The sequence below is a fragment of the Myiozetetes cayanensis genome, unplaced genomic scaffold (genome assembly GCF_022539395.1).
Source record: "Myiozetetes cayanensis isolate MyiCay16 unplaced genomic scaffold, myiCay2020 scf2-11, whole genome shotgun sequence".
NCBI classification, from domain to species: Eukaryota; Metazoa; Chordata; class Aves; order Passeriformes; family Tyrannidae; genus Myiozetetes; species Myiozetetes cayanensis.
This window is the reverse complement of record NW_026087411.1, coordinates 1,495,592-1,639,211: the sequence shown is the minus strand read 5'-3', so window position 1 is coordinate 1,639,211 and position 143,620 is coordinate 1,495,592. Positions and strand designations below refer to the sequence as shown.

At 45.9% G+C, this 143,620-nt stretch overlaps 2 protein-coding genes and 1 long non-coding RNA gene across 4 annotated transcripts; 2 read left to right on the top strand and 1 right to left on the bottom strand.

The window, feature by feature from the left end:
• The first annotated feature begins 66,456 nt into the window (after nt 1-66,456).
• EFEMP1 (EGF containing fibulin extracellular matrix protein 1) lies at nt 66,457-107,637 on the top strand. Of its 2 annotated transcripts, none has more exons than XM_050316997.1 (11): nt 66,457-66,723; nt 67,121-67,208; nt 70,083-70,131; nt 70,308-70,568; nt 96,354-96,476; nt 99,762-99,881; nt 101,682-101,801; nt 103,195-103,314; nt 104,714-104,837; nt 104,916-105,111; nt 106,431-107,637. In XM_050316997.1, the coding sequence occupies exons 2-11, from the start codon at nt 67,128-67,130 to the stop codon at nt 106,587-106,589; spliced, it is 1,353 nt and encodes a 450-aa protein (XP_050172954.1). In that variant the 5' UTR covers nt 66,457-66,723; nt 67,121-67,127; the 3' UTR covers nt 106,590-107,637. The 2 variants fall into 2 exon arrangements, with proteins under 2 accessions (XP_050172954.1, XP_050172955.1); XM_050316998.1 differs by lacking the exon at nt 66,457-66,723 and adding an exon at nt 66,921-67,013.
• Nucleotides 68,845-122,506, bottom strand: LOC126640820 (uncharacterized). Its single transcript, XR_007629151.1, has 3 exons — nt 122,474-122,506; nt 77,753-77,822; nt 68,845-68,891 (listed from the first exon to the last, which is right to left on the bottom strand). It is a non-coding gene; the product is annotated as an uncharacterized LOC126640820 (long non-coding RNA).
• A 3,951-nt stretch (nt 122,507-126,457) lies between these two features.
• Nucleotides 126,458-140,959, top strand: PNPT1 (polyribonucleotide nucleotidyltransferase 1). The gene is given in 30 exon segments (XM_050316988.1): nt 126,458-126,642; nt 127,178-127,238; nt 127,536-127,610; nt 128,067-128,172; nt 128,502-128,551; nt 129,019-129,082; nt 129,168-129,215; nt 129,919-130,032; nt 130,201-130,387; nt 130,571-130,622; nt 131,144-131,201; nt 131,326-131,422; nt 131,506-131,608; nt 132,282-132,352; nt 132,947-132,983; nt 133,712-133,778; nt 133,879-133,968; nt 134,283-134,336; nt 134,443-134,549; nt 135,179-135,250; nt 135,336-135,399; nt 136,208-136,291; nt 136,745-136,801; nt 136,804-136,827; nt 137,499-137,605; nt 137,704-137,759; nt 138,295-138,373; nt 138,725-138,772; nt 139,004-139,162; nt 139,802-140,959. Coding segments are annotated over 29 exon segments (2,373 nt in total). The 3' UTR covers nt 139,160-139,162; nt 139,802-140,959.
• Nucleotides 140,960-143,620: the final 2,661 nt, after the last annotated feature.

Sequence of the window (143,620 nt, the reverse complement as noted above, 5' to 3'; positions counted from 1 at the left end):
CGCTTACTGCTCTCAAGCCGTGATTAAAATAAAACTTAGGGATATTTCCCTAAAGGGCCACAGTCCATCCTGCTACAGATCATAAGCCTGAGCAGAACTGATAAAATAAGCACCGAGAAAGCCAAAATTTGTGCCTAGAAGAGCATTTGGGAAACATCCTTCTCTGACGCATCACCTTCCTCACAGGAAGGCAGGAGGAAAACACGCTCCTTAAAGTATTTAATTTTACTAAGTAGAGTAGCTGGGCTGCTGTAGGATTGGACAATTCCCTCTCACAGTGATGCTGTCTCACATTATCTGCACAGGGATTTCTGCCAAAGTCTGCTGGCAAAGGGACCTGACAGGCTTGTTCATGCTTGTGGGGCTGAATAAGTCCATTAGGCTTACAAGGAAGAACAAGCTCAAATAAAATGCGCACATCAGTGTGCCCTGCCTCAATTAAAATGTATGATCACCAAACAGCTGACACCCAAACCACTGCCCACACAAAGGCAGCACACACGGCCCTCACTCAATAATGCTTTATTTTCTGTCAGAACTTCTCAGGGAAGATGTTTTGTTGGGAATTTTTGGCGGGGGGGAGTGTGCAGTGTCTGTATTCGTTGGGCATAAGAAGCTGCACCACGTGGAACCAGGTCTCATGAGTTTCTGGATGTGTTTCAGAAAGCACTTGAAATGTCAAGTTTAACAAGATAATAATTTAGATTATCTTGAAATGTGGAAGATGTGTATCTTTCAGTGATTTGTTGATATTTTTGTCACCAGGGATTTTGTGAAGTACCACACAAGCACTGACCATCTTTTCCGCTATTTCCCATTTTTGTAGCTGATTTCTACATTCATACAAGCGTAAAAGATCTTCTGGAGTTTGAGGAGAAACAGAAAATCCCAGATGATGCCACTATAGAGTTTTCCACTTGGATTCTCCCCTGCCTATAGAGCCTCTCCATCTATGCCAGGATACATAAGGAACAACCATTCCCAAGGTACAGAACCCAGTGGCTTAAAATCCTCTGCAGGTGCTCTGCCCTCAGGACACAGGTTTAAACTGCAGTGCTACATTTACACCTCAGAACAAAATATAAGCATCTAATTACACAGAAAGGGGGAAAACACGTCCATCCTGTGCTGCCCTGTTAATATTGCCAGACCTCAGGTAATGAACACTTGCCACGGGTGTTTCAGCACTGCTCTGTCCACTCAGTGTTCCAGAATGTATGATCCGTGCTTTCTCCTGACAGCTAACTAATTGATTCTCGGGGAAAATCAGCTTTCCAGAGGAAAAATGATTTCTGCAATCATTTCTGTCACAGCAAGCACAGTTCTAAAGGAAATACGAATTTTACTTGGAATATGATAAGGAAAAGCCTTTCAGCAAGAAGAACTGGGCTGGCTTGTGTTGCTTCTGAGAAGAAAAATATAATGCTATTTTTCCCTTTGTTCTGTTACTTGTGATATAGAGGGCTTAGATTTAAGGTTATTTTTTTATGCTCACTTTTATCACCAACTTCTCCAATGATCTTGTTCAATGTGGGAGCAGAAACTGAGGCTATAATGTTGTGCCATTTGCAAGCCATTAGAGCGTGGTGTTCCAGTGATTTGCAGTCCAGTGCAACATAAAGCTGTTTATAAGGCAGTTACTTGTGTATAGAGTTTAACATCACTAAAAGATACTGAAAAGAAAGGCTCCCAGAGCCATCATTTTTTTTATTTGCCCATAAAGCTATTTTGGAACTTTAATATTCAAGCGTAAATTTAAGCCAAATTAAAGTGCTGAAATATTTACCGAGAGTCTTATTTTAGGAACAAGAAACTTCAAAAGTATTAAGAAAACAAAAACTAGGATCTGAAGGCATTCCTCTGCACAGGACAGCAAAATTAAACACTATGGTTTAGCTAGAAAACAGTGTGCTCACTGAGAGCCAGGAGCAATGAATGACCCTCTTATAAAGGTGCTTCACATGCACCAATCCCACCAAACACAAGAAGCTGAGAGACATGTCCAGGTCCCTTTGAACATCAGGTCAAAGCCCTAAATCAAATGTACATTTCCTTAGAAGAGGCAGGTCTTTGGGAGGTAAAAATAGCTGAGTTTTCTAATTTCAGAGCGGGACTTGAAAGTGTTTTCCAGGAAGCAAATTCTTACTTGCATATTTTAAAACATCTAGCCACGAGGCAGAAACAATTTTGAAGCACATCCATCCTTAATGGGGTTTTAGGTCATGTTCAGTGGAACACTGAGCTGTTAGTCTGAGTCAGCACAGTAATTTTGTGTTCCCAAAACCAAGGGGAGAGAGACTAAAGGCCATCACAGAGAGCACAACGGCTGGGGAGCAAATTCTTCTCTCCTACACTGTGAGCAAACACCCCGATCCAAAGGGCAGATCCCTTGCAATGGACACTGTAGGAGCGAGCCAGAAGCGGATGCTGAGGGGACCAGCACACAATCCTTCAGCTGTCCCAGGCCTGGAGCAACCCCCTGGGGCAGGACCAGAGGCTGAACTTCCTGGGAGGTGACAGCGACTCCCTCGAGGAGCTCTGTGGTGACATGTGGCAATTCCACTGCTTTCCACATCTTCCGCTGGTTTGCATTACTGCACAAAGGCAGCAGAAAGTGGGGAAAGCACATGTTCTCAGGGTTCCTGGCAGTTTACACAGTGTGCCATGTAAGATGGCCCAATTATTTCCTCTTTCTGAAAAAAAGAGTCCCCTGAGCAAGGCTTAATTCCCAGTTCCAAACCGATTGGCAACCAGGAGTAGATGAGTGCTCCAGATCACGTTCCATCACAATACAGTTATAACTATTTAAAACCCAATTAATTCTCTTTCTAACTTTCCCATCAAGCTGTAAAGTTCCAGTTGGCAAGGCTTTTTACTTTGATTTTGAATTCCTGCTTGGAAGATTAACTGAGAATGGATTTGGCTCGAACAGCTGCACCGACCATATTTTGTTTTATTTTGTTGCCATCTCAAACAACAATACTTAGCACTCTTCATCTTCAAAGCATTATACAAACATTGAGTCACATCCCCTCACAACAATCTCGTGACATCACCTCCTGTGAATAAAATCATTTTCATAGCAAAGAGGTGGAGAGTGAGCAGGAGATAATTTGTGTGGGGTCGCAGGACGAGCCCGAGGCAGATGGAGAAGCTGGGGGCTCACAGGCCCCTCCACTCCTCACCTCAATAACCTCCACTTCTGCAGACACACGTGGGTGTCTTCAGGGTGGGGTTTTCTTCTGTGGTTTTTTAGTTTTTCAGCTCTGTTCGTCCTCAGATAACATCCCTGGTGGCCAGTTCTCTACGTAGCAGCTCGCAGGGGTTCATGCCGGTACCTGCCCCGCCACCTAAAGCTCGGCTTAAATCGATCACGCACGGCTGGGTGCGGGGGAGGCACTTCCCTTTTCCCTCACTGACTTCCAGGTATTTGGGGCACGGTCGTACCCAAGTGTGCCTCTGCCAAGCCGGGGAAGGAGGATGATCCTGTTCTCAGCCACACTCGGCTCTGCAGAGCTCCCTGGCTGAGGCAGAGCGGTGCCAGCCCCATCACTGAGTGCTGTTCACTCGAGGCTCCCACACCAGCACGTGACTGACCCGCCGGAACGAGGAGCTCAGGCCGCTCTGAACTCCCAAAGGTGCCTCCTCCCAGGGGTGACTCAGAGAGTTCATTGAGGCTGTGCTGACTACAGAGAGCGCCTGTGCTCCCAAATTAGCCTCCTAAATCACGGTCTGTGTGGAGCAGGGCTCGTGTGGATACACCCCTGCAAATACACATTCCCCGTGGTGCCAGACCCAATAAAGAGAGTTAACGTCAGGCACGAGAGCACAGAGTTGTCAGAGCTGCTTTTCCTCAGGAAAACTGACAAAACCCCAAGCTATTTGTGGTCCCTTGCACGTCTTGTTTCCCTCCTTATTTGGCTTCTTCCTAAATATCTGAAGAGATTTTTCAGACTGAAAGAATTGGATTGTTCCCCACAAAAGTAGAGCATTACCTAGAAAGCCCTTTTGCAAAGCATTCCAAGGCACAACTGCTCCTCCTGAGGCATGACAGGTATGTGGCAACAAGATCTAGAAGGTTTTGCTGACTTTCTGCCTTTGTGAGGTCTGGTAGCCTTGTTTCTAGACTAGGAGGCACTGGGAAGGATTGGCATCACGGGGCTAAAGTTACGACACTGGCCCAGGTAATTCCCAGCCCGCTACTCCTGCACTGCAGCTTTAAACAAGTTATTCCCCCATTCCTGCTACAAGGTACCCTGGATCTCAGGAAGCACTGCCAGGGGCTTCCTCTATTAATTCCCAGTGCCAGGTTTGAGTTCACCTGAAAACGTGGTGGTAGGGCATGAAAGGAAAAAAGCCCACTAACCAACAGGGGCATTTTAACTGAGGAAGAGGATGTAGCTGAAGGAATCTTTGAGAGCCTCTTTCTCTCCATATCACAGCTCCCAGGTGTGATTTCATACCAGGTGCTATTTCCTACCAGAGCAGGGTTTTATCCAGCCCTCACCTCACAGGAGTGCTGCTGATTCCAGTGGAATGAAAAGGAAGAAAATGGTCAAGGCAAAAAACCCACTTGATTTTGAACCAGCTGACCTGTCCAAGAGCAAACAAAGCAGCTTGGGAAGAGCAGGAGAGAAAACACACCCCGAGCAGTGCAGGGCTGAGAGGAAGGTTTGTGGACTGTAATAGCACAGACCCCCTCCCCGAAGAAACAGCTGTTATTCCAAACAGCTCCTGAAAAGCACTTTTATGAACATTCCATTGCTAAAAAAAATAAACAAGGAGGCAAAAGGGCCACCATAAATATACAAATAAAGAGTAAAAATACACACGTGTATGTAATATATAAATATATATATAAATATAAATATAGACCCAGAATGAAATGTTCTCAGTTAAATCTGAGACACCACACAAAGAAAATTTCATGTTCTTGCCAACTGGACAGATAGAAAAAGCCCAGCAATCGTGACCAGTAAAGATTTATAGGAGTTTTCTGTAAAAAGCAAGAGGCAGAAACCCAGAAGTCACCAGAGCCATTTCATTAGACAGGCCAACTTAATGAATTTGTTCAATTTGTTCCTCTTCCATGCATGGGTGTAAATGCAGGTTGGGAAGCAGGAGGTTGGAGGTGATGGGAACGGAGCTCATTAGGAAGCAATAAAGAAGGAAGAGAGGCTGGAAAATGAATGCTGGTTCATTGGGAGAATTTTAAAAAATGCCATTTGTCTTCATGACACAGAGGCAGGAGAGCCCAGCGGGCCCAGCACGGGCTGGTTTGCAGGGAGCCCTGGCTCCTGCTGCCCTCTGACCTCAGGGTTTCAATCAAGGCAGCACCACGAGGTGTGTGGTGACACCTTGGAGCATCCAGTGCCTGCAAAGATTCCAAGCCAAACCCAGAACAAAGACAGACCCTCACACACCTGACCCAGGATTTCAGCAGGCTGTAGAATGCCAGTGGCAGTGTGACAGTGTGAAAATCCAGGCCACACACACCTGAACCTCGGCCAAGCCTCCCCTACCATACCCTGACACAGCACACCCTGCAATCCCAAAGCCCGTGTTTGCATTTTCTCCTTCGTGCCAACTTTCAAATCACTACCTGCCAGAAACTGGTGCTCTCCTGGGTAGGGACAAGAACTGAAATGCAGGAGCAAACCCCTAACATCAGGGAGCTCCAGCACCTCCGTGGAGAACAGAAGGTCCAGCCCTGCCTCCTCTGAACATTTCAGCACTTCCTGTGCCCAGTGCAAACCTCCTGTACCCACAGGAAAGCTCTGCTGTTTCCAGCCCCGCAGCAAAGCCTTCCCTGCAGGGGCACAGATCCTACAGTTGAACAAAGGATCATCCCCTGCCCTCCACACAGCTTGAAGAACGGAGGGAGAAGGGAGGAGCTGCAAATCCATGGCTCCTTCCTGCTCCACACCCGTGTGACAGGTGTGAACATCACCCTCTGAAGATGCACCCTGCACTTCCACACGGCATTGGAATTCAATGCTCTCGAGCTGGGACCACTTCTCCAGGCAAGAGTTTTGCTTTCTTTAGCACAGAAACTCATATGCCATGAGCAGGACCCTGGAGGAAGGCTGGCTGCCCCTGGGGAAGGGAAGAGCATGCTGTTGAGTGGGGCTGAGTGTGCAGGTGTGTCCTGGGCTCTGACAGAGGGGCTCAGGACACAAAGCCTCCTTTCTGCCCATCCTCTGAGCCCAGCCCAGCCCAGCACACTCAGGAGCCTTGCTGAGGGCTGACACGTTCTACAGTCCCCAACTACAGCCCCTGCACACATCAGATAACGCAGCAGACACCAGCTGCTTTCCTGGGGCTCCTCAGGGCTTTCTCCTTGGCTGCCCAAAGCCTTCCTGCAGGTATTTTTCCCTTCAGGCTCTTTGGGAAGAGCAGCCGTGGTCACCCCTGCAGCAGGAGGAGACAGGGGGTCACTGTCCAGGCACTGCTGAAGGCCATCAGTCCCTCTTTCCCTCCACATGGGGCCAATCTTCCCGAGGAACCTCTGTGAGCCACACCCCATAAATAAATCCGGCTCCATTCTCTGATATCAAAACAATATCTCAGCTTTAATGAGCGCACCTGCCAATACAGAGAGCCCCGCGTTATGAATCGCTCTCCTCTCCTTCCCAGCGCTTTGTAATTTCCTGCTAAGGAGGCCACTGGAATGGGGTCATTAATCTGAATTAGAAACACCCTGACCTGCTCTGCACTCACTGATAACATCCTCTGGCACAGCAATATTCCCTGTTTGAGACGACGGGGATGGCAGAAATGCAGGGCCTGATTTTAAAGGCGCTCAGGAAGAGGTGTATTTTTACAGCAAATTCTGAAATTGAAAAGCAGCACCGGGTTCTCTGCGTTGAAACATCACAGGAAATATGTTGAGTAGACAGCAGATAAGATGTTCTTTAAACAAAAAAACACAGGGACTTTTCTCCTTTACCTTTGAATTAAATACTGGAATATTACTGAGAACACACAGGTCACAAAACAACTATCAATAGAAAATGTAAGGTACTAAAATAGAAAATTAATATAAATAATAGCAACACTCAGAAAATGAATGAAAACACTGTCCCTGATTTTATTTTCCCTTTATAATGCACTTTTCCTCACCTGGGAGCCCAAAGGCCCTGACAACAGCTGGGTCACACTGGGTCTGTGCTTTCCAGGCAGGATTGCATCCCAATCCCTACAGAGGGTTATTCAAAGACACAACCAGGACATAGCCCAAGGGGTGCAATATCTGCAAGCACTTCTGCACTCAAGCCCTGCTTTCTCCTTTTAATCTCATTTTTGATCCGACTGAAAGGGGAAGGGCCAGCTCCAGCCATGTACATTCCTATAGTGCGTGGCACAGGACAAGCTCAGCCCAACAAAAACACACGGCCAGGACCGGGCCCAAGCGCTGCCAGACTTGTTGCCAGCTGTTTGACAAAGGAATGCACCTCCCTCAGAATAACTTTCCACAAATGGATAATCCCTGCAAAGTCAGTGGGAGTTTTCCATAGGAGTCAAACCGTCACGGAAAGCAGAGTTTCCAGCAGCCCGCCCAAGGTCCGAGCAGCTCCTAGGTGAGGTCTCCCGAGCTTCCAGAGCTCCTGGAGCAGGACTGGGGCTAAATCACGGATCAGGAATTGCAAGTGGCTGTGCTGGAATGGGGAACACCTGTCCCTGGGGCTCAGCATCCTCGCACAATGGGAAGCTTTGGCTGGAGAGCCGGAGGAAATGCGGCACACGGACCTCACATGGCACAGCAACTCTCACACAAATCACCCCCTAATTATCCTCCAGTCCCTCTCTGTATTTCACAAGCCAAGAAGATTAAAAGTCAGTAGTAAAACTTTTTCCTTCCCTTATGTCTTTGGTAAAATCCGAATTTTCTCCTGCCTGTGGCCATTCTACTTTGCCAAAATCCCCTCAGAACTAAATCCTCCTTCCTCTGCCTCCCAGCTGGCACATTCAGTGCCAGGGTTAGACAACACGTAGGCACTTCAGTGTCACAGAGCAAACCTTGTCCAGCTCTGTGACCCTCACTGCTGAGCAGTGTCAGGGCAGCCGAGAATTCACAGCCGAGGGAGTGAACTGGGTTAAAATCAGAGCTTTCCCTTCTGTGCAAACAGTCTACAGATAATGCCATGTACAGGCCACACAGCCAAACTGGCTTCTTATTTCTCTTAACATCCCACTGATTGCTGTCGTCCCACACCTCCTTCTCTGGTGACCAGGACATAGAAATTCCCACCTATGATAAAATGACTTCCCCTGACTCTACAAGACACCTTTTGCTGAAAAATAAAAATAGTTCAAAGAAATTGCACCGAATATTCTGAACTGGAGGGGAACCAGAAGGATCACTGAGTCCAGCTCCTCAGTGAATGGCCCATCTTAAAGAGGGCCAAGGGATGAGAGCTCCTGTCTTGATTCCTTCCATTTATTTTTTAAATATACACACTGGCATGCAAGCTAAAAAGAGCAAGGCAGCCTTTAAAAGCCTGGTGTAACCCAGAAGGAACCTCTCTGCTGTTTGTTCAGCTCTGACTTCCTTCTCTTCCAGAGAAAGAATTGCCAACTGCAGAGCTGATGACCTGTGGTTTGACAACTGCTTTAGGATCAGGAAACCACTTGCTCTGCACTGGACCAGCATTGGGGTTTTTTTATTTTTTTTTCCTATTTTCAGCCTTTGACTGTTAAACAAGAACCCAGTTCCATTTTGGCAAACAGCTAAGGTGCAGGAATTGCTGGTCAGCAGTCCTGCTGTTTCAGCAGCCGGCCTGTGCCAGAGGCTTTCAGGAAATCCATCTCTTTTTTGTCACACTTTACAGGTTCCTGCTGTCACCAGGGCCCACACAAACACTCCCTCCTGGCTGAGCACATCAAATAGTCCTCCCTCAGCCCCGAGGATGCTCCAAGCTGCCATCCCACCTCCTTTATTGCACACTGCTTGGAGGAATTGCGTTGTTTCTCAGGGAAAGCCTCCTGATTTTCCACTGCCGTGTCTCCACTGCTGAGCGGTCTCTGTCCTCCTGGAGGGTCCCAACACATTGACAATAATAAAGTCTATCCCCAAACGAATTCCTTGTGCAGTTTGAGTTGTGACACCAATAGGTACATCCTAAACTCTCCGTTTGCAAATCCCACTAAAGCCATAACACATTCTAACACTTTTTTTCCCCTCTCCTTCCGCTGCCATCCAGTTTTTCCAAAGGAAACACAGCAGCTCTTTTCATGAGCTTTTTGAGCCATGCAGTGATTCCTAGAAAAAGTAAAGCAGAACAACCGAACATTTGAACTCCCACAAATAACCTCCACGACGATTTTCCACATGACCCAGAAGAATTATTTTTAGCACCAGAAAAGTAGCTTTCTTCTCTATTTCTACTTAGCCCCGGCGCTGCTGGAAAGCACATCCAGTGAGGATGAGTGTTATTATTTCCCCGTGATGCGTATTCGCCTGGAAAAACTAGAATTCCTAGAAATACCAGCCTTGGGGAAGACAGGCTGTTCTGAGCACGGTGGGACTTCTGGGGAGAGCTTCTGCCTCCTGAGAATTTACAGGCACAGGAGACAAAAAGGAGGGAACAAAGGCTGAGGAGTTTGTTTTGCAGGCAGGGGATCTTCCCCACCTTTGCTGCAGTTTTGTGGGATACAGGACAAGCCCACAACCCTTCCAGACTTTACATTCCTTGTTCCACTTCAAGTGTGTTCTGCCTCAATAACACTTTCCACCTTTACTGCCCTTCAAAGCTTTTCCAAAGGCCGCTTCCTCAGGACCTCTGAGCTCCATTCAAAGTCTTTGAAAATTAAGGAGATGCGTCAGTGGCTTAAAACAGGTTTGGGATTTGTGCCTGGCTTCCCAGCACAGGTGACCCAGGATTTTGTTCACCTCTGGGTTCTTCCTTACCATTAAAATTACATCCAAACCTCCCACTGTATTTATATTCCTATTTCTCAAAATCAACTCTCAACTCCAAATACACAGACCCTTTGTGCCGTGCAACGGTGCAGATAAAAACCTGCGCTTAGCCAATGTTTCTCTTCCCAGCTTTCCCTCCTGCAGTGCCTCTCTCCTGCCATGTCCAGGTGAGACATCAACAGCAACATGGATAGAAGTTCAGGATTCATGTGGAATACACATTATTTTCATGTCAGGGTTATCACAGACCTACAGAGTCTAATTATATACACTCGGTTTGGGGGACTTTTTTCCTTTTTAAAACAGTGGCTGAATATTTGAGTGATTTTTGAGCTAAAGAAATATTCCATGAGGATAATCACTTCTAAGGAACCACTGGAAAGCTTCTGTCAGAACACAACTTATGGTGAATCAAAAGGAAAAATTCCCATGGGAGAATTTTTAGTTCAGGAATTTTGTACAGTGAATTTTACTTTGTGGTCTCACAGAAACTCATGAAGATTTGGATGTCACCTGTCAGTCATGCATCAAGATGTGATACCCGCTCCTTATTTTAAGTTGTATTAATCTGCATGCTATAAAAGGTTATCTTGCTTTTATCCATATGTTTTATGGGCAGGAAGAGTTAAAGCAGGGCCTGCAGGAATGCCCTGGGAGGTGCCTGTGTCTGCCCCGCTCTGTGCAGGGCACAGCTCAGTCCAGCCCTACACAGAATCATTTGCCATGAGGACACACTCCGGAATATTCCCAGAACATGTGACAGATGGGACAAAACTGCCTGGCTGGTCCTTCCTCTGGCCCTTTCCCTGAGCCCTTCCCTGGAGGGAGCGTGGTGGTTTTGCCCGGAGCATGTGCCGAGGGTGTGCCGTGCTATGCCGTTATCCCAGCAGGGAGGGGCTGGGAATGCTGCAGCTGCACAGGGCGTTATCCCACCGGGAAAACTGCCTGGGCTCCTTCCCTCTGCTCACGGGCACGGAGCACCGGGGGAGCAGCTGGGAACGCTAGGGCAGTGGGAAGGCAGATGAAGGTGGAGGCTGAACTCTGGCACCGGCAGGTCAGGCAGTGCAGGGGGTCGGGGAGCTCGGTAGGTGGGGAGGAAGGAGGATTTTCGTATGTTCTGTTCCTCTTGGTACCTCAGAGCCTGCAAACCCTAATCCTGGAGAGCACAGGAGGACTTTATCCCCAGTCCAAGCAGCCAACAACACGAGCAGGGTCCCGTTTGCTCCAGTGGCTCTTGGCTACCTGACTCCTTCCCCTCCGGGCTAAAGGCTGTGCCCAGCAGCACGTTCCACTTCCACCACCAGCATTTCGGTTCTTTAATTAAAGGGCAGCCTAATCAGGACCCACTGAAGAGCCAGGGCAGAACAGCTTGTTCCACACAAGCCCCAGAATTAGGGCTGGAGATGATTTTCATTTGTTTCCTTATTAAGGCACATAAATGAAGCCTCATTTTATTGGAGGATGCTTAGAGAATATAGGTATGAGCACTTGGTGGGTTAATCACTTCCAGACAGGAGAGCAGTGGTAATTTCTTTAATTACAGTACAACTAATCAAACATGGAAAACTCAAAAGAATTGGCCTGTTCCTATGGATTAGACTGCAGGGGTCCCATCTAATTTCAGCGACTTAACCCCCGATATTTCGACTCCAACTCCAGAACAAAAACCGAAGCTGGACAGCAGATGGTGAGGTTACCACACCACCTCCTGTACTTTTATTTAATGCAGCCACAGCTGAGGTTTGGTGGGAGGAGAATATTAACAATCAAGTAAACTTATCGACTGAGGCCTCTTGCTGCGGAATCGGTGCAGTCAGGTGCAACTGCTGCAAACACAGGGGTTCATAAACTCAGAGAAGCCACACTTGGCTCAAAAGAGCAAATACAGTTGTATAAAGTGCTGCCTTTGTCTGCTTTAGTGTTTGAGACTGGAATTTCTTTATATTGCTCTTTAATTACATTAATTTAGGGGGTTGTATTGTATAAAATAACTTCTGTCATTAGCCTAATATTTTCCTGAATCAGTTCACTTTCTAATTATTTTTTAACATAATTTTTCATATTTTTAAGAGCCTTTTATAAAATTAAGATGTTTATACTTGGCTGGTTCTGACACAAAAGCAGAATGAGACCAGTGAGTCAGGAATCACCTCTTGCTAGAGAAGACCTTAAATGTATTCCCAGTGCCACATGGAATAATAATCACTTTTACACTGGCTATGATGGAGAAGGTAATAGAGCATATTACAATGCATGAAAATAATACCCAGTCTTTAATCCAACATATGGTTTTCATGAAAGATGAACTTAAAACTACAGACCAACCAAAGGAACACCAAGAACAATTAGGAAGGCCAGTGAGTGAACACAGGGACAGACAATTTACTACCTTAATATTAATCCAGAAGGAAAAACGTCTTTCTGGCAAAGTCTATTCACAGTAGAAGGGAAAATTAAAATTCAGGGAAATTCCCTTCATCAAATCCAGCAGTTGGAAAGAATGTAAGAGCAATCCTTTGCTTCCCATCTTGAAGCAGAAAGGGATTGCCCCAAGACTTCCAGGTACCTCTGGATTTCCACAGCTATTTGTAATATGCATTTCTGCATCTTGATTCTCCACAGAACCTGGAATTCTCCTGCTAAATCTCATTTATAGTCCAGCCCATCCTCACCTTGAGTTTTCTGGGAGCCTGCTGACCTCAGGTACACACAGTTAATTCTTCTTTGTAATTCATCTCATCCTTCTCTCCAGCTAATTCAGTTACTGCTTGATTAGTGACACAAGGCAACCACCACAATAAAGCCAGTATATCATTAATGAGCAGGGCCAGGACATTCACCTACAGGTCTCCATGAGAGGCCTCTTCATTTACATATCCCAGTCATTACTGCTTTCTGCCGAGGAATGGGGCAAACAAATTCTGAGGGGACTTTTCAGGACTTTTGGATAAGGAACAGCAATGGTAACAGCTGACTTTTAACAAGAGTTTCCAGTCCACCCTTCCATGTTATCTGGGTAAAATTTACCAAGAAACCCAAAGCACCTTCATTCAAACACCAAACTGGAATAAAACAGTTCAGCTTCTAGGAAGAAAAGGAATGCATATTTCCTGCTACAGAAAGAGTTCGAGCACCTTCTGGGATAAATGAAATGAGGTAGACAACTGGTGTGTGACCGAAGGTACAGAGTGGGAGGTGCACACCTCTGCCCCTCTGGAGAGCTGTGCAACTTCCCTGAGTCCAAACCACTGCTGAGTTAAAAGATGGCAAGAATGCCACCTGATTATCTCGCTACACAACTGCAGGCACGAGGAGGGCTGGGATTAGGTGAGTCCCAGGCAGGGAGCTGAACACAGAGCTGACAGTTGACCTCAGGTGCTGCCTTGAGCTTTCCAAGGAAAGCCGTGGCTCTGCATCCCAGTGCAGGCTGTTCCATCCTGACAGCACAGCTCGAAGCAATGGCTGATTCGCTGCATGTGCAGCTTTGCCAACTGCAGGAGGGTTAAATCAAATATCCCAGAGCGTTCCCAAATCCCTGAGGAGACCCTTGGGCAGAACAGCCCTTCTGCTCTCCCCACAGCTCCCTGTGCTCTGCCAGCAGCTCACGCTGCGTGGCTCCAGCCAAGGAGGACGTGAGAGGGAAGGGGCAGGTGAGCTGCAGGTGCCAGAGCTGCAGGGAGCCCTCACCAGCCTGTTCTGCCCCACCGCTCACAGAGCTGCCTCAGCTTTGTGCACATGGGCAAGGACTTCCCTCCTCCACATCCCCTCCAGCTGCAAGAGGGGTGTTCCTCTAGGAAACCCCACCCAGTGACAGGACTGTGAGACATGACACTGCATCTCGTAAGGGAGAATTGCACTAAGAGGCACGTGCTGGGGAGGGTCAACACGCTGCTTTGGAGCCCTGCTGAGATAAAGGGAGTTTTGCCACACCAAACAGCCTATGAAAATGTAAGAATATTAAAAGGCATCATTTCCCCCCGTGGAAAATTGCTGTGGCCACGTGCCCAAAAGCAGATGACCTGGCAGTTTTTAGCATTTCATGCAGCTGACCTTGAACAGCACAAATAGAATCTCGTCACCTCCAGTGCAACGCTGATTTCAGACAAAGAGTGACGGGGAAAGCTGATGAACCCAACAGAAACAAGCACCCTGTGAGGATGAAGATGTTCCTGCTATCACAGGTGGACTGCAGAGAAAACTCCTTACAGCCAGAGCAGAGATCCAGCAAAATTCCCTTACAGAGTTTGCCACGTGGTACCTCAGCACCCTCAGCCACCTGAAAGGTGTCACCTGGTGTCACGCTCAGGCCCGCCCAGTCTGTTCTGGTGATCAGCTCAACAACCAGGTAAATCTTAGGATCTGGGGACACTTGAGCTCCAGGGCATGTTTCAAATGTGAAATTTCACACCCTGCCCCAAGAAGCTGTATTTTTGTCCAGCAGCGACTCCGGCTATCCCAGTTCCCCGGGAGCAGTGCAGTCCAGGCTGGTTTACTCTCCAGTGTTACCATATGCTTGGCTGGAACACAGGGAGCACTTTAATCAAGGCTTATTTGGCTATTGTACTTCTGGAATTATGAGATCACCCAAGGACCCAGCTCAGGATAATGACAGTGAATAGCAACGACTTTGGCTTAGCGGGGAAGTACAAATTCTGTCTAATGAGGACACATCCACCTTGTGCCAACTGGTTCAGATGTTCCCTGCACACAAACCTCTCAAATCCCATCTTCTCATTAAAAAATCACCACAACAATTAAGATGCTCAGATGAACACTGTTTCACACAACACCACAGACATCATTTGCAGCACCTGGTGTAACCAGACCCCATAATCATTTTCTTATTCTGGTGAAGATTCCGAAGGCTGATTTGGAGCAGTGTCTTTGCTCACCAGCCTAAGGCTGACCCTGTAGTATTTCCATGGTGTCTCACCCTGGTTGTTGGATGGAGCAAAACAGTGCTGAGTCCCTGTTTAGTCACTGCCACGTCTTTGTTGGGTGCAGGAGTACAACTCTCCTGCTGCTGGAGGTGAAACCACCACCAAAGAGCTCCAGGTAAAGCGGGGAAAAGGGATTTGTTTTCCCCTGTGAGGAAATTTGTTGAAGGAGCAGCATTTCTCTTGCAGAGGCTCACTCAGAGTTCTCCCTGAAACAAGGCTTCCAGTATAACTGTGCTGCTCCAAACCTGCTCCAAAGGAGGCTTTGCTTATTTATATTCTGGAGACACATTTGAGCCCTTAGTATCTTGTTTTCCATCCTCACTTTAACAAAGCCTGCCTTTTCCAAGGCTTGCTAATGAGCCTAGCATGCTTAGGGAAAAAAATGTAAAATATACAAACAAACTCACTGTCAGATGGCTTTTTCCAAGGCCTGGCCTGAAACTCAGAGAAATAAGAAATAAATGTTGTGTCCCTCCAAATATCTTACAAACTCTGACGAAGAAAAAAAAACCCCAACCTTGATTTTCCAGCCAAATCTCCCAGCTGCTTTTGCAATTCATAAGGGGCCTGGCTGAGGACTTGGTTCATTTTTATAGATCCAGTTCCTTTTCCCAAAAAAATGTTACTTTAATAGCATCCAAATCCTGATTACTTGGTGCTTCAACCCAACCTTTGTTAAAAGACAGTGCCTTTTCCTGCTGCACTTTCACCCAACATACTTGAAAACACCTCGGAGTTTCTTTTGGACGAAAAGAAACTTGGTGCCCCTTCCAGAACCAATGCTGCTACTCAGGGATTAGGATGAGTGGATTTGAGAAGGAAAGGAATAAATCAGGACAGAGAGCGAGCACCTAAAATCCTGGTGATCAGTAAAGCTGTCAAACCATGCACAACACCCAACTTCGGAAAGCACATATGTTCAAAATTCAGCTAATTGGTGAACAACCCAGCAAGTTCCAAAGGGGTAATATCACTCCAAGGGCTGGGATACGCAAATGTGGGGTCTGCAGGATGCCTTTAATTGCATTTCCTGCATTTCATCAGTGCTAAGCAGCACCAATCTCAGGGATTTCCCACCTCCCTGCAGGTGTAACACTGCACGGAACAGCTGATGGGCTATGGAGAGGGACAACACAGCACAGCCTGGCCAGGGAGCTGTACAGGAAGCACTTCCAGCCCTGAAATAAATAGGGCAGGGAACTCTGCTTGATGAAAACTCAGGAAAGGAAAAGCACAGCAGCGTTTGCCGGGTGTCCTTCAGAGGAGGCGCCTGCCAAGGCCACAGAGCAGCCACCTGAAATGGGATCAACCAGGCAGAGACTCAGATGGAAATTGAGCTTTTGGAGCTGTTTTCCAGCTAGTCCTGGTGTGGAGGAAAGCACCTCTTGCCGTGCTTCCTGAGCGTGGCCTCAACCCCAAAGCCTCCGTTCCTCCAAAGCCTGGGGGACTTCAGGGAGCAGAGCTCCAATCCCTCCTCAGGACTTTGAGAATTCCAGGGGCTGCTGCTCCAAAAATACACTGTTTGACCAGGCTGCTGTCAGAGCCCCTTCCTACTAAAACAAACACTGAACATGTGCAAATACTAAAAGCTGAATTTCCTGTTTGAACAGTCAGCACAACACAGCAGAGCCAAAGGAACCATTGCAACATCTGTCAACGTAACCAGCCAGCCTCGGCCAGGACAACCAGGATCCGTCACCGACACACACAGCGTCCCAGCACAGCCTCCCCAGATCCACCTCCACATGGACATGGAGCTGCTGGCATCTCCCACCCTCCCTTCCCACCCAAACAAGCCAATAATCAGCTTAGGAGTGAAAGCCCTTTGGTGCTTAGCAAAGGATCCACCCTCCAAGGCAGTGACAAGTCACCTATTATTGACCAGGGACTACAATTCCAATTTTTAATAAATATTTCCAAGGTCTTTGCTCATTGTCCAAGCCTTCCCACATTCTCGTCCCCCACAGTGGTAATGAAAAGGTAGTTTAAGTTCTAAGGGCAAAGGTGTTCCTGCTGACAGCTCACCACACACTTCCCAACAGGAGCAGGTGTGTCCCGCCCTCAGCATTCCCTTCCCGCATGGACTCCCTCTGGAAAACTGTTTGTGTGTGCAGTGGGACACTCCTGCCGTGAGAGATGTCACTCCATCAGCACAGATGATGCTGATGTGGCTTTTGGGGGTTTTAACCTTCTACAGGAACCAGAAATCCCTCCCTAACCTGAGAGCCTCAACAGTTACCCCAGCTGTGTGCAGTGAAAACGGAAATGTTATCAATTTTGCTCAAAATTTACCTAAAAGAAAGCAGAGGGAGCCAAATCAAATGCAGTCTTGATTTGCCCAGGTGGTCAAAGAATCCTCCAGTGCCAAAGAGGAGGTTTCTGCCCACAAGTGGCCGGGGGAAAGTTTCCTTTGTGAACTTGCTGCCAGTGGAAAGCTGGGGGAGAATTCTCTGAGCTGGTTCTTACTATTGTGGGGTATGAAATGTGCCAGGGGAAAATGAAAAGAGGGAAGAAAAAAGAAAATAAAGGAGTGTAGCAGGGCAGTTTATATTATTCCAAGCAGAAGATGCTGTAGGAAGCCTGCAGCAACAAGACACAGGTAATTCCCAAAGGCTCCCTCCCTGGATACCTGCACAGATCCTACAAGGAGAGAGGAGCTCCTGCCATCCCAGCCAGCTCCATGCCTGGGATTTGGAAAGGAGAGTGGGGCCCTTGACTTCCCACAGCTTTTTTCCTGGTTCTATTTTAAACTAAAAGGAGGCACTGAGAGCCTGCAGAAGAGGCAGGGCCATGAATCTCTCTGAAGGGGACAACTGAAGCAAGGGTGTCAAATGTTGCATTTGCAAAGTGGTGCAGGTTTGCTGCCATTTGTAACTTTGCTAACAAAACAGGTCATTTTGTTATAAAACACAGAAAGTAGAAAGGGAAGAGAGGGGGAAGGGGCAAGGCCTGACACCCACATCAGTGTACAGAACATTTCCAGCGCTATACTCAGCTCCCAGCTCCCTTGCACACGCTGTGGATGGTGGTTTCCCTTGTTTCCTTTGGGATGCCACCCCCAGATGTAATCCACCACATTAGCAAGAAGCTCCTCGCAATACTCCTTTGGGCATTACTTTTATCTTACCAGTGTAAATGACGTTTTCCCCCTCGTTCCCAATCACTCCTCTCTTGCTTGGGTGTATGACAGTGTTCCATCCCACTGATAATCAATGGAACAGTTCCAGTCAGAAACAAACCAAGATGAGTGCAATTAATCAACAGGAAACACTGGTAAATCACTGCCCCACTTTGCAATTCCCCAGTGCCCGGTGCTGCCCAACAGCAAAGCCTGTGCTGAGGGTTTGGCCCCAGTTGTTGGAGGCCCCTCCCAGCACAAGGAGCTGTTTGGTGCAGGGAGGCCACAGCTCCCTCCAGCTGGCCCAGCGTCCTTCCAGCTGTGCCTGCCCCCAGCTCGTCAATAAAACATCGCCGTGCGCTCCCATTGTGTGGGGCTGTCAGCAGCCACCTCTCAGCTGACAGGGGTTAAAGGCTACGGAGATTCCTGGGCCAGCTGTTGGATAATTGTCACCGCCAGCTCCCTGGTAACCCAGGAGCTGCGATCTCAGGAGGTGGATTCTTGGTTGCTAAGCGATAAATTCAGGTAAAATAACCTTTTCCTGGATTTTATTGCAACTACAGGCTCCAACCGTAGAGTCCTGAGCTCTTTTCTTCCCCTCCTTTTCTTCCCAGGGATGGGATTTAAAATTATTGCTGAATAAGTTTCCTGGGATCTTATGCAGCACTGAGCACGGGTTAAATGAAGGGGCACCATATCCCACTCTTATTAACATGGATAAATCCACACTTCCCCAGCAGTGCAGTTAATTTGCTGGGCGTAAGAGAGTGATTTACACAACAATAAGCTGGGGAGAACAGAAAAAGAGGCTGGTCCTCCTCCAAAATCCACTTGGTGTTACTATTTCCCTTTTTGGGGCTGGGATTTGGGTTTTGGGGAGGTTTTCTATGATTTTTAAGAAAATGCAACATCCAGGTTTGAGCTGAGCCAGACACTTTTGTGCCTAAGGCTTGCTAAGCACAGCACTGCCCTTGGCAGCGTTACAGGGGTCAAACTTCCACATGTACACAAGGTCCTGCAGCAATTTTTCCCACATGTGTCACAAGCAGGAGCTCTCCAACAGAACCTTAATTGCTTCACCTATTCATGAAGGCCCGTGAGGGTGACAGTCCTCAACCCTCATTTCCAAAGCTGTAATTACTGGTTGCTACCTTCTGCCTCTTGTTGTGATTTAGTAATTCTTGTGTCCATTCTCCAGGAAATTAATAAACCAACACTTGTTTCCTCCCAAAGAGATGTGCAGACAGAAGTTGGCTACTCTAATGCCATTTTGGTACTACAAAGCAGGACAGAGAAGGGTATTCCTTCATCCATAAACTGTGATATGGGAACAACTCAGCTTTGAAGATTTCAACAATTAGGCACCAGGACCTTCCAGGGAGGAATTCTGCAGGCAGTTCTGCTCCAAAACCCCAAGAGAACAGCACCAGTTCTCACCTGGCTGGGAGGAACTTCAGACTTGCATTACTGAGCTGTAAGAAGGGAACTCCTCCAGCCACAGTAAAAACCTCAGGATATCTCAACCAGCCTCCTTGTGCAGTAAGAAAAGAGTGAACTCCAAGCAGAAGGCGGGTCTAAACGAGTCACACACAGACAGGGGACAGCCCCTTTGGTCACTGAGGGCACAGAACTGTGCCCAACCCGACCCCTGCAGGAACACAACGAAGATTTGGGCTGTGGGAGCACCAAAGCAGGAGCAAAGTTATGGCTGCAGTGAGACAAAAGGCACGGTTCTGGGGTGATCACACATTCCTGCTCCTCTGTGTGCCTCATGGCAAGTGAAGGTGTCTGCCTGGCACTTCCCATGGGGAATTTCAGCCTCCTGCCCAGTTTCCACTGCCCCAGGAGCACAGCAGCTCCAAAGCTGCACTGCTGGGCAAGGGGCTGGATCTGCAAACAGCAGACAGAAAACATCACCTGGGTGGACAAGTGGCAGAATTCAAGTCATGTCACTCAAACAGAGCCCACACAACATTTGCTGAAACACTTGGGGTCTGAAGATTGTGGAGGGGAAAATGGGCAGTGGATTCCAAACACAGAAACAAGCACAGAAATGAAATCCAGTAGTCTGGGAATGTCGTAAGGCAGAGGGGTTTCAGATTGTGCATTTCTGGCATTAAAGAAAATACATATTTCAATATATCTCATTTAAAAGTGTTAAAATCAGATCACACTAAATATGACAATATTCTGCACCCATCTACAACCCCCCCATCCGATCCCATTTCCTTGCTTCTTCAAAATGGGGGAAAGCTTAAAAAAAAAAAAAAAAGAGGAAAATCTCAGTTTCTGTGTAATGTGAGGCTGATCCAGCACCTACGGAGTCAATGAAAACATTCCTGTTGACTCCAGTGTGGTTTGGACCAGGCTCCTGGGAAGAGAGAGTCTTATACCAGGGAATTTACTCTTGCTGGAAGAGAATATCTCATATTCTGCCTCATAGCCCAGGCTCTGTATTCCTCAAAACACTCTTCTTGAGGAAACGAGGTGCCATCTTTTGTGAGACATTTTCAGGTAGCTTTGAATGCTGAGAAAAATTAATTTGAGTTGATAAATAGTTAGCAAATAGGTTTCAAAATGCTACGAAGACCAATCTCAACAATTAAGTACAACATTATATCTCTGTGTTATGCAGAAGGGAAACAAATGTCCATTTTTCTACAGCATCCTGTACCTGGGAGTCATTTCATCCCTTAAAATGGCATTATTTTCATATTATTCTTTGTCTTTTTTTTTTTTAGATGTTTCAGAAGAGAATTAAACTTTTAACAATTAAGCAATGCCTCCCTCAGAAGGGGCAGGCCCTGGCTCTGTTTGCTCATTCCCCGGGTGCTGGGGCTGCAAAGCCCACCTAAAGCAGCAGGGATTAAACAAGCCGGGACTTTTTGGGACACAGGCAAATGGAGAGAGGAGCAGAGAAGGCAAAGATTTTGAAGCCACACAAGCCTTAAAACAGCACCTTCCTGGCTTGTCATTTTTGTCCCTTGACGAGATCTCCGGCAACAAAAAAAAAAAAACACCCAAGTAAATTTTGCATTTTCAGCCTCACAAAAACCAAGGGTTCTCCAGCAATGAGGCAACGGAAAAAATCAATACTTGCCATGTACCATGTAACCAATAGAATAAGGGCAATGATTTATGTATGGATGGATGCAGACGGAATCAGCTGGGGCCTCAAACACAGGGAGGCAGAGAGGAGACACACACAGAGGTGTGGGGGTGAGCTGGACTGCAGTGATTATTCCTCCACTGTGGGCAGATTTTTTTCCTCTGCAGCAATAATCCCCCTCCCTGGCACTGCAGGACGTGGAGGAAGGAGTAGCAGTGTGTGGAATATGTGCTGGACCAGCTTTTCTCTTGCTGCCTCCGAATAATGATGCTCTGTTGAATCTTGAGGGCCAGTGACACAGGAAGAATGATCTATGGGCTGCAGTCCTTCAGGCTTCCAGCTACCTCCACCCTAAGACACAGCAGCCCAGTGGGGCCACAAGAAGTAGTTTAAAGAGAGTCAAATTATCAACAGGATAAAAATGTACCATCACTGCTTCATGACAAGAAAAAGCAGGAAGGGCTCACTGAAGAGAACTACTCATACCCCAGGAGTTTCTGCTGAGAATAGAGTTGTGTAAATTGGATTACCAGGGATACAGCACTATAAGGTATTTAATGACTGTGCTAACTTTTAGGATATCTAATGCTGCTGTTGATTTAAAAACAAACCCACCCTGATAAAGATTTCCTTGTCTGTTTGTGTGATGGAGGCTACCAATAAACACTTATCCAAACTATATTCTATGCTTTATTGCTGTGCTGCTAATAAATATCTGGGAGATTACTTTAGAGTGACAGTAATTTGCTGCAGAAATGTCATAGTATTTTATTAAAAATCCCTGCTCTGTGGAGTGTGCCACCTGCTAAAATAATCCGTAAACATTTCTGCAATGCCTCGGATGTTGAGGCTGGATTTACATTTTCAGAATCAGATCTTCCTCCAGTACTTTCGATATCGCAGTTTGCCATGAAGTAATCTTGTTATAATGAATATTCCTGCCACAATTACCACTGATGGCTGGAGGAATTCTCTTTTCTTGCTTTGTAGCATTTATACAACATTTAAGCCTTGGTATTGTCAGTATTTGTCTGGAGAAGCAGAATATTTTAGATAATGCTACAGAACAATAGGAGGCCACTAGTTAAATACAGCAGCTATGCAGTGCTAGAGCAATTAAAGCTGGAAGAATTGTGGGATGTTGGAAAGCCTTGAATTTTGTAGATGTCAAATAAAGCAGAAATCATTCTCTTTCTGACTCCCCACAACAAATGTGTGACAAAATGCTCGCGAGATTAATCGGGAGCCCCCAGACTACAACCGTGTGTTTTATGGGGAAAATATCCATGAACATATGGACAAAATCTAGGTGTGAATAGGGGTTTGCTTTCTGAAGGATAAGATTGCATGGCACCAGCCTTTGCACTTGAATTAAAACAATTCTGTTTTGCTTTGATATTCCCCAGCTCCCCCTCCTCTGTAAGGTATCCCGTGTCCAGCACAACAGAACATGCACCTGGATGGGCACAAAATAAAGTAATGCAGGGAAAGAATCCCCTGCAAACAGAGTATTTCGTTTCCCATGCAGCTGACAGTGGCAGCAGCAATGTATTTCAGAGCCTGGAAGTACAAAACACCTTCTGAAGCTGAATAAATACGCACAGCTCGCTCTTAATTCACTTAGAAAATTCTTCCGGTGCCAAACACTCAACTACTAATGGTTCCTACATCCCTCAGCCCTCTGCCTTCATTACTCCCACAAACGAAAATGATGATAAATTAAGACATTTCTGAAGCCTGAGAATTCTGTTGGGCTAAAAGAGATGAAGGCTTTGTACCAAACAAAGCCTGACAGAGCACGAGCCACGAGTGAAGGCACCTTAACAACAACTTCTGATGTAGGAACAAAATTACACCCTAACATCAACTTGTAACGTAAAAATAAAATGCTGTGCATAATTCAGGGGGATTTTTCCAACTCCAAAGTCCTGGAAGAGAGCAGTTTGTCCAAAGGCTTACCTTGGAGCAATGATTGTAATTCTCCTTCTGCTTTCTCTCTCCCTTCAATGAACAGAACAAAAACTCCACGGGTGAGGATGGACTTGCCTGACTTCTGTTCTGAGCACCATGGACCTGCACCCTTTGGAAATGGAGAGGGAATCCCATGAAAACTTGGCGCCAGCCCATGGATAATAGCAAAGCAGCCAAGGACACAGGTCGTGGCTCTGCACGGCACCCCGGCCAGGTGAGCTACACACTGTTGTTTGGAGCCAGGGAATGGGAATTCTGGGGGGAAATTCAGGAGGGCATTCTGCCTCCTCCTGCCCCTCTGCAGTCCTGAGACCTTGAAACACAAACTGTGTAGTTACAGACAGCCGAGCAAAGCCTTTGCAAGTGTTTGAGTGGACGAGCAGAGTCTGTTTGAAAGCATCCCAGGAATAAGAACCCCAAGGCAGGTGGGCTGTCACTGCCGCAGCCCTGCACTCACACAGTGACCCCCAGGGGCAAACAAACTCCACAAACTGATTAGGAGCGCTGCAATTAGGGCAGGAGGACTGAAATTATCCTCTTTGCAATACAGCACATTGCTCTAACGCTTCACGTGCACCAGCAAATGTTGGTTGCTGTTCTCTTTGCAAACCCCCATTTGAAAATACCCTGGAGTTGGACAGGATTCTCACGGTGAAAATCCACGGCTCCATCAACAGAAGCTGACACATAAAAATACTAGAGGGACAAAAACCCCTTATCTACCATTTTAAAAGATTTTAATCTGATGTTTTGTGCTGCTCATTTCCTTCACGCGCTCTCAGCTTTTATTAGGAGAAACACACTGTCAGCTTGCTCCCAACACTAATGTGGGCTTATCAGTAACACTAATCCAAGTATTCCTGTTAACATCTTCTTAGCATGTTAAATACTTGTTCTCTGGGACAAGACCGAGAGAAGGAAGCTGGTGTATGACTTTGTTTTAACAACTGTGTTATTTTTAACTCATTTTCAATACCAGGAAATATTCCCATACAAGTGTGTGTTAATGTTTTCAAATGAACGTGCAGCAGCAGGGGAATTTAAAGTTGTTCAGGGACACACCTAGAGAAACACATTCAGAACTTTCTGAGGTGAGGTACAGTATTGTAACTTGTCACAGGAAAAGGAACTGTCACAGAGTGTACTGCACTGAAAAGCTTTATGGTGCTCTAAGATACTGTGGATGGGCAGCATCCACATTTTTGATGCCTCCCCAGATCTTGCCTTTGTGTGGCCGAGGAACCACCAGTATTTGTTAGAAACTGCTGAGCTCCTTGTGCCAAGGTGCAGCACTGTCAGCCCCAGCCACCCCAGCTCCCAGGGCAATGAGCACCTGGGGCCCTGCCCAACACAGACCACGGCACAGCAGGGAATTCCACAGGAATCTGAAGGGAAAATGCCCCGGTTATTGCCACATAACTCCCAGTCCTGCTGTGGCAGTGCCCTCCTGCCCAGCTGCAGGTCCTGGCAGTGCCTTTATTCCCTGCTCCCGTTTCCCATCCTCACAGGGCACGACATCTCCCGGGTTCTTTTATCTCCTGCAAAGCACCCCAGCCCTGTCACCGCTCCTGAATTTTTAAAGAGCAGCCTCTCCCGGCCTCTTTTATTCCACCTGAAATTTTCTGACCCCAGATCTCCAGATAGAGCAACTCCCATGGATTAACCAGTTGTCTAGCAGTCACCTAATAAAACACTATTAATTGTAATAGATTTTTGTTTCTTCTCCCAATGATATTTCCATGGCAACATTTTCCAGCCCTATTGTGGAGGGTGTTCCTCGTTCCCAGAGCAGGTTAACCACAGGGCAGGGAGGGCAGGCTGTTGGTCAGCCTTTATTTTCTCTGGTCCTTCAGCAAAGGTTAGTTGAGGTCAGCAGGAGCCAAAGGGTAATTACTTTTCCCCACCAGGGTTAAAGTCACACAGATTGCCACTGAGACAACTGTGGGGCTGACCTTCAGGTTTTTATGTTCCATCTCCTTTTCTTTTATGTTAATGAGGGAGCAGGCAGAGGATGGGCCCTGTGAGCTCCCCTCTCTGCAGTTCTGTTCCTCAGTATTAGTGCCATTTTTAACAAAGGTTGCCCGGTGATTAAGTGTGAAAGCCACCAATAGCCAAACAGGGCCTACGCTGGCATTGCTCAATTAATTTAAACAATATTCCAACTCAAATTTTTAGGAGAGCCAACTCCCCCATATCCTGTTTCATTTGTCTCCATTCCATCAGTAATGTCATTTTCTGAATGATGTGGGACTGTAGGTTTTAACCAGGGAGGATTTGACTGCTCAGTGTCTCAGGCCAGGCTCTTTCTTTAAGCTTCCCATGGAATAGCCAGAGTGTCAGGAGCAAGCTGGGATGGAGGAGGGAAAGCCTGGCCTGAACTGCAGAGAAAGCCAGGGAGATGGTGTGGATAAATGAGGGGTCTCCGTGGATTTGAGAAGGGAAGGGGGCTGGCAGCACAGCAGTGCCTCCAGCATGATGAGATACACGGAGTGGGAATGCACCCAGCCTGAGAGCCTCCTGAAACAGGGACCAGCCCCTGAAATGGCAGTGTGAGAGGAAGGGCAGGGGGCTGAGTGGCTGTGCCCCGCTGCTGTGAGCCAGGGAAGGTGGTGAGTGGCAGCAGCCACGCTGCTGGGCTGTGTGCAGGTACAGGTGCCACCTGCAGCACCGTGAGTCAGCACGTCCTGCTCCAAACCCCGTGTCCCCAGGGGCTGCCTGGGCACCACTGATCTCATCACTAAAATTAACAGTGCTATCTTTGTTTCTGTGATACGCTGAAGAGAATGTGGCAATGGTAACAGTCAGCAATGCAAAGCAAGCGGGAAAAAAGGGAGGATTTATCTTTCCCAGCCTTAGTTCCAGCTTTGTATCTTCTGGCTACTCCCCTCAAGTCAGTGTTGACAAAATAAAATAGATAAGTAATTACAGGATCAGGCCCTGCTCATCAAAACATCCATTACAACTCAGGGAAGTGCAGCTCAGCTCGCTGACTGATGCATTACTGGGTGAGCTCAGCAGAAGTTATAAATAATCCCAATGCTGATAGATGACAAAGGGCAGGTTTGGGAATCAATCACTTCAGATGGGGCTAAATGGAACAATAATGCAGCATTTCTGCTGGGCTGTATTGCACACTATGGAAATTATTGAGCACTTGCTGTCCCACTCTCACATCAAACACACGGGTGTCCAACAGGTGACCAGGAACCAGAATCAGCAGGCCCTGCTCAACCACCCTGCCCCAGACACTCGGCTCTCTCCAGCCTGGACAGGGCAGAGCTGTCTGTTCCCAGGCTTCCCTTTCCCAGGGGCAGCAACTGCTGCCTCCAGAGTTCAACCATCACTGCCCAGAGAGAAACCCTGCTAACCAGCATTTACAGACAGCTCAGCAAGGGTAGGAGAAATGTGTTACAGGGACCATGCACCACCAAGGAGCTCCAGACACAGGATCCAGAGAGCCAAAATTCCATACCCAACTTCCATCTGGAAGAGGAGGGAGAGAATCAAACACGCTGTGCTATGAAAAGCTGTGTTTTCAGCACAGAATCCTTGAATTGTTTGGGCTGGAAGGGACCTTAAAGATCATCTCATCCATGGGCAGGGACACCTTCCACTAGCCCAGGTTGCTCCAAGCCCTGTCCAGCCTAGCCTGGGACACTTCCAGGGATGGGGAATCCAAAGCTTTCCTGGGTAACCTGTTCCAGGCCCCACCACCCTCATTGTAAAGAGGTTTTCAGTTTAGAACCACTGAAATGCTTCTCCTTCTCCTGTCCCTCCTTTGCCATCCTTCACCAGCCTCCCTGCAGTCTGGGAAGGAGCAGCAGGCCTGTTTTGCTGTGAGGAAATTAGGAATTTTCAGCTGTTTGGGATCCATATTTTCTGAACTTCTCAAAGTTTCTCTCTCCCTCAAGTTCCTCCAAGTGTTCCTAACCCCCTTCCTTCCCAAGCACCCAAGAGCTGGAGCAGAGCAGGACAGGCACAGGCACAGGAGTCACGAGCACTCTTCCACGAATGTCTGGAGCAGCAGAAGTTCTTCTGCCCCATCTGTTTGGGAAAATTGGGCTTTCAGCAGAACATGTAAACAAGACTAAGAAATCCAGGGAAGTCCCAGGCAAACTGAGACAGCTGTCCTGGATTAACCTGCTTCCTTAGGACTGGTAAACAACGACAAGGGCCACAAAGTGCTGATATGGGCAGGTCAGGGAGCCAAGGAACATTTATCCACCGGTTTTCATCACTAATTTAGAATTTGTTCAGTCCAATTTCATTCAGATCCCATTCTTAGAGCCAAATGTAGGCTTTTTGAGTTGGTATTGAATCACTAAGAGCCACAGTGATGGCACACCTACAATTATTTTTATAGATTTAAAAGACAGAATTGGCAAAAGCCTCTAATAAAATATAAATTTCAGCTCCTTTTTCCTTCAGTAAATCTGTGGTAGGTTCCACAATCACTAATGATTTATAAATGGTCATTTGGATCCCCTCTGCATCTAAAAACACTGACACTGGCACAGACTTGGAGAGGACTTCACAGGCATTTGGCTGCTTTGGAATCTCCCTCTTGGGTTCCTTTTATTGTTTTATAATGAGCAGAGGCTGAAAAAAAGACTCTGAAAACATTGACAATGTGCTCTCATCTCTGCCTTGATCACTCCGTGTTTGTGCCCACACAGCTCCAAAATCACACAAGGTTTAGGTGAAGAGAACAAGTGGAAATCCGAAATATTGAAGGTCATTCCTGATGGTTTCTCCACTTCCCCCTCTTTTCTGTCATCTCCCTTTCCCGCTGCTTCCCTCAGGTGTGTTTGCCCTGTCACAGCTTCTCCACTCAACTCCTGTTAGTGGGAACAATGCCCTCGTTTTGCAGAGTGTGGAACAGGCTTTCTTGGAAACTCAGAGTTCAAATTGCTTTTCCAAACTGGGACCCAAAATATCAGCTGGCCATGCACAGGTAGAAGCCTCAAGTGAACTGCTCTGCCCTTTCTGTTAAATCAGCTGTCTCCCAGATCCCTCTCCACTTCTCCCAAAGAATTAAACATATTTTCTAGAACAAATACTGCTGCATTAATCATATGAAAATAAGTATATTCCAGCTGCAGTGTAGAGATGGTGCTTTAAGACTGGGCCTTTAGAAAGCACAATTAATGGTGCTTGAAACAAAAGACACATTTTATAATATGATCAGAAAAAGGTGACAAGTTTACCTTGTCTCAGAAACACATCATCTTCCCTAATAATTTCCCATTTCATAGTAAGTATTTACTTACTGTGCACACAGTGAGTATTTCCCAGTAAATGTTTATCACCTGCCTTGGGCATGAGTTCTTCAATCCCTGACTGTCCCCAGCCTGTGCCTGACTGAAAGGATACTCGATCCTGCACTTTCCTCAGGACTGGCCCTGGCTACTCCTGGCATTGTTTGGGCTGAGCACCGATCACAGAGGTGTGGGAAGCCCCTGACACACAGGGAGTCACAGGATCCACCTCTGCCCCCTCATTCCCACTCACTCCTTGTGTGTCAGTCCCACAACCAGGATGACACAAACCTGTCACGTCACACACTGGACAGCTCTCTCTTGCAGCACCAAAGGAGACAGACAGGTCCTTCCTTCCACACCGTGACCCTCCACATCTTGATTTTCTGTCAGCTTTTAAAGCCCAGCTAATTAGAGATTCACTGGTCCTTATGATTCCCAACTTTCACTGTCTCTAATTAGTGTCTGCAGCAGTCTATTACCTAAATGAGTTGTGATGTTCCACTTGGGTGTTAACTGAGAGCCCCCACCAGAGTTATTTACCTCACAGTGAATTCCTTCAGTGCTGAGGGTGGCCCCTTTCAACTTGGCCACTACACTGGAAAATGTTCAAATGAAGAAAAAACCCCAACAGGTTGAATATTAACTCCAATATTCCCTTCCAAAATTAGCCCTCAGATCAGGAGCTTAGCTGGGAGTTGTGGTAGTGCCGGCTGCAGCTGAAGGTCTGCACACAGACAGGCCCAGCCCAAGTGCCAGCCCAGCCTGGCCCAGCCCAGCTGCTCCCAGGGGGAGGACAGTTCCTCCTGCTCCCTCCTGCGCTGCAGCAGCTGCACGGCCTGTCCAGCACAACTCACCACAGGTAAGAGATGAACCAAGACTGTCCCTGCATTTAGAGCAGCTTCTATCCAGGGGGAGGCTGGAGAATGAAGTGTAGGATGATGGAGGAGTGGTGGAGGTTGTTCTGGACCCACCAGGTCCAGGGCTGTTCAGCACCCCAGAAGCTGCTCAGGGAAGCTCTGATGTCCAGCAGACCATCTCTGGAGCTGATCAGTAAGCAATGTTGGAGAACCAACAGCAGCCTTGAGTATCTGATCTGGTCTTGGGGGGGAAAAAGCTTTGCCTACTCTTTGAGCTCAGCCTGAAGACCAGAGATAATTAAACCACTCATACCAACAGCTTGTATAGGGTGATGTTCTTTAGCAACACTGATTTCAGCAACAAATCCTAGCTCTTGTTTACCCCCAGCTCCACCCAGTGCAGCAGAAACACTGAGTTTCGTTTCAGATTTCCAGTTTTAAGAGCAATGAGCAAAGTTTTATTCTCCTCATACCCTTTACTGCTTTATAAAAGCTTCTTTCCGTCTCATGCAAAGTTGCATCATGTGATGCAGCCCAGGCACAGCACCCTGCAATTGATAGCAGGAGTTTCAGGGTGCAGGAGCAGAAAGTAGAAAGCCTTCACTGCCTGCCGCCCAACCTGTAAAGATGTGTTTTTAAAGATACAAAATTCTCTGTATAACCAGTCACAGGCCCATACTGGTGATCCCAAAGACACTAAAATAATATAATATCAGAGTTTCTTCTTGCTGCTGTTGTTACCAGAATATTCTGCTGCAATCAGTAATTTTAGGCCAGACTTGCCCCGACACCCACCACCAATCATTTGGTTAGATCATTATTTCAGGAAAGCAAAAGAGCAGGATGCAAAAGCACAATTTTTCTCAAGCAAACTGAATTTCAGAAAAGCATAAAAAGACTCTGAAGCTTTTCACCTGTCTCTTTTTATTCATTACTAATATATGTATATGTATAAAACTATAGTTGCTCTCCTTGTCCACCAAAATAGAGGACTCAGAAAATCAGTTATGACCTTCCTTAAGATCCCAAACAGTTTTTATCCCTGAAGAAGCATTTCCCAGAGCTGAAAGGAACCTTCCTCTTTCAATGTGCATCAGATTTCCCAGGACAGATTCCCAAAGCAGCGTTCCCTCCGTGCAGGACCCAAGGATTATGTGGACTGTTTTGTAAGCAAAGCTTGCCCTGCTCCTCTGGGGTTTTGTTGCCAGGCTGTGCCCTGGCAGCAGACAAAGAGTTAATGTCAAATCCCATCTTCCGATACCCCGATTGCCTTTCCCCACCCATTGTTTTCAAACTTCTTTTCAGTGCTCACAAATTTTCTGCCTCAATAAACTCCCAGCAGAAAAGAGAACTGGAGCAAACACAAAAAAACAGTGGAATAAAACCAAACTCTGGCAATATGTTGGCAATAGAGAGACATGGTAATAAACCCAGAGATTTCTAGTATTTATTGTGGAAGTGGTGTAATATAAATATGTAAGGTTTGCTCCTTGAAGCAAAATTATGTAAAGATAGCAACATTCTGAGCAATATCATAAGCCTGGCAAATTCAGCTTCGGGTGATTTGATACCCAGAATGGAAGGGAAATTAGTCCAACTCTTTGGGAAGTATTTTAAAAAATTATTTTCAAATCAATTTAAAAATTATTTTCAAAATAAATTATTTTGAAAATAACGCTTTTTAACATAACTCATGTCCCAGCTTTCCCTTAGCTGAAATTTAGACAACTACTACTCTGAGTGGCATTTGTCACTAATGCCCAAGAGCTGCTGATTTCCCCTCCATGCTTTGCTCACTCCTAGCACTCTCCTATTCCTGTATTCCTACAAAAGGCAGGAGCAGCGTTTCAGCCCTGCTTATCTATTGATTCAGTTACACTTGGATTGATCTCAAATTGTTTCAAGCAACTGTTGTGCACCCAAAACAGCCCGTGAAGCACAGAACCCGGATCAATAGATTTCAAGTGAAATAATTGTTTTCCTTTGTAAGCCCCCATTACTCCCTGAATGCAGAACTGTTGGATTGACCTCCAGGAAAGCAGCAGATGTGAACAAGCCAAGCACCTCGGGCCTTATCGCCTAAAGGGAGGCCTTGGAAATGCGAGGGAGTGCAGGGAGCTGCTGGGGAGCGGTGGGAACGGCACAGCTGGAGGAGCAGCCAGGCCAAGCTGGGCTCTGCTGCGGGAGCAGCGGGACCCAGGGAAAGCACAGCTTTGGGGTAGTCACTCCTGAACACCCAGGGCATCTCAGCTCAGGAAATAACCCCACAGGACCCAGGGAAAGCACAGCTTTGGGGTAGTCACTCCTGAACACCCAGGGTATCTCAGCTCAGGAAATAACCCCACAGGACCCAGGGAAAGCACAGCTTTGGGGCAGTCACTCCTGAACACCCAGGGCATCTCAGCTCAGGAAATAATCCCATGGGACCCAAGGAAAGCACAGCTTTGGGGCAGTCACTCCTGAACACCCAGGGTATCTCAGCTCAGGAAATAACCCCAGAGTTCCTGAGGGACTGCTTTTATGGACACGGTATCTGTGTCAGTGAGGGTTTGCCTTGTTCTGTGGAATTTCACACAGTTGTCCCACCGAATCCGTTTTTTCCCAGTTCTTTACTAAACAGGGTTCAGGTTTTGTGGGTGATTGCCATATTCTGCACATAAAGCAGTGCAGCAGCCCAGGAAATCGGGGTGAGCACGTGAATTCTGCTGGCAGGACGCACACTTATTTAAGGGGTGCCCAAAATGAGAGTTTTATTTCTTCTAGTTACACTGAAAATAAAGGAAATACTCCCACTCAAATGCTTTTGTAAGGAGGTCTGGGCTGGCTCCCTGCTCACATCAGACCGATGTGAGCGTTACTCTTTTACGAGCACAATTAACTGCAAACACCTCGTCATAAACACTCTGAAAGGTCAAAGGCATCGCAACAATTTTGCTAAAGAGATAAATGGTCAAATAAAACATTGAATTGTTAATTCCCAGGTGACAAAAAGCTGCAGGAGTCAGATCAATAAGGAGACACACAGAAGGAGCTGTGGGATAAAGGGCGGGTCAACCTTGGAGCGTTAATAACTCGCTCCTGTTATTAAGGACAATTTCAGGCTGTTGGAAGGGGACCCTCTAAAGACTAAATTATTCAAGTGTGCAGCCCTTTCCAGAGCAGATCACAAGATTAAAGAAGTTACATGCAAATCAAATGATCTCCGCATAATTTAATTAAGAGCATTTACAAGTAAAAGAGAGGCTTTCCCCAAAGAGGACTAAAGCAACTCATGGAAGAGAAAGCACGAAATATTGTTAAATTTCATTACAAGTTAGTAACTGCTGATCTGCGGTGAAAAATCTCCACCAGGATGCACGGGAAGGAACTGAGGAACCCCCTTTATTCCAAAGCATTACTGCAGGGGTGTAAAATATCGACAGCAATGCCTATAAACGCTGCCACTGGACACTTGGAAATGACCATTCAAAAGGTCAGGAGTTTTACTTCTGCCAGACTGGATGCTGGGAATTTGCATAAAGACTAAAAGCCAAGTCTCAGTGTAAATTCCCCCAGTCATATGCAAATGCAATCACCCCAGACCTCCAACAGCAATTCTCTGCCATGCAGCACGAAAAGTGTGGAGGAAGTGCCTAATCCTATCCTAAAGCAGGGCACCGAGGGACAAGTGAGACACAAGACACTGCGTGACAAACATCTACTCCCTGCGCTGTACAAGTGCCAGGGAAATGTATTTCCCTCTGACAGCGAATTACAAGGTTCTGTTAACTACTCTTAAATCATTTCTACAAACTCTCCTTTTCTAGTGCGCTCCAGAAATTTGCATATTTATGCAGAAATCGGGTCAGCTTTGAGGTGCAATTTTAGCTCCAAAAAGAGGAGGTGTGTTTTTCCAGAAAATGTATTTTCACTTTGTATTCTCTAAAGCCACAGCACGGGGCCTCAGAGCTCACTCACTTAATGGCAGTTCTGCCCCCAAAATTAATGGCCCTGGGATCAGGATGGACTTGGGGTTTCCTGCAGTATTGAAAATTTAAAGAGAAGCCTAGGAGACCTCCACAATTCTAATATAACAGTAATAAATAATAACCACTAAATGGGGCTGTGTCAAAACAATCATGTGAGCCAATAAGTTTCTGGAGCAAAAGGGTGTAAAAGTTTCCTCACCTAACAAAGGAGAGAATAAACTGGTATTAAACTCACATATATTTGTCCATTTTTAGTTAGTTCAATAATGTTAGACATGATAGTATTTGTATCACCTGAGGTACAACAGGGAATAAAAATATCCTGTTTCCTAACACAGGCCACTGCAGCCTGATGGAACATAAAAGTAAATGCCACTTCCTAAATACCCATAAAATCCCAGATATCCCAGTGACTGCTACAACGGTTTAAACGCTTCAGGCTGCTACCATAGTTGTTACAAATGGAATAATGTGACATTCACACAGCCCACGAGCTTCCCTAGGAGAGATGTCCTGCCTCGCACACGGAGCCTGAAATGCTGAAGTGTACCCAGTTCTGGAGCAGTTCATTAATCCCCTCCAAGGAATGTGCTTTGCCCTCAGAACTGCGGTGTTCTGAGGAGCAGAGACAGCTGCTGTGAGAGTGCCCGTGTGATGGGCTGCCAGCTTTCCCTGTGCCATTAAGGGGCTGCTGTGCCTCTCGTGGGACCCCCGTGGCAGCACAGCCAGACAGCCCAGCCCAGCAGGAGCCTGCCCAGAGCAGGTGCTGCGGCTTATTGCGGCTCCAGAGCCTGTGGAGAGGGGAGAACCCATGCCTGTGCTCCCCCTGGAAACAGGGGTGTACCTGGGAGGGGTCCTTCCCTCTCCCAACAGCCTGGGCTCGCTCCCAGCTCGGCACAGAGAGGCTCCTTCCAGAAGGGATGTGTCCCAAAGCACCTCTGGGGTGAGACCCAGCCCAGCACACAGGGCACCAAACCAAAGGGTTCCTGGCAAAAGGAAACACGGGAATGTGGGGGCTGTTCAGGGAGTGACAGAAGAGCATAAGAGGCCACAGAATCACCCTGTGCCACGGGGGGAAACACACCCTTCACCCTGCAGAAATACAGGTGAATGGTGGGACAGCGATTCAAAGCACCAGCTTTGATGGCCATCTCTGGGGTGTCTGTGCTTGCTCTCCCTTCCTGCCTCCCAGGGCCCTGCCTGCTCAGCCTGAAGCCTCCCCCCAGCAGTGTCCCCCCAGCACCGGGGACAGGGGGCTCTGCTTTGTCCTTGCCTGTTACCACAACAAATGTATGCAAGGAGGATGACAACAGGATCTATAAAAACATGTGCTTTACATACAGCCACACCAGCCTCCTGACATTAGGCAAGCCACAACATCACCTTTTGTTCAAATCATAATTCAAAGACAATGACAACTACAGGTACAACTGCCCTCACAGTAGCCCTTAGAGACACTTCATTTAACCTCCTTCTGGCACACACCACAACAGGCTTTTGTGACTACCTGCTCGTGCCCAGAAGGTACATTTTAATGTCCCTTATCACAAGAAGAGACAAAGAGAACGCCAAGTTCTGAATCAAAATGATCCTCTGCCCACCTATGTCACCAGCCCAAGAGCTTGACAGTGTACTAAGCAAAATTGCCTGAGTATAAAATTGCAAGGAGACCAGAATCAGTCACTGAAATCACACTGCTGACCTTTTATCATGGCAATACAGAATAATAGAGCTTTTTCAATCTCTACTCAGAGTCAGCCACAGATCTCTTCTGCTAAATAAACACAAATTGAAATAATGTGATGCAAGTCAGTAGAGACAGAACAACATGACACAGTAAAAGGAGACCTAAGAGTGCTGTTTAAGATAACTAAGAGTTCCTGCTTTCCAAAATTCAGACCTTGAAGCAGTTTTCCACTCCTTTCTCCTAGGTATTAGTGATGTCTGTGGTTCTTGGGGAGTTTGTGCAGGTAGGGGGGGATACCTGGCTGCACTTTGCAGAGACACACAGGCCCTGCAGGTACATCTTCCCAGCCAGCCCTGGAGAAGCAGACTCTGCTTTTGTCCTGTTCTCATTTCCACGTGCCTGTAACAACCCACAGACCCTTTGCTGGGGGGATTGTCAGTAAGGTGGCAAAGGGAAACGCTCGTTTGTGTCTCTGAAGTCACAGCAGAGTTTGGCAGAGTTCAGAACAGGTGCCAGTTCAGGGCTGAATATAAACTAATGAGACATAAAAACGTCCCCTTGCTAATTCTTTCCCAGTGCAGCAGGGGGGCATTTCTTCTCTGCCAGCTCCTCTTATTAAATGTCCATCAATGGGAAATTTGGAATATCCTTTCAGAGTGTTTCTTTAGGAAAAGGGTGCATCACTTCAAACCTCTTGCTAACACCACGGTTCATATAACTTTGTTTTTCAAAATCATCTGCTCGGTTTGGGGTTTCAGATTTTCTCCCCACTTCCCAAGGCATGTTTTTTAACATACACTTGTTTTTAAAATCTTTAGGAGCACGGAATAATTTGTCCTCCTGCCCAGCGCCTCCCGAGTGTTCTTTTGCAAACAGCAGGATTTCTTTAATTCTTCTGATTGAATTTCCCTACTCTCCCATTTAAGTGTAGAAAAGCAAGTTCTATTCCTCACCCCTCTCAGCAGATTGTAGTAAAAGAGGAGAGAGGGGGGAAAAAAAACCCCACTAAAGCTCTGACAGATGGTACCCAGCGTTTGACTCACGCTGGGCTCAGCAGGACCTATAGTTTAGAAGGTTAGGACTGTCAAAAAGACTCTGCTTATCAAGTGAATAACAAAGTGGGGACTGCCAGGCTGTTTCCTATAGAAAACTTGTCTTCTCCTTGTAATTCTCCTCTATCTCTGCGGTGCTTCCGAAAGTTTGGAGGAGCAGATGCTTTCCTATTTAAGAGCGGGGCCGGGGCTGCGGCCCCGGAGCAGCCGGCGGCACAGTAGGCCTGACCTGAGGAAGTTGTGCCCCCGTGCCGGTGTCAGCGCCGCTCTGGGGACCTCAGGGGGACCTGGGAGCAAGGACAGAACTGCCCTCCTCTCCATTTCGCCTTCTTTTGCAGCCAGGGGCAAACGAACGTGCTCTGGGAGCGCTGAGGAAGCGCCGGAGGGGACCGGGAGCAAAGGCACAAGGTCTGGGCACAACGCAGCGATCCCCAGGCTCTGCTTTGGAAGGCACTTGCAGGCTCACATCAGTCAGCACAGAGCTGCCCAAAGTGACCCCCAATGTCAGGGAGCAGTGAAAGCGGTGCTGCAGTCTGGAGAAGGACAGCTGAAAGGTGAACATCCCACAGCCATGTTTCCTGGTAAGTCTGGACTTCTCAATTCGGGCCGGGGGAGCTTGGTAAATGGAGTGTTACTGCTGTTATTAATCAGTGCTACAGCCCTGTAAATACTCCTAATGTTTTCTTCCCCCAAATAATGTCAGTTCATTTGTTAAACAAGAGCATTGGTTTAGTCATAAAGTAAATTGGTACCAACAGTTAGCAGCTGCTCTTCAACAGTCAGAATTAATGAGATAGTAATTATACAGCAAAATACAATCTTTTTATTGCCAGCACTCGAGCCTCTGTCATTGCCTCGTTTGCTTTTTATTCAGAACTATGAAAAATGAAATGACTTAACTGAGTTCTGAAGTTTACAGAATATAATTAATTCAATGTGGGTTCATTTCTGTGTCTGGAGTCGAAGCTGCTTTACAAAAGACTTAAAACCGGTTTGGTACTAAAGAGGGAAGGCGAGGAATGAGTCCTGGTTTGCAGCAAAGCAGTGGTGTGACTGCACACAGATGATTAGTTTGGGTTACTCTGCTGCCAGAAAACCTCCAGCAGAACAAGCAGCAGTCAAAAAATTCCTCACTATAATTATTTATTAATTGATATCACATAGATTTAAGGTAAAGCCATAACCAGTGTGATGCTCCAGATGAATATAGGTTGGGTATGCAGGAGGTAGGCTGTGGTCAGAGTGGTTTTACCTGGTTTGTGCATAAAAACTGGCTTTGAGTAAGGCAATGAACAATGGGAATAATTCTTCCATTCCTCATCTGAGTTCTACCTGAAATGTGGCTGATTTATTTCAGTGCTAGTTTACTGAAGGCTGTTCCCCTTCCCAAAAGGGAGGGTGTACAACCTGTTGCTTTTCTCCCTGCCTTGTCTTGCCTCAGACCAGTTTCCATTCCCCAATTCACATCACCAGACTAGGAAGAGATGATGGCAGGAAAGCTCTCTGCCCAAACACTCAGCTTTAGCTGTCACCCAGCCAGTGCCAGGTGCTGAAGTCCTGGAGCACTGCAGTCTGACACATGTGAGGAACAGCAGCGTTCTCAGCCAGCCCTGCAGGGCACACAGGAGGGATCCTGGCAGGAGGGGCCATTCCCACACCCTCGTTCAGCACAGATACATGGAGCCATCTCACAACAGACAATTCTCCTTCTGTCACCTGGGCTCAGTGCAGGTACTGAGCGTCCCAATGCTCCTGCAGGAGCTGACTCACGATCCCTTGGGCTGTGCCAAGGTGCTTTGTGCTCTGCATGGCACAAGGAGCCCTTTTCCTGCCCCTTCTGGTGCTCCAAGGCAGGGCCCAGCCAGGGCTCGGGGCAGGGACACTGTCCAGCCTGTGGTCACCTACCACACTGACCTTGGCTGCACCCCCGGCTTAGTGAGGAGGGATCCTGCTGTCATGGGATGGCCACTGAGCAAAGAACACCGAGCAGCCTACATGAAACCCAGTGTCTGCAGCAAGGGAGGGATGTGAACAGGGGGAGGATAACCACAGACACTTCCGTGGACAGACAGGAGAGAACTTGCATTGAGTCTGCTCAAGAGCTCACAACCAAGTCACACTGGTTACTGATCTACACAGGAATGCCCAGAGCTCTCTGAAAAAACCCATTACAAACTGGAAAATCAGTGTTTTAACAGAGACCCACAAGCACTGTAAGTTTTATAAAATGCACAGTCATATCCACAATTGCACTACAGCAACAATGGGACTTGTTTGCCTTTCTCTGATTCAGTCACCAGTAGCTCTAACTCTTCACTGCTGTGGATCTGTTGTGAATCTCTCGGAAAAGCTCAGCTGTGGGCAGCACAAACTTTGTCCTCCCTCTCTCCACATGTGCCTGGGCCCAGGGGTATCTAAGCTGCAGATGAGGTACGTGCTCAGGAACAAAGGCAGCAGATGGGCCGGCCCAGGAACACCTACCACGGCCCTTCCTTCCAGAAAACTCCAGCTCCAAAGTGTGCCATTCAAAGAATTCCACGGAGGAGGGCCCCCAATACTTGCACTGCTCTCCAGATACCAGAAAAATAATAAATTAATGATTAACCATGATCCTGAGGGCTTGAACCTGCCACTGGGTTGAGAGTTAATGCCATTAAAATCAGGACAGTTCCTTGTCCGGGCTTGGGGAGCTTTGTTTCTCACCCAGTTTAGAGCCCACTGTAAAAGCAGGTTCCACAGTCAGTACCTTCCTCAAAACAAGATTTCACACTGCTAACACCACAGAATAGCTTCAGAACATCTCCACTAAAGGGCAGAGTCACAGTTAACCAGCACTCACTTTTCAGGGAGATGAAGCCTTTGAGTCCAAGCTTCCCAGCACATTATTTAGGCATTATTTTTATTTATGCCTCAGCCCAAGTAAACACACAAACAGCTTCTATAAATTTTATCAAGCAGACAGGAGAGGGAGCTCTCCCTTCATCCCACTCCATTAGGGATGGATTTCGCTGAACTTATTAAAATCTAACCCCATTTTTATTCTGTGTCACATGTTACTTGTCACTCTTTTGTCCTGGGACTGTCTCCTCTTAACAAACGACTCTGTAACACGAGACATTCCTGTGCAACCACCTAACAATTTTTTTTTTTCAAATAAATGCAATACATATATTTTGCAAGGCACTTTTGATTTTGGTATAGTAGAAAAATGAGGATGTGATTCCTACTGACAAAATCCTGCTTCTCTGCTTACTGATGCACACACAAATGCTCGTGTGTCTGCACTGTAAATATACTTGATGTTTTCCAACTTAAAAATACCAAGCAAGCTATTTTTTCATTGTCACCATCCTTTCCATATTCACTGATAATTTTGTACTAACCCTGAGATCTATCAGCCTAGGAAATCTGGTAGATCCAAGTGCACTTCTGAGATAAAAATATCAAATACAGTCCAACAACCCACAGCTCAAATAAACCCAGGACAAAAGAAAGTCCCAGTAATTTAATGTCTGCATGTCCTCCCTGGGTTTATTCGGAATCTTACTGGAATATGGTCTTAATCCACCATCTGAAAACAACACTTTGCCGGCAGAAATGCTTGTATCAGCATCTGGATATAATGCTAGAAATCAAACCGGGAGCCACGTCTGTCCCCCAGCAAAGGCCGTATAATGAGATTTACTTAATCCATTTGAACGAAAAAAAAAATGTTTTTGTCCCCCAATTTGTTGCGACATCTGAAAGTTCATGAGGTTGTGACCCCTCCTTAGGAAAGCATCTCCTACCACCTGCAAATACCCCGGGAAAGCTGCTGCAAACAATAAAACACGTGCTAGTTAAGCGTTTCCAGGGAAACAGCTCTGCTCGGGCAATGGGAGGGTTCAGCCCCACGGTGGCTTTGTCTAAAGAAGACACGGCCCAGCTGTTACCGACTACCCATTGTTGGGGAGCGCTGGGAAACAACAGCCAGGGCACCAGCACGGCCCTCCACCAGTTCCATTCTCCTCCCTGCCAGAGCTACCTCAGGGCTGAAACGGCACAACAACCAGCACTTTACACCAGCAACTGGCATGTGAGAACAGCAGAGCCACTAAACCCAGCCCTCAGCGGCTCCTCATTAAAGACACACAAATCCATCACTTCCCGCACTTCTGGGATGATGATTTTCCTAACGCAACACCCTCGAGTCACCGCTGGCAAACCCTGGCGTGGTTAATTAACTGCAACATCAGAAAGTCGCAGAGCCCGAGGACGGGGTTATTCTTTGTGCTCAGGAGTGAATCAGCACACAAAGCCCACTTTCTGTTTCTCACATCGCAGGGTGCAGCAACAGACCGGTCACCTGGCCCATCACTGGGGCTTGCAGGAGGCACAGCAGTTGATTTCCTCATCTGCAGACACAGCAGCAGAGTTTGCAGTCCAAGGTTCCCTTCCCCTCCAAAATGGGACTTGTCTGCCCTCACTTATTAGTCTGTGGAACAGAGTGGATGGTTCCACAGGGGGTCCTGCAGGTCTGGCCTGGCTGTTTCCAGCAGGGAGAGTCCAACCCTGGAAGCCAGGCAGCCAGGGCAGGGCTCCCAGAACAGCAGCACGCCGGGGGTTTCACTGCTGCTTGGGAGAGTTTCCCCTGGTGTATTATCCACTCGCTGTCCCTGCAGAGATTATCTCTGGCTGCTGTGGTGAAAGCACCATGGGAAGGTCCCAGCTGAGCTGCTCCATAAGCTGCCCTTGCTCTCTCCTAAACACCGGCTGAGTGCTCCGGTACCCAAGGGTGTGGTGAGGGGAGCTGTGGCTCTGGGGGTTCATTTCCCCTCTCCTCGTGCTCCACCAGCATTACAACTCCTTCTGGTGGTTTTTTGTTCTCCAGAAAGAACCTTTTCACCCTGTCCTGATAATCTGCTTAGCAAGGACACAAGCTGTTTCCCGTTTGTTTATACTGTACAAGCACTCGCTGTGACTCACAGCTCAGGGAGGCTTTTTTTTTTTTCATGGATTTTTCAAGAATTTGGTACAAAACATGCTTTCACTCCCAAAAGACAAAGGGAAATAAATAGTGGTTTTTAGTCTCCTTCTAAAGCACATTAAGGATTTTTCACAGCAAAAGACACCAAAGATCTGTTCCTCATCCTTTAAATTCTTTGGATCACTTGGTGTTGGCTAAAACAAGTCTCTTAAAATGAAAGCTCCACATCAGAACTGAGTAAATTAATCTGAGGCTTTTATAGCCTCCTTTGCTGCTCACAAAAAGAGTATTAAAGTAGGTGAAAGTAGGGTATTTTTTTTACTCTTTTTATGTCTTGTGCTTACTGCTTGGAACCAGTATAAGGTTACAAACTACACAGTCCATAATTAGTCTCCTCTTCTTCATTTTTCTTTCACTTCTTTTTAAAGGGTGTAAGTCTGCTCATAATCTGGGCCTCAAAGAATGCCCAATTTAAATGTAAAAATGCACAACAAGACACAACAAGTGGGGGAGTCATAAAGGAGGTGAGAATTCCACAGACTGAAGGGGAGAGGAGGTCAATCCCAAAGAACCTCCACGTGGCTGCAGCCACCAAAGGGGTGCTGATGGCAAACGGAGGAGACTCGGGGTTTCTCTCCTTTCTTTGCCAACACCCACAATCAGACAAAAAAAGTACAGGGAGAAGGGTTTGTAGAAAATAAACCCAAATAAACTGCCATTTGATTACAGACAGAAAGGGGGAAATTAGAGTTGCTCTAGTAGAGATCAAATCAAAGCAGCAGAGTCAGGGGCAAGAAATACCTGTTCACAGAAACTTAAGGGAAAGTCCCAGTCCCAGGTGATTCTGAGGCATCCAAAACACAACCTCTGGAAGCCAGGCTTCCACACAGCCTGGCAATGCCGTGTCAGAACCAAACAGCATTTTAATTATTATCAATATGGTTTTCTAATCTTCCTGTAAACTTCTAAGGGGTTATAATTCACCTTTTAACAACAGAACCTTCTTCAGCATCATACTGAAAACTGAATTTAAAGTATTACCTGGACTGACAGAAAGGAAATATTTCTCTCTCTCCTTCCACCTGGATCCAGGCCACAGACTGGGAAATCTCTGCAGGCAAGTGTGATGTCTTCATAGCAATCTCACAATTACCTGCAGAGATTCTACAATCTGGCATCTCCGTGCACAGTAATTAGAAATAAACAGCTCTGCAGCTCCTGCACCTCTGCTGAGCTGAGCTGAACTCAGTCCAAACTGCCTAAATAGCATGGAGCTGACTGCAAGCTTTTCACTGAATTTTTGAGTCAAAACTGAAAACCAAAGCATAAACACTACACGGATTAACCCACTGGACACTGGAAAACCACTGTTAACATCTGTATAGTACAGGACAAAGTTATCATAGGTTATATTCCAACTATGAGGGCTTACTATTCCTTTGATAGGCTACACCTGCTGTTAACAGAGCCTGAATCACAACTGGGTGATGAGTTCATCACTTATGAAGGCTGAAGTTCAGAAAATGATGCTTTGAAGAGCTGTTTGGCTGATGAACATGCTGAAGTCAAGCTTTGGACACAGCAGAAGCAGGAATAAGTCACTTAGAAAGAAGTGAACACCCAGAAATGCAGGCCTTCACAAAAGGCAAGAAGTACCTTTTCATGTTTCTCACTTCACATGTTCCTAGAACTATCTGGTATTCGGGAGGTTTTAGCTCAGCCCTGTTCACAAGAAATATGTCCTTAGTCTGCACAACAGCCTTGCTGTGCTCCCAGCTTCCCACTTCCCAGCACTACTCTCTCCGTAGCTGCCACCTTTACTGGAGACTGGAATGTACATAAACACTGAAAAAAGGGTTTTAATCTATTTAATTTAATCTATTCTTCTCCGGGAGGTGTTAATTGACAAATGATGAGGGCAAGCATGTGCAATGCCATGATTACGGGTGATAATTGTGCGTGTGGGTACAATTGACGTGTCAGCATCTGCAAATAAAACCTGTGGTGACATCCCAGAATAACTCCCAGCAATGGCAAAGCCCCGCTCATTTCAGTATCGGGAGTGTTTCAACACAAGCCTTGCATATGAGATCTGGGACTGGAGGCAGAATTGCAGTTGGAACCAAGGCCATCTCCCCAATCAAACCCTTATAAATTATCCTTACTTTTATTGAGCCAACTTGTTCTTGCCTACTGTGCCTTCACTGCTGTCATAAGCCATAAAACGTGCTGTGCAATCAAATCATCAGTTACCTTGTAGGATTTTGAACAAATGCATCTGACTATTCCACTGGAATGTTTTAAATCCCTCCTCAATTATTCAGGCAGCTCAAATCCTGCAGAGACATCAATAGGGTGCCACCCATTTCCCAAAGTGCTGTTGATGAATAAGATGGAACCTACCCCTCCATTCAGATTCATAAAGAAATGCCCCAAAATAAAAGCTATGCTGGCAAATCCAGCCCTGAGAAAGAAAGCAAAGCTTCATTCCAAGAACTGACTCAAAGCAATGCTAGAATCACTCCAGGCTAATCTCACTTTTTAATCCCTTCATTATTTTATATGATTTTTTTTTTTGGTTACTGTTCTGACTTTTTTTTAAAGTCCCAATCTTTCCTTTTAGCAACATGTAGAACGGGAGCACCACCTGCTATTTATCCAACTCCGAATGTAAACAAAACCTTCACTGTGTCTGAACTTCTCATTAAACATTTTCACCTCAAATTACAATACCAAAAAAATACTGAGGCTTCCTTGCTTGATTTCTGAGCTGGAAGTTCTAAATTGAATCAGTCTTACAGTGGTATGAATAAAAGAAGAAAAAGCAACATCAGGAGATCACCAAGGCTGAGGAGCTGAAGAGTCAAGCAATGAAAAGTTCAAGTGGCAGAACTGAGGCTGCCCAGCTGCAATTGCTCTGTCCCCCCGTGCCTTTGCAGTGTGAGACATTTGAAATCACAGGATTACATGTGCTAGAGCAAGATTAACGTTCTTTTACCATTAGGTTTTTGTGCACCATAGGAAAGCGAAAGGACAGTCCAAACCTTTCAGGAACTTGGAGCATCCTCTCACTCACAGAGAAGCTACGAGGAAGAAAATGGATGTTTATCCTTGGAAAGACATTTAACCTGTGCAGGGACCTTCTGGATGCAATATTAATCCATATCTATCTATATCATGTCATAGTAAGGCTTGCCTCAGTCCCTGTCTAGAAATGTTCTCCTCCCACTCCTTTGGAGCCTTTGCTTCCACAGAAGTTCTACGAACACACATTTACAGAACTGACCCCCATGGTTTTAACTCTTTTGTCACCAGTGGAAAACAACTGAAGCAACACAAAGAAATCTGAGTTCCCAGCAGTGCTGTGTTTGATATCCTGCCATCCAAAGACCAGCAGAGGAGTTGTGCCTCCTGCTCCTTGTGCCTTCTTCGGCCACAGGTTTTCCTCCCCCTGCACGGATGAGGAAGCCTGGCCAGCTCTGTTTTCTGTTCGGGACCTTCTGTATCACCTGATGCCTTCTTTTGTCCAGCAAATCCCGTGGCGCTGGCTGAGCAAACACAATGAGCCCCCTGCCAAGGCTCTGGTTTGTTCCAGCGGAAGGCTGGAGTTCCTGGATGTTCCCGTGAGCGGCTCCCCTGCCGGAACGCTCCAAGGCTGCACAGGATTTCTCCCAGGGCCAAACCAACAGCTTCCCACCACTGGTGGCACAGGCTGTGTCCTGGGGGCCTCACAGCCTGTGGAGCAGGTAAGGAGGGCCTGGCCTTGCAAAGGCACCCGATCCAAGCACACATCCTGCTGCTTGCAGGAGGGCTGGCAGGGCAAACATTTCCCTGGAATAGCTGCAGGCCCACAGCCAGAGGCTTCCTGCAGGGAAAGAGCAGTTGGCTGTCCTGGCACTGAAACACCAGTGAAGGATCTTGCTTATGCCCAGCCCTAGGAATCGAACCGTTGCTTTACTTCATCCTTCAGAAACCTTTCTTACAGTTCCGTTTCACAACAAGCTCTTGTCACCTCCTTTTCTGCTTCTAATTTCATCAAAGGTCTCCAGTACGTCCAACTTTGACTCTTTTCTTGTTTGCAGCTCTGGCACTTTATCCCTAAACCCATGAGAGCTCCTGGCAGAGCTCCCTCATGGCCCCCCAGACCAGCAGGGTTTGGTCAGAGCTCCCTGCCCAGGGGTGCTCAGAGTTCCAGCAGCAGCACACGAGGTAAGTGTGAGGAGCTGAAGGAACGTGCCCATCATTTTCAGATGTTTCACACAAGTGTTTTCTGTTAGAAGTCAGAGAGCTCCCCTGGACGTGCATTTTATTGTATTCCCTGTTATACAAGAGAAGCCAAAGAAGCAGAACCAGAAGGAACAAGTCTGTTTTATCAGTTTCCATCCAGACTGGAGCCTGCCAAAGATCACCAAATAAACCAGGTTTATTCAGCAAGTTGCTTAATAACACTTCTCTCAGAGAAGAGGCACAGAGACCCTAACTGTTTTAATGACAGGTATTCCCAGCACCAGGTGTTGTCTGTGGAGTTATGCCATTGTTTCCTCTGTAGGACATGCAGGGAAGAAATGCAGCTGACATGAATCCACTTGCAGGCCTAACCTGGATGGCTGTGAATTGGCTTAATCTCAGCTGGCAACTGTGAGCACTTCAGGAGCCCTCACGGTTGTAGCTGGGATTGTGCTAAACACAGCAGTGTCTGCTGGGAGGGACGAGCAGACCTGCCTGGCACCACAGCTGCAGAACCAAGAGGCACCAAACACCCCCCAGGATGGACCTCATGGCTCCTTCAGACCCTGCACTGAGCTCCAGACCTTGCTGGGAGCTCCTGCCTTTCCAGGATTCCCTGCTGCAGCAGCAGAACCATCTCTTCACTTCCTGCGTTAACAACTCTTCGGAAATCACACCTCACTTCAACCCCCCTGAAAATGTTACTTCTCAAAGGCCTTCTGGAGCCACTGGGCCAGCAGCAAGTACAGGGCTGACCACAGTTTTCTGTGTTTAATCCTCTGTATCTGCATTTTTTTAAGAAAAGCTCTGTGCCCAGGCTTTTCACTGCCTCCCTGGCTTGTCACAAGTTCAAAGACTGATGTTCCATCAGAACCCCCATTTACACTGAATTTCCCATTACCCAAAACAACTGCAATCATTTTTTTCCTGATTTATGACCAACCAGGATTCTTGTAACTTTTCTGAAGTTCCCAATGCTGAAGAGGAACAGTTCAAAGGTGCAGAAATCAAGGCACGATTACCATCAGATGCCTTTAGCCAGCCTAGGAATAGGCAGCAGAAAGAGATATCATGTATAGCCAGTGCATAAAAAATAGCTGCATTTATTACACCACAGTTTTGTGGCTGAAAGCTCCAGATGGCCAACCCTTAGAGATACATCCCTAAGTTTTATTCCCACGTGAGACTCCGGGGAGCATCTGTAGCCTGCCAGAAGGTACTGCTGTCACACCAGGGACCAAAGGAACCTCACAAGAGCTGGCTCACTCTCATGGACAGAAGTTGGTGCTCGGAGAGATCAGGTATGACCTGAATTCTTTGCAGTCCTGTAAAATTTTGGAAGGAAACTGAGATAGAAGTGCCCTGCCTGAGTTACCTGTTATAGATAATAATATATATATAATATTACAATAATGTATTTGGAAGTATTAGAAAAAAATAACAAGACATCTGCTGGCTAAACAGAGGTTTTAGTCAAGTGTGTGAATCCAGTACAGTCAGGCCTAACTTTCAGCCTTGAAACTCAGGAGACTGATTTTAATTTAAAAAGAAATTAAATGTGCCTTAGAAGTGATCTCAGGGGTGCCTGAGCATGACACCCACTCTCACTGCTTAGGGGGTGTGTGCAGTTTGCTCTCAGTCCAAGATCCACAAATGGGCAAACACACCTGGCCCACACTCACCCAGAGGAAACAGGGATGAGATATCAACACTCAGGTCTGGCAGCAAATCATTCCTTCCAAAGGGATATTTTCCCTGGATCCAGCAAACGTGTGGAGATGGGACAGTAACCTGAGGTGTGCAGCTCTCACTGCCCAAGTGCTGCCCCCAAAAGCCCCCCACGCTGGCAGAGGGGGCCACTGGCTCCTGAACTGCACACCTCCCACACTCACTGACTGTGCAGACTCGTCCTGCTGCACACCCACAGCATTTCCTGCCTCCTCAGCAGCAGAACACACCTGCTGACCAATTTGTGCTCAACTCTTCAACCAACAGTTTCTAGTCATTAAAAAGACTTGTACAAGATGTATAATGCCCTCCAGGTGTGCTGCCTAGATTGATTCTTAATAATATTTATTCTTGGATAAAAGGTATAAGTTTCCTTTTTTCCCTTCCTAGTACACTGACCGTGTTGAGCCCCAACATCTGCAGTTTCAAATTAAAACCCAACCGGGTAACCAAAGCCCTGTGGAGTTTTTGATGTCGCAGATACTGCATCAGGAACTGATTGGATAATACACAGTCACCATCAGTTCCTAATGCATTGCCTTCAGCATCTAAACAAGCATCCAGGAGCTTCCAACAAGAATAGCTGCAACATTGGGATGATGGTGACATGTCCTCCTCCCAAACCCTTGACAGCTCTCTCACAAAACCAGAGGGAATTCCCTTCAGAGGGAAATCTGAAGGTACGAGGGCTGCACTCCCTCCCAGGTTAGGGTGCTGCAATTAGAACGGGATTGGGAGAAAAAAATAGAAGGAAAAGAGGCCTGTTCTTGCCTCAGGTGATCACCTCAATGTATTTCTCCTCATACAAGACTTACAAGACATATCTCAAATATAAAGACAGTGGTAGTGGCAATAGTCTTCTATCTTACTTCAAAGTTACAATCTGCTTTGTATTATTATATATATGCACAAGAAATACCTATACGGATTTATACGTGTGCTTTTATGAGACCAAACAGAAAGCAGAGAGAGAGGAACCCTTTCTTTGCTGATGGAGCAGAAGCCTTTCTATTCATCCCACAATTTTCCAGCTCAGAGCAAAGCACCTGGAGCCTCCAGTATATCCATGATACACTGGAGGTCTCGTGTCTCCCTTCTGAGCACCTCAGCCCACGTGAATTCGTGATCCTGAAGCTGAAGCAGCAAGATGTGCAGCAGGATATCAGCTCTACCACTGAACTCACTGCTGTGAAATGCTCCAAGAGACAACTGGTCAACCTTCTCTGCACTCAGACAGGACATCATGAGGGGGAAGTGATGGCTAAGAACTTCATTATCACGTAACAGAGCTGACTGACATGGTTTCATTCCTTATTCTCATTCAGACCTCAAGTTCAAAAACCCCAACTGCAACCTCCTGGCTGTCTCCTCATGAGTTTCATCCATTTCTTCTACACAGAGACAAGTGTGGCCACAGGTTTTGAATATGAAAGCTCATCTGCATCCCACAAATTGCCAGCGTGTTTTTCGCCCAAGGCGTGTTCCATTAACACCGGTGGGAAGCAAACACCTCTGTTCAGATCCTTCTAAAGGCAGCAACAGGGCTCGTGGCACGAGGAGCTGGCCAGGGAGGCACACAGGGAGGTCACACAGGGAAGTGCCAGTGTCACAGCACTGCAGCTCATGCTCAGTGCAGGCTTTGTGTCTGTGAGCAAAGCAAACTGGGACCCACAATCTCCTTCCTCCATGCAGGACCCAGACTCCTGGGAAAATACATCCAGGCTACCAAGAAACACTGGTCTTTCACTAGTTTCCCCTCCCTTGTCCATCTTTTTAAAAACAGTTGTATTAAAAGGGAAACACACCAAATATTTTTATTTATTACTTTACTTATTTTGCCAAAAATGTACCCAGCACATCGTGCATGAGGGAATGGCTTAGTTCCACAGGCCAAGCACACACAAAATGTGAGGAATAACTGCTGCAGAAAGGAGGTAGAAATGAAAGGATGAAATAATGAATAGTAATGAAGGAGAGGGAACTGTAAAAAGTTATTACTCCTTTTATGTTTTCTTTTAATTTACTTGACTTCAAGGTGACAGTTTCAGTTGGCAGCAGCTCTGAAGTGCTCTGAAGCCCAGGGGGCTGTTGGATATATGCAGTGCAAGGTGCAGTTGTCTGCACTCCAGGCCTCTCCTTGCTGGGCAGGGGCACTGGCAGATGCTTTGGCCCAGGGAGGAGTGACCCTGGTATTCTGGGCATGTCCAGCTCCTGCTCAGCCCAAGCACAGATGCTGTGAGAAAGCCATGGGTGGGAAGGCTGAAGGGAGCTGATGTCATTGGGCTCAGACCGTAATCTAACTCTAGATTGTTTAGGCCTCCCATCTCTCATGCTCCTCTTCTCTTCCTGTTTCTAGGAAAGTCAAGGGCCTCCACCCTGCTAATGATCCCCCCGGGGAGGCAGCACTTGCTGCAGCACAGAGGAGCCCCGGCTGCTGCTGCTGCTGAAGGCACAGCACACGAGGCCAAGAGCATCCACAGCCCCAGGACAGCCACTCGGCAAAGTGGGTGAGGAAGGAGGGCTGCTCCCGTGGGAATGCAGCTGATTCAGGGAGGGAGGGAGGGGAACAGCTTCGCAGGGAAAACAAACCACGGCGCTTCTCAGAACCCCAATAAAGGCCGTGCACTCTCCAGGGAGCATCTGCAGAAAGGCAGAACAAACACAAACAGAGAGATGGGCGGTTGGAAGCCTCCCCTGGAAATGCCATTTCCCAGTGAAATGTCAGGGCAGAGGGCTCCACAAGTGAGGGGTTTTTTCACACCTCCTCTGCCCCCCTCACCCTGCTGAATGCTCATGGCTGGCTGTGGAGTTGCCTCACTGAAGCCACTGGAAACAGGTTAAGGAGGTAAAAAGGGACCATTTGCTCTTCCACATTTTCCCCCCCGCTTTCAGACTTCTCTCCCTGTTCAGCTACTGTCTGATCAGCCTGCAGTGACAGCCACAAAAACTGGCATTAGCTGAATTTCTCCTCACTTCCCTATTTCTCACTGCTAACAGAGTATCCAGTAATTCTTGCCCCGAGACTCTCTGGTTATCCTAGAGGGAAAGCTCCCTTTCCATTACTGCTCCCACTCCCTGATCAGGCTCTGCCAGGGGACAGTGTGCAGATGTGATGCTCCACCCGAACCACAGAGCACCACATTCACTCATGGCAGGGATGGCCTGGGAGTAAAACAAAGAGGGAAGAAGGAAGAAGCATTTGATAAGCCATTAATTACATATTAATGTGCTGAATCTCCCCCTCTGCTCTCACTGCTTTTGAAGGCAATAAAATCCAGACTGGTATTTCCTAGGAGTCTTTATACATTCGAAAAAGTACCTGGGACAGGCATTGCCTAAAAACAGGAGTTATTTTAATGGTGTGAGACTAAAGATCCAACTAATTCACCTGGCAATATCTAAAAGGAGGTGTAAGTACAAGGCAAACCCAGTGGTATTTTCCCAAATGCTCTCCAACCATTTGTGGCTCACGAACTCCCCAAGACACAGATTCCCATGCATTCGGTGTCCCTAACAAAGTGATTTTTCACAAAACCTGTCCAGTGCCCCCTCGAATCCACACAAGCTGCAGCATCCCCAACATGTTTAACTACACATAGTAATGAAGATTCACTTCTTTCTGTACCTCTGCTCAGCAAAGGTTCCTTCAAGCCCTACCTTGTTTGGAAACCTGGCAGCTGAGGTGCACATGAAAAACAGCCATGCTTCCTAAAAAATCTGTGTAAATTCTACCCCACTATTCCACAACTCTTGCTGCAAATGGGAAAAATGACAAAGAAACAACAAAACACAGTGTGGGGGGGAAAGCCTTGGCAATGAGGCAAGAAACGAGGGTGACTGTGGTGAAACAGGTTATTATATCAAAAAAGAGAGTCTGTAATTCCTGCTATAAGGACCAGGGAAGACTCCCAGAAAACTTTACACATGCTCTGAATGTGTGCCCAAAGCTCTCCCAGGTGGAAGGATGTTTTCAGTGACAGGCCCCTCTCCCCTGAGTGCATCCTGGGAAAGGCTGGGATGCCACATTGCTCCCCTGAGGCTCATGCAAGGAGTTACACCCACACTGTGCTCACAGTGCCCGGCTCAGGCAGCAGGGGCTGAGCCACGAGCACGGAGGTCCTCGGGCTCCCAGCCTGGCTTAATCCACCTCCCACTTGGCTCATCCCTCAGCACAGCCAGGGAAGAGCACAAAGCTGTCCACCCTTCTGGATGACTCCACAGTCCTGGTGGAGCAACAGCTCGGGGCACACGCTGCAGCAGAGCCACCCACACACGTAGGTTAATGCACTTTTTGATGAGTCACAAACCCAGATCTAACAGCAGAATCGAGCCTTTTGTTCAGTATTTTGGAATGAAACATCAGCTAGCATTTTTTACAGATGACTGTCAAGGCTAAATCCTGGACTGAAGAGTCCTGCTTATCTGAACCGGTTTCCAGCTACGCCCTTCGAGGCAGAGCCATGTCTATTAAAAGAAATGAAGACAATTCCAGAATCATAATCCTGGAACATTCAGCTGTGTCCTGTACTCCGTGCACTCCATTAAGCCTACATTTTGCAGGGATCCTCTGTACAGCAAAGGCTGTTCCTGTGCTCCATAATCCCTACTCACTGTGGACTAGTTAAGGATGGATTTGTATCGTCTTAACTGCAGATTCTCCCGCTTTTGGGTGTCCTTGCTGAGCCTTTAATAAGAAAGCTTTGAAGTTTAATTACTCTCTTAGCAGTTGCAACCATTATACTTGAGATATGTACAAGGTAAGTAATAAGATTGTAAAGTAGGAGTTAACTTGAATCAAAAAGGGAAAACTTTAATCAAGAAGGGTAAGTTTTATTCATCAACAGCTTTGGCAAAATTACCTCTGGTGTCACGCACACCAAGGCCAACCTTCAAATCACCCCAGTCTGCCCTCTTGCTCCTTCCAGCAAATTCTGTTCAATCCCTAATTACAAGAGGCAGTTGTCAATCAAGGGTGGGAGGCAAGAAGATTCACTTTAAAAGTTCACTTTATACAATATAATGGAAAGAACATGTGCAGAGCAGCCACCCAGAAGATGACAGTCCATGGCATCCCAAAGGAAGAACAATATCAGAGAGAAAGTGCCACACTGGCACAACTCATGAGACCACAGAAACGGGAACACTGCTCTGACAAAGATGTATTGCCATGTTCCCTTTTTCAGAGAAAGGGGGATGATTACCAACCCATGTGCCAGCTAACAGAGGGCAGATCAGCACAGGGGAAGCATTTCCAGAACATTTTATAGGATCGATCAGTTTATTCAACCTCCCCAATGTGCTGAGATATCCTCAGAGCTAAACTGGAAAAGAACACAAAGGAAGGCACTGGGAATGCAGACCCAACTAGAAATCTCCTCTTCTGCCTTTACAGTTGTTTGCCTGATGACACAGACACAGTTCTAGGTGAGAAGGTACATAGATATAAATGATATCCCATTAGAATCAATTTTTCTTACTCTGTCTATAAAGCTCCTATCCTGGCAGCCACATTATTTCCATGTACATCACATATTCTGCTGGCTCACATCAATTCATATTACAGATTAACACCTATGTATTAAACTACACACATTAAAAACAAGGGAAGGGAAAAGGCATCAAGATTCTTTAGGATCCTTGGATCCCAACTGTCAATGTAATACAATGCCTGATGTCCATAAGAAAAGCTCAGCATTTTTGTATTTGTTTTACTGGCAAATTTTTCAAATGCCAGATATAATAAGAACACTGGAGTGTTTCCTCAATCTCAGGTTGATAGGGCACTTCTAAACTCTGTGACTCAGAACATAAGGGTAAGATATGGTTTTACCCAATTTACTCTGACTTCACAAAATTAAAAAACTCCTTCTTTGGCATCTAAGTACAGCACGTCTGGTCTCTCACCAGAGGAAAACACTGACAAAGTTAGAAACTGTTGTCACCTAAATATTTGTATAGGAAAATCACAGCCACCATATTCTCATTAATTGATAACTTGACTTTTCTATTTCCAATCTTCCTTCACATCAACACATTACAGAGGTTTCCAAACTTGCTGGTTGAGAGGCAGAATTTATTATCTCCCTGAGTCATTAATTTTAGGCTCCAATAAAAGTAGGAGGTCATTAATGATGTGATAAATTACATCCCATCCCCGAAGTTGCTAAATCAACGGGAGGGACACTCTCAAAAACATCCTGCCCAGAGACCACCAGGTTTCCAAGCTCTGCTGAGGAACCATCAGCACTTCAAATGCTCCAAGAGCTGCTCGTGCACTGTGCTGGCTGAGGCTGCAACCACCAAACCCCGGTGTTTGTGCCAAAGCCCTTACGCAGATGCACGATTGGAACTTATAAATTACATGGAGAAACAGCTAAAGGCTCATGAAACTCCCAAACATCTCTGCTTCCACCAGTGTGGTCAGCAGGGCTGTAATTTCTGTGAATCCAGCATCTGGGCTTCTTGGAATTTACCAGCCCTGCTGGCAAAGCAGTCACGTCTTGTAACTTCCATGCGGGCAGGAAGGAGGTTTCAGGAACTTACGAGCTCCCAGGGCTGCTGCAGGGACTCTCACACTGAGCGGGACAGATAGCTCGTGTGCGTGGAGCTCTGCCAAGCCCGCTCACAAAACAGCTCCCAGCCCCGCTCGGCCCCAGCACGGCCAGCTCCGCTCCCCCCGGAGCTGCACGGACACGGCTGTGCTGGGATCGCAAGGGGTGCTGCCGGCTGTGTGCCCGAGGGACACGGGGACAGCACACACCCCACGGCGGTGTCCTCTGCTGGGATCACAAGGGGTGCTGCTGGCTGTGTGCCCCAGGGGCACGGGGACAGCACACACCCCACGGAGGCGTCCTCTGATCAGAACACAAGGGGTGCTGCCGGCTGTGTGCCCGAGGGGCACAGGGACAGCACACACCCCACAGCAGTGGACGCAGGTAATGCTGAGCTCACGCACACCTACCCCTGCAGGTACTCTGGGGCACATCCACCCTGCATCCGGTAGCACCAGAGCAGCCAGAAACCACATTCCAGCCCCAGGGCACTTCTGGGAGGCCGGATGGAAGGTGAAGATGTCCCTAAGCATGGAGCAGCTGTTTGCTCCTCTTGTTTGAGACACCCCAAGCTGTCTTTGAACCAGAGTCACCGAGAAGCACCAAACTGCAGTGACAGAGGGGCAACACTGAACCCTGGGGAGCCAGGGGAGGCTAAGGGGATGGGATAGATGGGAAAAGCAAGGAAAACCAACTCCTGGATATATTGTACTGTGTGATGTGAGACAAAACATCCCACATTGAGGAACAGAGGTAGCAAAACACTCAAGAGAACAACATCTACTCCTGGATACATTGTATGTATGTATGTCCCCTCATTACATGTGTAATGAGGGACAAAAGATCCCACAGGAGAGGACAGATGTAACAAAATAGTATCAAACTATTACTTCACTGTTGTTTGATGTGTAGTGCTTCACCTGCTTGAGTCTGATCTTCTAAGCACAGCAGTCTGGTAAGTTTTAAAGCCTTGGGCTGTCATTACAAGAACATTACACATACATCAGTGCAGTGGATGTGAATTAACACAGTATTCTACTTCCTGATCCTAACTGGATAACTGGACTTAGTTATCCCTGGAAGTTTCCATCCAATCTATGCCTCCAAGGGCCTACAAAATCATGAAGAAGTTTCTGGGGAGCATCTGCATCTCCCCACACCAACAGTGTTAGATACCACAGCCTCCTCATTCAGTCAGATCCAGCACAGGCCAAAGAATGCTCTGGGCAATGGAACCAAGCCAAGGTGTCTGATCTCCCCTCAGCACAAGAGAACAGCCTTTGGAGGGGAGCACTCATGGAGATCAGCCAACACCAGCCCCCAAGGAAGAGAAGATTTTGCCCCACTTGCAGCAATTTGGGGAAGGTGAGGATTTTCCAGAGAGGTGTTTGACTGTGACCTCCAGCACCAGCCTCTGACTTCCTGCTTATCCAGCTACTCTGTACCCACATTAAAAGGGCCTCCTCCCAGCTCCTAATCCCAGAGATCACCTGGAGCACCCACCCTGTGTGCCATAGGCCAGAGCAAGTCCTGCAGGAGCCACGGACACAGATGCAGCAGGTGCTCCCAGAAGAGCCCTCACGCAGCTGCACGTGCTGTGTGTGTGTTCACGTGTTTCTTAGAGTGTGCACATGGGTGTCCATAGGTCTGTCCATACTTCCAGGACTCCTGCACCCAGAGCAATTGATTCTTGCCTTCCAAGCAGCATTGCTTTCATGAAGAGAGAATAAAAGAGGCTGTAGGAGATGTGAATGGGAAGGAGATGTACCTGATAAATGGGAACAAAGGGAAACCTGAGTCATCCCCACTCCTCAGACCATGCCTATCGCACTGACTTACTGCAGCAGCAGTTCTTCCCTCTCATTTGGGCCTTTAGAAGACTCTGCACAGGCAGTAAATGTAAAATGGTTGCATTTTGGATGCTCAGTCTTGCCAGGCTAAGATTTTTTTTCCTGAATTTATCTTACCCAACTTTATCAAACGGAAACATTTTTTTGCACAGAAGATGAAGGTGCAGGAGCAGGTTCAGAAAATTCCATAGCAGGGCAGAAAGGTTTAACCCTTCCCAGGCAGTCCTGCTGCTCCTAAAGTTACATGGAAAGACTCCTTTGGAGGCATTACAGAAACTCACCTGCTTTCCAAAATACCACAGAGGTTGGGTAACTGCTTGGACAAGGCAACAAACAAAGCTCCACATAGGACACAATGTTTGTATGGAACAACTACCTCACTCAGATAACTTACTCTTCTCTCTTTCATGCCATGTTAAAGAAGTGGACTGACTCTGAGGGGTGCAGGGGACTTACTACCACAGTTTAAACAAGAGGAAAATTAGTTTAACTGCATCTGCTAGACTGTGCTGGCACTCTCCATAACGCCATTATCTTCCTTTTTAAGGTGGGTCTGTTGAGAGGATTCACAATTTTGGCTCCTTTCACCCCTGAAGGTTCCTTTCCTCAAGAACCAGAGCAGAGGACTATGCAAGCCAGAAGTGAAGAGGGTTACTGTAGCCTCTAGCTGAGAACGACCTTGCACAAAGCCCCCAGCTCCAACAGAAGGCCAAGTTCAGCTAAGAAGCTCCATCCCAGTTTCACAGATGATCCCTTATCCCAAAATAAGCCTAAGCAAAAGCCCAAATTCAATCTCCTTGAACAGAGTGAGACTTTCTGGAGCCAGCCCTGGATATATAGTCTGGGAGCTCTCTGTGGCAGTCAGCCCCCCGGAGGGTGCTGTGCCCGTGTGTACCATGGCTGCTGCTGCACCGCTGCCCTGCCAGGCGCGCTGTCCCTGCCGGCTCCTTGGGAAGCGCTCGCACGGGTTGGTTTGCCCGCCCAACGCCCCGCAGCACCGCGCACAAAGCCCTCATGCCGCCACTCGGCCACCGGAGGGCAGCACTTCATTTCCAGAGCCTTTGCCTTCTCTCCAACGGGAATTCATGTCATCGCATTCCTGCACTATGGATCCGCAACACATCGCTTCACCCCAAGAGTCTCATAAAAGCCTCCTTTGTGTTACAGCAAAGCACGGTGGTGCCATTAAATTCCCCACTCTGCTGTGCACTTTCCTGTGAGTGTCTCTGAGAGGTGCAGAGTGCAGGAGGAGCTGTGCTGAGCTGACTTTTTCAAGGAGATCCATTGAGGAAACATCTCTTTATTTAGCCAGGGTGCTGTTTGTTTCCATGGACATTCCCAATCCCATAGGCTTATGGTATTTTGTGCTGCCTGTAAATCCATATGCTTTACTCAGCAACAATAGCAATTCATCTAAAGCCCTGTTTGTAAAGCTCAGCGTTCTTTAATGTGCACGTTCACGTAAAACCACAAATCTAAGTTAAGCAATTTTCACCCCAAAAGAACTGGCTGCTTCCACTTCCCTTGTTTTTTTCTTCCTTTTTATTTTCCTGCTATCAGCTCCCCTATCATTTGGATAAATCCCCACCAGTCAGACCACACCCTTACATCAACATTTGAATTTCAATTTGCTTACTTGTCCCTGAGTGCTGTCAGCCATGGGGGGCACAGGCCCACTTACCACGTCCTCAGCAGCATTCCCTGGACAAGGATCTGGGAATGGCAGGCTCCACAGCCCCTTCACATGCAGCCTGAAGTGCAGTCCAACTTCCGTGGCGTGGTAGCCACAGACCTGCAAGGACAGAACCCAAAACATCCATCAAATAAGCCCCACAGGGGTTTTTCCCTCCCATATTTTCTTTTTAAAGAACTGAACAGACAGTGCATCACTTTACCACACCTCTCCCCCACCTCAGCTGACAAGTTCTCCTCATTTTGGTCCCTTATTTCTCAGACACTCAGCCAGGAGCTGCAAGGATAAGCAGGGCTCCAAAGGCAGCTGTTAGCACTATGCCACCAGAACTGCAGGACTGAATTTCCAGGCTCATCCAGGGACCTGGTCCCTGCTGTGACCCCCTCCACACCCACCTCACACCCCTGCATGGCGCTTGGTACAAGGGAAAAGGGAAATTTTGCTGGCACTGCCACATTCAATTGCTATGGGAACACCCCCCTAATAAAAACAATCTGTTGTACAAGTTCCTTTTCCTGTTAAAAGCCCTACAAGTCAAGCCCCACAACTAAATACTTGTACTGGAAACCTTCCAACCATGACTGGAAAAACACACTGACACGAAAGTTTATTTTATAAGACACCAGAGGGGTCACTTCCAGATTAGGCCAGATTGAATTCTCCTCACATTTTGTGAAACTCTTCAGGATATTTGTTGTGGCATTCCACAGTTCTCCAGGCAAAAAGAAAAAAAAAAAGAAGGAAAACATACTGTATAGAGGTTGCAGATGCAAGAGTTGAACACTTCTTTTTAGAAAATACCAACCTACAATAACAAATAATTTTGCTATTCACAAGAGAATCATTGAGTATTGCAAAACTTGATAATTACTGATTCATGACAGATTTAGGAAAAACATCAGCTTAAGTAATCAGGTCAGGGCACTGCTCTTGACCACAGTGCTGGCAAAAGAAACAGTTTCTGTCTTCATATCTTTCATCAAAGTTTAACATTTCACAGTATTTAGCTTTTAGCACTTCATTGGTCCAGACCAGTAAACAACTGATAGCTTGAGAAGGAGAAGTTAAATTGTGAGCAAACATCTCTGGTTAGTATTATCTTGTAATTCACTTACACCGGTCACATACTTGTAAATCCAAGTTAATAAAATCACTGAGGAGCCCTGAGAGCTCTAAGTTATGGCTGCTGCTAATAAATTCACCAGATGATTAATCCTTTACACAGCCTGGCACCAAAGGTATGCTCTGTCACATTTTGCCAACTGGGAATAAAAGATTTCATTCAGCCCTCAAGGTGGACAAAACAAACAAACCCACTTTTTTTTGTGAAGGAAATGTGTGTGATCCTCATTTCCTCCTGGAAAAGTCGAGAGTTTGCCCCTAATAAAGATGACTGCAAACAAACCTACTCCACTTTCTTCCATGCCTGCATGATATTCTTTGCCTGGCAGTGGGAACTCATTCTGGAAAGGCAGCAGTGCAGTGAAAGGAGGTCTCCTGACTCCAAATGAAGTATCGTGGCAGCTCCTATTTCCCTTCCTAAGATTCACACGAAACAAACCAAAACCCTGAAAGCGAGAAACTCTAAATCCACCTCAAGTAAAGATTTGTTTTGCTGTGGAGAAAATGTGTCCTTACCTCTTCTCCTAATGAGGCTAAATCTGACTTGCACAACAAAGTGGGGTTTAGAGCTTTAAAGCCACTTTAAACACCACAACTTGCTACTTCGGGCCTTCCTCACGGATACATGTCCTGCACCATAGAAGGCTCTTACTAAATAATGACAGCCCTGGTGGAGATGAAAGGTCCTTGAGTGAAGAACCTGGAGCCATTCAGTCCAAAGAAAGGCCACAGACATAAGCCGTGATCTTCTACAGGGAAGTATTTTTTATACACATGGTGTGACTGTTAACTCTGAATCATTAGTAGCTCTGAAGGAATGCTGTAAAACCCCTGACTGCTCTGCCTTCAGAGAAACAAAACTAGACCTCCTCTTTCCTCTTTTTTGTTTTTGGCTAATCTCCTTTTGAATCCACCTAACGAAGGGGACTGAAGGAAAGCATGGGAAAAACATGGAAAGGCCCTTTTTAACAACTGCAGTGCCACAGTTTGAGGCCAAAGCCACCTCCTTTGTTCTCGTGCCTTCCCCTTTAAAGCAGCATTTGTCAGCAACTACCAGAGCTGTCCCCAAAAGCCACATGCACAGTTACCCCCAGAAATGGAACAGGCTCCCAACCCACTGCAGTTGGACCACACAGGTTTGGATGCATCTCCAGTGCAAGGCAGAGAAAGAATCTGACCCTTAGTCCTAAATCTACAAGTGCCAAAAAGGCTATTTTACAATCACACAATCAAACAAGCTATTCCAACAGACTTCATCCATCCATCTGCAGCATGACATGTGCCCACAGCTTCCTCGCAGATACCACTCAGGAGCTCCAGTAACAGTCAGAGAGAGTTGTATATTAAAGGCCTTCCTGAAAGATTTACAAATTCCAGGTACCTAATAACTGAGACAGATAATTAATAACTCAGCCACAATTTGCTGACAAAATGTTGAACCGAGGGCTCTCCTTTGATTTAAACACAGACAAGCTCAATCAATCCTGCTTTTCCTGCTCCATGTTTTCTTGCAGAGGCTGAATTTTTATGGTAAAAGCCCTATTAGGAGATCTACATCTGAAAAATGAAGGATGAATGCGAGCAGAAAAGACCCAGCCCTGAAACTCTGACACATTCTAATTCTTGCTGCTAGAGGTGAAATATCTACACCCCCAGTTTAAAGTGCTGTCAAACAGTGAGAGAGGAAAATAAAGGAGCTGGGAATCAAAACCCTTTTCTACATAAAAGGTTGTAACTAAGGAGTGTGGAAGTAAGTGGTAGTAAGACACTGAGTAGGACCCAGGTAAACTCACTCCCCCTCCTCTGCACTGATGCAACTTCTCCCACCAGTCTGTTTGTCTTTGTTGCTACTTCATGAAGCACGGGAAGACAGGAGGACAGAGCAGTGCTCCAAGTGCAGCTTGGTCTGCACAAAGAGCCCAGAGCCCTTCCCAAGGCACATCCCTCTCCTCTGCCTTGGCCTGCTCCAGGCTGTACCTGGCAGCCCCGGGAGCTGCAGGAGCTGCAGGAGCTGCAGGAGCAGGGGCAATACCTCGGGGGCCGCTCTGCAGCCTCCAGAGAGGCGCAGTTTAATATCCTCATCTCCACAACCGTATTTACGACCTGCAGCTGCGGTGCCAAAGAGGCCCACGGCCCCTCACACACTGAGGCTATTGTTGGCCAAACAGAGCTCCGGGCTCTCTGCACTGACACACCGGAGTTCCCTGAGCTGCACTGCCCTGCCATGCACAGGGCAACTCGTTCTGCCTTCTACCCATCGGGTAATTTTGGGCCTTTATCACTTCTCAAGTATAACAGCCCTCAAAGCAAGGTAATGGGTGAATGGGTAGGATTGAATTTGTCAGAGCTTGGGGCTTCCAGGGAACAAGAACTTGACCCGCTTCATTAAAAAAAAAGAATCCCCATGTTACACATAATTTAAAATGAATATATATGGTAAGTGATGTGTTAGTGTGTTACACAAATGGAATGTTTGGTGCTGTTCTGCAGCCACTTCAAAGGGATAGGACACCTCAGTGACTGGGAGATGTGGGGTTCCTGCTGTCTCACTCCCAGAGCTGAGCTTTTGCCTCATGTGGTTGAACTCCCACAGAGCATATTTTGGGAGCATACAGGGTTAGGGGCTTTTCTGTGCCAGCTTTTAGTGGTATCATCTTCCAGCCTTCCAGAATTCTGATGCCTTTCAACCACATGTATCTGCAGAGAGGGTGAGAGGATAACCCCTTCAGAGAGGAAAATCCCCACTGGCATTTTTCTTCTGCTTTCTGTATGACAGCTTACAGACAAGCACTAAGTAAGTTTAATATTCCAGGGAATTCAAATGCCCTGACACACATCCTGTACTATTAACATGCAGATATTGAGCAGAGAAGTTGTGTCCCTGGACAATAATTATCTGGTTAAGTGGGCAGGTTGTTTGCCAAGTTCACCTCCACACGATATAAATAAGAAATGCTCCTGCTTTTTTCTCAAAAGGGAAAGAAAAGAACAGCAAACTCAGAGAGTTCAGAAGATGCTTATGGAATCAAATTATTGTTCAATATACCCAGTGATGCTGATGTTTATGAATTTTAAAAAGCAGAGCAGTCATTAGCAAGAGCTCTGTCCTACAGACATGTTCCTCTGAGGTCCTTTCAGTGCAGCAGTGCCAGTTTTTTGTGCTGAAGGATCACAGCCCTGGTGCTTAGCACTTCCCGAAAATCAGGAATCCTCTGCATCCTCTTAAGAAAGGTTATGTTATTCCAACTAATTCCAGAAATCTGAATACAATGCTGGAAAACTGCACAACATCAAAAATAGGGGATATTAAGAGCTTGGGTTACAGTTCTGGCAAAAAGTTCTAAAAAGGTCTCATTGTAACCAAACTGGTTGAAACTTGGTACAGCATCAGATTTGACTCCTGTACAGCACCAACACTGCTTTCCCTAAAAAAAAAATAAGGAGCAGGAATGACAACTCCAGTGTTAGAAAAACCACACACCTACAACTGATGTTTTCTGGTTGGTGTTTCTCTTCCCTGGCATGAGAAAAAGAAAAAAAGAAAAGAAAGAAAATCACTGGTAGAGAATGGAAAAGCTGCTACACAGTATAAAAAGATGGAAAAAGGCAGAAATACAAGCAAAAGAGGAAGAGTGTTCACATTCCAGATTGCTCAGCAAAATAAAATCTTCACAGCAGTAGTAGTGCAACTAACTGAAGTCAAGGCCCAGATTTGCCCTATTTGAAATTCCTACCACATTAAGTGGTCCTCACCTAGGTGGTTATTCCATAAAAACATATATTCTGGGGTTGTGAGTAACCTTGTGCTAAGCTGGGCCCCAAAATTATGCCCTGGAAAACACCAAGAAAGCACTTTTAAACCACACCCTTGATTTTTCAAAGGGAAGCCTGAAATGCACATCACACACAAGGATCAACAGGAGGGGTTTGCAGTCCTGAGAAGCACTTACTCCCAAGAGTAAGTACTCCTGAAAAATAGGGATACACCAGAGGTGAAGAACCTCAGGTGGAGAGTGAAATGGGCTCATCCTTCCCACACACGTCCTCATTGCATGAGTTGTTTTCAGCCATATCAGAGAACCCCTCACACTTCCAAAGCCTTTCCACTCCCAGTTTATCATGGCTGTACAGATGCAGCAATGCAAAAGATGGACAGACTCCAGGAGACACCTTTCTCACAGTCAGAACCTCATGTGGGCATTCAGCTTTCTGCTGGAGCTCCCCGAACCACACGGAACACGAGACCACACGGCCATAAACTGCGGCAGAAAAGCAAACTGCACGTCTGACAGATTGAACACAAACCACAGGCTTGATCTTTAGCAACAGTCGAAAGGAAAAGACACAGAAGTATATAACAAAGTTATACTTTAATATCCTCAGAGTACTGTCAGACATGTCAAATGAAACCTCGGGTTAGCCCAACTTCGCCAAAGGCCTCAGCACAACCAAACCGTGCAGGTCTCCCATACAGGAGATAACTTCAGCAAAATTAAGGCTGAATTCTGCTACTAGATTTACTAATCCAGCTCTCATGATTTCTCCTCAACAGTTTTCTCCAAGTCTGTGTTTGCACCATCTGTCACCTCTGAACCCTACTGTAATGCAAAGCAGTAACAATAAATATATGGTTAATTTTAATGAGAGGCTTAAGCAGAAGGGAAGAATTTGTTCCCTGTCACTTGCTACTGGCATTTTGATCCTTAATAACATTTTGTGATTTCAACACCTGTGATAAGAAACTGATATGGTGAATTTTTGCAACTCACTGTCAGGCTTCTATGAAAAGTGAAAGCAATTTGCTCCCACGGTTCTTCTCTCGAATTAAGTTTACAGTGCAGTAACACCTCACGCCACACGCCATATGCTCAGAATGCCTCCCTTGAAGAGAAATAAACTTGTAAAATCTTACCTCAAGTAAAAGTTTAACATTTGTCATATTTAATCAGCAATAAAGTCAGACATCTAATTCTTCACAATTTATCCTTCACCAACACTATGTCATTTCCAAGTTGAAACACGGAAAAAATTTTGACATTTGCAGGCAGCGTGGCAGAAAGGCAGTCTGCCATGTTATCACAATAATTTATGTTCTAAAATTCCTGCGAGTCCAACGCGAAAATAACATCTCCACCATTCCAGCCCGCGGTTTAGACAACTCCAGTGTTACTGGATGTGACATGCCCCGGACCAGAAATCATCTTAAATTGACACCAATGGTCCCCAGAGCTGACAAACACAAGTTGCTTAAACCCATGTGCTTCATTTTCTGTTCTAGTGAGCAGTGTTTGAAACAGGAAGAGGGGGTCAGATCTGGGAGTAAAAGAGATTAAACTGCAATTTTGTTTTCCTCATTTTCGGGCTTGCCTCTAGTATCAATCTCAGCCTGCTCTAAATTACGTCCAGCTGTCTACTGCCCCCAGGGACAATTCTAGCAGCCAGAATTAGTTGGGAGTGCAGTGACATTTTAACCACACACAGTTTTCCTTCAGCCTACCTATCCCTGGGTTTTTGAGGACAATGGGGGGTGGCAACACATCCTGCCAGGAAGAAAAAATGTGAACGTTTCGGTCGTAAACACATTCGAGTTAAAGAATTTATGAAAACTGTGGGGTTTTAGGAAAGCAAAGACTGGGATGTGACAGAGAGTTCACCGGAGCAGTAGGGAATAGAGCACACCACTTCCAGAAGGAGCCAAACACATGGAAAAAAGGCAAAATCAGGGACCAGCCTCACAGGGCTGTTTCACATGCCAGTGCCTGCTGTAAGGGTTGGCCTCAGCAATGCCACGATGGATGGCCATGGAAGGGTGGATGGTCTGGCCACCCCGTCATCCTCAGCCATCTCAGAGATGTAAATAAGTTGTTCTCCTGCTGAGCAGCTCTTCACATACCTCACACTCCCAGCAGCACTTCCAAGGGTCTACATTCTGCCATCCTACGTCAGGCAAACCTCCAGTTGCCTCAGTAGGAAATATCTGAACTACCAAACCATGAACCCAGTCGGTCTCCCAGCTCCATTTAAAGGGCTGAGAAGCATCCTTGGCAGGACAGGGCATTTCATCAAGTGTTTAACACTGTCTGAAGGCAAGTGAAGAGGATCCCTGCTCAGACACTGCTCATACATCCTCCAAAATGATGTTTCTGCTGTTCTCGGCTCTGCTCTTTCCAGACTGAAAACAAACAACTGTCCTGCAACACAATGTTTCTCTAGGTGGTAGATTAAGACAAAACTTTTAAATATTTTGACTTAATCCAGAATCCAACAAGTTAAATTCTGTTCTCTTTGTGTGGCAGATATGACAGTGCATTCAAAACTCACTAAGTGGTGCTGCCAGTAGATAGAAGCACTATTATGCATTCATCAGACTATCAGAAATGCCTGTACTGTTTTCTATAAGCAAGAAACAGTAAAATTTCAAAATATATATCATCATCATATATATACATCACAAATATGAATCCAATTTACACCAGCAGAAGTGAATAACTCAGAGCCAACCTAACACTTTGAAGCTGTATTTCTAAATAATGACATAGAGGCTGTAAGGGGATCATTTTGGAGCAGAAGACATATCAAAAGAGAGTTTATTAAATGTGTTGGCATATGAAAGTACATGGAAAATGACCTAAAACGTAGTCAACCTAAATTTTCTCTCCTACTTGATGTTGTTGCTTCTGTACTTTAATTACCAGTGAGGTGTGTGGACTGTATGTACAGTTTTAGGAGTCCCACTTGCCTATAAAACTGCAATGAGAGGGAAGATCCTGTCTTCTCTCATAACGACGTAAAAAACATAAGATAGGCAATATACAGCTAAAAGTATTCTGAAATACCAGCTTGGTACATTCTAAAACAGGTACGACAGTCAGTGATTGGATTCAGAGACAAAATTAATGAGCACTGTATGGCCATCCATAATGGAACCAATGCTTTATGTAAGATCAACTCTAACTTATGCAAAGTTTATGTTATAAACATAACATTATGTCTATCCAATGTTAAAAACTGAAGGGATTGGATAGGAAAGGTATTCTCTAGGCAAGCAGTGCCAGAGGTCTGCATCCTAATAAAACATTTTTTTTCAGGAGATTTTAAGTTCTCCGGGCCCTTTAAGGTCAGCATTAAGGAGGTTAAAACTTTTTTTAAAATTAGAGACCTCATGTTCAACTAGGGGAACAGAACAGAGCTGCACTAACTCTATCACAGGGCCCCCAGAAGCAAAGTTGGGGAATTAAATAAAGATCCAGTTTATCCCTCTGTAGAAAGAGTTCCTGGACACCTCCTCACCAAAACCCATGAAAGCTTCTAAATCCCTGCAATTCCCCCTCGTCCCCCATTCTGTCCAGGAACTTTCCCCCTGGGTAGGGAAATAACAGCATTTCACACACAGAAAAGGTTTTTAGAAGAGCTGATTGCTGAACTTTTGTGATCTCTGTGGAACAGTCATTCCCGTGTGAAGGACTCTTCACAGCTTTTACGTGCGGAATATAAAATGTGCATGAAAATACTTCAATCTTGCTATTTTAAATTTCCAGGGGAGGTTTTGATTAAATATTAGGGAATTTTTATCCACATAAAGGATTGTAAAGCATTAGGAGCAAGCTGCCCAGGGCAGTAACAGAGGTACAATCCCTGAATGTGCCCAAAAACGTGCAGCTGTGGCACCTGAGGGCACGAATACTGGAAATAGGTTCTGCTTGCAACCAAGAGCCAGGGTAAGGGACTTTAAGGCCTTTTGTAAGGTTTTTTTTCTTCTAAAGCTCCTCACGTTCAGCCTTTGGTTCACACAATGCACGTCATGGAAGGAGTGACAATTACTTCGGCTTGGGCTGAGGGAAAACCAGTATTTTCACGCCCGATTACAACGCTAATGGTGAACTTCATAACCTTAAAAGTTTTGGGTTTTTTTCCAACCTTAACGATTCTACAGTTTTGTGACTTACAGTGGCGCCCGAAACGATGGATGTTCCACGGAGACACCAACGAGGACACGGCCGCCTCCTGGCCGGGACAGCCAGGCGCGTGCCCAGCCTGAGGCGCTCCCCTCGGGGCTGTGAGGCGCTCCCCTCGCTGTGGGCCTCGGGGGCTCTCCCTCGGGGCTGTGAGGCGCTCCCCTCGGGGCTGTGGGGCGCTCCCCTCAGAGCCGTGAGGCGTCCCCTCGGGACTGTGGGGCGCTCCCCTCGGGGCTGTGGGGGCTCCCTCGCGCCTCGCCGCGCTCGGGCGGCGGGCGGGACGCGCCCCGGGCTCCCCTCACGGCCCCAACATGGCGGCGGGGCCGCACCTGCCCCGCTCGCGGCCGCCCCGCCCCGCCGCGGCCCCGCGGGGCCGGCAGGGGGCGTGCGGGGCTCCGGCGGGACAGCGCCGCTTCTATTTAGCGCAGGGCCGGCTCCGGGGCACGCACCGACCCTCGGGGGCCGCCGCACCGCCACCGCACCGCCACCGCACCGCGCCGCCAAAGCACAGCGAGCGGCCGCCGCCACCGGGGAAAGGACGAGCGGCTGCCGGCAGCGCGCCGGGGCGAGGACAGCGAGCGGCCGGCGGCATCGCGCCGGCACCAGCACCGCGGGAAGGACAGCGAGCGGCCGCCGGCCCCGCACCGGCCCCGCACGGGCAGCGGCGAGAGGAGCGCCAGCGGTGCCGGCCCCGCAGCGGAGCCCGCGCACACAGCACGACCGCCGCCCGCCCGGCCCCGCCGCAGGTACGAGCGGGTCCGGCAGAGCCCGGCAGGTGCCCGGGGTGTCCCCCCCGCATCGCTTTGACCGAAAAATCGCTTTTCCGCCCCAAAGCGTGCGGCGGCGGGGCAGTGCCGCTGCCTGCGCCTCGCCCGGCGCCGCTCCCGCTTCAGTGCGGCGTCAAGCGCCGGGGTGTTCTAAACTTCACGGACTGGTTATTTCCGCGCCCCTCTCCCGGCTGGATAAAACCCCCGGGCTGGGAAGCGCGGCCAAGCCTGCCCCTCTCCTCGCGGGAGCGCCCGGCCGCCTCTCCCAGGTAGGGGCTGGGCGCTCCCAGCCCGGTCCCAGGGGTGCCGCTGCCTCCCCCGGCGATGGAGACCGCTGAAAGTACCCCTGCTTGATTTGTTTTTCCTCTCTTTCAAGGTTCACGATGTTGACAGCTATGTTCTTGGCTGCTCTCGTTCTTATTACAGTACATTCGCAGGAAACTGAGGAAACCATAACGTACACGGTAAGGCTTAACAGAGTCGGAGGTAATTACTGCTTTGCGGGGATTCTTTTCTAAATGACCCTTAGGAAAAACCGAATTTCTTGCCAATGTATAACGTGTTCTATAGAGGTCGTGGAGTTCAGATGTTAACCATAAAATAAGCTGTTCCTGCCCTGAAACACCGTTTAAAAGTGGACAAGATTGAGCAAAATAGGCTTCAACTGCCTGCTCTAAAAAGTTTATCTAGGTACTCAGCTTAAGGGAGTGAACAAAATGTTAATATTGTTTTAATCCATTTTCATAAAGAGAGAGTCCCTAGGACCTTCACTTGAAATATATGGAATTTGACAGATAATTAGGTCGAACATTCCTATGTGTTTTCTTAGGGTCATTTCAAGCTGCTTTTAACAAAATGTGTTTCCAAATTCGGGGCTCTTAATGAAGCATCTGAGTCCTGCAGTGATCACGGGACTGTTCATTTCCGAGCTGCTTTTGAGCAGTGGTTTTGCATGGCTTGATAAAATTGCACAGGAATACTGGAAATAGGTTCTGCTTGCAACCAAGTGCCAGGGTAAGAGATGTAAAGGCGGTTTTTAAGGGTTTTTTTCCTTTAAATGTGCTCGCATTCAGCCTTTGGCTTGCATAATGCATGTCATGGAAGGAGTGGCAATTACATCGGTCTGGGCTGGGGAAAAACCCGCATTTTCACATCTGATTACAGTTGTAATCCCTGCAACTTGCTTCATATGGGTGGACCTCTGGATGTGTGCACACACATCAGCAATGCCACACAAGCAGAAAATTCTGCACACATGCAAAAAGTTAGAGAACCACAGCCAAAGCCTGAGATTGGGACTTACACAAGTAATCCCACTGAAGTCAGTGGGATGGCTCCAGCAAGTAAATATTGCAGAGTTGGACCTTCTGGTAGAAGTCAGGGCTTAAAGAAGCCTCAAGTGAGCATCAGGAAGTCAGTCATAAAATACTTTAACACCGGGCTTTAGGAGCATTAGGGGTTTGAAGGCTGGGAGTACTTTTATTTAGAGGCTTCTGTGATTTACTTTTTTTTTCAAGTCCCTATGTATAAGTGGAAACTGAAGATCTAAGTACCTTTTGAAAATCCAGATTAAACAGGGATACACATCCCCCCCCTCCTTTTCTGCATTTATTACCTGTTCCTTTCTAAAAATAAAGTAGCGGTTTTGGATCAGCCTACATAATTCTGATTACACCAACTGAAAGTTTGTAGCACGTCTCTATAACCTGGGTACCCACGCTCCATTCTCAGAGAGTTCTTAGCATGTAGGTGCTTGGATGATCGTTAGACTGCAGCCATGTAAGCTGAAACCAAACACTTCGCTTTGGGATCCTGTGCTCCTGGGATGCTACTGTTTCTCATGCAAACATTGTATTCACTTAGGGCCAAATCCTTTGCTATTGTAAAAGCGCCTTGGGCCGCAGTAATAGATGGACTTGGCTCCTGGCAGGCCAACACACAGTACTTCTGTTGTGCATTAACAGGAATCGGGTGATTCAGTAAATGCATGAATTAGCTGTTTTCCCTTGGGTCTGCGTTTTCATAGCTACAGTAACTTTGGTGTTGTCAACTCAGCATGTAGTCATTCCTTTAGGGAATGTCCACTTACCCCTCTGGGAGAAAGAGCCTTCAAAGTTGCAGCTCGCTGCCAAGTTCGCTGGTGTCACCTGCAAGGCAAGAGAACATTTTCAGTCCTACTGCTGAGTCAGTAACAAGTTCCTCAAAATAACTTGAGGAGAGTACGTGGAACACGTGGATCTTGGCATCAGAAGGTCAAGTTTGTCACTTGTAAGTCCCTGAGCAGCAGAGGAGCAGCAACAAGATTGAGCTTGCTTGGCTGTGACTAATTCCATTAGCCGACTCAATTCTTTTGTTGTATGGGGCCATTAAACCAATATCCTGAGCAGCACAGGATGCACCTACACAGCACAGCCCCCTTGATTCAACGAGAGTTTAATATTTTTAATGTTTCTGCTGCAGTTGGTAGCACCAGGATACTTTGCTACTCAGTTTCTGTAACTGCAATCTGCGATTAAAATGACTTTGCTCTAGACAATGTAATGGTTTTGGGGCAGATGAATAATGAAGATGCAGAGCAGAATATTTAAAATTATTGCTGAACTTGCTAGTCTGCATTGATATGAGTGGTTGCTGAGCCTTGTCTTGTTTGAATTTTGCAGAGTCTTGTATAAATAAGTAGTCCTGCCGCTATAAACTCTGAGGGTTTATTGTGTGTCTCACAATATAAATTGTCCTTCCTCGACGGCAGTGCCTGGAGTCATGTGATTAAAAAGCATGTGAATGAATTCCCAGGCGTTGTGGGATCCCTCCCCATTGCCCGAGTGCTAACGGGAGAGAGGATGAAGGCCAGGGGCACTGAGTCCCCCCAGGCCCTGGGCATCAATCACATTCACCTGTTGGAAGGTTGGGAACAAGATCAAAATTCTGAAAAACTTGCTGGTTTTTCCCTGAGAAGATTTTCCTGCTGCTCAGCTGAGTCAAGCCAAAGGACAGATGCTTAAAGATAATGCATAAGAACAGGGCAAGGAGAAAGGGATGCTTTTCTCACTTTGTTCTCCAGCCCCAGTAAAAGCAACCTGCTCAAACCTTCCCGAGACAGAGGCTCTCTCTGTACATTATAGAATATTCCAAGTTGGAAGGGACCCAGACTTGCTGTTCGTGTGAAACAGTGCTGTACCCATAGCTGTTACCAGTAGCCACTTTTCTAGCTTACCAAGGCATGCAAACATTGCTTTTCCCTCAGTGTCAAACTGGGAGCTTGCTGAATACACTTGATTATTTTTCCAAAACACAGAATCCTGAGCAGCCTAATTCCTTTCTTTTCTCTTTCTCTGCAGCAATGCACAGATGGCTATGAGTGGGATCCTGTTAGGCAACGGTGCAAAGGTACAGTGACCAATTCCCCCAGACAGACTTGCCACTGGTATTGTCTCAGAACTGCCGTTGCACCCCCCGTTTTGGGCAGGGGGGTGTGTGTGCACGTCTGGTTGTTTTGTTTGTATTGTGGCCGTTGCAGGAGGTCCGCCTGTTAAAAGCATGCCTTGTGTTGTTGCTAACCACAGATATTGATGAATGTGAAATAGTCCCAGATGCATGTAAAGGTGGGATGAAATGTGTTAACCACTATGGAGGATACCTCTGTCTACCCAGAACGGCCCAAATTATTGTAAATGAGCGGGAAGAAGCAGCGGCCGAATCCACCAGCGGTCGGAACAACGTGATCCGCCGGACCCCGGCCGACCCCCAGCGAGCCCCCCCAAACCCAACCCACCAAATCCAGTGCGCGGCTGGGTACGAGCAAAGTGACCACAACGTGTGCCAAGGTAAGGAGTGCCCTCGGGTTCGCTTTTGGAATGGGCAGTGTGGGTGGCAGCAATCCTCTGCCTGGGCAGTGGAATCTCACCTTGGCTGGAAGGGGTTGTTCTCCAGGAAACTGGACATGTGCACCCTTAGGACATGTAAATAAATTACAGGCATGATGTTGTTCAAGGTACAGAACGTGCAGCTTGTTGCAGCCTTACAGTCTGTTCCATCTATTTAGAATCAATTCTGTTGTCTGTAGCTCCCAAAAAAACCTTTAAAGCAAGTCTAGTCCAGCATTTTGTGTTGTACTAGGTATGTCAAGGAGAGGCAGTGCTGTGAAAAAAGTGGGCAAGACAGCAAATCATAAACAGTTCCTAAAGGTTTGCAGAACTCTGTGTTTCTCAGTAAGTGAATGCTGAATGGGACAAAAAGTAACCACTGTGTGAACTTCTGCTTAGAGCAGACTGCAGTGAGAAGGGTCCAGTGCTTTTATCCTGGATCAGGAATATTTCTCCAGGGGTAGGAACCAACCAGCTGAACAGCCTGCGCTCCTGTGATCCCTGTGGAAGTAGCTCTAGGCAGACCCTGCCAGGTTACTTCCAGTCACAGCCTGGCCACTCTTTGAAACTATGGCAATGAAGAGCTTTCATCTGAGTGTACATACACCACACACAGTGCCAAAAATTCTCAGGGCATTAGCAATGTTAATTGTATGCATTCAGCAACCAGACTCACAAGCACTACTGTAAACTAAGACTCTTTCATTTATTATTTCATATAAATAGTTTACTCTTCTACTTGCTGAAGTAACAAATGTTTCGTCCACTGTTTTGTTTTCTTTCATAAAAATACATTCTACTCCTTGGTCCCAAACTTGCTTTTCAAGCACATTAGTGGGATACCCCTGAAAACAGGGGGCAAAACTTGACCTCATGGTTCATCTTTTCCACTTTGTGGCCTGTAACAGTATAATCACATAAAATAGTACTTGAGTGACTATAATCAGGGCGAGCTGTAATGTACAGTGGTAGTTTCCTTCTCGCTGGTATTCGTGTACACAGAAGGTTATTTATCACTAGTAAGTAAATTCCCTGTCATTCTGGAGCACAGTAATCATCATGGAGAGGCTATTTTTGTAGGCAGAGCCTCAGAGTTGCATTTCTGGCTTATCTGCTCACGTTCAACGTTTTCTGTCCCCCCGATTCAAGAATGTCAAGCACAGAACCTACTGCAGGAGGTCAGTGCTGAGATCCCCTCAACCCTGGGCATTCACTTGGGGTTATCAAGAGAAAATCAGTGCTAAGGAGGGAAAATTACCTTTTCTTTCTCTTAGTTTAACTTGGCCAAGCAGCAGCAGAACCAGGAGTGGAACTCCTGGGTTGGGCTGGCACTCCCTCCTTCAGGTGATGCTCCTGGCACTCCTCTTCCCTGGGGAATCACAACAAACTGCTTCAACTTCAGCACATAACATTTTGGTCTGATTAAAAAATGCAAGAAATGCTAGAAAACTTCCCAACACGACCATCCCTTTTGCTGCCCTGGCTTTGGGGGTATAAATTTGGGATAGAGGAGGGAAGACTAACAGTATGTTAAATACCTTGTATGCCAAATAGAGGTTGGGAGTTAGAGACCAACAACTAGTTGAGGTTTCTGTTTCGGTGAGGAGAAGATTGGTGGTGATACATTACTATTACTTTACGATCCAGCTTCCTGAAACTTGCAACTAAATATTTCTATTCAATTCACAATCTTTGGTTAATTGAGGACAAGTAACTGTTGTTACGGTACCAGAACATCGTAACCCAAGCACACAAACTGTGGTGAAATCTTGGGCTTCACTGAATCAAGAGTTTTGCTACTCATTTCCTCATGCCAGAATTTCAATCTAAATGCAGAAAGCATGGAAATCTTAGTGCTTAAAAGCTGAAATGTATTGTACTGAATGAATTCCAGCTGGAAAAGGGGCAGTGGACAGTGTGCTTGAAAGAAAGGATAAAAGACTTTTGGAGCACTTAAAGCCTGCATTCAACTTCATGATCTTCATGCTTTTCACTGCTGAAAATTTCTTATAAAAGATAATCTTGATCAGCAATGGTCCCAGTGCGGATTTATTTAATTATGGTTAAAAGACTCTGCTATGATAACTGCCCCAGGCTCCCAGGGAGTGTAACTCGCAGATACAGTCACACTTAAGCTTGTTTTATTGTTTAGTAAATCAAATATGAAGTCCAGCTCCTTCTAATTGTTTGCAGATGTATGGCATTCTCCTTCCAGTCCAGCAGCACTAAGTATTTTATAACCAATGTGAAAGTGTGGAGACCTCTGGTTCAAACAACAGCAGGCTCTGAGGAGCTGAGTTCCTGCCCTCGCGCTGCAGGGTGAGGGGCCTTCTGTTGGAACACCAGTGTCCACTCCCCCTTTAAACACGGAACAGTGGGGGGGGACAGGCCAAACACACTCCTGGGCTTGGAATAAATAGATAGAAATGTCCTGGTCCTGCTTCTGATGCGCTGAGAGACAGCATTTTTGTAACTACTGGTGTTTGGAAACACGTGGATGTTAAAGGTGTAGGCAGTAAAAGTTTCCTGGGAAGTTCTAAAATGAGTGCCAGGAGCGCCCAGAACGATGCCAAGATGAGGGGAGGTTACTCTGGAGGGAGATTCTGTAGGAATTGCAGAGAGCCTCGAGTGTTGTGCTGCAACACTTGTACCGGGCCTTAAATTCTGAGTTTGTGACCTTAACCAATCCCTGGGATAAGCAGTTCCCACTTCAGTGTCACTCCTACATTTGGTCACCAAGGTAGATTCCCAGATGTGGCACAGGAAGGCACTGGGATGCCCAGACCTGCCACTGTGAGAGTATCACTGTAACTGGTGAGCAAAAAGCAGAGGTAGAAACATTTTTAAGTGAATTACTGGGTTAACTCATACTCACAGACACTTTTTGCCTGATAAAAACCATAAAGAGCTGCACTCAGTGCCTCGTACAGGACTGAGTTGTATTTTACTGTGATTTGAGTCTGCTCCTATTGCAGTCAAAAGCAAATCAGCCAATTAATTCAATTTTGTCAAACCCAGTCTACAAGAACATAACTGGCTTTTCTTAGAATGTTAATGGCAGTGGAATGAAAAAAGGGACCAAACAAAGGTACCAAATAACCTGCAAACTTGAGAGGGGGAAAGAACTTCTTTTTCCTGCCCTGCTCCCATGCTGGCAATACAAGCAATAAAATAAGCAGGTTTGCTGCTCCTCAGCTAAATGAGCCTCTGAGATTTCTCCAGCCTGTTTATCACCCTTTGTGCTACTGCAAATGTGAAGGGCAGGAGGGACACAGATTGTAATACAAGAGATCAATATTTTCTCAGATGGCAGATACACGTTTTTCCAAGGAGTTCTGCCTAGACTTGGTGGATGTTGGTTGCTTTTTTTCTTTCTCTATGCAGGGAGGAAAGAAACGACTTTGTTTTCTGTGGTGTGCTTACTTTTCCCCTGCAAAATCGTTTCAGGGCTCTCCTCATCGTAGGGCTTAGGGATTTTTTTTTTTTTTTTAAGTTTTCTGGTTCTTTTCAAAGTAACTTACCACACTCCAGCTATGCTTTTCATTCAAGAAGTTAATTAAGTGTGAATAAATCAAATAAGCCTATGTTTTGCATCTCTAGAGTCCTTTGTTCTGTTAAGGAGGGAGGGACAAGGAGGAGCAGCTTGTAATGTCCTTTTTCATACAGAAATGCCTTTCTATGAAATATCTCTACCTGTCAGGGATGTGCAAGCACAGGACAGAGGAGGTGGGTGAGTGCAGGTGCCCTTGCCTGGCTCAGACTGTGCCTCTGGCAGCTCTTCCTTGGCATTTTGGCCGTGGCACAGAAGGCCCCTCTGCAAAGCAGCTCTTAATGAGCTCCACTCACCCTGCTTTGATTTCCCTCCCCGAGGGGTCCTGCAGGGTTTGCAGGTACAGCTCAGAGGGAACCAAACCTGGAATGAGCGGCAGGAGGGTCACTGATGTGCCACAACCACTAAGGGGCATTCCAGTCTTCAGGGCTGGAACCCAGAGACCCTCAGAAGGGCATGGACTGGGAGTTTGGAGCCTCTGCACCAAGTTCTGATCTGCTCCTGTGGGTTAAAGCTATTTGCTAATACAGAACCTAAAATACAGCTACAATCACTTCTTAGGCTGAGCCCAGAAAGGTTTTGGAGAGATTTTTGTAACATACTGCACCACCCCGTGTTTTCCCCATTCTTGTACATGAGGAGTACTTAAAAAATGCCTCAGGACCACTTTGGAAAGAGCCTGAGGTGTGATGAGTTTAGTTCCAGGGTTGTTCCTCTTGGGGCAAGACTATTTACAAGGACATACAGGACAAGGGCGAATGGGTTTAAATTGAAAGAGAGAAGGTTTAGATGGAATATTAGAAAGGAATCCTTCCTTATGAGGGTGGGATGGGTTGCCCACACAAGCTGTGGCTGCCCCTGGATCCCTGAAGTGTCCAAGGCCAGGCTGGACGGGGCTTGGAGCAATCTGGGCTAGTGGAAGGTGTCCCTGCCCCTGGCAGGGGGTGGCACTGGGTGGGCTTTGAGGTCCCTTCCCACCCAAAGCATTCTATGATTCTATGAAGAGCACTGGACCTGTTCAGTTGGAGGATGCGGTGAGGAGAGAGGCTGTGCTAGGAGAAATAAGGCCTGCTTATCTGGGTCAGGATGCCATCGGTTCACCCCAGGGCCAGCTCAGTTCACGTGCCTGTATTTGCTGCAGAACTTCAGCAGGTGGGCAGCACTTGCTGGCAGCAGGAGCCACTGAGACTGACCTGGTTACACGTGCCATTGGAACACTAAGTCCTTGGACAAGACATAGGAATGTGGCAGGTCCAAGAGAATCCACAGAAGGACACAAGCTGCCACTTCATAGCTCCTTGTCCTGACTGTTCACTGATGCCAATTAATTTCTGGTACATTTGGATACATCGTGCAGAGATCATCTTTCACCAGCCCATCCTGAACCAATTGTTCAGGCTGTTAATCTGTGAAAGTGCTGCATTCTGCTGCAAAGAGCCCCTTCTGGAGCATCTCTTTAGCAGCCTTGAGGGCCCAGAGGGGACCTCACAAAAAAAACATCTTGCTCTGAGGGCCTGGTTTGGGGCATTTTGGAAATCTGGTCACTCTGAATCATCTCCCCATCTGTGCTATTTGCACAGCTGTGAGTGTCATGTCAAGACCTTGGATGGATATTCCCTGTTCTGTCTGACCATTTTGCTGTGAGCATCCATCACAAGCATAAATACAAGCAGCTGCTTTCCTTCTTGTAGTGAGTTGCTGCTTTCCCATTGTCCTGACCCTGCAGGAATACGCTCCATGTGCTGCAGCTAAAGCTTCCTCCCCTTTACTAATGGTGCTAAGTGTCCTAGAGGCAAGCAAGCCTCCCAAAGCTGTATTTACCTTAGCTGCTCAACTGGGATTGTGCAGGCAAGCCCCAGACTTCCAGTTTAAGTAAACTCATTAGCAGTTCTCATGGCCCCTCGTTCCAGGAAAATGGGATTGTACAGTAGTCACATCCACTGTCATCCTCGTGGGCTGGATTTGTTGATTTTAAAGCCTGTTTCCTTAGTAGCTCGGAGGAGGCTCATGTTTTGACAGACAAAACATTGCAAATGGATTCAGAAGGCACATGGCCTGAAGGAAGTCCAAGCCTCCAGCCATCTGTCCTCCTTCAGAATTCCACTCTCTAAGCTGGAGGTCCTTTCCACGGCGCAATCAGGAATAACACCAGATAGCAGAGGGGAAGAATGTGCTTATGCCTGATCCTGACTTGGCTTCCCCCTGTACTTGGCACCCCATTAAAAGGCTTAGAGTACTTCTCCCTCCCTGGGAGGAATTCCCTGTACCTGCTGCAAAGGCAGCCCCAGGCACCCTGCAGGCCAGGGAGCCCCCCAGGGCAGGGGAGCTGTCCCTCAGGAGCATCAGAGCGCACAGCACGGGGCTGTGGAGCACGGTTTGATCCCGGGCCAGCACCTGCTCCCGGTGACTCACACCCTCCAGCACTGCGGGGCTGCAGAGACAGCACCCTGGAGCCGTCATCAGCACCCGCCTGCAGGATTGCAGTGCCACTGCTGCCACTCTGGGCAGAGATTTTGGGAACCCTCCTTCCACGAAAGGATCCCAGGGATGTTCTCAGCGTGCTTGCTCTGGGAAGGTCTGCGGTTGTGCCTTCCCAGTCTCCTGCACTCTCATTCCTCAGCCTGCTGAGAGGGGCTCCTCCTTCCTACAGCTGTTTGCTCAGGGTCATTTTCTCTCAAACAATCTCTTCTCCCTTTTCAGACCCGATTCCTACTTCAGACTAATTAGTGTGCAATGGAAATGCTCTTCCATTTTGGAAGCACCAAGCCACCCTTGCTAGAACATTTCCAAAGGCTCTCAGCACTGCAGACACACAGTTTTCAAAGTCCCAAGATGTTGCTTGAGCATCCCCAAGGACGAGATGCTAATTTAGCAAGTTGGGACCCTTGTTCAAGTTTGAAACTGTTATTTTCCTTATATTATTCCCTTTCCCAGTGATTTTCTCCCTTGCCCTGCTGGCAAAGGAAGATGATAGCTGCTGTTTCTCTCTGCCTTTCTGTGAGTGCCAGAAGAGTCCTGCAGGGAGAACAAAGCCTCCCACAAAGGCAGCAGTGGTGTGTTTGATCCCCCTGCACCACCCAGGGATGCCTGTGCTCCTTTGCATGTCCTTTCCCAGGGAATTCCATCTGCTGCTCCACAGCCCAGTCTCCAGCACTCCAAGAATCCATTCAGAGGGATGCTGAGACTTGCTGTGCTGCCCTTTCCCCCTGGCCAGAGGCAGTGGGAGTGTTACAGGACTGGGGAGGTATTTTGGGTCTGGTGGAAAGCACAGTGGGAGTGTGATTTTTGAGCTCATCTTCCCAGGTTGCACCTCAGACATTGCACATGTGCTGTGGTGTGGTCAGCCACTCTTGGGCAGCACTTTGTGCTGTGTCTGTGTTCACTGAGTTCAAGGAGTTGTACTTTTTGGTCATGGTTTTAGGGTTAGCTGAGCTTGGCCACCTCCCTTCATTACACTTCCAGAATATTTATCTCCTTTTCCACCCTCTGTGATGCTTTCTGTTCTACTTTTTCTGGACTCTCACCACTTATGCACACCGGATTTAGGCATCCTTTGGGCTGAAGGGTTTTTATCAAAAGGAATTTTGCCACATACCTGTCAAAGTTTAGTTGCTTCTGTCCACGAGACTGGGAGATCTGAACTTGGCTTGTAAGATCTCTTCCCTCTGCATGTGTCAAGAAAATATGGAATAGGTCATCAGCTGTATAAAATTCATGGATAAAAAGCATGAAATTCCATAAAAATCATAGGGTTTCATCTTTAATTTGCTAAGTTCTTGTTTTCATAGCAGCCAGAAAGGGACAGTTTGGAGAGAGAGTTATTTGCCATAATTAAATATACAGCAATATTTAACTTGCAAAAAATGTACTAAACACATGAGAACCCTGCTTGTTTCTTCTTTCATCTACCTTTGAACTTCACCAAAAATCCAAGAGGGATTTGCACATTACAGAGCTCTGAAGTATTTTAGCACACATGCAGCTATTACAAAATACCTTTTATGCTCATTCCCGTTTGTGTTTTAGTTGTTAATGTGAAATCCCATTGAAAGTTGGTTCAACTGTGAGGAGAGTGTTTAATCTTTGTTAGGTAGAATTATATGGTAAAACCTGTAGCATTGAAGCTGGAAAAAAATGACTAAGAAAACAGGTGTTATACAGACTTGCATAAGTTGCAGTGATAAGAAAAAGTTCTTCAGGCCCAAAAACCAATTAGACATTTTCTGGCACAAGGTATCCCAAGCTCTTAATTAAGCATTTTAAAAATGAGATATAATTAGACCCTTTATCTAATAATAAAGGCATATCTAAATTTTTTTTAATTATATAAAAGTACAGCCTTATCTGTTGCTGTTCCTGAATACCTTAAATAAGGAATTCACCTCACTGCAAAATGCCCCGTATCTGTTCTGCAGTTAAAAGGTGGTGGGGTGGGTACTGCAGATCTGACAACAGGACTAATTTAAACAAATCCTCACCCATACTGTGACAGCTCCTGGTGCCAGAATGAGGTACAAGTGGGGACTGCAAAAACTTGGGAAAGGTAACAATTTTCTGGGTGGTTTTCCAGAGCTTGCAATAAGGTAACATTTAATAACGGGAACACAGGAAAGGAATACATTGCCATGTTTTCAGGATTATTTTAGGACTTGGTCTATCTTATAAAACTACCTTGATCAGAAAGATGGGAAAATCAGTCTCTTTCTTGTCTAAATTTACTCTATGGAGAATCAAAATTCTAAATCAATTTTAAACCAGTTTGATTTTGCTGCTGCTACTTGCACTTTCATATCTTGTAGTATTGAAAGCACTTTCTTCGTAGATTAATTTGTTCTCAGGGGACTTTCTTATCAGGAGCCAGTTCTCCACAGGACCCCCAGGGGATAAAGGTGAACCAGGTCAAACAAGGTACGGCCTGTCTCGCCTGGGCTGGGGTCAGAGCAGCAATGTTTCCATGGGCAGGGAGCACACAGTCCCGGCAGGAACAAGGGGAGCTTTGGAGCAGCCACGTGTCCCCCACAGGCTGGGGATGACACCTGACTTTGTTGTCAGTGCCAGCAGATAACAGTTACAGGCTGCAGTCAACAGCACCATCCAGGCTGGGCTCCTCTCGGGGTTCTGGGGTTTGCAGAGGCAGCACAGCATCATGGCTCAAACAGCCTGGGGGGAACACAGTTATAACCATACTCATAACCTTATCCCTGTTATCGTCAGTGCAGGGAAAACACCCACCCACTTCCCCCACTGTAAACAATGACTGCTATTTAAACAATCCAGGAAATATATTCCTAAGTTTTAATCTCTTAGTCAGTATGTGGAAAATGATGGTTTTGGGGAGGGGGCTGCTGTTTGTGTGTGTGTTCCTCTATCAGAAACGGCAGCTCTGTGAGGCTATAAAAGAGAAAATCCCCCATTTCTAGAAGATTATTTTTATGAAAGGGTTGCTTCACTATGCATTTAAATCAAAACATTGTGCTGACACTCCGAGTTCAGTGTCCCCTGTCAGGAGAATGTCTCCTCACCCTGGATGCAGATTTACAAGGCTCCAGGCACCTTTGAAATCAATTGAGAGCACAGCCGTGTCACGGAGCCAACAGCCCAAAGCAGCCAAGGGGATCCACCCAGCAACACCCTCGGACACCCCCAGCTCCTCCCCTCAGCACAGCTTCAGAGCACCAGGCTGGAGCTTGTCTCTGCTTTCTCCACCCTCCCAGCGCTTCCTGGGGGATTCCCCGGCTCCAGAGAAGCGGGAGCCGTGCGAGGGCAGCTCGGGGTGCAGGAACTCTTCCCTTCCTGATTTTCCCACCTAGCAAACAGCTCTCTGCAGTGCTGCTCATCCCAGGGCAAGGGGGATCCTGCCAAACAGGAGCAGCTCAAGAGAAAGCCACACTTTGGGGATGGGGACAGGTTTTAATGACAGGGAAAAAGAGAGAAATACGGCAAACCCACGCAGAAATAAGGAGGGGTTAGAGAAGGCAGGTTTGCAAGTGCTGCTTCCCACTCTGAGACACACAGCTCCAGCCTTGATTTATGATGCTGAAAGGTGGTACTGCTGGAGGAGCCCAGAAAAGGAAATGGTTCCTGAACTCCCTGCCATGGGATAGGAGCGAGGCCAACAGCACTAAACAAAGGTCTGGGCATTTCATGCAGCAGTTAAAGCCCAGCACCTTCTCAAAGGGTTATAAACCCAATTCATGCTTAAGGCAGTGTGTAATTACTAAAGAATGTCAGGATGAGGTTACTTGTTGAAGAGCTGATTGGTGATATCTGTAATTTTCTGAGGTATCTCATTCTGAGAATGCACAGCCCGTGGAGTTTTCCATCCTCCTGGATGTGGTGACTGCTGCCTGTGGACTGAGCACAAGGCAATTCCCAGAGCTCTGACCAACCACTCCAGTAGACAGTAGATGCTCAGCACCATGATAGAACCACTCCTGGCCCTACAACCTGCGGAAGGTTGAGACTTTTTCTGGGGGAGAGAACAAACCAGTGTAGTTTTGTTGAGAACTGAAACCATTGGGAAATTCAGACAAGAGTTTCTGTAATTGTGCCAAAGTGATGTGTAAATAATCTGATGATTAGCTGTCAAATGCGACTCAATATATTTCTATAGCAAAAAGAGACCAGGTTTTAGCATCAGAAGCTTTTCATCCTAGGAACCACGGTTTGTTTTCATGGAATACTGAAATTCAGTGACATTTTGTACTGGCAAAGCTTCCAGGGGCCTCGAACACGAGCATGGGGAAGGAACTGTCCTGCTCTGAACATACCTTAGGAAGGGTAGGCTTCACCCCCCACCCTTGCTGTGCTCAGTGGTGCATCTGGGACAAAAGCAGCAGCAGCCTGTGTGACTCTTCCCATCTGATTCCTTGTTTGAGTGCCTGTCACGTCCCACACGGCCAAGAAGTGGCCTCAGCACGTTCTGGCTCGCGGTGCAGTGGGAGCCCCGGGGGTCCAGCCACGTGCCTCGTGTGTGACCACGGCCCAGCCAGAAAGAGCAACCCCAAGCGCCTGAAACTCTGACACAAGGCCAAAAGGCGGCACTGGGAGCGGGGATTTTTAATCTGGCTGTCCCAGCCCTGGGATGGGCCTGCACCAAGGGCAGAGCATCTCTGCAGAAGATGGCCCAGGCACCGCAGCTTTACGGCCCAGAGTTGCAGAGCTGTGTCTGTCACACAGATCCAGCTTCAGACAGCATTACTGTCCCTCTGGGAGGCACTTGGGATGGGCTGCAGAGACAACAGCCCTTAAAAGCTGCTCTGAGAATAGGCAGGTTTTTCCATTCCTGTCATTTGGGCCTCATTTGAAAAATGAAATGCTTATGTCCCACTGTTAACTATTCTTAGCACCAATTTCACAGTTTTAAGCCCAGGGATGACCAAATGGCTTCCTTACAGTTCTTTTTCTCTTGGTTCACAGCTGGGCTGAGTTTATTTACTTCTGTGCTGCGGTTACATGCAAAAAAAGCTAAACTTTTGTGACAGCCTCCACAAATGTCTTAATTAGAAACCTCAGTTTTACTTATCAAACTATTTATGGTCATTTATGGTGCCACTCACCAGTGACAGTTCTTTTGTAGAAGGCACCAAATGCACATCTGCAGTGAAAAACCTCACCTGAGAAAACCTTCCATGTTCATCCTTCTAAACTTTGGGGCTTCCATTCCTTCTTTATTTTCTTCGACGAGATTAAAAAATACACCTTCTTGGGCTTCACCTATTTCTTACTGTGCCTTTCAGAACTGAAATTTGTACAAAATTCTGCTCTATTTATATGAAAATATGGTTTGTTTTCTTACAAAAGGTGAAGGTGAGGAGGTGTTTTCTGTAAGGGAGAATAACACAGTTCTGGGCAGCCCTGGGTTTGATTGGAAACATCTTCCTGGGGAGCAGACTAACTAGTGAGAAGCCAGATGTCATTCCCAACCTCCCAGGACACAACTCTGGCTACAGGTGAAACAGAATTAAAAATAAATCAAAAATAATTGAAAAATGAATAATTTCACTGCCACCTTTGCCTCAGTTTCCAGTGTCCTGAACCAGTCCTTCACCTTGTTGCTGGCAGCTGTTATTGTAAAGCCCCCCACTGAAAGCTGCCAGAGCAGGCCTGCAATGGCAGGCACCGGCTGATCCACTCACGGGTGGGTGGGAAAGGCTGGAGAGGCTGGGAGGGAACAGCCTGGATGGGAAGGAACTGGCTGTCTTCTCAGGGTGTCTCAGTGTCAGAACATCCCAGCTCATCTCCCACCTAGAAATGCTGCTCCTTTCAGATGCCCTTCCCACAATTCTCATTTCTATTTCATTCCTAGTCTCTGTTTTCTTTGCTTGGACCAGCACCGAGTGCCAGAACCTGCCTGCAAACAGCAATTCACACTGTGACCCTGGATAAATCACTGTACAGTTACCAACTGCAGTCTGAGAGCAGCAATGAAACAAAGCTGCTCCTTCAGGAAGCCAGACCCTTTACGTTTATGATTTCTGGTGGCTCTGAACAGGGCTGGGAACAGCTGACAGTGCCAGATGAGACCACACTGTCACTTTTACTCACAAGATGCTCCATGCCGCTTTTTGAGGGAGTCAAGCCTGGCTTGGCTAAAATAATCATCTCCTCAGTATCCTCTCCGTAAAGTCCTATCCCTTCTAGAAGTGCAAATTCAAAACTCTTGATGCTCTGCAACCCAAACACATTTTCCTCCCTTCGAGGAGCAGACCTGGCTGGTCTGGGTCAGAACAACACGTAGCTCTGACCCACAGAGATCTTGCCACGACCTTCCCAGATTCCTTTCCTGGCTCCAGGGGCTTTGCTCTCCACTGCTGGACTTTTCAGGCAAACACATGTGCATGGAATAAGTGTGAAGCCTTGTGGGGCAAATAAAAATTCCGGCACAAACAAGAGGAGTAATAAATCAAGCCCGAGAGCTTTAGGTCAATATGAAGAATTAACCTATTTACTGAACCTTCTGTAGATAAGAGGTCATTGTTCTTTGCTTGGAAAAGATTTTTGTTTTTAATATGTGCTTAGCCTCACTTATCTATTATGCTTTGCTTCCTCTTTATTTTCCTTTCATTGAAAATGAGACCTAACTCCTTAAAAGTCATTTGGACTTGATCCTAAAGCACACTGAACAGTTCCCAGTCTTTTGGAAAATAATGGGATATGAGAACTTTCATGACTTAGTTTTGATTTCTGGGAGGTGTTTCCGAGCCTCTGGAACCAGTTCAGGAGGTTCTGGGGGGTTATTTGCTGAGAAACTGTATTTCTTTGCCTTCATATTGATCTTCTTGCCTGTCCCTGAAATCTCCAAGGCAAACTAACAGTCTGTTAGATCCGAAACAAGTTGAGATACAGGTCTGGCTACGGAGGATGCTCAATTAACTGCTAAAAGCCAATCTTGTCATTGGTCCTGCAGTGTTTTGCATATTCACTGGTAGCATTCATTAAACTCCAGGGAGTTGGTCAGATATTGTACACAACAAGTTTTAAGCTACTTAAGCCCACACGTTTACAGTCTGTTAAAAACTTCCCCTCCTCTTCAGTAGTCCCTGTCTGGAAACCTCTGAGAAAGCTCTTAAAAGAGAAATCTTTCCAGGCCACGAATTCCATGAGCTGGTTGCTGCTGTCCCCTGAAATCCCCCTCTCTCCTCTGGCTGCTTGAACATGGCCCCGGGTTGGGTTCTGAGTTCAGAGCAGCAGAACAGGGCAATCCTTCTCCACAGCTGGGTTTCCAAAAGCCAAGGGCACAGAGAAATCCAGGCTCTAGGTTACACCTCCCCAGCTTACACTGGGAAGTTGAGGTGGATTAGACTGGGAAGAGGCTTAATGTTGCAAACAGTAGTTTGGGTTATTCAAGCTAAGAAATATCATAGTCACCTAAATAATAGTAGCATCGGGAAATTATAAAAAAAATTACTTTAAAGCACTTTAGCTTCAGAGTTTTAAGCAATTCTTCCCCTTTATGTGCTTGTAGATATTTCCTTTCCCTCTGCTATAAACAGACCATCCTGCTAATACTCAGGTACATCTCTCCTTGCTTTCCCTTTTAATTCTATGCCTTGCTCTTGGTTTTAATTACTCTGATATAATTAGCCTCCCCTCAATTTATCTTCTGCCAGTTCATCTCTTTCCCCCTTGCAGGGGGTGGCACTGGATGGGCTTTAAGGTCCCTTCCTACCCAGGCCACTCTGATTCTAAAACTTCCCACTCCTCTTTTTTCCTGGGGCCAGAAGCAGGAAAACATCCCATGCCACAAACTATTAAAAAACTTGTGCAGTGAATGTGTCAGGGCCTGTTCCTTCCCTTCCCAACATCAGCTGCAAAGCTGATTCCTTTATTCTTGCAGCTCTGGAGGCAAGAATCCTGGTTTGGAGGGGCATCAGTACTACTGACTGTCCCACAGTAAATCTGCATGTGTCCTCCTAATGCTTTCCACTGCCTGCCAGTGCCCCAGAGCTACAGCACTTGTTCCTACCTGGAGCCAGTGTTCCCCCTGCTTGGAGCACAGGAATGGTTCCTTTTTCCATGTCCTTGGCTCTGCTGCCCCACTAAACATCAACACGTTCTGGGGAGCGCCCCCGCTTCGTCACAACCACAAACAGTTTCAAAAGCAACAATTTTCTTTCATTTGGTTGTAAACTGCCCTTTCAGGAATTTCATCCACTTGCAGGGAGTAGAAGGGATGGTCAGGGGAGCTCCTTGTCCCTTCAGAGCCATCTTGCAAGAGCTGCTTTCCTCCCCGAGCCGTGTTTTGACAAAGCCTGTTTCTCCCTCCCTCTCTCTCTCACCTGTGCTCTGCACACTCTCAGATCATCTCGAGACTTGCACAGGGCTGTATCTATTCTGCCTTGTTTTCACTGGCAGCTGGTGTGTCCTGCCACGCACCCACGTGAGCAAAATTCCAGAGCCCAGACAACTTTTGTACAGAGTCCCTTTGGCCACAGTTTCCCCGGGGGTTTCGCTTGGCACGAGCGATACCAAGCACAAGCCTTGCCCTCAGCTCCTGATGCAAACTGAACTGCACCTTATAAACAGAAAATGCAGGCACCAAGAGCACTGCAATCAGCAGTGGGGAAAAAAAGTGGGGCTATGGGAAAAACTCAGGGAGATATGATTCCTGAACAGCTGACTGGGGTGCCACAAACTCGCCCGGCGCTTCCTCTGCCTGCAGGGGTTGGAAGGGCAGAACCCAGAGCAACAGGGAAAGGAACAGCAGCAAAGGAAGGGGGGCAGAGTCAAAGGAGAGAGGGAGAAAAACGGAGTTTTGTGAATCCCTTCCCTCCCGCCCAGCAGTGATAACGATGTGCTGGGATGAAGTGGCAGCAATTATTCATCTGCTGCCTTGGGTTTTCCCCTCCAACACCCCAAAATCAGCCCGTACAGAGGGATGCTGACATTCCTCCATTTCCATTGCACCTTCCTGCTCCTTCTGCAGGAATCCTAACAGCTCTATTGTAATTTAACTCATTTTTTACTCACTCTCACTGATAAATCTGGAAGCAAATTGCACCATATTTATCGAGTTCAAACATTTCCCAAATAACCTCATTATCTGCTAGCACACCCCAAAGGAAACCCCCTCAGAACGCCCCTTTTCCCAGGTTTCTGAGCATCCTGGGACTACTTGCTGAGACCCTTTGGAGTACCGAGAGAAGATGAAGCAGGAAAGAGCAGGCAGGGCAGGCCTTGGTTACTCTCTGAATGCATTTACACACTTGCTTAATCCCATGTAAATACTGCAAAATAAAGCATGGATCTTGTCAAACTTCAGAACTTAGCAAATAAGGAGCATTAGAAACAGCAAACAGAGCTGCCAAGTCAGTGAGAGATCCCACGTCCTGCCTGGCAATCCCTCTAAATACATCCTTTCTCCCTCTTCATGTGACCTTTTCAGGTCAGCAATGTTGTGTGTTAGTTTAATATTTTCAAACTGGAACTTTACTGGTATTTGGCCTACTTTTTCCTATTTATTTTCTAAACAAATGGTAGCCACTCCCTTCTCAAAGTAACCTTTTAAGCCTCGCCAGGAGTCTGGGAAGATCACAAGGTATAAGAAAGAAAAAGAATTCCAAAACTCACATGCTCAGGCAAACCGAGCAGGTTGCTGCACTCCCCATCCCGCCAGCCCTGCAGCTGGGAAGGCCAGGATGCTCCAGGAGCACTCACTTACTCTAGGAAACACTGCAGAAATCTCATTTTCGGTGCAAAGTGCCAGGATTTTGGTAGCACTGAGGCAAACCCGTGGAAGAACTTCCCAGCCAAACACCAGGGGAAAAAAAATGAAAGGAGAGAAAAGCTGTCCCAGTTGCTACTTCTCCTTGATTGCTCCAAGGCACATCCTCAGCCTGAGAGCAGAGCCCAGCACAATCTTAAGGCAAAGTCATTTTGGAAGAAAAAATAGCTCTCTCTTCCCAAGGAAACTTCTGGTTTTTAAAATGCTTGGGTTTATTTATTACTGACTCATTGAAAGAACAAAGTATTTTTGGTGCCTTTTTTTTCCTTTTTTATTTTTTTTCTTTTTTGTTCCCAAACACAGAAAAAAAAAATGTGGCCAAACCCCAGAAAAATCTCAGAGTGGGGCCAAAAATAATAATAATTTTCAGTTTTCAGAATTTTTTTGTCAGGTTTTTGAAAGAACAACAAATACTTCCCAAGCACTGCTCCAACTTCTAATCTCCAGTCGACTGCACACCCTCAGCTCATTTCAGTTCCCCTTCATCCAGCCCTTTTTGCCCACCAGAATCTCCTGGCCTGCTTCTCCCACCTTTATTTTCATTTTTTTATAAGAATAAACCGCCTTTTTCTTGTCTTTTACCTTCCAACAATTGATTTCCTTTTCTCTGGTGCCTCTGCCTCACTTCTGATCCTGCCTGGCTTCACCTCTTCTATCTATTCTCTTTCAAACAAAGAATTTTCAAGACTTCAGGCTTCATTTTTAATCCCTCTTCATGTTTAGAATCCCATGGAAAACTGAATTTTCCACTTCTGTCCTAATGGGGAGCCAGCTGATGTGAGTTCTCAAGGCAAGACAGGCAAACAGAAACAGTGTAAGACCCAATTCCTGATGGGTTTGCTCTGTGCAGCACTGCTTTGTTTTTATGTATTGCTCCAGAAATCTCCACTGCTGCTCATCCATTTCCCTTCACTTGAACTGTGCAACCTGAACATTGTGTTTTTCTATCCCAGCTCTTCCAGTCCCCTCCCATCCCTGGAGTATATTTTGGACCAAACCAACCAGCGTGTCTTTTTTTAAGTGCTATTTCCACAATTTGCTTTTGTTCTTCTATCATTCAGAAGTTCGTACAAGGCGTGAAAGTGAATTTCTTTCAACCACCTCTATTTCACAATGTCAGAGTCATAATTATAAATAAGTTTTAGATACCTTTCTTCAAAACAGGGCACCTGTGGGTACGAACAGCAACACCCCCAAAGTATCCCAGAACCACGGAGGGAAAATTCTTGACTAAATAGTGCCTTCAAAGGCATTTCTGCAGTTGGACCAGCATCAGGAATCTGCTTATTTACGTAGGGAGCTGTGGAGATTGCAGCATGTTGGTACTGCCAACAGATAGGATGATTAGTGCTAAAAACAATATCATTTGAGATAAGCCTTCTCCTTCTGAGAGTTGCTATTGAACTCGGCTTGAACCTCGGGGTTCTCAGCCTGGAAAGCACAGCTGGAGTCCTAACAGGGCTCACCCAGCCTGCAGAAGCTGCAGGGGAAGAGGCCTCTGTTGATCAGGTTGGGCCCACAGCAAATATCTTCAGTCCCTTGTCCTCGTACCTTAAGGTGTCTGGTGTGTTGAGTCAGCAAAGCTGCACTGACGAGCCACAGAGTCACTCCCAGATGGGGCTGCTGTGCCTCTGCTCAGACTGACCCAACACCCAAGAAAAAAGCCCCATTTTGTCTGCAGGAGCTGCTCTGTGAGTTGTGTCAGCAGGCCAGCCGCTTTCTGGGGAGGTGTTGGTGTTCCCCCGGGCAGGGATCAGCAGCTGCCCCCGGAGGTGCTGGGGAAGGGCCTGCAGGGCTCTAATGAGCCCTTCTGCAGCTTCCTCATGAACATCTCGCAGGCCTTGCCCTCCCTGCCGCCGCAGGTTGCAGCAGCAACGTCCTGCTCGGTCAAGCCTCGCTAAAGGAAAACGCTCAGGAGGTTTCCAAGGAGAGAAATAAACAGAATGGGAACCAACAGGGAACTTGGAACTTTTAAGTGTACGTAATTAAGCAAAAAATACATCCTTCAGATAATTCTGGAAAGTATTAGGAGATATTCATAATTCATAAGCAGTTGTTTGGTTTCCTTTCAAGCAAGGGGGCAGCTTTACATCAAACACTGACTAGCTTTTCCATTAACTTAAATAAACAAACCAGTATGCTTCAAGTTAAGGGAACATCTTTTTTTTTTTTTTTTTTTCCCTCCTTTTTAATAACTGGATGAATTAGAAATAAGAACAAGACATTTACTTTCAAATAGGAAATTAGTTTGCATGCTATTCCTTCATGTTAAAAATACTTTGGAACACTCACAAAAACAATGTTAAGCTGAATTTATGGAAGTGTTCCATATCAGTTCTGAAGATGATATGCCAGATGTCGGGGAGAGCTCTTTCATCTGCAATAATGGAATAGTTTAATCCACCCTTGTTGTTTTTGAGCCCGGTCCAAGTGGATTGGTCATCATGGGTGGGTGATCCTCACTTAGGCAGGCATGAACCAAAAAGCACAAGTTGTTAGACCTCTAGCAGAAAAATCACAAGAAAGCAACAGCAGGAAATACTCTACTGAAAGGAAAAATAAGCCATTGCAATGTAAATCAAAAACTCTGCCATTGTGACAACTCACATTTTGAAGCACTCAGAGACTTGCAGATACACTGCACTGAATTAGTGGATTGTAAATGGTAACTTTTATGGCCCCAGCAAAAATGAAACTCCAAATACTCCATTTTAAATTAACACAGGTCAAACACGTGGAATCTCTTGCTTTGTGATGAGCAGGAAGGCTGGTCCTGTGCAGGGCTAAGGGTTGGACTCAGTGATCCTTAGGAGTCCCTCCTCAGTCAGCATATTCTGGGATGCATTGATAGTTAACACTGTGGTCTCCTAATGGGGGCATTAAAGTGCTGTTCCCTGTGAGAAACCTGAAACACAGACATATACTGATGTCCATGTTCTTATTTTAAAGGGACACATTGAAGTAACATGGGACAGAAGATCCTTTTGGGAATGGTTTGTGGCCTTGTCTCGGACTTGTTGTGACAGTGGCCACAGTGCTTTCATTTGCACTGACAATTTCAATTACTGTAGCACTGACCGACGATTTGTGTGTCCCGTTCATGCTGTTCACTGTGGCTGTGACTGGATGAGGCATTCCAAGGCATTCCAAAGCATTTACCTTGTGCAGTGTCCCCTCCCAGGCCATGTGAGGGGAAGGAGCATCCCAGCTGGAGGGAAGTGCAGCAGAAGGGAAGCAATGCATCAGCTCAAAGCTTCATTCATTTTTTTCCCCTCTTCAGCTGCTGCCACTCCCAAACACGTGGGAGATGTTGTAGTGCTGCAAGCCATGGCTGCCTCCTTCTGTGTGATAGTCAGTTCAGTGTGGACATACCAGAGACAATACATAACTGTGACAGAAAGCTGCAGCCCAGGCTCCAGCAGCACAGCCTGTTAACTCTGCTCACTTCACAGGGGCGTGCTGGCCCTGTACCCTCCTACTCCTGAAGGCAAGGTTGGGGAACTTGCCCAAATCCACTGTATTTCCTCTCACTTTCTGTCCAAAGACAGAAATCACACAAGGAACTATGAGTTGCACTGCATTCACCTTTTTTTGGTACATTTAGTACATTAATACTTTGAGTTATTTCTATTTTGTTGTGCCATGATGTCCAGGAATACTGAAAGATGAATTTATGAGGGCCTTGCTTTGCTGTGCTCTCAGGTGTGAGAAGGGAAACATCTCAGCCTGCTGAGGGAACCGTGCCGTTTTTCAGGAAAATCTCCTTAATTTCAACCTTCTGCCTCACATATTTGCTTAACTGTGGCTCTTGGCTCTTCCAGCTGCTTTTCCTGTGCAAACAAGTATTTGTGCAGGTTACCTCTGCTCAACTGTGAAAACTTGTTACCAGGGCAATCAGAGGAAGGGCCAGAGGAAAACGGGAAAGGGAGGGAGAAGAGGCAGCGATAAAAAAGGGGGTTAAGGACTGTGCAGAGCTGGGCACCGTTAGAGATGCTGCCTCCCCACTCCACGGGGCAGTGACAGCACTAAACCTGGATTAACAGGTTTTGCCGCTCCAGGGACGAGGAATCCCTCCAAATATTCCATCTCCTGGTACCTGACCTCGTGCTATGTAACAGATTTTGTGCTGGGCTCTGCCACGGCCTCCCAACACCGACGAGTTAAAAGTTGCCTGGGCCCCCAGCCCAGCTGAACAACATCCCAAATGCTGAAGGAAGTGGCAAGGGAAATAGAAAAGCCTTTGACAGAAATTGTGGATGGCTTGCTAAGGCTGGGGAGGAGAACCAGGGAAATGTGGAGGTTGCTGGTGTTGTTCCTATGGGTAAGAAAGGATCAGGGAGGATCCAAGAAAAGACAGCGCAGTGAGCTTGGCTGCAGCTGCAAGAACAGTGTAAGGAACACAAAGAGGGGACAGAACACTTCATTTGGCAAAGTGAGCCCATGCTCATGGATGAACTACTGCGGTCTAATCCCTTCAGGTGAGAAATGCCAGTATGAAGCACCTTGCAGAGAGAGGAAAAGCCCGTGAAGTGGCCAGAAAGGGCAAGGTTTCCAGGAGCCTGGGGTTGAGTACATTGTCCGTGATGCTGCAGGTCCCTGTGTGTCTGATATCAGACTCTCTGGTGCCACTGCTGACGTGGGAGGTGATGTTTGCACTGCAGATGAATCCACTAGAAAAACACACCAAGCCATTCTCCGGTCTCACTCACACTGAGAACTCACAAAATTTAAACCGATGAACTAAAATATTTCTGGTTGACATTCAAAACAAGCGGAGAGCAGGTCCTCTGGAGTCAGGGACAGCACTGACAGAGCTGGGACCATCCTGCAGTTACATTGCTATAAACCAGTCAGCAGCAGGTCCTTTAGTGCTCCTCAGTGGGGACAGAAATGAGAACTGTAATCCCAGAAAATCATTTCAAGAGCCCTCTTTTTAATCCAGTGGAATATTCTGCTACAGAGCACAACAGAGAAGCAGCCCACAATTACGTGAGTTATTTTGAAAGATGGGTATGTGCACGGCCAAGGAGAGAAGGAGATGCTGTTGTAGCAGAAGGCAATACCTGGAGAGGCAGGGAGCAGCAAGAAGCTGAGCACTTCAGGCACAGCAGTAAAACACACTTGAGTTACTTAAGAAAACATTTCCCCAGCCCTGAGCACAACTCACAGGTACTGCTGCAGGGGAAAAGGCTTAAGTGGCTCAAAGAAGAGGAAGGTAGATGTGGATTGCAGTTTTTTCTCTTGGTTTCTGAAGCCCTGGGGAAATGCATCCCCACAGTTTCTGGGCTCCCAGTGACAGGAGGGAAAGTGCAGAGATTAAGCTGTTGCATAAGTGAGTGAGCAGCATGAGTCAGGGGGTTTGGGAAAAGTGACTCACAGCACAGAGGGAACCCAGCCAGGTCTGCAGCTCAGAGAGAGACTGGGGGGAATATTAAGGATGTAGATAAAGGCCTGACAGAGGGCAGTGCTCAGAGAAGGGAAACACTGTCCTGAGAAGAGGGAACCATACACGAGGTTCAGGGAAAGCTAAAAAGCAGGTCAGGCAGAATTTTTGTACACAAGTGGTGGTTGAAATGCAGAGGAGCTGCCAAAGTCAGCAAGGGAAGGACAGAAGTGTGTAAATCACTTCAGGAGGGAGCACGGGCACATTTTTGGAAAATGAGGAAATCACTGGGCATAGCCATTAGTGAGCCTTGTGGAATTAGAGCTATGAAATGCCAGTGGATTTGTATTTTGAAGGAATCCAGGAGCAAGCCCTGCTGCCCTCCGTGCTCTCACACTGGTGCTGGAGCACCCTGCAACCCCAAAGAGCTGCCTGAGGCATGGACACCAAAGCCTTCCCAACTGAACTTCCCAGAGCAGCCCTGGAAATGGCTGCAGAAGGCAGCATTGCTCTTAGGATGAGTCACTGGGGGCTGGTGGCCCTATTTACCACACACAGCTGAGGATCTGACAAACATTCCTGAAAGAGCAGTGGGGTTTTCCACGTAGTTTGAGACACTGTGTCCTTATTGCAATATCCTTCCTCCATTATCCATTGACACCTCACTCAGTTTAAGGGTTTTATACAGCACCAAAGTCACTGCAACTGGACAGAGGCCACCCCACCCCACCCACTGTGGGCACTGCAAGGTGTGACCCAGCTCAGAACGAGAGTCATCCAACTGAAGACTCTCACGATGCTTTAATGGACCTGGATTCAGAGTGTTCTGGGAATTCTGTGCTTTGCAATGCCCCAGGTCCTTGACTCTGGAAGTGCCAGTGCAGAATCCTGGATGTAACACTTCCAAACAACACACTGGAATTAAGGTGCTCGATCCTAACACATTTTATAACCATTTTTCTAACCAAAGTACAAACAGACCCCATAATAAGTTTGCTTTTGAGTGGCCTACTGAAAGATTACAGAATTATCTGAGTACATTATTCCAAAGATCAAGGCACTGAAGGGAACCCAGCTCCATTTCCATGAGACACTGATCAGCAAAAGGATTCTTAGGCTATTCCAGAGGAATTTTTCACCTACACAGGCTGTAAGTGCCCAGAGAAAAACTGTTTGGGAATAAAAATCTGAGCAACATCTTCTGCGAGACTCAGAGATACAGGGAGTGTAAGAACTAATCTGTATTTCATGGGTCGCATGCAGCAATAATCAAGCACCATTCAGGGTTTTTAACAATTTAACACAAACTGACAGCTCTCCTTTATCTGTGATGCGCAGCACAACCTTTAAAATTTAAAAATTTTAAAAAAGCACCACCTTAGCTGAGATAAGAAAATACAAAGGAAAAAAAAGAGAGGGTAACACTAAGAAAGAAGACCAATTTATTACTGGTTACTGATGGAATTTATGTGGCTTACCTGAGTGAACAAAAGCATGTGTAACATCTAGAAATTACATTTAAACCAAGTTGATGAGCAATGAGCTGAAAGTGTTTTCAGGTGTTTTCTTATCAGGCTTAGGGCAGAAGCTTCAGCTGTGGAATAAGTTGCTGAAACAGTTATGGAAATGAACTTTATCACGATGACACCAAATTTGGAAAAGAGGAAAGATGCTCAAGAATGAGCTTGTAAAAGCCCAATATTTTCTTTCTAGATCTGTTTCTTATAGTGCACTCATCACTGTGGTATCTTGAGCGCTTTCCAGTAGTGCATTAAGCAACATGACAAACATCTGTCACATGTTTGTTCTCTCCCCCTCTCCCCAGAGGGACAAGTGTGTGCAGCGAGAGGCTTGTTTTAATTTCTTTAATTATTATAAATACACATGCACGTAACACATTACTGAACGTTCCTGCAGGAGAGGAAAGGTCACAGTCACGCTGCTGTCAGGATGAAAGCTGGGCAGCTCTGTGGTGTCCCTGCAAGAGTTTCTCTCACACCCTTGCTCCACACTGCAGTGTTCTCAGGAAGCAAACCAACGTGTCTGCACCAGGCAGAACCCAAATCCACACATTCCCAGTGCCCTCATTCACTGCTCACACTTCAGCACAGGGGTTTTGCCAAGAGAGATCAAATGGAATGAGGAACGTAAGGAAAAATCTGTGCTTTGTGTAACCACCATCTCATTCCTGTATTGTGGCACTGGATTCAGGAATGTTGCATTAGAAGCAGGAATTGATGCAGCTTGCAGATCACTGTCACAGATTCAGAGGGCACTGTGCAGGTCACCATAAACCTCAGGATATAACAGATTGGAAAAGTCTGATTGCTGGAAAAACGAGTTCTTACAATGATGAAGACCTGGGAGTCACAGATTTCCCTACAGAAGGGATGTAACTGGGAAAACAAGCTGGAAACTTCAGCTCAGAGTCCAGTCAGACCCTGCACAACTGCAGACAGACAGTCCATGAACACAGTGGGGATCCCACACCAATACTGCCCAGGGAATCACAGCCCAACCAAAGCCACCCAGCAGACAGTTCCAAAGGGAAGTCCCACTGGGATGATGCAGAGCAACCACAGTGAAGCTCTTCAGAAGCCCACCAAGAACAGTGCACCCACTGACAGACATTGCCCTGCATGGAGAAGACAGGCAGGACACACGGACACGGATAACACACCACCCAGGCCAGGATCCTCACTGGACAAGAGGCTCAGGAGAGCTCCAAAGGATTCCTTGCAACAAGTCTCAAGACAAGATTGTTCTCAGAAACCCGGATCTTTTTGGCTGTAACTTCAAACCCTCCCAGAGTTTCCAAGAGAGGAGGCAGCCAGCAGGCTAAAACTAATTTGGAATAATTGCTCCCCTTTCAAACTGAACTTCCCATCAGGAACAACCAAAGAGCCTGAGTGCACAAGTAAATCTAGCCTGAATCATTTTAGCTGGAGTAGCTTATTATTCAATGCATTTTAACTAATCCACCTTAAAAGGGAACTCATGTTCCATTTACTCATATATGAAGCTCCCAGAGATCAAATGAACTCTTTGTTCCAGCACACTCTGCAACAAAAAGGGTTGGGACTGTATAAGCACCGAGCCACTTTACTTCCAGCTTTTATAGGAATTAGGAGCACATGCAAAGCCCAGTGAGGTCCCTGCAAAGACTTGCCTCGAGCTGCCCCTGCTTTGGCTGCAGCATTAACGCCGTGCCAGGGGGGCAGGAGGCAGCCAGTTGTATTCCCTGACAATCCGTACACCTGGGAACGTGCTCTCCAGCTGTCAGGACACAGCAGTGAGCTCAGCAAGCCCTGCACCGACACAGCAGCTTTAGGAGTGACTCTGGGCAGAAATGCAAAGCCCAGCCCAACGTTAAAGGGCTTTATTTTCCCCGTCAGATAAAGACAAAATGCACGTAAAATATTTGGACATTTGGGGAAAGGGCAAACGTTGAGAATTAATTCGAACTGTTGATGGTTTATTTTTTGTTGAATCTTGTGGTCAAAATTGTTTTCATTTGTTATGAGAAAGAATCCATCATTTTTTCCAAAGCACCACCCAGAATCTGCCACTGGTGATGTTCTAACATCCCCAGTGCCTATACAAATAGAGAGGTCAGCTGAGATTTGTAAACTAGAGATCATAAGTTTTAAGGAATTTGTTTATTCAGCCTGGAGTCTCCAAATTGTGTAGGATGCCAAAATTAAAAAGTCATTTCACTGTACTGTGTCATGTTACAATAAAAAGCTCTCCAACCTTCTGGATGTTCAGATGAGAAAGCAAATTGTAATTCATTTGTCAGCACATGCAGTTTAATTATAATTAAGTACCTCCAGCAGTTATAATGGATAGGCAAAATGAAAATGCTGCTTTGTGCTTGTATAAACCTGCATTCAGTGTGAACTGAAAGCTGCCTGAATTACTCTGAGCAGTCCTTGCATTTTTAGCTGTACTGTTCAAACACAGGGAAACTGCTTCCAAAGGCTGGAACAGATTGAGTGAATTAGGGGAATTTTCGTGGGAATGACGAGAGGCAGATCTCTTCCTGATGGGAAGGCCACCACATCCCACGTTCCAAGTCCCCGTCCAAAGCGTGGAGCACGAGAACCACGCAAGGGAGATCACCAGAGCCCTTTTAGTATCAGCAAAACATGTTTCTAACTCATCCCCTCCTTGAGAAAGGGCTGAAGTACATCTGCTGAAATTTTCCAGAGTAATTCAACATGAAACGTCCAACCAGCACGGGGGGGGAAAACAAACCAAAACAAAGTCAAACGATTAAAGTATGATAAAGCTGCAAGAAGTTTACAGAAAGTTTTAGGCCAGTAAGTACAAAATATTAATGGTATTTGGCAAATAAAAGGATTTGGTTGTTTAAAATAACCACATCTATGTGGTCTATCAGAAGCTGTCAGAAATGTGGTCACATTTTAAATCCCGTACATGGAGCAAGTGTTGAGATGACATCTTGGGACACATTTGAACTTTGCTGCCTTCACTTATAGTAAACTTGAAGCCAAAGAACTTCTAAGGCCGAATATTTTAATTAATTACTAATATTGCTTTTTTCTTTTTTTTTTTTAAATAAAGATATAGATGAATGTGCAACTGGAAGCCATAACTGTAGAGCTGACCAAGTGTGTGTCAATCTAAGAGGGTCCTTCAGCTGCCAGTGCCCTGCAGGCTACCAGAAGCGAGGGGAGCAGTGTGTTGGTAAGTGCAGCTCTGAATCCCCTGGGTTTTCTCCATACAAAGTTGCAAAGCTCAGGTTGATCAGGAAGTGGCTGGGTGTGTGGAGTGTCAGACAGCTACACCACTTGGAACATAAAGGGACAGTGAGAATTAACCACTGAAACACAGAACGAGGAGCTGTTTGAAGTACAATCACCACTAGAACCCCCCCATACGGATTTTCCTCGTGTTTCCCTGTGTTTGTTGTTTGTGTTGGGGTGCTGCCCAGTGTCCCACACAGTGCCATAGATGGTGATGGCAGCAAACCAAAGCCCATCTTTGGCCTGAGCTCAGCACCAGAGCTGTAGGAGCAGCTCTGCCTCCACCCAGACCTCATCCCTGCTCCACGTATTCCCTGGGCAGCCTGGCCTGGACTTGATTTTATGGGTGTAAATGAAAGAGATGGAAACTCTGAATGCAGGTAGATGAGATTTGCAACCCGTAAAGCCCCAGGCTTTATGCCCTGTGCCAAAATAAGCCCTTGGCACTCTCGGGACCTGTGCAAGTACAGCGTGAAATTAAACCCAAGTGCAGTGTAAACACGGCATCTCCCCTGCTCCAGCCTCGTTGGAGGACCCTGTGCCAAAGTGCCCCTGCTCTGCTCCTTCAGCCCTGATTCAACACCCCTGGAACCACCACTCCAGTGGATTAATTCCTTTATAGGCACCGCAGCCCGGGCTTGTCCCACAGTAACAACAGCTGGGAAAGAAGAGAGTCAAATGTGCCCATCACCTCCTGTGAGACACAACACCGCTTTGGGCTTCCTTTCTTTAGTCCTCAGCAGAACTTGAGCTTTTCCTCTTTCTGCCTCGGGGTTCCTACCCTTGAAATACATAAGAAGTTGTTGATTTTCATTTTTAACCTCTTCCCAAAAGGCCACATAGGTAAAAAGCTGGGGAGGTTTTAGTACATCCCTATTCTAACTGAAATTCCTGAGCCTGGCTCTTTCTCCAAGGTTCCAGGCCAAGGGCTGTAGAAATGAACTCAAAAATTCTTATCTCTTTCCCAAGAACTGTAGATCAGGCCCTGGACTGTCAAACTGCTGTAAACACAGGTGTATCTGATTTTTCTCAGTTCCCTGTGCAGGAGTAGGATGAGGAATTTGGAATGGAGGTAGAGGAATTGCTTTGCTTATTATTCTTTTTTTTTAATATCTGGGGGTTATTTAGATTTTTTAGAGCAGGTAAATTATGTTATTGCCATGCAACAGCACTTCTAATAATAAGCCTCACGGTCCTGACTGGAAGTCTCACTGGACTCACTTTTATGCATCTAAATCTATACATGAAGATGCCTGGAAAGGGAAATTTCCCCTCTCCTATTTAGGTCAAACCCAAGGATAACACCTGTGTTACATATTACACAGTGACCTAAATTAGAAGTACATCCCAACAGTTAGTCCTGTCAGCATTTCAGAATAAAGCCTGTCTTGGGGGATTTTTCTAACAGCTCAGCCAGAAAGTGTTCTCGGGGCCAGATCTTGATAGAGGTTCTCCATATGGGAGGAAATGTTTCTCAAATTTGAAAGAAATTTTTCCAGACTATTTTGGCTCTGTGGTAGAAGGAGGAAAAAAAAAAAAAAGACATTTTTAACAATTGGTTGATTTTAATCTAAATTCACTAACAATTGTTGCCTTTTTTTTTTATTTTGTTTTGTTGTTCACACAAATTGATTCCCAAATCAGCCTTTTCTGAAATGCAGGATTGCAGAGAGAATGAACTGTTTTTCAGCATCTCTTCCAACTGAAGATTTGGCCCAATGGATTAGATGATGCTCAGCCCTTAGATCTGCACAGAGCTGAGGTGCCCAATCCCACAAGGCAAATTCCCACAGAACCAGAGCCAGACCCTGGAAGTGTTTATGTGTGTAAATGCAGTGCCTAAGCAGCAAAGCCTTGATCACATATCTATATTGTATAATGTTCTTATTTTTAAGCAGTTATTTCTAAGAGCTCAGTCCTGTAAAAGTCAGGGATGGAAATCTGATTTATTCCACTTCCAAATTTCTCCCTCTGCCACGAAAGAGTTCCAGTGACTACTGCTACTGTATGGACAGCCAGGAATTTTCCAGCCTAAGCCTTTTCATTCAGAACCATCCAAAACACTCCACTAAGCTCAGCCCCAAACAGCAGATTTGACAAAGAAAGGGTTAATCGCCAAAGATTATTTTTTTCACTTGATATTAAAACAAACACTTTCCTCATTATTAAAAAAAAAAAAAAGATAAAAAGTCTTGGCCTCTATTTAAACACATCTATGGTGGAAACAGCTGGAGGTAGGAAACTCAAGATCTGGCATGGATATGGGAAGTGCCTTTCTTTGTTCCAGGGAGTGCTGGAATTATTTGTGTGAGTGTTGATCCTTTGAAATCTCCCATTGTGTGCATGTTCGGAGCGCGGCGTGGATTGCCCCACCAAGCTCCAGCAGGCCTGGCTAAGGCACCATCACGGGATCAGAACAGAGTATTCCAGGCAAAGCCAGAGACAGCATCTCCTCCAGCAGGCAGGGGAACCTCTGCAAACACGAGGGAGAGGAATGGGCTGGTGCAGGTTTGTGTGGTTGGCAGGTGAAGGCCCTGCCCTGATGCACAGCAGGAATGCTGACACTTGGAAAGGCAGCTGCTCCACCTGCAATCAGGTTGAAGCTGGGGAAGGCTCTTACTGCCCGAGATGCACAGCCAGGTGCTGGTACCCGGAAAGGTGTCCAGGACAGGCAGCAATGGCAGCTCCTTGGGGAGCAAGGCAGGTTGCTGGGGATCCCTGCAAAAGCACCACCTGTTTCCCTTCCAAGCCCATTAATTTTCTCTGCTCGCCGTTCCCCTGGACTTGCACAGCAAATCTGGCCTGTTCCTCGTGGAGCTGCAAAGATTTAGTGTGTGCTAGGAGTGCTGCACCTGAGTTTTTGGGAACACGAGCTCCAAGCCACTCTCACTGTGCTCTTGGCATCGTGTCTGACCCTGAGGGAGCCTGGGGAAAACTGAACCAAACATGGAGTTTTACCTGCACTAAATCAACCAGATCAAGCAGTACTGTGGGACTGCTTAAAAAAATTAAGTTGAGATGTGCACTGAGCATAAAAATTGTTATTAAAAAAGGTACTTAAAGGAAAAAAATAGTATTCCTGGTGATGTCCACAGAAGCAACACCTAGCTCACACAAGCCTTTCCCCCTGCCTCTAATCAAGTGCAGTTCAGATTCCTTGGGCACGGAGAGCGGCAGGGAAGGGCAGTGATTGCCTTGGAACTAACGCCTGTTTTTTGGTGCGCAGACATCGACGAGTGCACGCTGCCCCCCTACTGCCACCACCGCTGCGTCAACACCCCCGGCTCCTACTACTGCCAGTGCAATGCTGGCTTCCAGCTGGCATCCAACAACCACACCTGCGTGGGTAAGGGACGCTCTGCACCCACCTGCACCTCACCTCACTGGGGACACAAACCCTCACCTCACCTCACTCGGGGACATGAACCCTCACCTCACTCGGGACACAAACCCTCACCTCACTGAGGGACATGAACCCTCACCACCACCGCTGACATTCCAGGGTTTTCTTCCCCACTGGAAGGAACAGAGAGCGAGCAGTGACAGTGTCGCTGCTCAGAAAGGCTCCTCTGTAAGGGATCCAAGTGCAGCAGGGACAGAGAGAAAACTGGAGCCTTTTGAACACCTGTTGTTTGGTTGGCAGAGAGGTTTATAGTCACTATTTGATATTAGATTTAATTATTCCTTCGGTTTGCATTGATTGCCTTCCCCAATATTACTGCCAGTTCACGCACCAAGGGCTGGAAGTGGCAATCAAGGGAACCAGGACCAAACCTCTGCAGTTAAGTGGAATTGTCCTCAGCACGTGGGGAGTGTAGTGAGGAAAGAAAGCAGCTGGGTCACATCTGAATATCTAGAAAATAACGTTAAAAATTAAAACAAAGACTGCCAAAAGTGACCTTTCAGCAGTGATCTTCCCCTTAGAAATAAAACACTAAGGGATATTTGACAGTAAAACTTTAAGACCTGATGTCAAGTTTGAAATCATAGGTTCTGTTCTAGGAGAATTAGAGTAATAATAAAAAGGTAACTCTGTCCACTGAAGTACAGAGAGAATGGCCATTTAAAAAGAAAAAAAAATCAAGAGATTGGTGATGGAGGTGGTCAGAAGTTCTTCATGGCTGAAATCTATATTTATTCCTTCTGGTACCATTGGCATGATGTGCAATCTTTGCACTGTTGCCAGAAATGAACAAAAAAAAAAAGAAGAAAAAAATTTTTGTCGAGTTTTCCCCATTATCACTCCTTTTCAGGACAAGGATGTTCACCATACAGAGGATTAATATCCTCTTCATTGGTCTCATTTTTCAGGGTGCCTACTGCTTGTCATTTTTCAGCTGTATCTCTAAATTACAGTGGTGCTGACATTTATAAGCATTTGCAAAAGCCATGAACTCAGAGGGTTTTTTCCAAATGTGGCTTCTCCTCATTATCTGATAAACAAATATGAATGGAAAACATGCAGGGAAGGAATAGAAGGGAACACACAGTCAAACCTATGGAGTGAATGGCAGGAGAGCAGCACTTAATCAACAGTCTGTGCAAAAACAAGGGTTAGAGATTCCAGAGGTAATCAGATTTCTCTAAAGTTCCCATTAAAAATGCTGCCCTTCTCATGGCAGAGTCCTCAGCCATGTTCTGGGGTGGGCACCCATGGCAAACAGGCAGACACAAACATGCCATCCCCCAGCGTGGTACAGGCTGCAAAACCCCACTGGCCTCCAAGGCTCATGTTATAATTGCAATGGAATCTCAAAGAACCAATTTTAAGGGTCATAAATAGCTCAAATAAATCTTAACCACTGCATGCTGAGAGGTCTTATCAGTATGTGTTCCTTATATCAATTATTTATAGAGACTTGGCATCTCATACCTGAAAAAAAAAAAAGGGGCTGGAATGCGGAGTTTAATAGCCACACTAAACATTTTTGGGAGAATTCATCACACATTAGAATAACTCCCATTCCTGGAAAAATGCTCTTTTTTACATGGAATGTAAAGCACAGACCTAACATTGCCCCAGTGATGGCAGATCTCCACTGAGAGAGTCAGCTGAGCTGCTGAGCAGCAGGCGCAGCCTAGGGACGAGTGCACTGAGCCGAATTAGCACCTCCACAAGGTAAATATCTGACCCTTTCCCTTCCAGACATAAACGAATGTGATGCCAATAACCCGTGTGCACAACAGTGTTACAATATCCTGGGCTCTTTCATCTGCCAGTGCAACCCAGGCTTTGAGTTAAGCAGTGACAGAATCAACTGTGAAGGTAAGGGATTTCGGTTTGTGTCTCAGAAGAGCAGCTTTTTGTCCTGTTTTTGTTTTCCCAGAAGCTTTTCTGTGAACTGAGGGACATAATTCAAGTGGAGCCACCCTCGAGTGGGTGCAGTTTGGAGCCAAAACCTTTAAGACATTTATTTTTAGGGTGCAAATGTGGCTAATTCACACCTGAGTGGCCGCACTGAGGTAGAGGTAGGGGTGGGTATCTCTACAATAAGTGCCAAACAGGACCTGGGAAACAGCTGGGAAGAATCAGGCTCCGGAGCCCTCATTTCCCAAACTCCCTGGAATTGTGTGTGGTCTGCTGCTGATGACCACTAAATGAATTGGAAAGGAATGCAGCCCAAAAACAAGGGCAATTCTCTGTGTTGTTGGGCTCCTCTGGAAATCAACCCTCCAATTTCTGATGTGAAGGAAGCGACAATTGTGCCTTTGAGGCGCTTTCAGGCCCGTGTACACAAACAGCGTGTCTCCTGATGATTATACAATCAGCACTGCAGTTCCTCTGCCAGAGCCTCCACAGGGGTGCTCTAATCCCCTTTTGGACAGCGATGATCTCACCCCGAACGCCCCGGGTCCTTTCTGCCAGCCTTTGAGCCAGAGAGGTCTGTGGTTCAGCACTGCCCTCCCAAACGAGCGGGAAGAGCTCTCCCAGATGCTCCCTGGCCAAGCTGCTTAAGCTAATCCTATTTGAACACAACAGGGAGCAGCAAGAATGCAGCCTCCAAGGACATCCCTGACCTCAAACCCGGAGCTGGGCTCCAACCTCGGAGGTGCTAGGAGGGAGCTCTGCTGCTTCCCGAGCCAAGCCCCAGTTCTGAGAGGTTTAAATGAGTTTCCTGTTAATGGCACTCCCTGTTAAATTCTGCTTCACACCAGACTTCTCTCACCGGGAAACGATGCTTACACAGGGATAAAAAAGCAGGAGAACGGGATACATTGAATACTATCAGAAGGCAAAAAAAGCCTTTTCCTCTTTCCCAAAGAGCTACTCCATTAGCACAGGGCACAAGTACAAAGGCAACATTTTTGCCTTACTAACTAATCTCCCATCTGTGTTTCTTTCCCCCTCAAAGTAATCCCACTTTGGAATACTACAAGTATACAAGCTTCCAGGAGATATTTTCCCAAATCTATTCTGAAGCCTAATTCAGCTTCTGCTTCCTCAAACCCCGAACTCTCCTTTTGGAAGATTGTTGATAAAACCCCAGTAGAACTTGCCTTCCCATCTGCAACTTGGAGGCATCGAGCAGCACATCTGAGGTTTTTACAACATTCTTTGGAGACAGATTTTACTTTTTTTCAAGCATTTAGCTGTTACATTTAGTTGTGTAACAAGGCAGATGTTAAGAGGCAGTAACTGAGCTCTTTGCTCTCTGCAGACACCGATGAATGCAGAACCTCAAGTTATCTATGTCAGTACCAGTGTGTCAACGAGCCAGGGAAATTCTCCTGCGTGTGTCCTGAAGGATACCAGGTAGTGGGAGGCAGAACGTGTCAAGGTAAGTGCCCTCACCTCAAAACCCTGCTTTTATGAGCACCATTTCAGCCAGGACTAAGAAGACCTGCCCTCCAGAAGTTTATATTTCACACCAGGATTATTCTTCTGTTAGCAGAAGTTGTGCTGATAAAGCTTTTGGTGATGATATGATGTTCAATTAACCTTATTTGAATCCTGCAGCTCAAACTCCAAGTCCTTCAGATTGCTAGGACAAAATTCCAGGGTTTGCAACCCCCAGGTAAAACTTAGATGTGGAGGTAGTGGGTCCAAGTTTCAGAGTTAAACATCCCTTACAAACATGAAACATGCCTTTATATCCTGTTTCTTTTTAGAGAGAGTCCTAAATCCAGTCACAGTAGAAACTGAAGATATGTTTGTTCTGATAACAGAAGACAAAAAAAAAATGCAAGCCTTCAGCAGCTTAGGCAATTTGTGTTTAGAAAAATAAACGTTCTGGCCAGGTGCCACCCAATGCCAGGGTTTTCAAGGTTGTGGTTTTTCCTCTCTGCTGTTAAATGCCCCCCATCTTGTTACAGAATATTGCAGAACAATGTATTAAGATCAAGAGCCATTGCTTCTGTAACCCAGAACCTGATTTTAAAGTCCTCATTCTTAGAAATAAATAGGTGTAGAATTATTGGCAGAAGAGATGAGAAAATAGCTTTTCTTTATCAATATCTTTTCTTACAAAATTCAGATTAACTTCTTTTCTACCCTAACAGCAGCTGGTACTGAATGTTGTGGGACAGCTGGAACATCTAAAAGATCTGATTACATTTGAATAAATCCTTCCTGTGCCTCTGAAATTCAGGTAGACAGTGGGGTTTTGGCAGTGACAGCAGAAGGAGCATTAATAATACAGTGCAGGGCTGACAGTCCCCACCTCTCTGCAGGCTTCTCTTCCCAGGAAGAAAAGGAAGCTCTGCTTTGCACAGTAAAAACGTCTGCGTTATTCCTTTCAAAGCCATTTGAGTTAAAATGCACCATTAATTAAGCATTTTAGATCATGAAACACAGGTTATTCCAAATGAGAACTGACAAAAGGCAGGAGATCAACTCTTCCTTGAGACTTTTCTTCTCTGCCTTCAGGACACCTCCTGCTCTAAAGTTATTCTTTGCTAATGAGAAACTTTACAGGAGTTCCACAGTTGGATTACATGTGATTAATGTCCATCTCCACTCAACTAAAACATCCAGTCTTACTTTACACTCAATAAAGAAGTTTATTCCACTTCTGCATGGAGAAATCCTTTATAGCCAGAAGAGCAGGGCGAGAACACTGAAACATGAGGAGTTTCTGACTAGCAGGTAGCTGGTTTTGGTTGTTTTGAAGACACAGTGAGTGTGTTTGCCAGTGATGGAAATGAGTTTGCTACACAGTCCCTGTTCCTTTCTCCCAGATATCAACGAGTGTGAGACAAGTAACGAATGCAGAGAGGACGAGATGTGCTGGAACTACCACGGAGGGTTCCGCTGTTACCCCAGAAACCCCTGCCAAGAGCCCTATGTGCTCACATCCGAGAAGTAAGAGGAGAATTCCTTCCCTTTAGGCTCTCCCGGGCAGGGAGCGCGGTGCTAACGTGTCCCCCGTGTGTGCCGCAGCCGCTGCGTGTGCCCCGTGTCCAACGCCGTGTGCCGGGAGCTGCCCTACTCCGTGGTCTACAAGTACATGAGCATCCGCTCCGACAGGACCGTGCCCTCCGACATCTTCCAGATCCAGGCCACCACCATCTACCCCAATACCATCAACACCTTCCGGATCAAGTCCGGCAATGAGAACGGGGAGTTCTACCTGCGGGTGAGTACGGTCAGCAGCGGCACCCGCCGCCCCTGCGTGTGAGGGCATCACACGTGGGCCCTGCACAAACACCTTCACTGCATCTCATCCGGCAAACAAAAACCTGTAACAGCATCCCACGAGTCAGTGCCTCAGCCCAATTTACTATGGCTTCATAGCATATGCTTTTAGTGCTGCAACTCATTCAGAAGACCACTTGGAACAACACTGTTTCCTGTTGGTGGGATGCAGTCAAGTAGATCCATATGACTCAGAGTGTCCAGAACATCTGCTTTTCGAGGGTTTTTGGAGGAAATCTGATTTCCTTGGACCCTTGTAATATTTATGAATTCCTGGGAAATCCTTTCCCTTCATGTGTAGCTTTATACTCAGTAAAACAGAACCAGTACTAAAGTTTCTATCAGAAATATATTAATTGGAAGGTTTTCATATTTAGTTATTTTCCTTCAAATCTGGGGCTCAGGGTGTTTTAATCCAACAAGTGTACCGAGGTAAGGCATTGCCATTGGCACCATGTTTCCCCAAGATGGGAACAAGGCACTGCTCATCTACATCTCACTTGTTCTGACATAAACTACAATCCAGTGCCTTGCCCTGGATTTATTACACACCAAAAGCCCATCACCACCCCAAAATACAAACAGTTCTTTGCTTCAAATAAGAACAAGATCGCTCCAGGTCTCACTTGGGTTAGAGCCTAATTAATTCCTACTCGGTTTAGTCAAACTCTGAGCTGGGTCTCAGATACAGTAGATGCATTGGATTCATCTGCACACCCCACTCCTGACATGGTGAGAAAACATTTGTAGCAGACAAAGGGAGAGAGGGAGCTTTCCCTTTTCTCATCACCTGGGAATGACAATGACCATTTCCCAAAGCAGCAGCATGCCATGGACAAGGCCCTCCCCAGGAGCACCATCCCAGCCTGGGAAGCGAGCTTTGCAGCAGGGCAAGGCGGGGATGGCAACAGCTACAGCCCAGCTGCAAACATTGCCAGTGTTTACGAGGAGAGCACGTTCTCACTTCGGGAGAACGAGCCATGAGGTGACAGTTTCCCTCAGCTACACCACTGTTAGAGACACTAAGCCTCTTATTTTACTCGTTCTCTCTATTTTGAAAGCTGGTAGGTGGGGATAAAAACAAAGCCTTCAGGAGAGTCTGGCGGCGCATTTACCCCTCTGGGTGAGGTGAAGCTTTCCCTGCAGCGAGGCCGGTGGGGAGGATGAGCCAGGGGCACTGGAAAGCGCTGTGTCTGTGTGGGGCAGGGCCAGGTGAGGCCCAGGGGAGGTGTGCTGAGCGCAGCTGTGTTGTCCCTGCAGCAAACGAGCGCGGTGAGCGCCATGCTGGTGCTGGTGAAGTCGCTGTCGGGGCCCCGCGAGCACATCGTGGACCTGGAGATGCTGACGGTGAACAGCCTGAACTACCGCACGAGCTCGGTGCTCAGGCTAACCATCATCGTGGGACCCTACGCCTTCTAGGCACCACGGCAGCCAAAGATGTCAGCAGAGAGAAAGCACTTACTATTTTATTTATAGATTTTGCTCTCTTTTTTTTTTTTTAAATTTTGTTTAGTAAGTTGGTATCTTTTATTCACACGTTACACCTGTAATTCCCAATTAGTAGATGTGTTCCATAGTATAACATGGGCATTGTCACTTTGTGTATAAAGATTTAAACCTTGTTTTTTATTACCTTCCTTGGACTAGGTCCATACTACGCTTTTGTATGAGAACTGTACGTTCACAGTATCCTGTGCAACCTCACACCCCCTCCCCAGCCAAAGAGGTCATGCAATTTAAAAGTGATCTTCTGTGTTGGTTTTTATTTTAAATTCTAATGCAGCTACACATCAATCTCAAAAAAAGAAAAAAATTATGTAGCCTGAATGATACACAAAGTAACAGTTATCTGATAAGCTGAAATATATTTCTTCTTTTCTAACTACTTTGTAACAAAAGGTAACAGTCAATAAAAATCTATTTCTGTAGACATTTATGTGCTATCACAGTGGGTTTTTCTAATCTGGGTTGGAGGTGAAGTTACATTGTGAGAAGTGCTTTGCATCAGGTTTTTATATGCAGATTGTGTTAACCATGCCACGGAATAACATCCTGCTCTCTCCAAGAAAAATAGACCATAGGAAGAAAATTCCTCCAACAAAGAAAAACTCCAAATGGAAAAAAACCCAGGCAGGGCACAAATGTCCATGAGAACACTGTTGGTAGTTACTGGGATGCAGCATTTTCAGACAGAACTTAACATACTATTTTTCCAGAAATATTATGTTGTATACTAAGAATGGAGTGCATTTCCTTGTTAAGTTATATCACTTCCAGGCACTCGGTCCTGGTCCTGCTCTTACAACTCAGATGTATCATGTACAGTGTTCATAAAATTTATTTCTAATTTTCAAGGACTAATAACATCTTTTGTAATATGTAAAATCTTATTTCTTGTCTAAAAAAATGTAGCAGTTAATCCTTCGATGTACAAAATTTTTAAATAAAGATATCTTACCATACTGTACGGAGTGTATTTTGAGGCAGTTTGTTACTACCACCGTTACTGTCAGCTACCGGGGGAGTCTGCAAAGCCAGAATGATGCAGATCTGAGCCCATGCAGTGCTTGGAACACTGAAGGTGTAATTCCTTTGCAGAAGGACAAACCTGCTGCCCACTGAGCTTTAGTTTTACTGACAGCAAAAATCCACTCCAGGGGGAGGGATTTAACCGGCGTTTTCCATGGTGGAAAGTCTCCGATACGGAGCTTGGCTTGTGGGAAGCTCCCTCCTCTCCCCAGAGAGATTCCTCCCCATTCATCACCACAAATCCACTCGGTTGGAAAGGCACCTCCTCATTCCACACATGTATTGAGCAAAAGGTCTGCTCCTCCTCCTGCAATTCCTCACCTCCACACTTAGTTTGTTAAGTAACGTTTCCTCTACCCACAAAGGAGCTGTGCCTCCCCCTCATCCCCAGCATGAACACTGCTCTTCTACTCAAACTTTTAACTTCCCAAGTGTGGAATTCACCACTGCCCATTGCGAGAAACAAAAGGGTTTGGTGCTTCTGGGTTTAAAATAGGTAGCTCTCCCTCGACAGGTGCCCTGGGGAGGCCCAGGTGGCTTTTCCCCCTTCAATGCCAGGACTTACAGGGGGCAAATGAAGCAACCACAAATCAGCCCTGGGGTTCCCATGCTGCCCCAAGGATTTACTCTACCTTCATGACCTGCCAATATTTACGTCGTTTTCCATCACCAGCACGTGTAAGTTCTCCTTTTCAATCTCTGCTCATCTGACAATGACCCCAAACTGATCACCATAAAGAGAGAAAAGCATTTCTCAAATGGCAGGAGCAGCAGAGGCAGCTGTACCTCATCCACGTGCCCAAGCCACATCAGCCTGCACAGCCCTCCACATCTCCCTGAGCACAGCAATCCCATGAGAACCAGGAGCTGGAACAGCAACAGCCCCTCCAACCCAAAGCAGGAGCAGAGCAGGGAGGGGCTGCAGCGGGGCTGTGCAGGCACTGGCAGGGGGGCTGGTGTGGGTTTGGGAAGGGGTGGGGTACCTGACTGAGCATTAAAGACCACGATCACAATGAGAAGATGGTTCAGAGCCTGAGCAAGGAGAGATCTTGTGCACCAAAAATCCTGTGTTGTTAGGAGGGAAAGCCACAGGTTCCTTCAACTCTCCGGGCCAGCAGAGCCCCATCTGCTCCCTGCAAAACACATGGAGCTGCAGCAAACATGCAGCAGAGTTTGAAGAGCTACTTGGATTCTAAAGAACACTGAAATCCTGAGGAGTTATAGGAGAGCAAAGTGTTTGCTCAGCCCTCTCTGTATCCTACCAGCATGACCATTACCAATAACACACCCAGGAAAGGTCTGCATATAAATCTGTCAGTGCTGGAGAAGAACCTAAATCAGGATCACATGCAAAGTTTGGTATCTTCTTAGAAATAGAAAACAGGGAGAAAAGAGCAAAAAAAAAAAAGGGTTTTGAGAAAACAGAACTTAAGGAAATCAAAATGCAAGTTCATTCACTTCCCTGAGACCACTTGAAGGCAGTGCAGTGGGATTATTTTGTTTGGAAGGCTCACAAATGCTAGTTTATTGTTGAATCCCGTTTCCATGGCTGCGGAGAGTTGCTTGTGTTTTGAATGCTCATCCATGTTTCTAACTTTATAACTCTCCCATTAAAATATAGAACAGCTGCTGCCCCAGTCAGCTGTGGAGCACATGGAGCCCACCAGGGACAAAGCCCACTGTTAACAGGGAGAATTATTTTTAACGCCCTCACATATCTAAACCTCCCCATCATCTCAGCGAAATGGCACGTTTCCACACTTCCCAGCTGGGGGAACACCTGCAGGATTCCAAACTGAGCTGGGCTGCATCTGCTGCAAAACCCAGCCTTATTTCATCTGGCCAGCAGAAAAAAGTGAGCAGGGCAAAAAGTGAACTGTGTTTCATATCTGGGGAAAAGCAGATGTGCAGTTAAGATGTTTACACAGCAAACAGTTCTGTATATATTAGGAGGAAAGAGAGCTGTTTAATAAAATGGGGGTGGTTTACAGTTGCCAAAGCAGATTTGGAGGACGGTACAACAGCTTTTGTCATTTTTGCATGGGAAAAAATCCAGACCCGTTTTATATTGGTATCGATTATGTGCATTGAACAAGTCATTTTTTTTTAAGTAAGAGATCTCAGAGTTAACTCTTTTTTAGGCCTCACATTTATTGTCTACATGTGGTCATCAGAAAAAGCTGCAAACGTTGTGTCACATGATTGATTCTCTGGTATCTCAGCCAACACCTCAGTACTGGATGAAGGGCTGAGTGGCCAAGACACTCGGACTGAAATACTGGAACTAGGTGAGCTTAAAGTGCTAGTGCTGAAACTGCTGTAAGTACTGGAGTTAGGTGAGCTCCAGGTTTTGCTTGCCAACAGCCACTCTGTCAATCACGTGCTGTTTCTGCTCTCAGCTGAGAAATTATTTCACTTTCTGATTTAGAATCCCCACAGTCCCAGAAGGAACATCAGCGCTCTGCATCTCTTCTCCCTCCCCAAATGCATCTGGGTAATTAACATCTTTTAATGTTAATAATCTTTCTGTATAAATACACAATACATATATATTCAAAGAGGATAAACACTCAGAGCAGTGCTTAGCTGAGAGCAGCAGCTCCTGCCCTGCAAACACACACTCTGGTTCCCTTCACTGCACTGCTTTAATGAAACATTCATTTTTTCTCTTCCCCCCAAGCCCTAAGATACCCCTCTGCAGGTCTACAAACACTCCCAGTGCTGCATCCTCACCTGAACAAGCACACAGAGAAAGCTCTAAAAGCGAGCAGCCTGCCACCTGGGCTGACAAAACCCAACATATTGATGCTGTTAAACTCTGAAACCAGAGTCATGAACATTACAGACACCTCAAGGTCCAAATCCTGCCGGTGCCACTCCAGGAACATCTGGACCTGTGACCACCTCCTCTCGAGGGGCACGGTTTCTCCCTGCGCTCTGGGTGTTTCTGGAGTATCTCTGTGCAGTATAGAGGAATGTTTCCTATACAGAATATATACAACAAACACCCAAGTGGGAAGTCAAGAGAGCAGAATTCCTGCAGGCGGCATGGAAACTAGGAAAACAAACACATTTTGGAAGCTGGGAGGAAGGGCTGCAGAGGGGAAGCCAACATACCAAAGCAGCAGGGTAAAAGGCATTATTAAAATCAATAAGTCATTCTCTGAGAGGCTGAGGTTGTATAGGAACATGGAAAATGGAAATGTTCCTGAGATGTGGAAGGTCACACGTGCAAACAAACACGGCAGGCCAAAGGAGCAACTCACAAATGCCTGCGCTGGCAAATCCAGCCTCTTCCAGTCACAGCAGAAACAAATTCCCAGGAGCCTCATGGGGCCAAGGAGAGACCCACACATTAGGGGAATGAGCAAAAAAGAGAATGCCACGGTAAAAGAAATGAAGCAAAACTTTCTGCCCTGTGTCTGGAGGAGGAATCTGGCACAACAGCAATGCCCTGAAGGACATGCCTCAAAGTAAGAGGTGCAGAAAAGAAGGGGAACAGAACATTTTGCTGATGATATCCAGTCGCTCAGGTAAAGATGAGCATCCTCTGGAAAACACAGCCCTTACAGTGCTCTGAATATTGAGCAAAAAAATCCAAAATAAAACCAAAGGGGATAAATGTAAAGTGATGCACTCGAGGGGAAGTGATCCCAGCTTTGCTTGAACAGCAAAGGGAACTGAATCAGAGCAGCACCTCCCAGGAGAGTGTCAGGGTTATGACAGACCAATCCAAAAGGAAACCACAGCTCTAGAAAGGTGATCCAGCATCAGGAGTAAGTGGGAACAGAGCAGGGAATGAAGCTGAACCTTAACACTGCTGTATAAATGCACTGCAGCCTGAACACAGCGGGCAGTTTGGGTCCTGTCCCCCTCTTGCAGCAGGATGCTGGCAATGTCAAAGCTCAGCTCAGGCTGAGAGGTAACTGCACACATCCACAGCAAAGCCTTCCCACATCCAGCAAACATGGGGCTGTCCTGGACTGGAGCTCTCCCCTGGCACCCCCGGGCACAGGGGAAGCATTTCCAGTTTGCCACGAGCAGCTCCAAAGCTGTCCCACATCCTTGCCAGGAGCTCTGCTGTCAGCACTGTCTGCTGCCATGCCAAATTCCCAAAACCTGGAAGTCCCACCCCAAGGAACAAGGGAGCAGCCTGCACAGAGCAACATTGATGCTGCATTAGTGAGGCTTTGGGGTGGTTGCTGCCAGTGCTGGGGTCAGTGCCCAGATCTCACACCCTGACCAGCAGAGGCCACAAAAGCATCAAAGCAAACTCAGTCAGCAGCAAATGTCTGCAAAAAGAGTCACCTTCAAGGGAGAAAAATGTAAATCATGCCCAGTTTAAAGGCACCGCCTGGGGGGAGGCAGCAGGAGCCAGATCACTGCAGATAATGGTGTTTCCAGGAAAGCCATTTCTGGACAAACTTAGACACGAATTGACCCTCAAAGCGATTAAAACTGAGGTCTGTATTTGCTGCTTTGTCTTCCTCAAATAATTTTGCCACCCAGGGATGGTCTAGATACCACCCCCCAATATTTGGTAGGGCTGTTTTGTTTCATGAGAGCTCTAAAAGCTGCCCAAGGTAGGTAGGTAGGCAGTGGAGAACATGAATGAACACGCCAAGCACTCCCTGCAAGGCTGGTGATTCTGCACTGGAAACCAAATCGCAAGGATCAAAATAGTAACATGAAACTTTAATGGGGTCAGAAGATTCCTGCCTCTGCCCTGGAATGCTGGAGAGGGAAGATCTAAATTATGCAGTGAATCTCTCCAATAAAGCACTGAGATTTCATGGACAATAAAGGAGTAGTTTCTTCTCCTGTATCACAGTGAGCATCTCCAACAATCCCTCTCTCCCTCCCTGCTCTACAGCCAAGCCTGTTCCGGCTGTTCCAACTCCCATCTCCCAGGCTGAAAGCTGCCCAGCTCCACCACAAGGAGACATTTTGCAGGAATGTTCCCTCAGTTTGAAAATTATTGCCCCCATTTTTCTGGAGAGACAGGAGTTGAGAGGCCACAGTGACATTCCTGCCAAGCTTCAGTTTGTGCTTTGCACAAAGGCTGTTTGCTCCTAAGTGTGAAGGAAAGCTGGGAAGGCACCACATTCCCATCATGGCAATCAAAAATGCAAATGAGGCTCTGCTGAAGGGTTATTCACACATTCCTGTTACAGGTGTATGATACAGCAGTGCTGATGTACAAAGAAATGAGGATCCAGGCAGCACCACCATCCCACTCACAAATCCCCCTGCCTGAAGGTACCCAGGAGATTAAAACACCTCTCTAAGCTGGCAGCTTGTTGGCACAGCCTCCTCCTATCACAAAGTAAGCACTTAAGTCCCTATTCACCTTGTCATAATTTGATGCTTGTCCCTGGGCCAGAATCCCAAAACCAGCCTACTTTCAACTGTTAAGCCCAGCAGCTTGGTAAGTGTCTGCTCCCCAGACTGAGGGAGAGGGGATAAGCTCTAACCAGCTTGGAGAAAACAAAACACACTTGTAAAATTTCTCTAAGCATCTGAGTTTCCAAAGGTCAGTTTTCAATCTGAGCACTGAGTATTCAAGCACATTTCAGAAGGGGGAGTGAAGCACCCCCAGTCCATCTTTAACCTGCCTCTTCAATGGGCTTGGGGCAGCACCACAACACACCCCCCACTGTAGCATTTTCTTATCTGCATTCCACCCTTCCACTGCTGTGACAATGCTGCAGGTGTATTTTCTATCTCTGGACAGCAGATTATTTCTCCACCTCTGGGCTTACCTAAACTTGCACACCCTCAGACACTCGGGATCCAGGCTTTTGGTCTGATTGCTCTTGACCACCATCACCCAAAACGAAAACACTGCTTAGGGGGAAAAAATACTGTCTAGAAATTTAGCAGGAGCATCCTGGTCCTGAAAATTACACAGTGTAGGATATTTGGTGATGGGGGAAGTGTTTTTGCACACCACAGGCCCCAAAATCCCCCAATCAGCTACACAACCTGGCCTATTTCAACAGCTGTCCTCGGCAGATGCTTCCCGAGGTTGCCTGGAGCCTCCAAAAGGCCGTAAAATATTTGCAGTAATTCCCTGAACAAACCCAAGAGGCTTCCTCGAAGCAGAGCCCTCAGCTCTGTTGACTCGCCTTTTTAAAAGGTAATATAAATTCCACTTACGCTGGTTTGTTTTGATGTTGAAATTGGTCTCCATAGACATGGTTGAAATCGTGCCCTGCAGCGCCGAGGCTGCAGCCAACAACCACACAGCCCTCTGCCAGCTCAGGGCTCAGGAGGCTTCCAAGGTGCAAGTGCCATCCCACCTGGCACAGCGGCACTGGGACAGCCCAGGCAGGGACAGGGTGCCCCGTCCCACAGGTAAGAGCCACGGCTGAGGCCACCCAGGCACCGGAGAGGCCTGTGGGGTTCCCCCCGTGTCATCCACTGCTCACGCATGTCCTTCACCAGGCACAGACAACGGGGCAAAAAGCCCGAGACAGCCAAAAACAAGCCTAGAAAAATCCATTTTTAAAAAAATTTTTCAGGCCTCATTGCCCTGCAGAAGCTCCCTCGAAGGCTGACACGCAGCTACGACCAGTGGGGTGTTTGCCAAGCAGAAACAGCCATAAAAAGAAATCAGGGTGAGACAAACGGGGGGAATATGTGGAGAAAGGGCAAGGAGAGGGTTTTATATGGAAATTTCTACCGAGGGTAACATTCCTGTCTAACACAAGCATTTTAATCCTTCCGGATGGGAGCCCCAAGCCAAACCCCAGTGAGGTCTGATGTTACGATAGCACTGCAGCTCAGGGATGCTGAACGCTCTGCGAGAGCCGCAGGTTCCCTCAGTGCCAAAAAGCGTCCAGGAGAACAGCAAAAAAGCTTTCAGCTCTTCCCCATAACCCACTGCAACATCCCAGCGTGAGCAATCGGAGCAGAAACGAGTCCTGAGGCATCCAAGTGCATTGGAACATGGGAATGCTGTGGAACCTGCCCACCCCATCCTGGAAAAAAGCAGGGAATGACCTGTATTTGAGGAGGCATTATTTCCATTACACTCTTTTCTTCCCCTTTCCAGCCCCACAACTGCGCATGCCACCGCCCCAAGGGTGGGTTTCCAGCCCTCCCTCCCACAGCAAAGGCAGCCACGCAGGATTTCCCTGGAAGGCTGGCTCAGGCTGGGATAAAGCCTGGCTGAGGGGGCTCTCAGGCTGAGCCCAAGGCAGGAGGCACATTCCCCGGGTCAGCAGTGCAGCGAGCGTGAGCTCCCACGAGCGATCAACTGTTGGGAACAGCTTGTCCCGGGGCCTCCAGTGCTGCCAAGGCCCATTTCTGCTGGGTTTGTGCAGGATGCCAATCCCTCCCCACTCAGACTAAGCTGCCTCCAGGCCATCCGAACGCACACACGTGAGATCACGGGTGAGATCCGGAGCGATTGCCGTGCTCTGCAGCTCCGGCACAGCCGCCGCTTCCCTTCTGACCTCGCATCACCCCTGCCAGAGGCACTTGGTCCCCTCCCAGGGCTCACACACCTCTCTGGGACCTGGGAACGCCAAAGGGATCATTCAAGAAAGGATATTTTGCTGACAGGGCAGAGCTGAGCCATCAGGGCCGTAGAGCTCAGCTCTGGGGGCACATCAACCTGACAAGGTGCACAGGACCTGTTGGCTTGGAGATGTCCATGTCCATCACCCTGGAGAAGAATTTCCCCCTTTTAGGACTCTTCTGAGTTTATTAAATCCATTAATTTATTACAAGAACCAACCCTAGAAACAAATAAATCAACCTTTAAGCCTAAAAGCTTGGTTTCAAAACCATCCTGAGAGGCTCAAAGTTAAAAAAGGACAGATAGCCAATTAAAAATACTCAATAATCTCAAAAGTCCCAAAATTCCTTATTTGTTTACTTATCCAACTGCACATGAATAATTTCAGTCTAGCACAGGCCTGTTTGGGTGCCAGATCATGTTTGCAAGTCTGCCCTGTGCGAGGCAAAGGTACAGTTGAACTTGGATGCTATGCAGGTATCAGCCAGCGATTAGCAGTAATTGCTAAACAATTTTCCCCCAAATCAGATCAAACACAGCTCAATGCCCATGGTTGTTGCTGGTTGCTGCTGGGAGGAAAGCAGTTGCTAACACACAAGTGCTGGGGCTCCAATTCTCACTGCAGTTAAATCCAGTTAGAACAGTAACTCTACTTTCTGGGGCTGATTTTTTCTGCATTAAATTCCATTTCTGCACACGCCAAGATAGACAGACCTAAAGGGACACTTGTGTGCACAGTAACCATGATTCAGCTCACAAAACACCACAGAATTCTGCACATGCACCTCCAAAGCCACCGGTTGGACCATCCAAAACTGAATCAGCACTGAGCGTGTGGAAAGAATATATTTATAAGGGAAAAGATGTTACAAGAAAATTTTGCCAATGTAATCAATTCCTGCTTGGAATTGATCCCTCAGCTCCTCCACAGAGCAGCAGGGCAGCAAGCACTGGCTCTACAGCAACTGGTGAGCAAGAGTTTGCAAAAGCTTGCCTGTCAACCTGTGCTGTAATTACACAGCTCATTAGTTACTCACTGACAACTTCTGTCCCTTCACAGTGAAATAAAAAGCGCCCTTCCTTGGATTGGTGAAGCTCTCAAAGTTTTCTTGAGCTCAGGTTCTTTAGGTTTACAAAACTAGGAACACTAAACCTCCATATTCAAGAGCTGAAGTAAATCAACTCAAAATATCCAATAGAAGCAGAAAAAACCCCTTAATTGTAATAACTGAGTTTAATGATGTTAAATGGCAAAGCTCATCACAAAAAAACCAATCACAACTGAAATATTCTCCCACAGTGTTATTTAGGACAGGTTTCACTCCACTTGGACAACAGGAACAGGATTCACAATCTATTTAGAAAAGGGAAATGTGTTCCTAAATTTGAAAGCAAGATTTGCCCGTTTCCCTGAACAAGAATAAACCCATGCAAGGCTTGGGCCTGGCACTGAGCCCACACTCTGTCCCTGGCAAACCAGCACCACTGGGCACAGGGGGTGTCCCATCTCCTCCTTCTGCCACCAGCAACACAAGCTGGGATGCACAGGTGGGTTCCCAACAGTCCCCCCCTCAGGAATTTGGGGATTGCAGCATGGCCATGCCAAGCTGCAAGGGCCAGGGTAGGAGGTTCCATCACCAGCTGCCTGGTCCCTGAGGAGAAAGGCCCTCCAGGAAGCATTAACACTCACCCAGTGGAGGGTAGGGGTCAAACAGAGCCCCCAGTTGTTCCAAAAGCACCCTCAGCAGGGTTTTCCTACAGTCCTCAAAAGCACATTCCCTCTTGCCTGTGAGCAAGGCACAGCAGCCACTGGTGTTGGGGCCAGCCCTGGCCAGGGATCCCCATGCTGAGGCCAAAAATCCCCAAACCCTGCAGAGCCAGCCAAGAAATTGGGGTTTATTCCAGCTCAGCCAGACTCACAACCTCAAATTCTTCCCAGCGTCAAAAAAAAAAAAAAAAAAATCAGCCCCAGCCTCAAAATTCTGTGGCGTGGCAAGTCAAACCCCTTTTCAGAGCACAAAGCAGATGGAGGGAGAGTTTTCTTGGCATTGTTTTCCATGCACAGCTTCCTCAGAGCTGTGAATTTGCTGGTGCCCATCAGCACCTTGCACTGTACCCCTGTCACAGGTAGAAATTGCTGTGCTAGACCAGCTGACCACATTCCACTGCCCTCAAAACTACAAGTGTCACACCTAAGCAGGTTCAGGAAGAAAATATAAGAGCTTTCCAGGTTAGACCTCACTTGTCCATCATGGCAGGGACAGAATTTCATCTCCTTGAGGATTTCACAAGTAGAAACTACCCAACAATTGCTTGGAATTGTTAAAAATAGGTATAATCCTAAAGGAAAGAAGTCACAGAGAGAATATTCAGCAAACACCAGCCTGCAGATAACATGGTACACTGGATATTGCTGCCCTGACTTGGTGTTTATGTTTGCCTGTGCACACAACTGTAGTATCTTGAACAATGCAGTAACAACTGAAAAAATCATTTCATAAGAGGTGGTTTTTTTCAGAACTGGGTGGAAGCTCTGAAGCCAAATGCAGAAGGATGGGGGAGCAGCTGTCCTGGGAATAATATGCTGGGAGTTATCGATCAAGATCAGTCCAGTGACACAGTTAAAAATCGGGTGTACCACAGAGAAACTCCTGCTGTCCCTCCAGTGCTCTTTACACCCACCACATACAAACTGACAAACAACCTGTAAAGGTTAAATTTGGGAGCTTGGGGTGCTCTCAGGACAGTGCCCCAAATCACATCGAGGCCAGACACATCACATGAAGATACAGTACAATAAAATAAACCAAAGGGTGAAGCTGAACCACTGAACTGGAACCAGCTGTGAAGCAAATTCCTGCCACCAGGAGCAGATTTATTAACCCTGTTCAAACTTTTACATGCCCTCCACATTTCAGCCCCCCAAACAAGGTTGGCTGTACTTAGTTTTAGATGGCAGATACCCTTATGGTTATAAATACAGATCACTATTCTCCTGCTTTTACTAACAATGGCATTTTTCAAGCCAGTTGCAACTTGTGTGAGTAAACCATATGAATTAAACACCACATACTTAATTCTTTACCAACCTTTCTTTCAACAGTGCAGCAACAGCTACAACTATAGCAAGTGCTGATGGGATTTATAACTGGGTCCTGACTATAAATCATATTTTTTATCAGCCTTAGGAAGTTTTTATTGCTGTTTTCATCCTTCATTTTCTATGTACTATCTCCTGGGATCAGGAGGACCTATATCAAGGTGTAACTCTTACTACACACCCCAAGAAATAGCACAGATGTTTTCCTAAGCAAAGATAAAAGATTAACGTAAACCTGTAGGGATTCCAAGGAGTCAGTTTGAAGCAATAACTTTGTTCTGAGCCTACTGTATGTGTGTTCGTGGTAAAATTCAAAAGATTCACACAAAGAGCTAGACCCAGCCCTGCTGAAACCAGTGACATTTGTCCAGAGGATGGAGCCAACACGCTGGAAATGCGTCAAGGGCACGGCACGGGATGACAAACTGCTCCATCATTAGCTCTTAATTTAAGCTTAGCCCTCCTTTTTAAGGAGAGGGGGTGAGAACAGCAAACAAACCCCATATCCATCACCACATCCACACAGTTCCCAACTCCTATTTATAGTTGTGCTTCAAAATTAAAGAGAAATATGCAAAGCACGATGGCAGAGGGGAGAGAGAAGGAACAGCTCCGGTTCATGGCTGTGGCTTTATTTGCAGAGTGCTGCCCACACTCAGCACTGCTGCAAGCCCAGCCTTTGCCAACACCCAGCTTCTAACAAAGCTGCAAAGACTTCTCCTGGAGTTTCCTAGACAGCAAAAATGACTAGGTTTCCATGGCTAAGATGCTGTAATTACTGACAAGTTCAGGCAGGCAAACAGCTCCTGTGATTTTTCTGACTGTTACATGACATTCTCCTGTCCTTCTTCCACCACCTGGACCTTCCTGCATGGCAGCACCAGCAACTTGGAGGCTCCCAGGGCTCTGCCCCTTCTTAGAAAAGCTCTAAGAGTCACTGCCTTGTTTTGCTCCTCTTACTCCAAATGCTTTATAAAATTAACACACTAAGTTAAAAGAAAGCACAACCAACATGAAAAGCCAAGGAACTATTTAATAGCTATTTTAATCTAAACAATCACAAGTAGCTTTTCAACAAAGGATTTGAACAGTTCCAGATTCACCTTTTCTGACTGATTTTGAGCCACCACCTGACACACCACAGATCAGTCACACTTTGCCTTGCAATCACTCCAGTAAATCAGGGCCTTGGGTCATTTCAGACCTTGCATTCCTTGGAATGTAACAATTCCCATCTTAACCATTTAAAACCAGACCTTTGGCTCTTCACAACCAACGTGGCCTCACAAGGTGCTGCAGAGAGGAGCCCTGAGCAGTGCTCAGCCCTCAGAAGGGATCTGGGGAGAGTTTGCTAGAGCACAAATCATTTTAACTCAGAATCCCCCAAACTGAACTGACAGAAAACAAGCACAAACACCTGGAGCTTTGTGCACTACATGGGATGTTCACTCGCATTTCTTTTTACACGGCCTGAAAACACAGCTCAAAGTCATTTGTACTGTTAGAAGTGGTGCTAATTCAGTTTTGGAAACAGCTATCTGGGTTATCCCACACAAGCAGAGTGCTTTTGCTCAACTCTTTTTAAGAACACAGCACTGAATGCTCAGAATCCACAAAAATGCCCAAAAAGGCTTAAAAATCACACCTTTAGGTCCTCCTTTTATAAACCAGAAACTCAGTGACCTTCAGTCCCCTTCATTCCCATTGCACACACAAAGGGAAGAGCACTATTTCTTCCAAATACTGTAAAATTTACCATTTCTCTTGTAAATTCCATACAATTTACTATTTCTGTCGATTTTTCTCTTCACTTCAAGTGAAAGAAAACACTTTCTGTGCCGCTCACTCATCCCTGCAAACTCAAAATTGTCCCCCCCGAAGAGTCAAGTCAGGGATTTATCCCAGAGAGGTATGAACTAATAAGCGATAAAAACCAAGGTGTTGTTTTCTATTATCCCATCGAGATGGGGGCTCTTTTTAGAAGTTCCCCGGCGAGCCGTGGAGGAGTTGTGCGGGCAGAAGCTGCACTCTGCTGGCCCCAGCAGCGAACAGCCAGCGCGCAGCTCGGCCCGCAGCAGGAGCAGCGCATCCCTCGCTCAGCTGAGCACTGCCGCCCTATGGCAGCAGGTAAATTAGGGAGCAGCACACGGAATCGCTCACCTTAGGGGTTTACTCTGCCCAGGGAGCTCCCTGCAAACCTGGTGGTCTCCATTTCTGTGCCACAGAAAGGCCAGGCACGGTGAGGAGCTCCCACCAAAGGGTTTCCCAAAAAGGCTCCACAAGCGGCGCTCCCTGGAAGTAAAGGGAGGGATGCTTCGTGCTGCTCTGAGGGAAAACATTTTTGTAACCAGTTCACTCAACAACAAAGTAACTCTCACTCTGGTTGCCCATCCCTCTGATTTTCTGGTGGGGCTCAGATGATTAAGTGATACATTTTAACGAAAGAGACTTTGTTGTCAGAAAAAGTAAGTTAAGAATTTTACTGAGCTCTGCAAGGCATTCTCTCTACCAGGATTTGGGAAGGGAAGGGGACTTCCCAACATGAACAGTGGCCTGAGATCAAGGGGGCCACAGCTGCACTGCTGTGGTAGAGGCTCTTTGTTCTTGCCTGCAGAGTTTGCTCTAATAAACGATTTTTCCCCCTCAATATTGTTTCTCCACCCCCCCCAGCTGCTGCCTCAGCTAAAGGGAACCACTGTCACGTGTTCATGTACACCTCAGGGCACTTGCCCAGCTTTTACAAGTTACCACAGTCATAAATCTCCCCCCACTTTAGGGTTTTCCAACCCAAATGCCCTCATTTATGGCAAAAATGAGCAACAAGTGTTTCAGGTCCATCTCCCAATTTCTTCCCTCTCCAACCTCAGGAGTATTCCCCTCACACACCTCAGCCCCAGCTCTACACCCACTGCCAAAGCATATTTACCACCTCAGAAAAGCACCTTTGCTTCAAAGACACCATGCAAATACTTAAAAGACATATTTGCAGAATCTCAAATGTTACAGCAAGCAGGTTTGTGTATTTAGTAAGTAAGTGTACACAAACAGCCTCCCATTTGGCATCATCCCCTGCCCCACTGACCCGAAGCATTCCTGTTTCCTGGGGAGCTGGTGACACAGAAAGCAGCTCAGCAAAAAGTGGCACAAAACACAAAGGTAACTCCTTCAAGAAGAAGAGCTTGTTAAAGGGAATAATCCCCCTTTAAGCAGAGGGAAACATAATCTTAATTAATAAAATCTTGCAGTACATGTATATATAATGATTTCACAAGATCCCAGACTTAAGGCATCAGCTTAAGTGAATGGAGGCTATTTCGACTGCCAGAGAACCCAAATCCACAGCTCCCAGAAACCATCAGAGTTATAATTCAATACCTGACCAAGGACATTAAAATTAAACAACAAAAGAAAGGACTACAAACCCAAAGTATTTTCTTTATTATTCTGCTCCTGTGGTTTTCCGTTGTAACTGCAAAAAAAAAAGCAACTACTTTCCTGAAGTTCTTCGCTAATTTCAGATTTCACAGCAATAAAAAATGTAACTCAAATGGCTTAGAAGTTTAACCCTCAAAAGAGAAAAGCATGATCATGACATACAGGCTGCACATACACAAACACTTTAATTACTACCATACCCAAATAACAGTCCCAGAAAATAAAAGTGTCCTCAGACGACTGTTCAATCCTCTGCCTTGCTTGCGTTTTATAGGGTGCAAAAATAAAATTTAAAAAAAAAGTTACACCCAGCCTACTTCAGATATCACAGAACGGGTTTGGGACATCTGTAAATCCTTCTTACAGGTTCAAGCCCTGGGGTAAGAGAAATACCTGTTGTGGACATCTCCAGCTTACTCAGCAGGCCAGCGAGGTTGGGGATGAGCAGAGGCTCGAGCTCAGTCACCTACCTCTTCTGCTCGAGTCCATCTGCATTCCCAGGGCACGCAGAGTGCTCTGCCATCAGGGAGCAGAGCAGCACAGAGCCCTCAGGAAACCCCCAGGAGGAGGAGAGAGGGCTGGTGATGCCCTAAAACAGCGTGAGACACAGGGACCCCAACAAACCCCTCAAATGGCACCATCTGGTTTGATGTAATCACCCAACTTCTTCTTCCTCCTGGAAAATCCCTCCTCCAAGTCAAAGCTTACACCCACCTGCCACAGACACCTTGATTACGGAGCTCATCCCAAGGAGTTTCCTGAGGAACAGTGAGCCATACCCGGGTTATTGCAGCTCAGGAAATCCAGCAGCATCTGAAAGCCAGCACAAGAGGAACAGCAGGGAATTAAATTAAAGTAGAGCTGAACATGACAAGGGGAGAAAACCAAGTAAAACATACAAGAATTTATTTTAAAATCAAGCTATTTTAATGTACACTCCTAAAGCGTCTTCAGAAAGGTAGGATGAGAGAGATGTATCCTGCTAAAATGGGTTTATCAGTTCCAAAGAAGTCACTTGCTCAGGTGTGGCACCTCAGGGCTATTTAATGATGCCAAAATTGTTCTTCGCAGTGTGCAACAAAGGCTGAGCTGTCCTACCTGGGCACGGTGGTGTGGCTGGAGCATGACTGGGCAGCTTTCCTGGAGCAGTCACAGCTACAATTTTTTATCTTATTGTATTTGACTGCAATGATGGGAAATAAATCACTGTCAGGCTGGAGTGTTTGTTTTATTTTATGTTAAGGTAAGTGCCATCTTGAGTTGCTTTCCTAGAGCCAGGTTGGTGTAACGGGTTCCCCTTTAAAATAATGTAACAGATAAAATAATGAGTTCATGCAACTTCATGACAAAATAATGTAAGGAGCTCAGTTTAATCTTATATATCAAGTAGCATGTAAATTTAAATTTAAACCCTGGAGGGAACAGAGCCATAAGAAGCCACGCAGGGGAAGGGTGTTTGCAAAGTGGTCACTGTCCTTAGTCATGGAAGTTGCTCTGTGTTAATCATTCCTTAAAACATCCACACTTTTTTTTTTTTTACAAGTGTCTGGAGCACTTTAATGACACATTTATGGAGCTGGAGGATGGGGAGTGGATGAAGATGGGCAGAACTGGGTGATAAACTACAGATGTCCCCTGGCCAAAATAAACAAGGGGCTTAAGACTAAGTGGATCATAACTAATTCCCTCACGGAACTTGGAAAACTTTCATGTAGATGAGGTTTCTGCTGCACCAGCACACCCAGTGAGCTGCAGAGGATGGGGCAAGGACATACTGGCCAAAAGGAAAAAACACCTACTTTTATTAACAACCACAGGGTAAATATCAGTAAGACTCATACAGCATAAAATGATGGAATAATGTCGTGTACAGGTATTAAATGTGTTTATTTCAGTGTGGCAGAGGCTGCTGGAAAAGGCTCAAAAACTACTGCTGGTCTCCTGTAAGCTTTAATAATAATCTAAAGCATATTAAAATCAAGTTGATGTTTTTACTCAATGCTTTCCACCAGTGCTTTGTACATGCACATCCAAGCTTTGGGTGCTTCCAAGGGCTGAAGGAACCTGGGGAAGTCAGTGTTTTCCTCAACTGCTCCTCTGAGCAAAAGTCTCCAGGAGAAATTCACAGGCTTTGTGTGACTTGGGAGACTTTGAAATGGTTCTAGCAGGGCTTTCTGAGAAGAAATCTGCATTTATACATTATTATGGAGGTTAAATTATCAAACACAGTAAATAAATCCCTACTCTGAAATCTCATTTTACAAAAAAAAAGAAAAAGCCATACTAAGGATGGAGTTCAAAAATTCTTGGCAGGTTCAAGATTTTTATATTAAATCTCTGCAGGTGCCTCCCTTGGGCTCAACTGGTTTGAGGTTTGCTTTGGGGTGGTTGTTTGAATTTCCAGCCAATTCCTCTTGCTTTTAAATGGAAAAACTTGGCCAAATAAGTACAAATCCCAAATCAGTGGAAACAGAAAGTGTGCTGCAGGTGTCCTTCTGAATGGGACAAGAAACGGGATAAATATGTATCATTGAATTGAATATGGATCTAGGGAGGGAAAAACACCAGAGGAAAAAATTTAATGAGGAGGGAAATAAAATGCAAATCTTCTTTAATAAATCCATCATAATTTTGCTTTTTTTATTAGGTTAAACATTAGTTTTATTTGCTGCCTTGTATCTTGAGTGGAATCCAAGTTCTGGAATCCTTTTCCTGTTACAGTGGTGTGCCCATAACTTGATAGTCCATGATAGGGATGGAACATTCACTTCTTATTTTGGTGAGGGTGCAAAAAGCTACTTGATGGTTTTGTTTTAAGTCAAAAGATCTATTTTCAATGTTCTTGCTTGCAAACCATTTAACCCCTTCAAGGCATGTTCAAATAAAAAAAAAAATTACAAATATTAATCGTTATTTTTAAAGGCATAATCTGAAAAGTACTTTATGTTGTTCTGGAATTATTTTTTTTTTATAACCAGACACAATCATCCCAACTATAGAATTCCAAGGTCAGATACAAGCTCTGGCTGTGTAGAGCTGCTGATGACAGAAGTGAGGGGGGCAGGCTGTCACTTGTACAGATAAATTATTGAGACAAAGTGCCAGTATAATTTGCCATGAGCTAGAGAACAGCAATTTTAATGAGTAATAATGACATAAAAACTTTCAAACAATCATCTATTTGTCAGCAGTGAAGTGAAGGTGAATTTGGGAAAACCCTGGGAACGTTCTTGCTTTGCCACTTAACATATTTTTGTACCCAGTAAAACTGTACCAATGAATTCTGAATGTGGATAAAGTTATGAGCCCTTATGCCCAGGCCAAATCCCAAGTTTCTGATCATTTTATCTCTCTTTTATGTCCTGCCAAAAAGATAAGAAACATGCTGGCAGAGAAGAAAAATTATTTCTTGGATTGTGAATCTGTTTCCTATAAATGCAGCTTTAACAAAAAAATCCAGTAAACAGAAAAGATCGGTAACACAAGAAGTAATATCAAAATAGCGTTTGAAATAAAAGAGTAGTAAGTAATTAAGGGGATTTTTTATTAAATATTTGTCAAATTTAAATCATTAGCTCCAGATGGCAGACGAGTTTAAAGCGATGTGTGACGATTAATGTTAATTTAATCCCACATGGATCTATCTTACCGTTGATGTGATCAGATCTCCACAGAAATAACATAAATAATGCTAATTACTAATCTATTTTGCATTCCACTGAGGAAAGAATTAATGAAAGAATAAAACCACTGTCCCCTGAGTGACACTCTGAGCATGTAACAGCACAAGTCTGTGATGAGGGAATGTCGACTGTCTTAACCCTCCTGGTGCACTTAGGAAAATACTTTGGTGTTCCCGGTTTAAAAAAATACTGAGGATTCCTGTTCTTACCTTACCGAGGAGGAAAGTGAGGACTGGTCTGATGGAGGAGTCTCTTCAGCTGCTGGACAGGAGCCTGACCTTGGATTTGGTGTCTCTGGATGTTGTTGCCACACTCCCATTCCCAGGCGCTGTTGTGGGACCTGTAACTAATACAACTGTAAGATTAGTCAATGAAAGGATTCAGGGGGTGTAATCACAATTCTTTAGCTTGAAATGTGTAGGGGTTTTTTGGTTTTTGAGGGATTTTTTGTGTGTGTCGTGAGCAAGGTTTGTCGGTTGGGTCGGGGTTTTTTGGCTTTTTCTTTTTTTTGGTGGGAGTGTTACAACTCTGAACACAAGAGGCACAGAACAAGGTCTTTTGAGCAAAGAAATTCCAAATACCTGTATTTTTTCCGCTCAGGAAAGGCCGCGAATTTTTGGCGGTAACGTTGGTCCCTCTCCCCGGCGCCATCTTGGCTCCTGAGGCGCCAGTGGCGGGAAAAGGCGGCACTCGGCGGAGATGTCCTCTCCCTCACTCCGAGACGCGTTTGGGCAGGTTTTCCCCCAGGTTTCATCCTAATCTTGCTGTAAAGCCGCCTCAGGCGCCGGTTCGAACCTTTTTCTGACACTTTTTACCTCAGAATTCGAGCGTCGTCGAGGTTTGCGGCGTTCCCGCCTTCGCGCGCTCTGCGCCGCCTGACCCCCCTCAGCCGCCGTAGCGCCCGTACGGACCCGAAAGCGGCGCGGGAGCAGCAGAGCCAATGGGCTCCGGCCTTACTGCACGGGGCCCCCGCCCGCAGCCAATCGCGCCGCAGCCTCTTCCAGCCGTGGGCGCAATGGCGGCCGCCAGGAGCTGCGGCCGCGCCGCGCTGGGCGCGCTGGGCCGCGATGGCGGCGGGGCCGCGGCGCGCTGGGGAAGGGCCCTGCCCGCGGGCCGCTCCGCGCTGCGCTGGGTGCCCGCCAGGAACGCCGCGGCGGGGCCCGGGCAGCGGCAGGCCGTGACGGTGGAGGTGGGCGGCAGGTGAGGGGCTCTGAGGGGAGCGGGTGCGGCGGTCAGGGCTGTCCCGGCGGGAGAGGAGGCGAACGTGAGGGGAAACTGGTGCGAAAGGCGGAGTTTGTCGAGATTGGCTTAACTAAGGATGTTCTTTGATGGCGATCTTTGCTGATAGGCTTGAAAACACACAGAGAATGAGCCTTAATCGGTGGAATCATCCTGGTCATCCCTCAGGGGGATTCGGGAATAACGAGCCCTAGGGATGCAGTAAATTGAGAGGCTGATGGGTGTCTGTGAGTACAGCTTGACAAAATGTCCAGGGCATGGCTGGAACTCCAGCTGACAGGAGAAAGGAGCAGGACACTCGAAGCAAAAGCTCATTCAGGTTAAGGAAATTTGGTCACTTTTGGCCAAAGAGTTTCGGTTTCCATACCTGAGGTGGATGTTTGTCTTGTGTGAAACGTAACCTTTGTTCTGTGCAGCTGGGGCTGCAGATTAAAGCAGAATTGCTGGAAAACTTACTGGAATTCATCATGAGTAACAGAGTGTGTCTTTCCCTTAGGAAGATGGAGCTGTCTTCTGGAAAACTCGCCAAGTTTGCTGATGGATGTGCTGTTGTTCAGGTAAAACAAAAGAAGTGGTGAAAATCTGTGCAACTTCAAAGTTTCTGCATCTTAAAAGTCATTCTTAGGGAATCAGAGCCTGTTAGATGTGGGATATAGAGACTCGAGGAGCAACTTAATCACCAATGAAAGGACAGTGTTTTATAGGAAAAAACTGTGTTTGAAAAGCAAAAATATTGGCATAAAGACTGGGTTTATGTGGTTGTGTCCTGCGAAAAATAATTGGGTTTTATAGTTTAGTTTGTGAGTAAGGTAAATTCAATTTTTTTTTTTTTTTTTTTTTTTTTTTCAACCCAGCTGGGTGACACAGCGGTGATGGTCACAGCAGTCAGCAAAACCAAGCCTGCTCCATCTCAGTTCATGCCATTAGTGGTAAGTGCTTCCCAGAACATTTGTTTTGTGATCATTTGTGGGGGATTTAGCAGCAGAGTCCTCAAACAGTGGAGCTCAGGACACTGGGGGCAGTGAGGAATGCACATGGATTACAAGGCTCAAAAGGCTGTGACTGTTAAGGATTGGAACTACAGGACTGAGGTTGGAACTGGATGATCCTTAGGGTCCTTTCCAGCCCAACCAGTCTGTGATTCCATGATTTGTGTTCCACCTTGAGGCTGAGGAACAGTGGGTCCCTCAGGGCTCTACCTTGGAACAGAGCCTGTTTGATCTGTGTCATCTGAATTCTGGGTTGACCTTGCTCTGAGCAAGGGATTGGATTATAAAATGTATATAAAATGTAATTCTATTATTAATTAAGGTGTCTCTTCTGAGTGTCTAGGTGGCTGTGCAGTAAGTGTCAGTTCTGTTCAGGAATCTGCTTTGTTTTCCAAGGTTGACTATCGACAGAAAGCAGCTGCAGCAGGAAGGATCCCTACAAACTACCTGAGAAGAGAGCTCGGCTCCACTGACAAAGAAATTCTTACAAGCAGAGTCATAGGTGGGCTGCAACATTTTAGTTACAATGTATTTTAAATGCTTTGTGACGTTCTCCTGGGTGTTTGAGGATGCAGCCCTTTGTAGCTGCTGTTTGCAGAGTGGATTTTCTGTGGGAATGTCAGGAAATCGAGCTGTAGTTCCTTGTTTATCAGTCCTGATTGGAATTTTAGGGTTGTGTATGTCATGCTAAATCTCTGTCTGGGTTCTGTGCCTTTTCTGGGTGTTTCATTTAAATAATTTGGTCAGGTTATTGGGGGTTATGGCAGGACAAATTGAACACTAACTACTGAAAACCAACTGCTTCTTAGACTTTGGTTGTTTCTTCTGCAGATCGGTCAATCCGACCCCTCTTCCCGGGAGGATACTTTTATGATACACAGGTGGGTCCTGTGCCCTCCAGCAGGGAGAGCTGGGGCATGGGCAATGAGAATCTCGCATGGCACAGGCAGTGCCTCATGAAAAATGATTTTTATGAATATCCAGGGAGGGTTTACACTTTGTAAACCATTCTAATAGTGTAGTGCTGCTTTTTAGTTTGTCGTTGAATTATTTTCATTGCATCCCAAGTTCCAAATTTTGTTGTCCAGATAGAAGAATAGATCTGAAATCTCTGCACAACAGAGGCAAGAAGGGCCAGTAGCAGGTGTTCTATATATGGCATAATGTTATACATTAGTGGGGTTTTTGTCAGCTTTCTATTTTAAATACCTGCACAAATTTCCATTTTGCAGTCTGGGCTTGTGTGGATATGTGGAATGTTCTGCTTTACTGTCCTTAGCTTTGTATTGACAGCTAATAAAAAAAAGGTGTAGGACACAATTATTCATTGTCTTTTATCTTATGCCAGATCCTTTGTAATCTTTTAGCAGTAGATGGTGTCAATGATCCTGACATTCTGGCAATTAATGGAGGTAAGAGGGTGGGGAGGAATCGCTGCTTGTGTGGGATTTCATGGGATCCATTTTCCCTGATCCAGGCTTTTATGTCTTATTTTAGCTTCTGCAGCACTTGCATTGTCTGATATCCCCTGGAATGGCCCTATTGGTAAGTAAATATCTTGAAATTAGGGATGATTTGAGTGTAGTGGAAGACCTAGAGCACAGTTCCTGCTTTAGTTTTTTTTTAACAAGAAGCTGAATCTAAATATTGAATTTCAAGCACTGAAAATACTTACAATGGGTAGGATTATTGCACTTCAAAAGATTATTTTCCCTTGACTAAATAAATTTCTGGAAGGGTTTATAAGCAGAAGTAGTGGAGTATAGAGATCAATAATTTATTTTTTTCTTAATAGTAACTTAGTCTTGAAAGGCATGGTTTTGAAAATAGCTGGATGAGAATATGTTTTCTCCAGGAACTCAAGAGGAGGTTTGTTTAGTTATGAATATTTTTTTTGGAAAAGAAATGATCTAGCCAAGAACAAATTTTTAGCTGTATTTTGCTGTCACCTGCCTTTTTTTTTTTTTTCTCAAAAACTTGCTCAAGTGACTAAAAAAAACCCAGTAGACTCACAGCATTGTGTGTTTAATACTTGGCATTGTCTTTACCCAGAAATAGTACCCAAAAGTAACTCAGGAATGGGTAATTTTGTCTTCCACGTTTGTTCTTAATATACAATCAGCATGCTGATATTTTAAAAATTATCTATAGCTTTAATTATTGTTGCTAGTTCTATAGATTTCAAAGTAAAATGATGCCTGAAAGAACTTCCTTATTGTAGCAGTAATTTTCTGGGGTTTCCTTGCAGGTGCAGTACGGGTGGGGCTGGTCGATGGGGAGACTGTTATCAACCCAACTCGCAAACAGATGTCTTCCAGCGCTTTGAATCTGGTTGTCGCTGGAGCTCCACAAAGTCAAGTGGGTAAGTGGGTTCTTTTTGATCTGCTGAGGGCTTGAACATCAAATAGGTGCCCATTCGAGGATTCCTCATGCTTGCAACTTGTATTTTTACACAATGATAGAAATAACCAAACCAAAAAAAACCAACAGACCAGCAATCCGCTGAATTTTTTTACCTTTCCTGGGGTAGTGATGCTGGAAGCAACGGCTGAGAACGTGCTGCAGCAGGACCTGTGCCACGCCATCAAGGTGGGGGTGAAGCACACCCAGCACATCATCCAGGGCATCCAGCAGCTGGTCAAGGAGCGGGGGGCGGTGAAGAGAACGGGGCAGAAGTTGTTCATGGCTCCCGAGGAGATCGTGGAATGTGCCAGGAAGTGAGTTCAGAACCAATCCTGCGGGGCTGGCTGGGGCTGGTGATGTTTACAGATATCACTGTGGTGCTTTCCTGCTTGCAGTGAAAGCAAATATTTAGTCCTCAAAAAAAAACCCAAACACCTTAATTATATAAGGGATTTTTAAGCTGTGTTTTTAAAACTTTATTCATTTTCTTCCTGCAGACTTGCTTCTAACAAGATCTATGCAGTGTTCACAGATTCTAGCCACGATAAAGTAAGTACTCCAGGCATTATATCATTATTTTTTAATAATTTGCACAATTCAATCAGTAAGATCTAGTTCTTAAAAGTATAAACTTATCTCCCTTCCTTGCATATGTTTGCAATGGCAATAATAAACTGTTCTGTCAGTGGTTATCTACCAGAATATTTATTTGCCATATGTGGAGATGGAGATTCCCTTTTTGAAAGGAGCCACATGGAAAAGAGAAGGGGAAGTAGGTACAGGATAGTGCTGGGAGACTGGGCACAAGAGGAAAGTTTGTCACAGGGAGAACCATCAGCCACTGGAATAATCTCCCCAGGGAAGTGGTGGATTCCCCAGCATTGGCCATCTCGACCAGTCTGTGCCTTTGCCAAGAAAGGCTGCAACCCTTCCCAACCTGGTTTTTGAATATGTGTGACAGTTCTGTTTGTTATTCCTTGAATTTTACAGAACTTTAAACCCAGCAAAACCCCAGCCTGTGCTATTGTCCTGCCCTGTAGACTTAACTGTTTGCAAATCCTATGTTCTAGATTTCAAGAGATGAAGCAATTAACAAAATCAGGCTTGAAACAGAAGAGCAGCTGAAAGGTATTTTCTGCCTTCTTCATATTTAGAGAGTGCTTAAATGGAGTTAGCACTGCTGAAGAGTTACAGTAAAAGCACTGTGAAATCCATTTTCCAACTTCAGATGCAATTTCTTTTTTATCCCCAGAAAAATTCCCAGAGGCTGAGCCTTATGAAATCATGGAGTCTTTCAACGTGGTTTCAAAGGATATTTTTAGGAACCTTGTTCTGAACGAATACAGAAGGTAAGCATGTCCAACTCCTCCTGAATCAGTGTATCTGTCAGCTTTTTAATCCATTCATCTCATACCTCTCTGTGTGCCTCCAGGTGTGACGGCAGAGATTTGACTTCCCTCAGGGACATTAAATGTGAAGTGAACATGTTCAAAATGCTTCATGGATCAGCCTTGTTTCAAAGGGGTCAAACACAGGTAGTACCACTTAAACGTCAGGAACTAGAAATGAGTTATCAAACTGACAGATTGGTCTTGCATTTAAATGCCAAGTTTCTTTTCTCCTCTCATGTACATGTAAGAAGCAGAAATGGTGTGTGGGTTGGGAAGTGGATGAGAAATCTTTCGAAAAAGGAACTTCTACAGAACCTGAGCTAAAAAGGGAAATTTTACCCCCAAAAAAAAGCATTAATGAGATGTTTTCTTTCTCTTCTTTGCCAAAAGTGGCAGCTGTTGGGTGGATTGAGTTAAGGCTGTACTGGAGATTTGGTCTCCTGTGTTTTTCTGGCTCCTTTTCCTACAAGACTCTCAGCCATTGATCTGACTCATTGCACTTGTTTTAGTGGTAGCTGCAAGCAGTGATTTGCTTTTCAGTGTTGTTCCCCTATGTGGGAAACAGGCACAACACTGTGGCTGCAGCTGGCCAAGTCTCTTAAATAGCTCAGTTTTTTTTTAACAAGCAGATTAATAGTAGAGATTAATAATAAATTTCTGTGAAAAGGAGGAAAAAAGTCTGTAGGAGTGACAGGTGACGGCATCTTACTTGTTGCTGGAATCATTCTCCCTGATTCTTCATAAACAGGAAAAGTTGTGGAGGGTGGAAGGGTTTAAGAGGAGTTTATTTTTTTATTTTAGTTTCTTTTTGTTTCAGGTCCTTTGTACAGTTACATTTGACTCCCTGGAGTCGAGTGTGAAATCAGACCTGATCTCGACAGTAGTGAGGTATGTAGGTGGTTTGGTGTCTTGGCAGGGGTAATCAGAGGGTGAGCAGTGAAGCACATGGGATAGCAGATACATTTGTCAGGACTGAAAGGTCTTCAGTTAGACTGGGAAGTGGCCTGTTCCCAAGGGATCATGGCAGCTAGTCGGTGGTGAGGGGACATTAATTCCATACACACATGTTTGAAACATCCAGTCTGGTTTATATGTTTAAAATATTTGTGTTCTCTTTTTAATGGAGCAAGGAAAATTTAATTCATTATTGTAGCAAGCGAGTTCTTGTGCTTTTAACACTTTTTATAGCTGAGGGCTGAAGTGAAACTCCTTCCCCTTGAAAGCCTCCAGTTCAGTGATCTCATCACCAGTGTGGGAGCTTTTGCATTTTAATGTCTCAAGTTTACTTAAAGTTTTCTGGCCTGGAGGTGTTGATCCATATTCTGTAATTTTTGGTAATTGTGGGTGATCAGCAAATACTGATTTGTAAGTTTTTTCCCTGGGTCCCTTTGTAAGCAAATCAGTATAGTCTCGAATTACCTGTTGTATGTAAGACATGTTTGGTTGCTCATTTTTTGACATGGTCTTGTTTTTAATTAATAGTGGCATAAAAGATAAAAACTTCATGCTGCATTATGAGGTGAGAGCTTTACTGTGTCACAGCTTTCTGCATGGTTCACAGGAGGGCTGCATGGCTTGCTTTTAAATCAATCACTTCCAAGGAGATAATTTATCTCCAGATTTGCTGAAATGTATTTATTTTAATTCACGTGTGAATTGATCGAAACAGAAGTGCTGGTTTCCTAAAAAGCCTCTGGGTGATTTTTAATATTAAAAAGTCTGTATAAGTTGGAATATCTTAACATTAGGTGAGCTGCTTAAGAGCAGGTCATTGCTGAAATCAGGATGAACCTGCACTATCGTTTTTGGTGAGCTCTATTAATGTGTTCAGCTGACATGGTAAATAAGGGCTTTTCAATCTTGGATCTCTCTCAGGCTTTGCAACTTGCCCAAAGTATTTCCTACAGGCAACAGGCATATCTTGTCCCATTATCTGTAGGACAGAAGTAAACCCTCCTGCTATGTTGTTGGACAAGTTTATTTGGAGGGAGCCTGTCATGTTGTGTCTCAGCTCCCTTGCCACTGTTTTATTCCCCTTTGTTCTGTGGCAGTAAATCATTTACCAAACATTGCCCGGAGTGGTCCTGGCTTGCAAACTGAAGTGACTGATAAAAGTCACGTGGTGATTTGATTAGATTTTTTTTTATTTCATTTGTTTTTACCTTGAGATGCACCAAAACTGCAGAGAATGTTTCTCTGAGTGCACGTTTCAAGCCGCGGGTTAATCCTCTGTTTTTCACCCCGCAGTTTCCGCCTTACGCCACCAACGAGATCGGCAAAGTCACTGGCATGAACAGAAGAGAGCTTGGGCACGGTGAGTTCCCACTGGAGAGGCCCCGTGCTGGAGGTTTTCCTGTCTGATCTGATCTGTGTGTGGGGATCATCACTCAGTGTTTGGGGTTGTTTCTCAACAGGGGCGCTGGCAGAGCGGGCTTTGAAACCCGTTATTCCCCCGGATTTCCCGTTCACCATACGAGTTACTTCGGAAGTCTTGGAATCTAATGGTATTATTTTTTTTGGTTTTAAACTGGTGCTGGAGGCTAAGTTTGGTTCTTAATGGGTTAGAGATGATAGATTTCAATGTGAATGTTTTCAGTAGCTCTGTTACTTGAAGAACTTAAAATAAAAGGCATGTGCGTGGTCATGAGCAATGGACCTCTTTCCATTTGTATCAGTATGAGATGTAAACATAAATCATGAGTTTAATACAGTATTTGGGGGCATTTTTGTGCAGCAGGGTGAGGAAATTAGCTTGTGTTGAGCCCGTTTTTCAGTATTTAATCCCTTTTTTTTTTATTCCTGTATTCCAACTCTGTAGGTTCCTCCTCCATGGCTTCTGCGTGCGGTGGGAGTTTGGCACTGATGGATGCAGGTACAAAATACAGCACTTCTGAGGACAAACTGCCCTGGACCGTGTGCTTTAGGATCTAGAAATGACCAAAGGCTTCCAAAATGTATTTTTGTTGTGCCTCTCTTAGGGGTTCCAGTGTCCAGTGCAGTGGCAGGGGTGGCCATAGGGCTCATCACCAAATGCAGCCAGGAGAAGGGGGACATTGAGGATTACCGTTTGCTGACAGACATCCTGGTGAGTGTGCCGCTGGTGGTACTGCCACTGCTCGATTCTGGAAAACACCTTTGTGCCCTTCTTTTGTAACTCTTAACCTAATTAATACTGCAGCACTGCTACTGGTAATACTACTGTTCTGTTCTGTCTCCCAAACTCCTCATTTTTTTTGAAAAACCTCCAAGAAATGTCCAGTCACATTTCTTGGTTTTTTTGTGTAATTAGTTATTTTTTTTTAAGCTTTGATGAACTCTCTTTTTTTCAACGAATTTTGTCTTTTGGGAGGAAGAGATTAATAATTCTTGAATAATTTACTGAGAAACATGGTTTATTGGGTGGAGAATGAGCATTTGGAGAGTTGCTGGGGAGGAAAAATGCACATTATGATGCAGCCATTGGCAGCACAAAATCAACTGTGGTTCTGGTGTTCAGAAACTTGTCCACAAAAGCTCTTAATTTCTAAGGAGAGAAGGGAACAGTGTTTAATCCTCAACAGCAAAATAAGGCTGAAGAAAAACTCAGCAGTAATTCCAAGGCCTCAGAACTAATTTTTTATGGGTTTTTGAAACACAGAGTGTACTTTTATTATAGTGGGACCTGGCAGTGGGATAAAGTTACTCCAATCTGCTTTCTTCTCTCTGTGCTGGCAGGGAATTGAAGATTATTTTGGAGATATGGATTTCAAGATGGCAGGTACTAGTAAAGGAATAACTGCCCTGCAGGTATGATAATATTGAATCTTCCTCAATCTCAGAAAGTGTTAAAAAATTTTCTTGCCATACTGATGTCATTTAATTCTTTGCCAAGGTTGATCTAAAACTGCCGGGAATACCAATAAAAATTGTCATGGAAGCCATTCAGCAAGCCACAGGTAGGTCCATCTTTGTATTTGCACTTGTTTGATCATATGAAATGATAAATTGTATTAAATTCTAAGTTTTGTGTAAACAAATAATAAATCATTACTTTTTTTGTTCTTATTGTGGGAAGAAAAACAAACTTATCTTCATAAAACGTGTTTGGTTTAATAAATAAGATCCAAACTAAATCTAAAGTAACTTCAGGCCCATTCTTAAATGTTTGTTGAGCAGTGAGTTCTTAGAACTTCAGTGCAAGTCTGGGTCACCTCAGGGAGTTTGTGGGTAAGGGATAATGCTATAAAAAGATCAGCAAAGTTCTCCTCATTTCCCATAAATCCAGCTTATATTTCCTAGTGTAACTCACTCTCTCTGTGTTCTGACACGTGCAGCTCAGGTATTCTTGAAGCACGTGAAGAACTGAAGCCTCGAGCTTTAGTGAGGATTTAATTAGCGGGGAAGTTTCCAACTCGCTTGTGGCAGTGAGATTTCAGTAAGGACAAGTAATTCCTACTCAGGCAGCTCAGCTGAAGTTCCAGGCCAGTGTGTCAGAGCTGCCCCCTGTTGTTCTTATCAGCAGTCGGATTTATCTCATTACCACCCTGAAATAAAAAGTATGTGATGTTCTAGGTACATAAATTCAATAACTGTGCTGTAGCAAACGTGCCCCACCTGAAATGTGCTCAGCTGGCAGGACACATCCTCCACTTAGGCAGGAGGCAGGTTTTTATCAAGAGATATTTATCTAGTTTATGGAAAAAACTGGGTAAATTCATTCTGAGCTCACACAAAATTATTGATTTCCTTCTCCTCCCCCTGCAGCTGCAAAGAGGGAGATTTTACACATCATGAACCAAACGCTGGCAAAGCCCAGACCCAACAGGAAAGAAAGTGGACCGGTTGTAGGTAATGTCGGTTGTGTGAATTCATATCTTTCATAATTGCCTCTTTAACAGTAAACTTCTTAAACCACCTCTTTTTAATGAATTTTTCATGTTTCTGCCTCTGCCCTAGGGGGTTATTTTTAATTTATTGGGGAAGGTTAGTTATTTGGGGGGGGTTATATTGCACTGTTTGACTGTACACCAGAAAACAGGATCAAAGTGAAGCTTTGTGGGGCTCCTGTACCCGTTCTGCTTTTCGGTGTCGGTGCAGTGTGGTTTAAGGGAATTCACAGTCATCAAATCTATCCTGTGTCTTCATTTGTTGCAGTTCTTGGGTGTAATTACACCCATGTTAGCAAATATTACAGGTAGCTATAGAAGACTAAAACCTGACTTCATGTGACCTATTTCTTGTGGTAGTTTTCAAGATTTTTTTCCGTTTAGCATTTCAAAGTCTCTTTAAATGTTCTTGCAGAAACTATCCACGTTCCATTGTCGAAAAGATTAAGATTCATCGGTCCTGGGGGTTATAACTTAAAAAGCTTCAAGCACAGACTGGTGAGTCACTCTTGATTCCTGTGATGATTTATCCCAGTGTGTTTCCCTTTGTTTCAGACTCGTATATTTAGGTATTCCAATGCTCAAAGTAAAGATGGGGAAGGGTTGATGTGTGTAGAGTAGCAGGGAGATGTTCTACTTCAGCTGCTTGGGACTTGAAACTCTTAGTGCTCTGCCAGCTTGATTAGTGCTGCTCAGGGGGTTGGGGTGGAGAGAAGGAGGAAAAATCCCATTTCCCTTTGGTGCAGTCCTTTGGCCAGAAAACTGCTCTGGAGGTGCAAGGAATTTTACCACTGTGGCTCCAAAACACTGTAGTTTCCATCAGCTGTTGGTGAAAGCTGTAGTTTTATTAAAAATCCGGGGAAAGTCATTCGTGAAAACCCAAAATCCTTTCAAGAATTCTTTTCCTGCCATAAAAGGACTGTAAAAATAATTCTGTGTTCCCATATGGAGCAGGAGTTTGTCCAGGTATTTACAAGTGTATCTGGAATGGGGTTGCATGTAAAGCTGGTCAGTGCCTAAACTGAAGACGATTTAAACCAATTGAAACTCTGAGATCTGAAAGAGTCGGTGCAGAATCATTTTTCTCTCTGCAAGTCCTCACTGAAAGTGAGTTTGCTGCTTGCTGAAACGTTCACCTAACCCCTCTGCTTTAAATTTCCCTCTCTGAGGTGTGACTGTAAGTCAGCTGGATGAGGAGACTTACTCGGTGTTTGCCCCCACGCCCAGTGCAATGCACGAAGCAAGAGAGTTTATTGGGGAGATCTGCAAGGATGATGTAAGGACAGACTTCTCTTGGCAGCTTTTTCAATCTGCTTTTGGGGAATTTTTGTCCTGATCTTTTCTTTTCTTTCTTTTTTTCCCCTCCCTCTACAGCAAGAAGTTAATTTGGAATTTGGTGCCATTTATACAGCCACGATAACTGAAATAAGGTATAAAAACTGCTCTGGAGTAGAAGTCGAAATTATTTAATTTACATAGATGATAACTAAATATGATGGGAAATAACTGATTTTTAAGTGTGCCACTTATGCAGGTGCCAGTGCCACCAGCCTAATTTCTGGTATTTCCTCTGTTGAAAGTATTTTATTTCCTGATAAGGCTGTTTATTTCTGCTGCTTGTTTAGTTTCTAAAATGCCTCTACAAATTATACAACCCCAAACCTTTTTTCACCTTTGTATCCAAAAGAGGTGGCATGAATTTGCTTTTCACTTCTCAACCCAATATTTGTCTTGTAAAATGGTCCCTGTTACTGAAATACTGTGCCCTGAAATAAGAAATTTCCATCCACTTCTGATTAAGGGAAAAAAGAGTGGACATGTTATGGTTGCTACCAGATTTTTAAAAGGGGGAGAGTAGAATTCTGTATATTAGTTTACTAATGCTTGCTCTGGGGACAATGTGCAAAGTGAAATACAGGTTTTTCTGGGTGTATTTTGAAGTAACTGTGCTGTTTTGTGCTGCAGGGATTCTGGAGTGATGGTAAAACTGTATCCCAACATGACACCGGTGCTACTTCATAATTCACAGCTTGATCAGAGAAAGGTGATCACCCTCAGACAAGTACAAAATGGGCACTTCGATTTGTTTTTTAACTTATTATCACAGCTCTAACGCTTTCCTGTAGCTCTCGAGTCCGTTTCCAGGTTAAAATCTGTTAGATTAGCAGCACCCTTTAGTTTAACTCTGCTTCAAAAAATCAGCTGTTGCTGTGCTTTGGACAGGGCTTTTGTGCACATCACCAAGTTCTTTGGCTCTGCAGTACGTTTTTCTGTGTAACATTTAGAAACCTGTCGTTCCTAAGGCAGTGCTGAGACACTGTGATGGTCTGAAGTGGAGCATGAGGAATTCCTGATTTTTTTTTTTTCCTTTTTTTTCTGAAAAACTCTGGTTTAGGTTCAACACCCCAGCGCCCTGGGATTAGAAGTTGGACAAGAAATTCAGGTAATTATTTTTTCTAAACTTTAAAATGCTAATGAACTGCCGTCCTGTGTTTTAGAATTCAAGTGAATCTTTTTCATTTTTGTGTTAATGAAGAAAATATTCGGCCGTGTAGGATCCCCGTTCTGTGCAGGTTAAATGCCTGATCGTCCCAGTTAGATGGATTCAGTGTCACACTCCTGCTGTGCAGGCAGCACTTCGTTTCCAGTGTGCAGGTGGTTTGTTTTGTCCCAGGTGAAATACTTTGGCCGTGACCCCACGGACGGCAGGATGAGGCTGTCACGGAAGATCCTGCAGGCGCCGGCCACCACCACCCTGAAAACCCTGACGGACAAAAACAGCATCGTGCTGGGAGGGGCTGTGCCACAGACATCCTCCTCTTCCCACTGACAGGTGAGGCCTTGGGGGCAGCTCAGCAGGGCTCCCGCTGATTTTTGCTTTCTGCAGTTACTCCTTGTGGTGTGCAGATGCTGCTCGACGTTCATGAGAAGCACGGTGTGAGTCGGCTCAAACGCCTGCACCCTGAACAGCCTGCTTCCTCCAAAACAGGCTGATCTGTTCATCTGCAACGGCCTTTTTCTCTACCTTGCCATCCTTTTTTAAAGAAAAAAAAAAAAGGCAGGGCAGAGGAAGAAATGAAAAATAAGCTGCTTTCTTGATTAAGTCAATTGGTGAAGTTGATCTCAGTCAATTAAAGAAATGTCCAGAGCTCTCCCCTAGTTTTCTTGCATGTATTTGACTGTCAGTACTTATGCCTCAGTTTTTTCCCAAACTGGTGTAGGGATTTTTTTCTCCTTAAAAAAACTACTAGAAAAGGAAGGTGTCTCATCTTAAAATCAGGAACAATTCCACGGTGAGACTGGCAAATGGAGAGGCACAGTGCACCAGGGATAACCTGAGGAAATCTTCTAGGAATGATTCACAACAGCAGTAAAAATGAAAGTTCATTGAAGAAATTTTGCTTTTAAGAAGTGTTTTTGCACCTCATGCCTTGATATCAGTTGGTTACAGAGTATTTTCTCTCTCTTTCAGGAAAAAAAGGTGGAAATACAAGTGACCTTTGCTAGAATCTGTTGATGCCCTGGCAAGAACCTGCAGGTGGATGGTAGTGAATCATATTTTTAAAATAGACACTATTTATGCTTAAAGGTGATGTAGAACTTCAGAGTCTTCAAGTGGATTAAAACCCTTTAAAATAAATCCAGAAAGAAGCAATTCTCTTCTCCTGTGTAGCAGGGTGAGATGAGAATGTGGAGCTTTATAGACATTTCAGTGCTTAAGATTCTTCTCACTGTCAACTCAAAATAAAGCTGTGCATCTGAGAAGCAAGAATGGCTTTTCAGAGTACAGGATTGCAATGGTGAGCAAAACACAAAGGCTTAGAAGTGTCACCTTTAACATGATTGATGCTGGTTTAGGTAAATACATCTGTAACTGTCATAAGGTTCAGGCTTGCTAAATTATCTGAGCATAAGGGGGATTAAACAACCTGGCTGAAACATCATCATTTACTATCTGGGTCTGTTAACAGCAAATTTTAAATATATATAATTAAAGCAATAAAATAAAATACTTATTTTGGACTAAACAATGGACGTGATAAACCTTCCCTCTAAAACACTCTCATTAAGAGTGTCGGAATGCCTCTATTAATTATGTTCCATCAGTGGGTTCACTGATCTCTTTTAGACTTCAAAACATTTCCCAGGGGCTCAGGAGAACAACTCGTTTTTCTGCTGTGAGTACAGACTTGGAAAATCAAAGAGGGTCCTTCTGATGTTCCCCAATCTGTAAGCAGAACTCATAAGAAAATCAGCTTCCCACCTGATGGCAAGGGGGCTCTGAACCTCTTGGAACAAAAAGCAAAGCACTGGGGAGAGGAGAAATGTGAATGTACAGTAAAAAATCTTTTTATTATTATTTTAACTTTAAAGTATTAAAGAAGAAAGGAATGACTGGTACACTTCTCTGTAGTTGTCTGTCTTTCATCGTGTAAGATTGAAAAATTGATTGGAAAGATGGAAAGAATATTTCCTTAGCAATCTTTTCCTCTTTTTTGAGGAGTGTTTTCTGTTATTTCTTTACAAGAATTCAAATGCCATTTCTTATTATGACACTTGACTGATATGTTGTTTGTTACGTGTCCTGAATGGTGATAATAAAATTATGTAGGTCACTGTTCAAGTCCCAGAGCAGAAGCTCAGATGTTTCCATTTCTGATAACTCTTCTCAGAAACTGATCTCCCCAGTTGAAGCGGTTTGCTGAGGTTTATTGTAGAATCATTTGTGTGAGGCTCCTGTGGGTGCTGCTCCCAGTGAATCAGCTCCTGGAGCGCTGGGGATCGTCTCGTTTGTTGGGCGATAAAGGAGGGACAAGACTTTCATGTTGCTGCGGCAGAACCTGTACAGTCAGCCTGACTTTCTGCACCTGTAACAACCTCCGGGCCCTGTGGGAAGGGGTGGGGAAAAAATCCACTTGGGAATAGCTGGGAGGAGCAGGGAGCAGCGTGTGCTGGTGTGACCCTTCGTGGAGGGAGGGCAGGGCTGCCTCCCACAGCCCGGCTTGTCCCGCAGCCGTCGCGAGCGCAGGGTGGACGGTGGCAGCGGGGACTTGGCTCTCAGGGGCCATCAGCCATGATCAGAAAGCAGGTGGGTCAATAGTGCTTGGCAGAGCCAGCTCAGTCCTACTGCGGTAGCTGGTTTTTCGTGTTTGAAATAGTGATTTATGTCTTTTTTTTTTTTCTCTGCTGCTCCAGATAATTAGCTCCTGTAATGACCCATCTTAAATGGAGCCTTTGAGAGGAAGTGCCTTGGAAAAGTGAAGCTGGGCAGCAGGTCAGGAGGGCCACAAATGCCTTTAATTGAAAGGAATTGCCTTGGAAAGTGAAGCTGGGCAGTTGCAGAGTTACAGCAGGTCAGGAGAGCCACAAATGCCTTTATTTGACAAAGGCAACGTTTTCACACAGGCACAAAGAGCTGGGGTATCTTTAAATGCCAGCAATAAATATTACAAGTACTATCAAAAGCATAAGAGCTGGCCTAATTGTACTTCTGAGATTACATGCCAGGGGGAGTGATGCAGTCTCGTAATATCACTGCAAGAAATTTTAAGTGATTTAGGAACGAGTTGTCTGTTGTGCTTCTGAAAACTGAAAAATGAGAGCTCCCTGCTGCTCATGTTGTGGCACTTGATGAGTTGCTCTGTGTCTGAGGAGGAACAGAGAACTCAACATCACTGCCTCCCTGGTGGTAATGGGGAGGGACGAGCTGCTGGCAGGTGCAACACCACGGTGGGAAATGCTGCCTCGCTTCCTGTGCATCTTACGGTGCAGAGACTCACGTGTTGCTTTCCTGGACTTAAATCAGGTACACAAGAGCTCTGGCAGCATGTCTTGCATGTATTTCTCCAGGCAAAGTTCTCCAGAATGGACTTGCTTGTTGTGGGTGTAGAGGACAGGTCACGCTGGGGTTCATAACCCCCTGGATGCTGTTTAGTGCAAAGAGAAGCCCCACACTGAGTGAATGCAGTGCAGGGGTGTTCTGGAGTGATGGTTTTCCACCACTGAATTCTGTGCTGGAGAGATCGTGGATTTATTTCACAGCTTAACAGGAGAAGTAGTTTTTCTGGCTCGTGTATCTTCTACTCTTTCTGTGCCTGTTCACCATAATAGATAAGAATTATCTATAGCTGTTCACCATAATAGATGAGATTTGATAGGTTGATCAGAACCACATTCTGCTGTGGTTTCTTTTATGTATCCGGAGAAGGGCTGCATTTAATCTCGAGTAGAAGTCATGCTTTATTTTTGTGCATTTGGCTTGAAGAGCTAAAAAGCACACACAGAAGTCGTGCAGAGGGGTGAGAGAGTTTGTGAGTGGCAGATGTCCTGAGGCAACAGTGTGCTGTGGCCAGTCAGGTTTTAGTTTCTTTTTGTATTTCCTTTTTATGGAGCTTTCACTAAGGCAGAAATACAGCCATTGTGTAAAACCTTGAGAGGATCGGTCTGTGTAATACGAAAAAGGCACGGATGCGCAGAGGGGAAGAGTGGAACCCCACTGTAAACTGCTTGATGTGACTCTCAAATCATTGTTGGTGAAATTACTGGTGTAACGTGGTCTTTTGTATGGTTACAGACATTTATCCATCATGATGAAAATATCCTAAGTTATGTTCATATACAGCTAAAGATAAGTGTAATGATAGTTTTCTCAGAGGTGTGTCTTACAGCTGCCATCTTCTGCAAAGAAAATTCATGGTAAATCTTAGAGGCCTGTTATGATGAACATCAGCCAAAGCTGAGACTTAAATATTACACAGATACAAGTTTTCTAAATCTGCCTAAAGAATGTTTCTTGAAGGTATGGAAAAGTTGTACATAGTTTCTTAGAGTGGCATATTCTGTTGTGATTTTTTTTTCTTTCCCTTCCTCTGGAAGGAGATTGAACTTACACCAGAGACATGCCAGTCTGGTAAATAATAGCAATACCGGTGTAACTGCTTTCACCATGAGGCAAGAGCCAGGAAAGTCTGGCTTTGTCTGGCAGTGAGGCACACCCTGGCCTCAGGAGCACTTGCCCTGCCATCTCCCTTTTAGAGCCTCAAAAAATTGGTTCTGAGACACTTTTAAGCTTCTCCTCCTCCCCCGAGTCCCCACTGTTTCACACAGCTTGACTTCTTGCATCACTTGTGTCCTTTTTCCCTATTCCCACGCAAACATTGACACGCAATTTCTTTTTTACTAGTAGCACAGAGGAAATGTGTAGCTGGTGTTTAGTGTGTAAAACTAAGATTTACCGACACCACGATGCCTGGCGAGTGGTTTGCCTTAAATTGTACAGTGTTTATAGGGG

Bases quoted from the DNA above. Each gene is read 5' to 3' on its own strand.
- EFEMP1 (XM_050316997.1), top strand. From the start codon at position 67,128: ATGTTGACAGCTATGTTCTTGGCTGCTCTCGTTCTTATTACAGTACAT. The intron at 103,315-104,713 runs GTAAGTGCCCTC...CCTTTCTCCCAG, and splicing joins GGGAGGCAGAACGTGTCAAG to ATATCAACGAGTGTGAGACA. The intron at 104,838-104,915 runs GTAAGAGGAGAA...TGTGTGCCGCAG, and splicing joins TATGTGCTCACATCCGAGAA to CCGCTGCGTGTGCCCCGTGT.